At 38.6% G+C, this 133,257-nt stretch overlaps 6 protein-coding genes, 3 long non-coding RNA genes and 5 pseudogenes across 13 annotated transcripts in view; 7 read left to right on the top strand and 7 right to left on the bottom strand.

Annotated features, from left to right (window-relative positions):
* Positions 1 to 19,005: 19,005 nt before the first annotated feature.
* LOC148916696 (uncharacterized) lies at positions 19,006 to 19,983 on the bottom strand (annotated as a pseudogene).
* Positions 19,984 to 32,936: 12,953 nt separating this feature from the next.
* Positions 32,937 to 33,775, top strand: LOC103330590 (uncharacterized). The gene is made up of 3 exons (XR_513993.3): positions 32,937 to 33,134; positions 33,207 to 33,265; positions 33,392 to 33,775. It is a non-coding gene; the product is annotated as an uncharacterized LOC103330590 (long non-coding RNA).
* Positions 33,776 to 35,892: 2,117 nt separating this feature from the next.
* Positions 35,893 to 37,000, bottom strand: LOC148916695 (uncharacterized). Its single transcript, XR_016127329.1, has 3 exons — positions 36,834 to 37,000; positions 36,657 to 36,724; positions 35,893 to 36,458 (listed from the first exon to the last, which is right to left on the bottom strand). It is a non-coding gene; the product is annotated as an uncharacterized LOC148916695 (long non-coding RNA).
* Positions 37,001 to 45,166: 8,166 nt separating this feature from the next.
* Positions 45,167 to 48,711, top strand: LOC103344175 (Plant calmodulin-binding protein-like protein). The gene is made up of 2 exons (XM_089052059.1): positions 45,167 to 48,285; positions 48,403 to 48,711. Exon 1 carries the CDS (start codon positions 45,458 to 45,460, stop codon positions 48,269 to 48,271), a length of 2,814 nt encoding a protein of 937 aa, XP_088908185.1. The 5' UTR covers positions 45,167 to 45,457; the 3' UTR covers positions 48,272 to 48,285; positions 48,403 to 48,711.
* A 187-nt stretch (positions 48,712 to 48,898) lies between these two features.
* On the bottom strand, positions 48,899 to 52,027 carry LOC103344035 (uncharacterized). Of its 4 annotated transcripts, none has more exons than XM_089052061.1 (5): positions 51,893 to 52,027; positions 50,573 to 50,682; positions 49,863 to 49,996; positions 49,632 to 49,753; positions 48,899 to 49,496 (listed from the first exon to the last, which is right to left on the bottom strand). In XM_089052061.1, exons 2-5 carry the CDS (start codon positions 50,676 to 50,678, stop codon positions 49,193 to 49,195), a joined length of 666 nt encoding a protein of 221 aa, XP_088908187.1. In that variant the 5' UTR covers positions 50,679 to 50,682; positions 51,893 to 52,027; the 3' UTR covers positions 48,899 to 49,192. The 4 variants fall into 4 exon arrangements, with proteins under 4 accessions (XP_088908187.1, XP_088908188.1, XP_088908186.1 ...); XM_089052062.1 differs by having other exon boundaries at positions 51,897 to 51,983; XM_089052060.1 differs by lacking the exon at positions 51,893 to 52,027 and adding an exon at positions 51,492 to 51,628 and having other exon boundaries at positions 50,573 to 50,678.
* An 8,160-nt stretch (positions 52,028 to 60,187) lies between these two features.
* LOC148916694 (uncharacterized) lies at positions 60,188 to 60,673 on the top strand. The gene has a single exon (XM_089052261.1). It carries the CDS (start codon positions 60,188 to 60,190, stop codon positions 60,671 to 60,673), a length of 486 nt encoding a protein of 161 aa, XP_088908387.1.
* A 10,858-nt stretch (positions 60,674 to 71,531) lies between these two features.
* Positions 71,532 to 76,961, bottom strand: LOC103330622 (putative disease resistance protein At4g27220). The gene is given in 6 exon segments (XM_089053618.1): positions 71,532 to 71,894; positions 72,557 to 73,142; positions 73,548 to 74,459; positions 74,970 to 75,601; positions 75,603 to 75,978; positions 75,980 to 76,961. Coding segments are annotated over 5 exon segments (3,360 nt in total). The 5' UTR covers positions 76,859 to 76,961; the 3' UTR covers positions 71,532 to 71,894; positions 72,557 to 72,581.
* Positions 76,962 to 77,007: 46 nt separating this feature from the next.
* LOC148916693 (putative disease resistance protein At4g10780) lies at positions 77,008 to 77,730 on the bottom strand. The gene has a single exon (XM_089052260.1). The coding sequence runs from the start codon at positions 77,728 to 77,730 to the stop codon at positions 77,008 to 77,010; it is 723 nt and encodes a 240-aa protein (XP_088908386.1).
* A 5,892-nt stretch (positions 77,731 to 83,622) lies between these two features.
* On the bottom strand, positions 83,623 to 85,017 carry LOC148916692 (uncharacterized). Its single transcript, XR_016127486.1, has 3 exons — positions 84,895 to 85,017; positions 84,531 to 84,604; positions 83,623 to 83,849 (listed from the first exon to the last, which is right to left on the bottom strand). It is a non-coding gene; the product is annotated as an uncharacterized LOC148916692 (long non-coding RNA).
* Positions 85,018 to 97,955: 12,938 nt separating this feature from the next.
* On the top strand, positions 97,956 to 104,971 carry LOC148916691 (cation/H(+) antiporter 3-like; annotated as a pseudogene).
* Positions 104,972 to 107,458: 2,487 nt separating this feature from the next.
* Positions 107,459 to 108,335, top strand: LOC103330617 (dirigent protein 22 pseudogene; annotated as a pseudogene).
* Positions 108,336 to 111,191: 2,856 nt separating this feature from the next.
* On the top strand, positions 111,192 to 111,983 carry LOC148916690 (dirigent protein 19 pseudogene; annotated as a pseudogene).
* Positions 111,978 to 114,768, bottom strand: LOC103330618 (scarecrow-like protein 3 pseudogene; annotated as a pseudogene). Its single transcript, XR_016127451.1, has 3 exons — positions 114,344 to 114,768; positions 113,787 to 113,984; positions 111,978 to 113,693 (listed from the first exon to the last, which is right to left on the bottom strand). The product of XR_016127451.1 is annotated as a scarecrow-like protein 3 pseudogene (transcript).
* A 14,063-nt stretch (positions 114,769 to 128,831) lies between these two features.
* The window catches only part of LOC103330620 (putative inactive purple acid phosphatase 27), a 7,067-nt gene continuing 2,641 nt past the window's right edge, over positions 128,832 to 133,257 (top strand). The window contains exons 1-6 of the mRNA XM_008233216.3: positions 128,832 to 129,288; positions 129,413 to 129,500; positions 131,597 to 131,863; positions 132,237 to 132,344; positions 132,623 to 132,737; positions 132,980 to 133,112. Coding sequence (XP_008231438.2) covers positions 132,338 to 132,344; positions 132,623 to 132,737; positions 132,980 to 133,112 — 255 coding nt within the window. The 5' untranslated portion in view covers positions 128,832 to 129,288; positions 129,413 to 129,500; positions 131,597 to 131,863; positions 132,237 to 132,337. The remainder of the gene's footprint in view (positions 129,289 to 129,412; positions 129,501 to 131,596; positions 131,864 to 132,236; positions 132,345 to 132,622; positions 132,738 to 132,979; positions 133,113 to 133,257) is intronic.

Raw genomic sequence — 133,257 nt, 5'->3', positions numbered from 1 at the left:
ACCACTTGTAGGACATCCGACCATCGCTTGTCGAGTTTAAGAAGGATCTTATATGGCAAAATACACGAGGAGTTCTTCGAGCCTCCAGGAAGCAAAGCATTGATGAGACCCTTTGCCAAAAACGAAGGGGGAAAGAAACAATGTTATTACGTGTTCGGATGATTTGTTCGACGATCACGAATTGCGCCACCCATGGAGGAATGATCCAAAGCCACCGAGGTTATTTGGGAGCCTCGTGGAAACATGGATAAAGCTTTCACCGTGCAAATACTCAAACCGCTGTTATGATACGCCATGGCCACTACGATGGATGGGATGATCGCGGCATAATGGGGTGTCTATGTTGGACATGCCGAAGAACAATGCCGAAAGCTCGCCCGGACAAAGCAGAAACGCCACCACGCTTTCACTCTACGTGGTCGAAGCGATCGTACGGAGCGACATTCTGGTTCACAAGGACCCATGCCTTCCACAGCCTCCAGAGGAATCCTAGAGTTAAGTCACCTTTGACCAACTTGGTTTTCGCCCTCAAGGGAAGCAAAATACAGAGTCCTTATGAATATTTCTCATAGAGCCAACCCCCATTGCTTCACGCCAACCTCAAAGGTCATTCTGGAAAATGACAACGCTTATCATTTTCACAGACGAGGACATGGAAGTTCCATCCTGATCATAGGAGGCCGCTTTACTCGGAGGGACAAATCAATGATGTGTTCTACACGGAGGGCCTGCAGACATGGGTTCTTCTCATAACATCTTGCCTCCGTCTGCATTTCATACACTGTATTCCACTATCCAAGATCGTGGCATCCCAAACGAGCATTAGAGGTTTTGGGAATCAAAGTGAGGTTACGCTGATATATGCAAGTAAATTGAAGGTAGGCCCATCCCATTACTCACAAGTTCTATGTGGTGGACGTAGATGTGGCTTATCATGCTTTGTTGGGAAGGCCATGGCTCAACAAACATAAACTTGTGGTCTCTACGTACCATCAATGTGTAAAGGGAAGAATTGGGCTAAGACCACTCCGTATACCGTGTGAATCAAGCACCGTTCAATCAAAGCGAAGCTCACTACTCCGAGGCAGAATTCTACACTGAGTACACAGGCGCCGGAAGCAACCCATCCAAGAATTCTGGGACTTACCTGCCATCGTGGACCGAGATTCGGGATCTGAGCAACGAGGAGCTCATAACCATCGTTGATCGAGAAAGAAAAAGGCACTCGGAGGCCAACAACCATGCCTACGATCACCCTCAATGCTCAAAGGTCACGGCCGATGGCGATCAGATATCGCTTGATGACGGGATTGGGGGCTTGACCGTATCCTACGGGAAAGCCCCGAGTATGGTGGAGAAACTATGCAAGCAGATAGCCGCGAGAGTCTAGATGGCAAGGCACTCCTTGCCTTTGTCCTTCCAAGAACCAATGACAAAGACCTGCCACATGTAAGATGGCTCGCCGTGAGCTGAGCGCCAAATAATTGATTTAAGGGATGACCCTCCGGTCCAAGACCCATCTCTCCGCCTGTTCATTTAACGGGGAAGAAAGGGAAGCTTTGTGTCGTTATTGAAAGAATTTCGAGATGTGTTTGCTTGAGTTATGAAGAGATGCCCGGCCTTAATCCAAACTTAAGTCATACGCTGAATATTGAGCTCTGCAAGACCAAGTAGGCAAACCACGAAGGAATTTTCATCCGTGGTTGAGAAACAAATCAAGGTGGAAGTCGAAGTCGCTTAGCCGGATTCATCAAGCCAATCAAACACCCGACATGGCTAGCAACATCGTATTCGTAAAGAAGAAAACCGGGTAATCGTATGCATGCACTATCGCGATCTCAATCGGCTCCTAAAAGATGAGTTCCCGCTGCCCAACATGGATATCTTGATTGATTCAACCTCGTCAAGGCATGCTATCCTTATGGACGGATTTAGTGGCTATAACCAAATCAAGATGTCTCCCAAGGATGCCGAAACACCTTTCAACACCTTATGGAAATTTCTACTACACGGCCATGCCATTTGTCTCAAGAATGCGGTGCTACTCAACCCGGGCCATGACGGCAAAGTTTCATGATATGATGGGAAAGAGGTGGAAGACTATGTGATGACCTCGAGTAAAATCCAAAACCGTAGAAAGTCATTAGGGAGTTCCGAGAAGGTGCCGAAAAGTGCCGCAGAGGGTTAAAATGAACCCAAAGAAATGCGATTCCGAGTCTCATCCTGCAAGTTCCCTGGCTTTCGGTCACACACCAACAGGGTATAGATGTGATTCTGTGAGAAACCAAAGGCATATGCCTTCTTGCACCACCTAAGAATCCAAAGGAATTGAAAAGTTTTATGGGAAGATTGTCATACATTCGGCGCTTTATTCCGTGCCTTGGTTGCAATGATGAGTGTTTTCTACCTCTCCTTAAAAGGGAAGCCATATATATGGAGCCGTGGATGCCAAGAAGCTTACCTGGTACAACAACCGATCACAAAGCTGCTCAATACGATGAGGGCACCTATTCCCGCTTCCACTCAAGCTTTACTTGGTCTGCGACGAATGTCTAATGTTGGAGCTTTGCTTGCAGATGGCCATAACGGGGAGGAAAGCCCAGGCATTATGTGTTTATACAACCAGAGGAGCTGGGCAAGGTACCCAAAACGGAACTCTTATGCCTTGTTTCGTTTTGTCTATGCTGCACAGCGCGCGTACACTACTTCCTTGCTCACAAGTTACAACTCATAGTAAAGTCCGATCCCGTAAGATATCTGCTCACAAGGCCAGTATTATCCGGACGTCTCGCACGTTGGTTATTGCAGCTTTCCGAATTTGATATCATATGCACAACTCCTAAGGCCATCAAGGGACAAGCTGTGATTGACATGCTAGCTCTATTCCCCGAAATAGAAGGATCAACCTTTCAAGCGAAGTCCTGAGAGCTGCCGGAAATGGTTGCTACTGTTACAGAGGAGGAACCATGGACCCTCTACTTTGATAGGTCTTCCACATCAAAAGGTGGAGGGCAAAGGTGTTGTGCCTCATTAATCCCTATGGGCAAGCTACGCTCTCTCATTCAAGCTAGACTTTCCATGCACGAATAACGGCGTATCACGGGCTTTTATTTGGCGGGATTGTCCAAGAAGAGAAATGGGCGTAAAAGGTGAAGATCATTGGCATTCAACTGTACTAAGTCAACCGCAAGGAAGCTTTGCGGTGAAGGAAGCAACCTTGGCACCATATCGGACAGCTGCTGAAAGGCTCATTAATTCCTTCAAGCAAATCATGATGGAGCACATTCCAGAGCCACCAATAGGTACGCTGATGCTCTGGCCACGTTGGGATCGAAGCTCTCATTTGTGCAAGAGCAGCCCAACATCACCGTGATAAGGAGAAGCACACCAGTGGTCGGCGAATGGCTAGGGGGACCTGCTGGAAGAGGATGATTGGAGAAAGCCACTGAAGAAAAAGTTAGGTGAAGAGAGCAGCATTAAAGACTTGAAAGACTATGTGACTATCTTTGGGGAACTCTACAGACGTCTTCCGGGAGGTGTTCTGACCCGGTGTGTTGGGATGGCAGAAGCAAGAAGGAGGTTGCAAGAGGTACACAATGCCACTTGCGCTTGGAACCGAATCACCAGATCAGCGCTTATAACGCAAAGGTTATTATTGGCCGAGATGAAGAAGCAAGCAGCAACTACAATTCGATTGTCCCACCTGTTCTACGATACCCTACTGAGGAGTCATTCACGTTTCATTTGCGTAAGATTAGGGCTCCATACTTGGCATTCTTTGTTGGAGGAACTCACGACTAACCCCAAGCTTGCCTATAAGCTCAAAAAGACCAGTAAAGAGGTATTTTGTTGATGGGTCAACTCTCTATCGGAAGGGGTTTAATGGTGAGCCATTAAAGTGCTTGGGAGAATCAGCGCGCAAGCCATGCAAGAGATACATGCTGGAGAGTGCGGAGAGCACCAAGGAATGAAGAAGCTTTACCGGCAGCTACTAAGCATTGGGTATTATTGGCCCACCATGAAGAAGGATGCACATGACTTTGTTAAGAAATGCCACACCTGCCAAATCCATGCTAACCTAAGCCACAAACCTCCTACATTGCTGCAAGACATGCGCACTCCCTGGCCTTTCCATACTTGGGGGCTTGATTTGATTGGGACAATCCATCCCCCTTCCAATGGCTACATATGGATCCTCACCGCTACGGAGTATTTCACTAAATGGGTGAGGCAACCCTCTCAAAGGCCACAGAGCTGCCTCGAATTTCATTCGAATACATTGTGTGTAGGTTCGGAATCCCATACAAGATGGTCACCAACAATGGCACACCTTTTGTTAACAGGCAAGTGAGTTCAACCCTTAGTGGGTATGGTATCAAGCATCGTCGCTCTACGCCTTATTACCCGCAGGGAAACGGTCAAGCAGAAGCTACCAATAAGACGATATTGAGGATTCTAAGCAAGATGGTATATGAGTATCAAGAAGGCTGGAGTGTTCACCTGCCGGATGCTTTGTGGGCTTATCGCACCTCACCAAGGAGCGCTACAGTGTTTTTCACCTTACTCACTCGTGTACGGATTCGAGGCTATTTCACCCGTGGAAATCACCATCCCGACAGCCAGTGATAGCACTGCCAATGATCTTGAATGGGATGCAAAGACATGCTCGATTGGCGCATAGATCTCAAGCTTGATGAGAAAAGAGGAAGCCGAAAAGAGGACAGCTGTACCACGTGATCAGAGCTCGCCTATAACAGACAGTAAGCCTCGCGCTTCAAGCAAGGAGACCTCGTGCTAAAAGTTGCGGAGCATATGAGAAGACAGGTGTCGGGACCTTCCAAGTTTGCGCCGCAATGGGAAGGCCCGCTTGTAGTCAAGGAGGTTCACAAAGCAAGCTATTATCGCTGGTCTCTCAAGGAAGGCACTGACCGACCCCGTCAATGGGAAGTGGCTCAAGCTCTATTACTGCTAAGTTAACTTTATGCCTAGTACTTTTGTATTTTCTCTCACAAACAAAAATAGACTCCTTCTGTCTTATTTTCATGTTTTGAAAAAAAGACACTTTTGTATGATGCACCATTATGGTAGCAAGGGGCTTTTGCAATGAAGATGAAGGAATATTTTGAAAAAAATATATACTGAGTCTCCAAAACTTTACTATTATTAACCCTTTATCAAATTTTCCATATCTATATATGTATATATAAACATGCTACTTAGCAGTAAAACATGCCGGGCAAAGTCATTTAGATGGGGTCCCCAAGCATCACGCTTAAGCAAAAAAATAATAATGGCATAAGCCATGTTGCAAAGAAACATGCAATTTTGAGATGCTGGAACGGATTGGCAATGCAAGGTAAACAAAGTAGTCATTTGACAAGGCTGGCCTTTTAGGTCTCGTGATCTCCTCGAGTCAGAATCGAGCCGCTCGCCGATCCGGAGCCGCTCGCTGATCCGCTCGCATTTCTTCTAGTTCGCTGATCGCTCGCATTTCTTCCAGCCTCGCTGATCTGGAACGGGCCGCTGACCGGAGCCGCTGTTGATCGGGAGCCGCTCGCTGATTCGAGCCGCCTGCCGATTCAGCCGCTCGCCGATTCGGGAGCCGATTCTGGGCCGATCTTCTTCCAAGGCATCAAAAGATTGATGATGCTGGAACAACACGATACAACACCGAAGCTTTATAAAGCCCGAGTAGAAATCATGCACATATTGGTTCGACCCTTTGGGGAAGGTGGAAGCTATTTTGTCGCCTAGAATCTAGATAAGTTATGCAAAAGAAGCTCTCAAGATTTCGCTCTAAAAATTTTAAAAAAAAAATTTCAAGTAGTTCATAAAGACAATTCTGGCCAACAAAGCAGTACATATACATATCTACACAGAAAATATGCAACATGCCTCAAGCATTCGGAAATTCATACAAGCTTCGGTAGTTTAATATCAAAATTACAAAGGCATAACGACGCAGTCGTGTCGTTAGAGTCTAAAAAAAAAACAACAACACTACAAACAAAGCAAAATAAAATTGCATGTGCTGAAGGTTCACGCGCCCTTGAGTCACAAAGAAAAGCAGGATCATGTGCCGAGCTAAACGGTCTCCAAGCTAAGGATGGGCAATCTGCAAAATATAAAAGAAAATGTGTGTCAAAAAAAATGGCTGCTGCTGGAATATGTAATAAAAAAAAAGGAATATAATGGATGAGCTGAGTACCACCAAGGATGGCTAGAAGGGAACGGAGGAGGCCCCGTGAGAAGATCTTGTCATCGCTTCCATCAAACAACAAGACTGCTGAAGAGATACCTTGAGCAAAGGAGGCCATGCAATTCCCGCACTGTTTTCCACGCTGCTTGAAGACCAAAGCCTCACGCTGCCCTTATTTCATCGTGGCCGGATTTGACTTCATGTTATGAATCGCCTGCCCCAAATACGCACGTACAAACCCTTCACCAGCTCAAGAGACTCGCCAAAGCCCAGAGTCATAGCCTCGCGAATCGCATCCCGCCAGCAGAGGAGCTGTGGATCAGAATGTCCAGCAGCTGCACGGTATCCATCCCATGGAGCACCAAGCCGAGGGCCCGGAAAGCAGACATCGCGAGAATGAAGAGGTAATACCAGTCATGTCCATGAAATCCCGCATTTGTCCGTAAATTTCTTCAAAGCCGCAATCGCCTCGGATAAACAAGAATTTCTAAGAATGCGTAACCATTAAACCGATGGTAGAGTGGCAGGAGTTCATCTGCGGATCGAAGCGACCTGAGCACCGCCACAAAGAAAGCCATGAAGGTAGTAAATGATTCCTCCCACTCCAGCCAAGACATGCTGCGAGGGTGTTCTGCAGTAGCATTCCCGGCAATAGTAATGATAGCTCGGGCATTTTCAGCAGTGCTCGATTCTCACGCTGAACCGCTGGAAGAAGTGCTAGAGGACTAGGCCCGCCGCCCGGAGAAATGGTTGAACGTGAGATGGAACGGACAGGGTTGCATGGACGGCAAGGGTGTTGCTCGAATGGCTGCAGGAAGGGCTGGCGAAATGGCAGGATCAAGGTCTCTCTGGAGAAAATGTTGGAAGATAGGTGGTAAAGGGCTTGTAACTTGGAGCGTAGGCATTTCATCCCGAGAACTGCTGGTGTCGTGGTTGGAAAGGATCCTGTGAGGGCTGCCTCGACCAGTGTATCGAATGTGTTGAAGGAAGAAGGTACTATGGGCACAATTTCCAAATTCAAGCATGATGCTCACCGCAAAAAGAAAGGGTGCATACAAGGGTTAGTACGTGATAATTGATGTAATGGGCATTGGCGATGAGTAGGAGAAGAAGGTAATAGAATATTATCGGCACGGATACCTCAAGGGGGTCCGGCAGATTAGCAATGGCCGCAGCAGGTTTGGGTCCTCAGCAATGTCAATAACCTGCAGGATGAGCACGCGTCGAGTGTACAGATTATGGTGTGAGGAAGAAGAGGGGGACAAAACTTAAAACGCGCGCCACTCGCCGCTAAAACGGAGTGCACTGCTATCGCTGGACTCAAGAAAACATCCGAACCACCTTGTCCTCCCTGGATAGTCACCGGAATAAGCAAATGCATCCTCACCGCAACCCTCATTGAGGTCCTCGCTGTAATCTTCACTAGCATCGCCAACGCTCCTTGCTATGGAACATTAGTCTCGGATTCGTGGTGTCACTATCATCATCGCATCGCCAATCGCCACTACAGCTTGTGGTTCCGCAGCCTCAATAAGATCGTGCGTGTTCCGTAAAATCTCGCATGTAGAATGCGACGCTGACGCTTAGGGTCACCCGAGGAGATACCGGGTGTGTCACTCTTTCTCTTTGGGGTGGCACCCATTTTCCCTATAAAAATGTATATATGTAAATAAGTATCTACCCACATATCATACACGCAAAGCCAAAGGAGGGGCATGAAGAAGCACGAAGTCAAGAACACTTACGGCGGAGAGGTAGTTTCAAGACCTTGCCATAGCGACCTGCTCCCGGATGCAGCTGGCTTCAAGACTGTGGCTGTACTGGGGAGTTGCTTCTTTGGTTCGAGGAGGGCCACTGGGCTACCTTCGAATGAACCTTTGGGTTTACTCGGCAGTCCGCTTTCACTCACATTTTGCTCCTCCTCTCGCTTCCTTTTGTCTCGACAAGCAGACTTTTTCCGAGCCGCAGACTCAGACTAACGGCTTGGCTTGCCTTAGGAAATTCCCAACAATGTCACCGCTCTTGGAAATGAAGGGCAAGTTGCATTTTTGGTCGAGAGGGATGGCTTTCTTCCGAAACCAAGCTCGCGTAGACGTGAGGAGGCATCTGTCCCTGGAAAGGATTGGAACTCACGAAAGGAAGAGAGACAGTTCCAAAGAGGCTTGGTAGCCTTCTAGAGAAGCCACCACTCGCTTTGCTTGCTAGAACGATGGGCCTGCAATCGGGCTGGTATGTGGTAATTACTCGTAAGATCCTGTAAAGCAAAAGGGTCATCATGGTTAGGCTGCTGGTACCCTTGGTCAAGCCCAAACCGCTTCCCGACTTGTGGAGAATAGGTCATGGAAACTCTGCACGGTGGTCTCCAAGAATAGGTAAGGGGATGGGAGCGATATTCAACAAAGCATGCTTCCAAACTGGTCACTATGCGACACATGCCGAACCTCAACCAGATTATTGACGCAAGATAGAAGGGCACGAAAGTGAAGGACTCACGAGGTGCCGAAAGACGAAAGACAAAATTCTCGACATTGTCTAGCAGCTTTAAGAAACTCTGGCCTTTCCTCTGCATTCTCTTGAACCACCTGCAAACTAATGGAAGATTGTTTGGCATAAAGGAACCATTGCCCCAGTCAGCCAACTTTAAAGCATGCGAATGAGGGAGTGAATGCACATCCAACCCTTTGAGACGCTCCCACAAGAACACCTGCAAGAAACCAGAATTTAGGAGGGTCTCTACGCCCATGGTTCCTGATGCACTCTTTTCCAGAAGCTGGGTTCGATTAAGAAGATGGTATAGATGTCCCAGGAACATGGGGGCTAAGGGGATGGTATCGCAGGCTATGGCCAAAGCCAAGGGAAATACACGCTCATGAAGGCAGTCCGAGAAAAGTCACAGAGCACGAACCGCCCAAGCCACAGAGCTATAAAGGCAGCCAAACGGCAGGGACTCTGTCTGTTTGCATCCCCAAAATATTGTATCCAGTTGCTAAATCGGAGTGAAGTCTTTGGGAGAGGTGGGAGCGCCGCAAGACTGCAAGGTTATCTATTTTCTCGAGTGAGGGCGATGCCGAAAGGACTACGGTCGCCACAGCATGTGAAGGCGAGAGATATTCGCCACATCTTCAAGGGTAGGGGTAAATTCCCCCCATGAGCACACAAAGGTGTGAGTAGCGGTGCTCCACCTCCGGACCACGTGACGAAGCATCTTCGCTTCGATATGGATGTCCCACAATTTGGAAAGGAAGATGGCATCAAGGACTTGTGCTCTGCGCAGGATGTTGCATGTGGATGGATCCCGCAGTTCACGGTCGACCCATTCTCGACCAACCTTTACCGATACCGCAAGGATATTGGAAGAATAAGGGGAACGGCCGAAAGAGGCCCTTTCAATGCAAGATCTGGATATGGAGGCGGATTAATTACATGGAGCAGTCTGGGATGGCTCATCACCAACAACGGGATTTTTACGGGCATCTTTAAGCAACAGGAGCGGCCCTTCTGTTTTAAGATCGTCATCCATGGAGTAGAGGTGGTCTAGCATGATCGGCGGGAGGTTAGTGGACGCCATGGCAGGCCTACTAAGTCACGGACACCTGCAAGAAAGGAAGAAAGAACAAAATGCATAAGTTCCAGCACCCTCACGAATTGTTGAATGCACGCACATCTCTGTAATATCATGCCAGGACCATATCAAGGAAGAAAAGAAGACCAATTCAATATCATCATGCAAATCTTTCCTATGAGAGGGGAAAAGATTATCGGGTGCTAAAAGAAAAAAAGGAGAAAATGAATCACAGGGATAAAATATGCGAAGGAAGCCATGGAGTGGCTGTTCCTGTTCCTTCCACCATGCTTCGACACCATCTAGAGGTTTTGCAGTTAATCAAGGTAAGGTATCGCCTCAAGCACGCTTTAAAATCCCAAATCAGTGGTCTATGCCCGAAATTCGAGCCTAGGGTTTGGGAAATTAGATGAAACTCAGACCGAGAAAGGTGCCCTGTTCATGAGGAATTCTCGAAAAATATAAATGGTGCCTCCACATGCACATATATGCGTATGTATGTGTGCATGTGTGTAGATGCATGTGCCCAAAGTAACAAGAAGTAGAAAACAAAAATTGGGGGAATGATGCTTACCACTGCTATCGATGGAATTCTTCCAAAGAAGCTTGTCAAGTCGAAAGAGGAGGAACTGCCTTGCGATTCCACCGCAGAAATTGCTCCACACTTTGCCAAGTGACTCTGCTAAGCTTGGTTTTGGACGGATTGAAGAGCGAATTGAAGAAATTTGAGGGATTTTAAAGAAGAATTGTGGCTTTTCCCAATCGTATGCGAAGCGGTTTCCTCAACGTAACCAACCAATGGTTGTGGATGGGGCCTCACCGAGATTTCGCTTTCCCAAGGATTCCCTAGACTGTGTATGAGAAGAAACCAGCAAAAATGAAAAGGGGGCAACCAGTTTTAGGGCTCGCGTGCACGTAAGAGGGAGAAAGAAGAGAAGAAAAGGAAAGAAGAATAAAATAAAATAAAACAGGATGGATGGAAGCGTACTGGAGAATGCAAGGGACTGCTGGAAAATAATCATGGCAAAGACACACGCGGAAACGGAAGGTCACGCCAAGCACTGGATTTGACTTTTCTTTTGGGCCAGGTTTGATTATTTGACCCATCTCAAAGTTACTCATGGCCCCAATAATCAAGGGGGCTAATGTTGAGGCCCAAAAATCCAAGGGGCTAAGCCCAAATTAATCCTTAGCCCAATATGGGTAATTGGATGCAAAATAAGCTCAATTGGGATAAAAGGAAATTTATAAGAGCCGCCAACACAAGCTACAAGCCACGAATCATGCTAAACAAGCACGTGCAGAAGAAGCCAAGGACATACTGATATTACTAAATCATGCCATGGCAAGACCATATGTACAAGCCCAAACCCAATACCATATGTACAAGCCCAAACCCAACAACTTACAAAAATCTGGCGTCAAGTCCTATTCCCGTTTGAATTCCAAACAATGGAGCCATGGCAAGACCAGAGGAAATCCATGGGGGTGAGGGAAGTGTCCGTCGGACAAAAGGCTCCATCTCTCCCCTTTTCCTCTGTAAGCTCTGCCTTGAGAGAACATATAAAGCAGGTGGCGCCTTCCCCTCTATGGGAAAGCCCAGCTGCGTCAAACCATTGGAACCATAAAGGGTTCCTTACCCATGCTCCTTGGGTGGGGAAATTCATCAAAATAGAGCTAGGTAGGAGCTGCCAAGGAAAAAGAAGAAGAAAACCAGACGAAATTGGAGCTCCTAACGCCTATAAAAGGAGACTTTTTGCTATCCAGAAAATCCATCCACAACTCAACGATCCAGACCTTGACCAAAGCTTTGTCAAGCAAATCTGGAATTTTCTCAAGCCACCCAAGCCTCTCTTCTGTTCATCTTTCTTCTTCTTAGGATAGGGCTCGCACTGATATTTCCTCCGTAAGAAACCCACGCTGTCTTCTCTCTCTCAAATTGCTAAACTTGTGAAAGCTTAGCTCCCATGCCACATGCTCCTCAAGCTAAGCCATTAATGAAATCCTCATGCTTATTTGGGTGTTAGTGAAGTGATCCTGAGAGTGTTCTTTTAAAATCTCATTAGATTTTCTAAAAACTCTCTTGGGAGCTTGTTTTTCGAACTCAGGCATTTGGGGATTTTTGCCGTTGCCTTCTCCCAGAGCCTGTGCCCATTCAGTCATTGGAACAAAAACCCCTGCGTTCTCTATCGGCAGGTCCATGAAGATCGTTGTATCCACGAATACGGCCCATGAAGTGGCGGCTCGTGTTCGGGCGGTGGCATCGACTAGCCGGTCGATCCTCAGGGGAAATCGCCTGACAAGCCTTATTCAGTCGGTATAGTCCTCGACATTCGCCATCCTCCTCGCCTTCCGAACCATGACCGAGTTGGCAAGCCAAACAGGTACGTAGCTTCCGATAAAGCCGGCGGCTTTGAGCTTGTCAACTCGCACGCATCCCTCATATCGCTCGCATCGCACGATCGGGCGCTTTCGATCGGTTTGTGGGCGGGAGATGCCGAGCTTGTGGTGATGACATCAGGTGATATACCGGGCATATCGTCATAGGACCAAGCGAAGACTTCCGCTTGCTGCCGTAAGAAGTCGATGAACCGCCTTCGGAGGTCGGGATCCAGATTGGTGCCGATCTTCACCCACCGATCGGGAATTCCTTGTCCAGATTATGGTCTCGAGCTCCTTGGCGGGCTGTGCCATTGGCGTTAGGTTTTCCTCCGGGGTCGCCAATGAGTTCGCATACCGCTCGGTAGTACCTGCAAGGTCATGGCTTCCATTGGCGGTTTGCTGGCTACCGACTTAAGGGCCGTGGCATAGCACGTCCGTGCGCGAGCCTGGTCACCCCGAATGGCTCCGTACCGTTGCGCGTTGGGAACTTCATCAGCAACATGTGGGGCGACAAGTGGACTTTGACCTGGTGAGTGCCGTTCGTCCGATAATGACGTTGTATGCCGTCGGGCAATCGACAATGAGGAATTGATCGTAGGTCATTGTTTTTCGGGGCGACGCCGAAGGCGATGGGCAGCCGATGCTACCGATCGTTGGACCAGTCTCCGCAAAGCCGAGTAGAGGTGTAATTTGCCGATTGACCATGCCGCCGGCAATTCCCCCCTTGAACGATCGGGCAAAGATTACGCTCACCGAAGCTCGTATCAATCAAGACCGACCCACATCGTAATCGGCGATCTCGCACTAACGATCATCGGGTCGTCGTGGGGGTAGATGATCCTCCTCCTCTTCTTCACAAAAGGTGATGGGTTCCCATCCCACCTTCTCGCAACTTACGGCTCCGATCGTCGTCTATGCCAAGACCGAGGACAGTGGGCTGCACGCACATACTGCTTTATCGAACGGTTTGAGGGTCCCGCCAGAGTGGGACCGCCACGATCATGTGGATCATGTTGATCGCCGATTCGCATTCGAGTCGGGACCGCGTGGCCTGGCGAGATATCGATCCAACTTTCCTTCCCGAATCAAGCGCCGACAATTTTCCTCGCATCGATGCGCCTTGGTATTGTGGCCGCTCGGTGAGATCGGCATTTGCTGTCCCGATTATCTCGCCGATTGGGCTTCCGCTGGTCGGCCGGATCTGGCCATGTTCGCTCATTAGAATCGCTTTCGACGCCGTGTTCAGCAGGTGAAGACTTCGAGCGTGATCGTGATTCGGTAGGTGCCCGGTGGTCGCTACGCCCATACTTCCCGCGTCCTTTCTTTGAATTTCCGACGGCTATCCCGGCCGCCCTTCCGCAGGTCCGCCGACGGGTCGTCGGTTCGCCAGATAACTTTTGGTGGCCGATACCTCCTTTCGCCGAAGGCCCTGGGTTTGGAGTTGAAGTATTCGCCTTTGCATTAGGGCCGCAATGGGTCGTGTCGTGTCGGGTTCGTGTCGTGTCGGGATAATAAACGTGTCAAGAATGCTCAACCCGAACCCAACCCATTTAATAAACGTGTCGTGTCGGGTTCGGTCGCCTTTTATCGTGCGGGTTTCGAGTCGTGTAACGGGTTCATAAATAATTATATGCATGTTACGAAACTCACAATTGAAAAAAATTTAAATTAAAAAAAACAGAGAGAGTAGAGAAAATATAAGGAAAAGAAAGAAAAAAAAAGATAAAGAGAGGAGAGAAGAGAGAAGGAAAAGAAAGAAAAAAAGAGAGAGAGAGAGAGAGAGAGAGAGAGAGAGAAGATTGAAGGAAAGAAAGAAAGAAAAAAGAGAGATGAGAGAAAACTAAAGAGAAGGAAAAGAAAGAAGAAGAAAAAAGGAGAGAAGAGGAAAGGAAAAGAGAGAAAAAAAGAGAGAGAGGAGAAAGAAAAAAAAAAGTGGAGAAGAGAGATGGAAAAGAAAGGAAAACACAAAAGAAAAAGAAACATTATAAATATTAAAAGACATATGATAAAATCACAAAGTTGTTTGTAGCATGGTGGATAAGGTGTTTGAGAGAAATAAGGGTGGTAGGGGTTCGAAACCCCTTGTGTGTGTGCCTGAAGTCTCCATTTCTCTTCATTTTTTAGCGGGTTGACAGGTATTATAGCGGGTTGACACGACCCGTTTAATAAACGGGTTAGGTAGGTATTATAGCGGGTTAGCGGGTTGACCCGAAACTCACCCGTTTATTAAACGGGTCAGAACGGGTTGACCCGAAATTGACCTGCTTTTTAACGTAACGCGGGTTTCGAGTCGTGTATCGGGTCGTGTTCGAAATTGCCACCCCTACTTTGCATGGACTGCCGCCGCTTCATTAATTCGTCATACGCGGCGCCGCTTGCTACCGTGCACGAGGTACGGAAGTGAGAGGACCGTAGGCCACTCTTGAAGGCGCCGAGGATGCCCTATCGTCCGCTTTCGGGACACCTCGAGTACTCGTGGATCAAGCGCGCTGCGTATTCTCGTAGGGGTTCGCCCTCCCTTTGTCGAATCGTACAGATCGTCGGCAGAGTACAAACGGTCCGTCTGGATCATGAAGTGGTTGAGGAAAATTTGCTTTAGTTCGCCAAAGGAGTATACCGTCCCCGGTTCGAGACGGTAGAACCAATTCAGCGGCTCCGTAAGGGACGAGGGAAACAGCAGACATTGCCCTCGTCGCCGAGGCCCTTACACCCAACCGCCGATTGGAAGGAGTGAAGGTGCGTCAAGGGATCTTCCACACCGGTATAGAAAGGAATGCGCAACGGCTGTACCTCCCGTCCGATCCGACTTCTTGATGCGATCGTAAACGGTCCCGCCGAAGTTTTCCCAATCGTGACTCAGGATCGGGTTCGGTCATCCTCCATCTTCGGATTCTTTGAAAGAGTAGGCGGATGGTCGGGTCTTGGCCGGGACGCCGAATCAAGTCTTAAGCTCTCCTTGACTTGGCATTCGCGCTTTGAGTACTCCGGGAGCTTCGAACGGTAGCTTGATTCGTTCGCCGGGACGTACTCATCATTGGACTCAAAGCGAATCCAAACCTCAACCCTCCGAATGGGCGACTTATCCCCAGACCCTCATCCGGAGTCCCCCAAACGGGCGCTTATTCGGATTGGGGATCTATGCCGCTCGGCATCCTTCTTGTCGTTGATCCGATGACGACAATCGGTGTACACCTTCTTCGGTACGTGAGGTTGGTTCTGGGGTGGCGGGACCACCACCGCTTGGAGGGCGCAGCCGCCTTTGCCCCTCGCTTCTTCTTCTCGCCGACCGGGTCTGCTGACTCGGGAAGATTCGGTGGTCCGAATGTTTTGTGTTTCCTGCCTGATTAAGCAACCGTTGGGTTTCGCCCACTTTGGACGAAAGGAGATTGTTACGTTCTTGAAGTTTAGCCATCTCCTTCCGGAGGGAGGTCATTTGAGCCAAGAGCTCCGCCGACCGTGGTGCAAGCGCCGGAGGATTACCGAAGGGGTGCTAGGGTGCAGCGCGGGCTTGCTCCACTTGGCATACCGTACGGTAGTCCGTCCTCCGAAAGGAACTGTGGTCCCTGAAGTGGTTCCCATTTGTTTTGTTTTTAGGAATTGTAGGTTGATTTTATCGATTTCCCACAGACGGCGCCAAACTGTTGACGCAGAAAAATGGTTTAATACTTTCCCGCGTAACTTAGTGATTAGGTCTCTTCGGTATCTGATGTCCTCGGTAGGGTGTGCGATCTGTAAGATAGCAAACACACGGTAATCCTAGGGCACCGGTGTGGTACCGGCCGAAGGCTCTCCGATGCTTAAGTAAGTACGGATTAATTAAGTTTGAACTACAGATCAATAGGCATACGTAAGTTCTGATTGATTACCTTCAAGCTGGGATGGGTGTCCTCTTTTATAGGCCTTGGGAGGTGTGCAATTTGTTTAGAGTTTCGATGTGGGACTCTGGGCGTCAATTGTGAGACTGCCACGCGTCCAGAGGGGCGAGGTTGCCCTAATGTTGCGATCGGTAGGCTTGGTACCGAAGGTGAGTGCCGAGGGCACACGTAGCCCTGGTTTAGTCCACGTGTTTGGTATTCATTGGCTGTTCATTTTGGTATAAACAAGTATATAATGAGAATGATACATGAAAAAGAATAAAAAGATTGATTAGTCATGCTACTCTATCAATGATTGATAAAGCAATAACATATATACGCTCTTCTATCTAGATATTAAGTAGGAATCTTACAGAGTGAAGTATTGGTTTGATATGTTAAAAGCATAAAATTAAAACAACAAATGCAAAACTAGAAATTAAGTTAGAGAGAGAGAGAGAGAGAGAGAGAGAGAGAGAGAGCCATACCATGGCAAGAAGGGATAGCGTATCTCAAACTTTCTTCTTTTCCTGAGAGAAAGTAAATGTCGATAAGTGGTCTAAGACCTATTTTATATCCCCTGAGTTATTGGCTCAATTTTTATCAAGAAAGTTACCTTCAGATTGAATAATAAGTAAGAGTATCCACTCTGTCTTCTCAACATCAGGAAGAGATTTCAGTAGAGAGAATTCTTCTGGGTTACCACTCAATATTTTGCGTACAGCCTTAAAAACTTGCAATCTACTGAGGTTAGGTATCTTTGAAACCACTCCAAGGACCTCCTCTCCTTTGAGTTGTAGTTTCATTTGACTTGCCAAAAACTCCTGCAGTAACTTTTTCACCTCACCAGCTACATGTTCCAATGGATCTTTTTTCGCTTTCTTATTTGGATGCGAGTCAGAAGTTGAAGTTAACGGATTTATACAAGCATGCGAGTTAGGAATCAAATTGCCGTTATTTTCTTCTTCAGCCTCCATTATTTCTTCAACACAAGCACAGAGAGAGTAAACATCAAAGAGAGCAAAAACAGCACAAGAGAAAAGATTTGTCTTTCTTATATTGTTTACACACAAAGTTATTAAAGTGACAGAGTATTTGGTAACAAGCAGAGAGAAAGCAAACATCTGATTCTAATCTATCTGAATTCTGAAGTATAACAGCATTGACTAAACCAGCAAAGGTGTGAAATGCATCGTGACTATTATAACCAGAAAGAGACAAAATGTGATGAAGTTCATACCTCATTGTCACATGAAGTATCTGAGTCGTTTATTTTATTATCTATGTACAATGTCAAATACATATTACAGGGATGTGGGAACATTGTAAAATTTTCCAAAAATAATAAGACCTCTCCATCACTTCATACGTTTTCAAGAACAAAGGCAACTAATTTTCAAAGACAGGAAAATGTGAAAATATGAGCCATTATCGCATTAGTAGACTACTTCATGATTTATCTTTCACACTAAACCTTAAAGAATACAGATGTGATTTCAAACAGAGAGCTTATCTTCTAAAGGTTTCCACTTACCATGCAAACAATACGTACACAATCGAAGGACATAAGTACTAATCACAGAAACTTTCCATGTTTGATGCCTAATTGCTTACTATAAGTTCAACTCTGTTACTAACTATGATATGATGCTACCAACGAAAACCCGGAAATTTTTACCCCCTGCACTTAAAAACAAGGGCTTGTCCAATATAGATCCCTACATTTTCTATTTCCTAGACATATACCCATCACTCTATAAATCTATGTGTAAAACCCAATTTCAAATTTAAATGACCAGTAGGATATAAGAGGTCTTAGTATTTCTATGTTTTTACATCATTACCACTAAACTTCATATTTTATTTATAATTTATTTCAAGCATTTCATTAACTGCCATAATTGTAATTAATATACTCCCTATTAATAGCATATCAATCACCCATTTCTTTTAGTTGTCATTCCCTCTCACATCTCGCCCCCTAAAATTGCAAACAAAAAAAAAAATTTGTAAATTACATATCCAATAATGTACCTATGAAAAATATAATATAAATATATACATATAAAATATAGGTATATTACCAAAAAAAAAAACAAAGTTAGTTACTTTGTAATTGCGTATATTTTTCATAATTATAAATAGGTACACAATAATTTATATAAAATATAGGTACATTATTTACCCACAGGTAAATTATTTTACAATATACCTGTAAATGTGTATAGGTACATTATTTGGAATACATAATTATGTACACTTTTCATACTAGGTAAATTATGTTTTTCATAAAACAAACAAGTAATAGGTACATTATTTTTTCAACATAATTAGTATGTACAGTTTTATTCATAAACAATTGTAAAGTGGATTATTAGTCATGTATAATTCATAAAAAGAAAATAACATAAACATTTTATTAAACAAACCGATTACCTAAATTTGAATTTATTGTTAAATTTTTTAAAAATGTTTCAAAATTAATTCCTACATCCATTACAACCATTTGGAGATCTTCAAAATTCAACATATGTCATTATATACAATCCAATTAAAAATTGTTTCCATATTGATTCATACATTAATATACAAAATGCAATAATGGCTTAGTTGGGGGTATTTTTGGAATCTAAAAAGTACAATAAATCAGATTTTATGCTTAATTAGGTAACTTGCTGAGTTGGATCCTAGTCATGGGTTTTTACTTATACAAATTGGGTATTATTTATAGGAACAAAAAGTGAAGGGTTTTAGATACGGCAAATTGAATTTGAAGGGTGTAAGCCAAATTTACTATAAAAACAATAAGGGCCTATGCATTTTACAATAATAAGCTGAATGTCCAAGCGTAATATAAGTAACACTACATTTGATTAAGCCTCGTTTATAAACTCTTTTACACACACATATAACTTAACATCTATCAATTAAATGGATTCTCAATGTCTATCTATTAAAACCTCGTTAACATCTGTATATTAACATTTGACTGACTGCAGATGGCTGTTTCAAGAAGGTGGGATAACCAAGTGGGTGGAAACAGGGAGCACATCACCCCTGTGCTCAGCAGCATCATTAGTAAGTAGGGCCATACTGGGCGTGTGGCTCACCACCACTTGAGGCTGCTTGACTACCGGAGAAGATGGAGTAAAGCTATAGCCAAAAATATCCATGTTGTCCAAAGGCGACCAAGGAGAAGCCATGGCGAAGCGCATGATCAAGGAAGTAAAAGGCAGGGAGTCGGGCATGGAAGTTGTGAATGCAGCACGGCAGATGGCACGAAAAATGTAGGTGGCCAGATCAATGGGCACATTGTTCCCAATGGCATAAAGAAGGCGAGCTCTATCAGGGCTAAGCAAAGAAGGGATAACGTGACAAGGAGGATCGATATTATATCTGACTATGCTGTTAAGCACTTTGTACAAATCACTCAGTCGATTTTCACGCAAAACCCTAACCCTCTTGTTCCAACCCAAAGTTGATTTCACCAACTTCAAGTCAAGATTATCAACAACAAGCCTAGGAAAACCAGGTGATTTTTCATTTGGGTTTGCCCTAGCAAGTTTAAGCAACTGGGCAGTGCCAGAAACAGAGAAATTCAACACCTTACCTTGCAAATACACATCAAATGAGTCAGGGTATTCTCGACCGCTGGAGAAATGCAGAGTTTCATCCCACAAACAAGAACCAAAAGGGCCCAAGCCAGGTGGGTTTTTCTGCTCGGCGGAGAAAGGAGGAATGTTTATGCGTAGAATTCTTGGACAATCTGGATATTAGCAGGCTCTGAAGGACCCATTGCCAAAAGCCAACCTCTTGATTTGAAGATTCTGGGAAGCCCAAGATCCTCAAAGTCACTGAATTTGACCTCCCGCTCAACCGTCAGACGTTGAACACCTGAAGATATTCTTGTAGCGGTTCATTGCTTCCGAAGTCTTGAACTTACTTTCATCAATATCGTCATCAACATAAGCTCGCCCTCTACCCATCAAATCAATAATATCAAATTACAACAAAGTAGTAGTTTTAGAAGATTTGAGCTAAAAATGGTTGTGGGTTGGATTGAAGGAGGAGGATGACAAGAGCAAATGACGTTTGAGTTGAGAGAAAATGGAAATTCCGAAAATGCATGACTAAGAAGAGCCTTTTTTTTTTTTTTTTTTGTTGGGTTTGAAAAGGAAGTTCGTTGAGTTGGGATTAATGGATGAGAAAACGTGGGGCCCGTGTCGTCAGGACACATAAGAGCATCCACAATGATACTCTCTATTTCTTAGCTAAAATTTGCCTAAGAATATAATAAAGCTATTTTAAAAGCTCTCTAAAAAATTTCAACTCCAACCATACTCCATAATTTGGAGAGTCATAAATGCTATAACTTTTTTTTGATTGGTCCATCTCTATTATAAAATAAAATAAAAAATAGTTAGCATTAAATAAAAATTTGAAATACTCATTACATAAAGCATCATTAAATTATAGGGAGCCATTAGGAGTCATTTCTCTCTCCTCATATTTAGGACCTCCTAGATGACTCCCTATTTTAGGAGGTGAATAGGGACCTCTCTTTGACACGTGGAGCCTAAATGATAGAGGTATTTTATTTTTTCTAAAAAAAATAGTATAGCCGCACGGCTATGCTATGTTTTTTCAATTTTTTTTAGAGAAATAGACTTGTGTTGACACGTGGCGCCTTACAAGAATTCCAGTTTTTTCATATTTATAACTAGCTTTGACACGTGGAGACTAAATTATAGAGGGATTTTTTTTATAAAAAAAAAAGAAGAAGAAAAAGAGTATAGCCGCTGCACGGCTATACTCCTTGTTTTTAATGTGTTTAAAGAAATATGCATCTGTTTACACGTGGCACCTTATAAGGGGTCCTTTTTTTTCATATTTATACCTCTCTTTCACACGTGGAGCCTAAACGATAGAGGGATTTTATTTTTTTCTTAAAAAACTAGTATAGCTGCACGATTATAATATGTTTTGTAATTTTTTAGAGAAATAGACTTGTGTTAACACGTGGCGCCTTATAAGGGGTCCAGTTTTTTCATATTTATACCTATCTTTGACACGTGGAGACTAAATTATAAAGGGATTTTTCTTTTTTCTTTTTTAAAAAAAGGGTATAGCCTTCCGGCTATAGTCCTTTTTTCAATTGGTTTAAAGAAAAGCAACTGTGTTGACTCATGGCACCTTATAAGGGGTCATTTTTTTTCATATTTATACATATCTTTGACACGTGGAGCCTAAATTATAGAGGGATTTTTCTTTGACAAAAAAAAAAAGGGTCCTTTTTTTCATATTTATACCTCTATTTGACACGTGGAGCCTAAATGATAGAGGTATTTTATTTTTTCTTAAAAAAAAAGTATAGCCGCACGGCTATGCTATGTTTTTTCAATTTTTTAGAGAAATAGACTTGTGTCGACACGTGGTGCCTTACAAGGATTCCAGTTTTTTTCATATTTATACCTAGCTTTGACACGTGGAGACTAAATTATAGAGGGATTTTTCATTTAAAAAAAACAGAAAAAAAAGAGTACAGCCACACGGCTATACTCCTTGTTTTTAATGTGTTTAAAGAAATATGCATCTGTTTACACATGGCACCTTATAAAGGGTCCCTTTGTTTTTCATATTTATACCTCTCTTTGACACGTGCAGCCTAAACGATAGAAGGATTTTATTTTTTCTTAAAAAACTAGTATAGTCGCACGGTTATAATATGTTTTTTAATTTTTTAGAGAAATAGACTTGTGTTGACACGTGACGCCTTATAGGGGATCCTCTTTTTCATATTTACACCTATCTTTGACACGTGGAGCCTAAATTATAGAGGATTTTTTAAAAAACGATAGCCGCACGGCTATACTCCTTGAGAAATGGACATGTGTTGAAACGTGACGCCTTTTAAGGGGTCCTCTTTTTTCATATTTATATCTATCCTGGGCACGTGGAGCCTAAATTATGGAGGAATTTTTCTTTTTCAAAAAAAAGAGTATACGCACGACTATACTCCTTTTTTTTATTATTATAATTGTTTTAAAGAAAAGCACTTGTTTTGACTCGTGGCACCTTATAAGAGGTCCTTTTTTTCATATTTATACCTCTCTTTGACACGTGGAGCCTAAATGATAGAGGGATTTTATTTTTTTCTTTAAAAAATAGTATAGCCGCACGGCTATATTATGTTTTTTTAATTTTTTTAGAGAAAGACTAGTATTGACACGTGGCGCTTTATAAGGGGTCCAGTTTTTTCATATTAATTCCTATCTTTGACACGTGGAGACTAAATGTAGAGAGAGAATTTTTTTTAAACAGTACAGCCGTACGGCTATACTCCTTGTTTTTATTTTTGTTAAAGAAATGGATTTTTGTTGACACATGGCACCTTATAAGGGGTCCTTTTTTCGTATTTATACCTATCTTTGACACGTGGAGCCCAAATGATAGAATAATTTTATGTTTTCTTTTAAAAAAAATAGTATAGCCGTGCGGCTATGTTGACACATGGCGCCATATAAGGGGTCCTCTTTTTTCATATTTATACATATCTATAACAGGTGGAGCCTAAATTATGGAGGGATTTTTGTTTTTTTAAAAAAAATATTATAGCCGAACGGCTATAGTCCTTCTTTGTAATTTTTTTTAAAGAAATGGATTTCTGTTGACGCGTGGCACCCTATAAGATGTCCCTTTTTTTGTTAGGAGTATAGCCGTGCGGCTATACTATTTCTTTTTGGAAAAAATATAAACGAATCAAGTATAGCCGGCCGGCTATACTATTTATATAGGTGTATAAAGATACGCACAGGGCATATGGGCCACGTATCCTATTTTTGGTTTATATTTTTTTGGAAAAAGGTGTATGTCAAACTGAGTATAGCCGTGCGGCTGGACGCTCTTAAAAATATGTGCATCATTTTAATTCAATAGTATGTGAGAATTATGTGTAAAAGACGTGAATTTTGTGAGTCATATTGAAATTCTTGTAAAAAATAGGTGTTTTAAAGATGAGAATACGTGCATACGCATATAATACATTATTAAACGCAAATAGGTGTTATAAATAAACCCAATCCTAGACATGTATTTATAAAAAAACCCAAGCACTATTTAAACATAGAAACACACCCAAAATCAACCCCAAAGTCAACTTTTTGGGTGTGTTTATAAATGGGTTTTGAGTGTGTGTAATGATGGGTTTTGGGTGTGTTTATATGTTTAAATAGTGCTTGGGTTTTTTTATAATTTCAACCCCCATTTTGGGTGTTTTAGTGAAACTCCCTTATTTTATAGACTTTTTCTATAATTTTTATAATTACTAATTAAAGTAATTCAAAAAGGCTCAGATGTTACTTAATTACATGTACTAAATTAAATAAGTAGGCCAATAAACAAAAGTACAGAAACTAATTATACGTTTTCTAAATTTCAAAAAGGAAATACAATTGAATTTTATTTTTTAAAAGAGTATAGCCGGACCGGACGGCTATACTCTTTATATATTAAAACAAGGGCCCCCAGCGCATAGGTGCCACTCGTCGGAAATGAAAAGCCGGGAAGCCACACTTTTTTTTTTTTTTTCTAAAAGGGCAAGAATCGGGTATAGCCGCTCGGCTATACTATTTCTATTTGAAAAAATATAAAAGAATCGAGATATAGGTGTATAAAGACACGCACAGGGCATATGGGCCACGTATACTATTTTTGGTTTCAATTTGTTTGAAAAAACAGAGTTTTGCCGTGCGGCTATACTATTTCTTTTTGGAAAAATAGAAAAGAATCTTGTATAGCCGTCCTGCTATACTATTTATATAGGTGTATAAAGACACGCACAGCGCATATGGGCCACGTATAATATTTTTGGTTTCAATTTAATTTTTTTTTTTAAAGTATCGTCGTGCGGCTATACTATTTCTTTTTGAAAAAATAGAAAAGATTCTTGTATGGCTGGCTGGCTATACTATTTATATAGGTGTATAAAGACACGCACTGGGCATATGGCCCAAGTATACTTCTTTTGGTTTCAATTTCTTTGAAAAAAGGAGTATAGAAATGAGGCTATACTCCTTGTTTTTAATTTTTTTTAAAGTAATGGACTTGTGTTGACACGTGGCACCGTATAAGGGGTCCTCTTTTTTCATATTTATACCTATCTTTGACACGTGGAGCCTAAATTATTGGTGAATTTTATCCATATATATAAAGCAAAAGGCAGAGAATGGTGAAACATTCAAAATACCATAAAATACCCTAGGTTAATTCAAACATTAAGAATTGAAATTATTAATTAAATGAGGACAATATGGTAAATTTATATTTTTTATATTAAAATAATTAAAATTAAAAACAAAATCAGACAATATATCCTATTTTTATGGAACATAACTACTCACGCTATCTTTTCTTAACTCCAAGTGACTATTCCTTAAAACAAATAGTATAGCCGCATTTCTATACTATGTTTTTTAATTTTATTAAAGAAATGGACTTGTGTTGACACGTGGCGCCATATAAGGGGTCCTCTTTTTTCATATTTATACCTATCTTTGACACGTGGAGCCTAAATTACTGAGGGATTTTTCTTTTCCAAACAAAAGAGTATAGCCGGCCAGCTATACTATTTATATAGGTGTATAAAGACACGCACTGGGCATATGGGCCAAGTATAATTCTTTTGGTTTGAATTTCTTTGAAAAAGGGAGTATAGAAATGCGGCTATATTCCTTGTTTTTAAATTTTTTAAAGAAATGGATTTCTGTTGACACGTGGCACCATACAAGGGCACTTTTTTTTTCTTCATATTTATACCACTCTTTGACACGTGGAGCCTAAATGATACAGGGATTTTATTTTTTCTTAAAAAAAATAGTATAGTCGAATTTCTATACTCTGTTTTTAATTTTTTAAAGAAAAGGACTTGTGTTGACACGTGGCGCCTTATAAGGGGCCCTCTTTTTTCATATTTGCATTTATCTTTGACATGTGGGGCTGAAATTATAGAGGGGTTTTTCTTTTTTCTTTTTTTAAAAAAGTATAGGCGCACGGCTATACTCCTTGTTTTTAATTTTTTTTTAAAGAAATGGATTTTTGTTGACACGTGGCACCTTATAAGGGGTCCTTTTTTCATATTTATACCTCTATTTTACATGTGGAGCCCAAATGATAGACAGATTTCATTTTTTTCTTAAAAAAATTGTAGAGCCGCACGTCTAGACTATGTTTTTTTTAATTTTTTTTAGAGAAATAAACTTGTGTTGACATGTGGCGCCTTATAAGGGGTCCTCTTTTTTCATATTTATATCTATCTTTGACACGTGGAGCCTAAATTTTTGATGAATTTTTCTTTAAAAAAAAAAACAAAGTATGGCCGTACAGCTATACAAATTGTTTTTAATTTTTTTAAAGAAATGGTCTTCTGTTGACACGTGGCACCTTATAAGGGGTCAGTTTTTTTTTTTTCATATTTGTACCACTCTTGGACACGTGGAGCCTAAATGATAGAGGGATTTTATTTTTTCCTTAAAAAAATAGTATAGCCGCCCGGCTCTCCACTTGGTTTTTTTTTTTTTCAAGAAAAGGCCTTGTGTTGACACGTAGCACCTTGTAAGGGGTCCTTTATATATATATATATATATATATATATATTTTTATACCTCTCTTTGACACGTGGAGCCTAAATGATAGAGGGATTTTATTTTTACAAATTTATAAAAAAAACCCAATCCTAGACATGTATTTATAAAAAAACTCAAGCACTATTTAAACATAGAAACACACCCAAAATTAACCCCAAAGTCAACTTTTTGGGTGTGTTTATAAATGAGTTTTGAGTGTGTATAATAATGGGTTTTGGGTGTGTTTATATGTTTAAATAATGCTTGGGTTTTTTTATAATTTCAACCCCCATTTTGAGTGTTTTAGTGAAACTCCCTTTTATTTTTTCTTAAAAAAATAGTATAGCCGGACGGCTATACTATGCTTTGTAATTTTTTAGAGAAATGGACTTGGGTTGACACGTGGCACCTTATAAGGGGTCCAGTTTTTCCATATTTGTGCCTATCTTTGACACGTGGGGCCTAAATTATAGAGGGATTTTTCTTTTTCCAAAAAAAATTATAGCCGCACGGCTATAGTCCTTTTTTAAAATTGTTTTAAAGAAAAGTACTTGTGTTGACTCATGGCACCTTATAAGGGGTCCTTTTTTTTTTAGTATAGCCGAATTTCTATACTATGCTTTTTAATTTTTTTAGAGAAATATACTTGTTTTGACACGTGGCTCCTTATAAGGGGTCCAGTTTTTTCGTATTTATACCTATCTTTGACACGTGGAGCCTAAATGATAGAGTTATTTTACTTTTTCTAAAACAAATTAGTATAGCCGCACGGCTATATTATGTGGAGACTAAATTAGACTTGTTTTGACACGTGGCGCCTTACAAGGATTCCAGTTTTTTCATATTTATACCTAGCTTTGACACGCGGAGACTAAATTATAGAGGGATTTTTCTTTTAAAAAAGCCGAGCAATGTATACGCCTTGTTTTTAATTTTTTAAAAATATGCTTCTGTTCACACGCGGCACCTTATAAGGGGTCCTTTTTTTTTCATATTTATACCTCTCTTTGACACGTGGAGCCTAAATGTAGAGGGATTTTATGTTTTCTAAAATAAAAAACTAGCATAGCCGGACGACCATACCTTGATTTTTAATTTTTAAAAAAATGGACTTGTGTTGACACGTGGTGCTCTATAAGGGGTCCTCTTTTTTCATATTTACACCTATCTTTGACGTGGAGCCGAAATTATCGAGGAATTTTTTTTTTTTAAACAGTATAGCCGAACGGCTATACTCCTTGTTTTTAATTTTTGTTAAAGAAATGGATTTTTGTTGACACGTGGCATCTTATAAGGGGTCCTTTTTTCATATTTATACCTCTCTTTGACATGTGGAGCCCAAATGATAAAATAATTTTTTGTTTTCTTTTTAAAAAAATAGTATAGCCGCACGGCTATACTATGTTTCTTTTCATTTTTTAGAGAAATAGACTTGTGTTGACACATGATGCCATGTAAGGGGTCCTGTTTTTCATATTTATACCTATCTTTAACAGGTGGAGCCTAAATTATAGAGGGATTTTTTTAAAAAAAAAAAAAATTATAGCCGGACAGCTATACTCCTTCTTTTTAATTTTTATAAAGAAATCAATTTCTGTTGACGCGTGGCACCTTATAAGGTCCTTTTTTTTTTTTTCTTCATATTCATACCTTTATTTGACATGTGGAGCCCAAATGATAGCGGGATTATATTTTTTTCTTAAAAAAAATAGTGGAGACGGATGGCTATACGATGTTTTTAATTTTTTTAAAGAAATGGACTTGTGTTGACACGTGGCACTTTATCATATTTATACCTCTCTTTGGCACGTGGAGCCTAAATGAAAGGGGATTTTATTTTTTCTTTAAAAAAAATAGTATAGCCGGACAGTTATACTATTTTTAAAATTTTTTTGAAAAATAGTCTTGTGTTGACACGTGGCGAATTATAAGGGGTCCTTTGTTTTGATATATATACCTAACTTTGACATGTGGAGCCTAAATTCTAGAGGGATTTTTTTTCAAAAAAAACAAATAGTATAGCCGAACGGCTATACGCCTTGTTTTTTTAATTGTTTTAAAGAAGTGGACTTGTGTTGACACGTGGCACCTTATAAGGGGTCCTTTTTTTTCCTTCATATTTATACCCTCAGACACGTGGAGCCTAAATGATAGAGGGATTTAATTTTTAATTTTTTTTTAAGAATTATGCTTCTGTTTAAACGTGGGACCTTATAGGGGGTCTTTTTTTTTTCTTCATATTTATACTTCTCTTTGACACGTGGAGCCTAAATTATAGAGGGATTTTTCTTTTAAACAAAAAAAAAAAAAAAGTATAGGTACACGGCTAGACTCATTGTTTTTAATTTTTTTCTAAAGAAATATGCATCTGTTTAAAAGTGGCACCTTATAAGGGGTCTTTTTTTTTCATATTTATACCTTTGTTTGACACGTGGAGCCGAAATGATAGAGGGATTTTATTTTTTCTTAAAAAAAATAGTATTGCCGCACAGCTATACTATGTTTTTTAATTTTTTAGAGAAATAGAATTGTGTTGACACGTGGCGCCTTATAACGAGTCCTCTTTTTTCATATTTACACCTATCTTTGACATGTGGAGCCTAAATTATAGAGGGCTATACTTCTTGTTTTTAATGCTTTTAAAGAAATGAACTTGTGTTGACACGTGGCCCCTTATAAGGGGTCCTTTTTTTCATATTTATACCTCTCTTTGACATGTGGAGCCCAAATGATAGAGGGATTTTAGTTTTTCTTAAATATGCTTATGTTTACACGTGGTATCTTATAAGGGGTCCTTGTTTTTTCACAATAATAAATCTCTTTGACACGGTGGAGCCTAAATGATAGAGGGATTTTTTTTTCTTTAAAAAATAGTATAGCCAAACGGCTATACCGTGTTTTTTTAAATTTTTCAGAGAAATAGACTTGTATTGACACGTGGCGCCTTATAAGGGTTCAGGTTTTTTCATATTTATACCTACCTTTGACACGTGGAGACTAAATTATAGAGGTACTTTTCTTTTCAAAAAAGAAAAAGAAAAAGGAGCATAGCCGCACGGTTATACTCCTTGTTTTTAATTTTTTTTTAAAGAAATATGCTTCTGTTCACACGCGGCACCTTATAAGGGGTCCTTTTTTTTTCATATTTATACCTCTCTTTGACACGTGGAGCCTAAACGATCGAAGGATTTTATTTTTTCTTAAAAAAAATAGTATAGCCGCACAGCGATACTATGTTTTTTTAATTTTTTTAGAGAAATAGGCTTGTGTTGACACGTGGGGCCTTATAAGGGGTCCTCTTTTTTCATATTTACCCCTATCTTTGACATGTGGAGCCTAAATTAGAGAGGGATTTTTCTTTTTAAAAAAAAAATGTATAGCCGGTCGGCTATACTTCTTGTTTTTAATTTTTTTAAAGAAATGAACTTGTGTTGACACGTGACACATTATAAGGGGTCCTTTTTTCATAATCATATCTATCTTTGACACGTGGAGCCTAAATTATAGAGGGATTTTATTTATTCCTATCTTTGGCACTTGGAGTCTAAATCATAGATGGATTTTTCTTTTTTTACGAAAAAAAAAGCACTAGTGTTGACTTGTGGCACCTTATAAGGGGTCCTTTTTTTTTTTCTTAAATTTTTTATAAATATTTATACCTCTCGTTGACATGTGGCCTAAATGATAGAGGGACTTTATTTTTTCTTCAAAAAATAGTATAGCTGCACTTCTTTACTATGTTTTTTAATTTTTTTTAAAGAAAAGGACTTGTGTGGACACATGGCGCCTTATAAGGGGTCCTTTTTTCATTTTTATACCTATCTTTGACACGTGGAGCCTAAATTACAGAGGGATTTTTCTTAAAAAAACACGTATAGCCGCACGGCTATACTCCTTGTTTTTAATTTTTTTTTATTTTTAAAGAAATGGACTTGTGTTGACATGTGGCATCTTATAAGGGGTCCTTTTTTTCATATTTATACCTCTCTTTGACATGTGGAGCCCAAATGATAGAGGGTTAATTTTTCTTTTAAAAAAAATTAGCATAGCCGCACGGCTAGACTATGTTTTTCAATTTTTTAGAAAAATAGACTTGTGTTGACACCATGCGCCTTATAAGGGGTCCTCTTTTTTCATATATATACCTATCTTTGACGTGTGGATCCTAAATTATAGATGGATTTTTTTTCCCAAAAAAAAAAAGTATAAGGGGTCCTTTTTTCATATTTATACCTCTCTTTGGCACGTGGAGCCTAAATTATAGATGGATTTTTCTTTGTTTAAAAAAAAAAAAAAGAAGTATAGCCTTCTTTCTTTTTAAAATTGTTTTAAAGAAAAGCACTTGTGTTGACTCGTGGCACCTTCTAAGGGGTCCTTTTTTCATATTTACACGTATCTTTGACACGTTGAGCCTAAATTATAGAGGGATTTTTGTTTTTCAAAAAAAAAAAAAAAAGGTATAGCCGCACGACTATACTCCTTTTTTATAATTTTTTAAAGAAATATGGATTTTATGTTTCCTTAAAAAAATCGTATAGCCGGACGGCTATACTATGTTTTTAAATTTTGTATAGAAATAAGCTTGTGTTGGCATGTGGCGCCTTATAAGGGGTCCTGTTTTTTCATATTTATACCTATCTTTGACACGTGGAGCCTAAATTATAGAGGGATTTTTCTTTTTCTTTTTTTTATAAAAAAAAGTGTATAGCCGTACGGCTATACTCCTTGTTTTAAATTTTTTTTAAAAAAGAAATATGCTTCTGTTTACACATGGCACTTATAAGGGGTCCTTTTTTTTTTCATATTATACCTCTCTTTGACACGTGGTGACTAAATGATAGAGGGATTTTTTTTTTCTGTAAAAATAATAGTATAGCCGCTCGGCTATACTATGTTTTAAAGTTGACACGTGGCGCCTTATAAGGGATCCTTTTTTTTCCATATTTATACCTATCTTTGACACGTGGAGCCTAAATTATATAGGGATTCTTCTTTTTCAAAAAAAAAAAAAAAGAATATATATATATAGCCGCACGGCTAGACTCCTTGTTTTTAATTTTTTTGAAAGAAATATGCTTCTGTTTACACGTGGCACCTTATAAGGGGTCCTTTTTTCATATTTATACCTCTCTTTGACACATGGAGCCTAAATGATAGAGGGATTTTATTTTTTCTTTAAAAAAAGTAGTATAGCCGCACGGCTATGCTATGTTTTTTTAATTTTTTTTAGAGAAATAAGCTTGTGTTGACACGTGGCGCCTTATATGGGGTCCTCTTTTATCATATTTATACCTATGTTTGACACGTGGAGCCTAAATTATAGAGGAATTTTTGCTTCTTTTTTTTAATATAATTTTTTTTAAAAGAAATGGACTTGACATAAACCAATTCCCTGTTTTGATAAATAATTAAAAAAAAAATATCCAGAAATTCCATGTACGTTCAAGTTTAAATATGTTATCCAAACAAAAAACTTTACAAATTCTAGCACATCAATTTCTCTCATTTTAAATTCTATAATTACTATTTAAAAAAATGCAAAACCATGTAAGCCTCACATAGCCACCCCCCTTCCCTGACCACCAACCCTCATGGCACGCTAAAGGTGAACATTTGATTTGAACTAAACTGATGAAACGATTAGAGTTGAAACAAACCCGAAAAAAAACCGTGTTGATATGTAAATTCAACATAAGCTCAAAACCCATATATGACCGTTTTGGATTGGTTATTGTTCGAGTTCTTAGTATGGAAAAACCGGTCCAAACCAAAATGGACGATCAAATTAACTCCATTGGAAGTCGCATGTTACGCCCAAAAACATATGGAAACCCTCTTAATGCATTCTGTAACAAAATTGCTAGGTTAACCATGTTTCAATTTAAGCTATTGCAGAAAACTTGAAGTATTTCTTTCTTTTGAGGGAGAGGACTTTGATCAGTAGCTTTTTCGAAAAGAAAAAATAAAATAAAATAAAAAATTATTCTTTAAAGGAAAACAAGGATACAATCTCCACCCCTGAAGATAAATATATAAAAATTGTGTGAAATCCTTCCAAAAAAAAAAGTGTGAAAATTTGTACGGGAGCGGATGTGTTGTCCCCAATTTGGTATCCCCTCTCTAATTATTCAACACATCTTATATAACTTAACAGATGTTTAACTCAACAATGTCCCCTTTTTAATAGCAAAAAGCTCTCCGCAACTAAGATATTCATGTCCATGTAGACACGGCCAAATGCATCACAACATTTGCGCTCGTGGGAATTGACTTTGGCCATTGAAGGCAATATTGAGGGTTTTGAGAAGACTCATGATTGTCGAATTCAGGAAATAAAAGAAGTTATTGGGGACTCGTAAGCATCCTTTGGCATTTTGGTTTTTTTTTATATTTTTAAATACCAAATAAAAAAGTTAACAGAGTTAACCCTTTGCGTGTTGAATAATTAGAGAGGTGACACCAAATTAAGGACAACAGATCCGCTCCCAGTACATGATATTATATATTTTGGTACATTTCTTTTTAAAGAATTATAGGCAATAAATTTATTATAGTACCAAATACTATAATGTGCAAGTTGGTTATTTTGTTGCCATTTACCATTTTTATTGCCTTTTATATCTTGAAAAAACCAACGAATTTTGTTAAACTTGGAGAAATGATAAGTTATTACTATAATTGTAGAAAACTGCATCACTCACGTTATTGTAGCAAACTGTAATTTTTAAAATGTATAAATACACCGATATTAAATACAGAAATTCAACGAGATGGTTAATAAACTTTATCAAACTCCATAGTTAAAATCACGGCATTCTAATTAACACATGCAATGCACGAAGTTTTTGTGAAATGTTTCGACTTGGTAGTTCATTACGCTCATGGCTGCTAGGTGCATGTGTTTTTATAATCGGATAGCTGGCCTCTCGACCCACACTCGAGTGAATGTCAATGTACTTTTTCATTATTCCAAATAAAACTCGAGACTACATTATTATACCATATCTCTAATAGAGGGAGGGTTTTCAAATATGAGTCACACCTGTATATTAGAGATGTGATATTACATATGTGGTTTATTTTCTATAATTATTTTTATGTTATCCTCATTTAAAAAGAGATAGTTGAAAATATAAACATTAGGGATATTGTTTGATGACCTGCTAGCCAATCAGTGTGCCTGAGATACGTGGAGGTGACAAATAAGAGGCCGCCATGTATAACTTAGTTGTTGGCAATGTGGTGGTGGGCTTGTCTGACCTAAACGCCCATTATAAATTTGTTATGAGGTAGGTGTGGTTGTCAAATGAGCGCAGTACCTCTCATACAGAAAAACGGCTCTTCCAAGCTAGTTAGGGTTTCTTCTGTTTGGCTTTCTTCTTGAGAAAAAAAAAATGGAGGAAAATCATAGCATCCTTCTCTTCTTACATCAGAAGAAAGTCAAATACAAAGACTACTTTTCCGTGGAGATCATGGATCAGGTCAATTTACATCGAATCAATGATTTACCAGAAACTGTAAGCCTCTCTCTATATGTATATATTCTATACAGTTGCATAATGTGACTGAAGGATTAATTCTTGGTACAGGAGGAGGGCGTTCTGCAATACAGTGGCGGATGCCATAATCATCGGCCTCGAAATTAACGGTACAATTAGTTTTTACTTATTCAGATGCGTTGATTTTAGTGTTTGAGCATATGTTATAAGAATTTTGAATATGTGAATTTAGAATTGTTTGCTGTATAATGAAAATTTGGTATAAATTGATACAGACAATGAGAGGGTGTGCCAGATGAAGAAAGGGATGCCTTTTAGAAAGAGCTCATCAGTGAGAACTATTGATGCTTTGGAAGTACAATGATGCCGCAAAATCCCCATATTTCTCCTTTGGATGTAAATGTAAAGAGGATGATCATGAGGGAATAGCAAGTGGCAATACAGGCGCCCAAATAGTCTTCCATAAAGATGTTGGTCCTGGAATTTGCAGTTTGGATTTGTTCAATTGAAGCAGATATGAGTTGTCAATACTTGTGGCTTGCACATTTAGTACTGTGCAATGTGTAATTATAGTAATTTTGCTAGCTAAAAGTTCACAATGTGTAATTGAATTTATTTATTTATTCTTATTTAGAATCAGATTGAAATTGCCGAATCAATGATTTACCAGATGTTTGTAAATTTTCTATTAATGTGAAATTGTCTGAATTTATTTATTTTTTACGCAGTTGCTCGACCTAAAACTTGGTACGTTCTTTAAAGATAGTATGGTATGGTAGTTTCAAAATTGGTATTTCCTTCATTCACACATTCAATGTACTGAACATTATGGTATTTCGTATTTGCTTCTCGTTAATGGAATGGAATTGCTCACAGGCTATTGCGTTCTACGGGACGACGTATCTACTTCTCTGCTTGAGTTTCTGTCGAATCCTTTTCTTTAGAAGAAGCTCAAACTCACATATATATGTGCATGTGATGGAGGTGCGGTGAGGAGGGAGGAGTGGAAGCTAACAGATAAATGACTCTCACTATAAGAGACGATTAAGACGTGTTGTATACTCCCACAGCATAGAGAAGTGGACCAATATTTTCTTTATATATTTTGTACAAGGGAATCATCGTCTCTTTAGAGCAATATCCATGCCAAGGACATTGTCATGCCAAATGTAGATGTGCTGTGGCTATTGTTAGAAGGGGGGCTATTAATTGTATCTAAAATTAACAATGGACATGTCTATGGAGGGCACGTATTTGGAATAATGTTGCTCATTTCTACGCTTGTTTTGCTGTAAAATCTACTTAGATTATTTGTGTGGATTAAGAAGCACACATTTGGCTGGCTCTCTTCCTTACCTGATTGTGATGTAAACTCTTTTGAAAATATGTGAGCATGCTGTAATAATCTACAATTGTTTAAGGACCAACGGCTTGTAAGTAAATTTGCAGCGTGGACGTGTATTAGGAGTGATTATAGAATACTACGATAGTATAGTCTAGGGGTGGGCATCTTAAACCGAAATACCGAAACCGTACCCTAACCGCACCGTACCGTACCGATTTCATACCGTTTCATTTGGTACCGATAGATATTCGGTACCGTACCGTACCATACCAATCGAGTATGGTATGGTAGCGGTATCAAGATTTTGATACCGGTCAATACCGTACCGTACCGAATAGTACTCTATTGAAATATAAATTATTTTTTTCATTCTCTCGCTCTCTGTCTCTCGCTTGCCTTTCAATTTCTCAAACGCTTTTGTCATTTATGTTTGGATTGTGTTTGTATTTTTGTAAGCCATAAGGCATAAGTTTAACTCTTTTTGATTGTAAGCCATAATGCATGAGTTTTAACCATTTGGATTTGATGAATATGTTGATGGATAAATATTGATTTGGTTGATTTGGATATTGAATATGTTGATTAGGATTTGGATATTGAATATGTTAATAGATATTGAATATTGAAAATGTTGATGGATATTGAATATGTTGAATCTTTGAATTTGTAACTTAGGCATCACTTATTTTGGTGTTGAATATTGAATTAGTTCATTTTTTAGTTGTATCATTTTGGTACCGAAATGGTACCGATACCGTACCGATACCGATTTGGCACGGTACGGTACGGTACCAATTTTGGCAAACTATAATACCGTACCGTACCATACCGATTCAAATTTCCGGTATCGGTAGCGGTACGGGCTCAATACCGTACCGCATACCGTACCATGCCCACCCCTAGTATAGTCACGTGGTACATGTTGTACAAGTGTTATAATATAAGTGGATATTTATTGATACTATTCCCTAAAAGAGGGAAAATAAACCTTATCGTCCACCCATATTATAACGCGTATACAAGATATACCACATGACCATACTATACCATAATATTCTATAATTTCTCATGTAGTAGTGCTCTATTCGTTGATACACAACGGTCAACTAACAATCTAACGATTTTTTGAACAAGTATTAATAGCTCCATTCCGTTATATGTAGAAGTTTGATTCTGTATACAAAGAACATATGTAAACCCTAAACCCTATATATATAATATACATATGATGCCTATATATCAGTACATTTTATTATGCAAAGATGTTATAACGATGGATTGTGAACCTATGCAGTGCTGCAGGTGCATTTGAAGAAATCTTGTATACACAATCCATCCAAGGGTCTTCATTTGTCCACGACACTGAAAGAGTTTTACAGTTTTGTGTTAAATCACCAATTTGATGTAATTAAATTAGTATGATTCATGATCTGAAAGAAAGAATACTGGTCTTTGTATTTGACTATCTTTTCATTTAGGAAAAGTACACTTGAATTTTCTCCATTTTATTCTCAAGAACAAGATCAAACAAAGAAGCCCCAACTAGCTTTGAAGAACGTCCATACTTCTCTACGAGGAGAGTAGAGCCTGCATTAATTCGACACCCCAGGCCTCCTTGAACTGGGGGTATGGGTCAGGCCAATTACGTCCATAATTCTGTACCAGCTAATTTACACGGGGTAGCTAGGTGAGAAAAATTACACCATATGATGTATAACAACAGATCGCAGATCGAAGAGCAGTTTGACAGGCGCGTAATCCCATAAACAACATCATCCAGTCTATGCCATATTAAGCATTTGACGATCTGATGCCACATTAAGCATTTGGCCTCTGATGCCACCTTCCAAGGTTGCCAATTATGTACTGGGAAGGGAAATGAACCGACCATCGCAAAGCCAAGTCCTACCTATCGCTGCCTATGTGGAAACACAACAGGTTAAGCTGGATGCCAAATGCTGGATGCCAGAGCTCCACACAAAGTTTGCTTGGAGGTCCTAAAATACACACAATTCAATTTAGATTATAAGACCCACAATTTTTAGTCATCATATTAACATAATAGTCTCCTCAAATTAAATACAAAAACGGCATCTCAATTTGATTATAGATGTGCAGAGATCAGTAAAATAAACTGATAGAACATATTCTTATAATTCTGAATAAATTAAGCAAATAATTAAGCTCAGGAATACCATTAATTTTGAGGCTTCTAGCTAGAGTAGCACTCAACTCATCGGTCTGTTGCAAACTGCCTCTCCTTCTGCACAAAAAAGAATCCACACAATCAAGTTGTTAGTATCAAGAGAGGTAGAGCGAGAGAGAGAAGGAGAGTGGAGTTTCGAGATTGTGAGACAGAGATAGAGACCTACATTTTCTGGTAAATCACCGATCCGATGTAAATTTGCATGACTCATGACCTGAACGGAAAAGTGGTGTTTATATTTGACTCTCTTCTTCTGATTTATTAAGTGAAGGGTGGCTTGGTTCTCCACCATTTTCTCTCAAGAACAAAGCAAAACAAAAGAAAACCCTAACTACGAGCTACTACTGCTTGACGGCCCCCTGTACATCATAAGAAATATATAGTGGCTGCGTGCGTGGTGGGTAGGTAGGGCAGACAAATTAGTCACCTAAAATATGCCAACAAATGTATTACACTTGGCAGGCTCTGATTGTGTCACTCCACATATCTCAGGCACAGTGATTGGCCACAGGGGGCCCATGAAACTGTTATCGTAGCTGACTAGGAAACGGATAGAGCCAGCACTACCTGCATGTATTTTTGGATATAGGACAACATTGCACATGAAGTAACCCCAATTAGCAACCTCAATTCATATGGTCTAATTGTTTTGTAATTTGTAAATAATAATAGATAAGACATTAGAAGTATATTGATTTTTCCGCAATAACCGAATACTTTTGTCTATAAATACTGCATATTTGATTCCATCCATAAATCTATTTTCTTCCCTATGAGTTGGGGTTTGTTGTATATAACTTTGAGTTTTATTTTTGGTGTTCAGAGGCTAGTTCCACATAAAATATGTATACATTGTACATTGTTGTCTTTTTCAGTAACTTCATTTCACATGTTAAATAGATAATAAATAACTTTAGAATTATTTCACAAGAAGCTGTTTTTTCCAATGTTCCAACCACTCCGTTTACGGTATGAACAACTTCATTTCACTTAGAGGTTGCTTTTGAAAGCTGCTTTCACAAGAAGCACATAATAGCCTTTAATGAATTTTTCCAATTCCCATAATACCATCATTAATTTTTATAAATCACATCATCGACCACCACCTCCATCACTACCAATCCCACCTCCTCCTCCATCACCACCACCACTACCGTCGCCACCTCCACCACCACCACCACCACCTTCACCTCCACCTCTACCACTTCCACCACCACAACCACCCACCACCTCTACCTCCATTGCCACAACCACCAACTCCTCCACCACCCACCACAACCACCAACTCCACCTCCACCTATACCACGCCCACCACTTCCATTACCATCACTGCCACCACCACCACATAGTTAGTACATAACACTTTCATGTCTGTTTTAGTCATTATCAACAGTTATAATAGTTTTATATTAAAATTTATCAACAACATCATGTCCCTTTTAGTCATTATCCATAGTTACAACATTTTTATATTAAAGTTTACCAAACGATTTTGACACTGTTTTTTATACTAACAGCACTTTAAAAAAATTGTTTACCAAACATGGAACTGCTTTACTTTACAGTTCATTATTTTCAAAGCACAGTAGAAGCAGCCTTTTTAAAAAGTGATAGCAATCCCAAACCGGCCCTAAGTTATTCATGCCTTTAGTGAAAATGGTGGAGGGATTTTACGCATGGTTTTAAGTTATCCGTGCCGCAATAGCATTTTATAGAGACTGTTTTTACTTCTATCTTTAATAAAGGGGTTCCTATCATGCTTTTTTTTTTTTTTTTCTAAAAATGATGGCTTGTATTAAAAAAAAAATTTGTTAAACATTAGCTCACCCATCGCTTGTTCAACCCTTTAGAAATCTAATAGCTCATTTGCAAAACAAATAATAAATAAATGTGAGGTTATGAGCATCAATAGTGAGTATATATCCATTATAGACATGATTGAGAGAAAAAGTTAAGATAGTTTAATTGTCAATCAACGTGTCTAATTCGTATGGATGTCATGTAGATAGAATCTCACTAAATATACATATGAGCAATGCAAGGCATACCACATTTAATACCACTTTGTGTAAGTTGAACCACTCCACAAGATACCACACTGTTTGAATAACATTTAATATCTACTTTTTTTCTCAATCATGTCTATAATGGATTATTTATGGTGTAAATTCGCTTTTTCGTGTTCAAAAATTAGATTCTAAATCTGAAGTTTAAAACCTAAAATTTAGACAATAGAGAGAACTTGAAATTTCAACATGTAGGGGTCGTTTGTTACACAGGATTGACATGGACTGGCTTGGACTAAATTTAGTCTCATGTTTGTTTCATCTAATCCTACTCTTAAATGGGATTGCTAATACTGGGCCCACTAAAAACACCTTATTAGGAGGGGACTAATAAACCCATATGGAAGGAAAGGATTAACTAGTCATATGCTCACCAATGTATAACATCTATATATTATATTGTAATAATAATAACATATATATTATTATAATATACCCATATATTTTATATTATAATATATATATATATACACACACACATCTATGACATATATTTTATATAATATATATAATATACATATGCATATACAAGTATATTATTATTATTATTATATTATATATATACACATATACTGTAATATACATATATATACACATATATACTCATATTATACATATTACATATATTATATATTTTATCACATACAATATACATATGTATGTACACATATTTTTTACAAATTTATAAATAAACCCAATCCTAAATATGTATTTATAAAAAAAACCCAAACACTATTGAAACATAGAAACACACCCAAAATTAACCTCAAAATCAACAATTGTATATTTTTTGGGTGTGTTTATAAATGAGTTTTGAGTGTGTGTAATGATGGGTTTTGGGTGTGTTTATAAAGTGTTTTGGATGTTGGGTTTTTTTATAATTTCAGCCCCCATTTTGAGTGTTTTAGTGAAACTCCCTATATTTTTATTATTATATATGTATATGCATGTATATACACACATACACAGTGGCAGATCCATGAATTTTTCAGAGAAGGGGCAATTTTAAAAGGTTAAAAGTTCAACAACAACAAAATTTAGAGAATCAAATATCCTTCAAATTTAAAAAGTACTAACGTCTTTAATAATTCATGGAAAAAAAAATTAACATTACAAAATGCATATTACTTTATTAAATAAATAATCAAATTGTAATTGATCATACCTCGAGCTGTGCACTATACAACCTCTTCTTCTCTCTCGAGTTTGCTAATGATTATACAAATACAGAGAAAGCCAAATCAGAAATATATATATATATATATATATATATGAAAAAAACATATTATAAAAAAGAAAAAGAGAGAAAAAAAAAACATAAGAAAGAAAAAATAGAAGAGAACAACAACATAAGCAAAAAAAAAATCCCAAACCTTGCAAAAGGATTGGGTCTGAATCTGATTGCCGCAAGAGAGACTTCAACAAACAGAGCTTATAGTTTTGAATTGAATTGAATTGCTCCTCTCCGCTCTTTATTAATATGGTTTATATATATAATATGCTATACTGATTCCGTATTGGCTAAGGCCTTGTGCACGTTTTTTTTTTTTTTTTTTGCCTAGTCCAAAACGACGTCGTTTGGGCCGGGACTTTAAAAAAAAAAGCACGCCTGTGCGCTCAACACAAAGCGCAACAAAAACAAACACACAGCAGCTCATCAAATAGAAAGGAGTTTCTCTCAGGCAAAAACACAAACAGTTGGTGCCCAAACCAGAGGGGCAGAGTGCACCACCACCACAGTGCTTTCGGCGAGGAGGTGCAACCGCACCTCCTTGCGCCTATATGGGTCCGCCACTGCACATACACTTACCACAATTATATCCCACATTTTCATACCACCTTATGTGGCAGATGAAGTGGACAATCACATCAATTAAAAAGTGTCAATAAATCATAAAAGTTAAGAAAACTTTAAATTAATTTTAATTGATGTGTTGTCCACCTCATCTGCCACATAAGGTGGTATGAGAATGTGGTATACAAATGTGGTAAAAGTAGCATTATTCTATATAATATATATATAATATACATATGTATATACACATATTATTATTATTATTATTATTATTATAGTATACCCATATATATATTATATATTATAATATACATATTTATATACACGTATATTATTATTATAATATACCAATATATATTATATATTATAATATCCATATATATATATATGCGTATATACACATATATGTAATATATGTATAATATATGTATACATATATATATATGTATATACTATATATTATAATATACATATATCCACGTATATACACAGATATATATTATATAATATATAATATATGTAATATACACACACACACACACACATATATATATATATATATATTGAAAAATAAAAAAAATGTAGTCCTAGTCCTAGTCCAAGCATACACCAAACACAGGATAAGTATTATCCAATTTAGAACAAGCCAAGCCAAGTCAAGACAAACCCTAAGCATAGTTCATGCCAAGATAGTCCTGTGTAACAAACGACCCAGTAGATTTTAAACTTTTCTTGATGTCAAGTTGTAAATTTTAGGGCAGAGAATGAAAGTACATGTTATATTGAGTTCGTACCTTTTTGTGACGACTTTCCCACAAAGGATCAATTTTTTATGTGTGTGTGTGTGTTTTTTTTTGTCTGACACAAACTTAATTTTTTTTTTTGGGTGGTTAATAGGAACTTAAAAGTTTGATTTTTATATTTTTCCCATTGTGCCAATATTAGCTAGGCTGCAATTTTCATGCATGGGATTAACATGATATAAGCGACAATGCAGGATTCAAACACATGACCTTGAATTTAAGGATAACTACATTTTTCTTTTGCGCTTTTAAAACATTAAAAATTTAAATTCCTAAATTCAAGTGTAAATGGATTTTGTGACTCCAGAAACTCTAGCTGCTCTCTCCCTCTGTGAGTCCTAAAGGAAAACTCCATAGAGGGGGGAGGAGGAAGAAGCATCATTGTCCCCCCCTCCCCCTCATCTCTTATCGTCTTTTCCTTTTAGGTTAGTGGATAAGTTCACTAGAGCGTTTCGAATAAAAAGCCCCTTGTGGTGATTTATTCTAAGCCATTCTTAGATTGATGTTCCCCATCATCCCTTTTAGTCTACGTTCTCAATCAAATTATTCTCCCCAAACCCGCTCCCTGATGTTGCTCATGTTCTCTAAATTTGATTCTACATCGTCTTTGACCAAGGTTGCTACAAATCATCAAATTGTTCTTTGGCAAGGTTGTTGTTTTCATTTATTTGTTAACTCTTATGTGCAGGTAGATCATTGGAAATTATATTTTCTCCATATCTGTTATAGATGCGGTGGTGGGTGTGGCTGGCGCTTCTTCAAGTAGCGGTGGTAGGGTTCGTTTAGGCTCATGGGTTGTTTTACGGTTTGGTTATGTTGGGTTTGTGAGCTTTGTTTGGACTTATGGTTAATTGTGGTGATGTGGGTTAGTAGTTTTAGTGCGGCTTTTGTCCGGGTTAGTTTTGCTTTTAGCATGTTAGTTTGTTTCCCTTTTGGGATTAGTTCTTTAGATGTCTTGTTGATGTCTTTGATTGTACCGTTGAAGTTTATCTAATGAAGTTTCTCTTTGATAAAAAAGAAAAAGAAAAAGAAGTATAAATGGATTCCATAATATGTCAACTAATTGGAGGGAAATGTGTTTGTGCAAATTTGAATATTCCGGGATGATTCTTCTCTCTCATTCGTCCCTCCTTCTAGACTCCCAGCATGATAAAACAAATCATCGGAAAACCATTGGTGTGGTGGTGGCAAATGTCCCTCTAGTGCCTAAGTTAGTAATAACACAGGGTATTTCTGAAAAGTGCAGAGATGTTTCTCTATGGGAGAGATAGGTGGCTTGGAAGCCGAGTAGGTAAGAGAGGTGGTGGCAGCTAGGGCTGGTTGGCCAGCAAATAAGAGTGCTAGAGAGAGAGAGAGAGAGAGAGAGAGAGAGAGAGAGAGTAATTTTAGGGAATTTCATAGTTACCTTATTTTTGTTCTCCATTAGCTTAAATAGATTTTCCTTTCTTGTAATATTCCTTTTCCAATTGAGGGAGGAGTAATTGAGAATTATTCATCCTGATTAATTGAGTTGAGAGAAGTTATGGAAGGAAATAAATAGATTGAGGGAATTTATTCCCTCAACCTAAATAGGTAACCCTCATATTGAATATTTATTAAATCAGAATATTGATTTAAATAAGGGACATTTTGGAAAAAGCAAAAGGAGAGAGAAAAATTTTAAAAGAAGCAAAAATGGACAAAAATACCCTTATTTATTTTTAGATTTCCTAAGGAATCCAATACATTTGCATGTCTTTGATTTGAAAGTTGAGTGGTTTTTTTGTCTTTTTTGAAAAAGCTTTGGTTTTTTCCAAAAGTGAAATTTTTTTTATGTCTAAAACCTAAAAAACCTTTTAAATAATATATTATTAGGGTTTGCTTTTTTTCCATGTGGCACCTCCTGATTGGACGTCGATTTATTTGCTCCCACAAAATGCACGATAGGAAAGATTGTGAGAATGTGAAGGTGAAAATGTCCCACATTGAAAAGTTAAGGGACCGAGCATGAGCTTATAAAGAGTTGGACTACTGCTCCCATTGCCAATTGGTTTTGAGGTAAAATCTCAACTTCCTTCATAGAGAAGATAGCTTAGCCTTCCCCTTGATAAAGAAGCAAATAATAATTTTGCTCTTTGATTGGAATTCAAGTTCGAGGTCATTTGGATTTAAGTCCATTGGGGTTTTGCGTTTACTCGTGTTAAGTTAGGATTGCCCAACAAAAAACTTACAAAGAGATAAGATTGCTATATTCTTAGCATCATATGAAATTATAAAAGCAACTATTGTAGGAAATTACAACACCAAATACACGAATTATCCTTCTTGTGTTCAATCACAGCCGAAGAATCATCAACCATATTTGTTTTACCAATAACATATCGGAATTGCCATTCAAAGAAATGAAAAATAAAATGGTAAAATGGTAAAATGGTAAAATCGCCTTGTTCATTAGTGACCTTTTAAAAAGGAGACACATTCATTGGCCCTCAGAAAACATGAACAAAAATTATTAGTTAAGTGCCCAATTAGTGAGGACCCATCCCTTTATGTGACAACGCTTTTCTCACTGGGAATTCAGACAGAGGAGCGTCTGCTTCTGTGTCTGTGTAAATGGGCATTAGGCTCCTAGTAGGCCCCACAAGCAGCCCATTCACGCCGACTACTGCCCTATCTTTTTAGCAAAGTGACCGCCCAACCACTTTTTCGGCGTTTCCGGTCAATAGTGTATGCTATATGTATAACCCAGGAAAAAATGTCCTCCATGTGAAATTACGATGCTATCCTTTTTTCCATCCTCATTTCTCACTCCTTTTTTAAATGGCTTGTCTTTGTTAAAAGCATCAATGGCTACAAACATGTTTCTCGTGTCACAAAACAGAAGAAAAACTTCCCCAAAATTTTAGTGATAAATATGACAATCTTTAGGGAATCTCCAATGCATCTGAAAAAGGAACATACCATTTTTCTTTTTCACATCTACATGTGCTCAAAAGGACTCCAACATAATGCTAACTTATCGCATCGCGTATTATAATTTAAATCAATTAATAATATTAGGTGGCAATTGCCATTCCTTCTGTTAGATTGTTAATTTGTTAGGTGGCAATTCTACCACATTGCTATAAACCCCATTAACTGCAATTGAATTTGCCATATTCAAATCCAATTGGGATCCGATTAAGTATGCGAATCCAATCCAGTATATAATGGAATTGGATTGATTGGATCCAACAGAAAGCATCTATGAAATAAAATGTACATAGATTGGTTCGGTTTTTCTTTTTTCAACACCATAAAACTAATCAAATCTAACTTAGTTGATTTCTGAAAGTCGCATCCAATCCAATCCAATCCAAAATTCACCTAAAGTTGAAATGGTTAAGTCAGTTTAATCAATTTGGATTGGATTTTGTTCACTGGTATGAATTACTATGAGGATACCCTCCCTATCTAATAAAAAATAAAAAAAAATAAAAAAATTATTAAGGGCGGAGACCATAAGTATTGGAACCAACCAATGAACTCAACCAAATCCTCCTTCGTTTGATCATTCAACGTACCAGTCCTATGCAAAATTTGATTGAACATACACAATGGGCATGTCTAGTATGCAATGAAGTTGTTGCTGCTTATCATCTAAAGAAATTAAAATAATGGAGGGTATTTTCGTCATATAAGACCACAACTACTAATAATACAAACCCATCAGGAAATAATGAATCAGCCAGTGCCATATGTAGACTTCTCATGTCACAAGCTTCATAATTCAATTCAAAAAAGAGCTCAAAAAATATGAAGAAAAATAAATAAAGCCTGAATAATAGGGCCCAAAACTCACCTGTTAGTGCATGTCCGCATCAGACTCTTGTCTCTCAGCCTTATTCAAATTTCGTCATCTGCTAAGCTGAAAAATAAACAAGAAAAAGGTCACCCACTTGAGACCAAAGAAAACCAAAGCTAGGAACCACCAAGGAATCTCTGGTTCTTTGGGTTCCAAGAATTCCTTTCCTTTCCTTCCCAATGAAATTTTCCATCAAAAACAAGACATGGGACAAAGAGGGAATTGCTTATCTTTGTGAGCTTTGAATTCTCAAACTTGGATTGTCACCTCCCTATTGTCTTTGCTTGTGGTTTTCCATTGAATATGGTCCAAAGAAAGGTACCAAGCAAGCTTGGAATCCAAGCTGATCATGTTAAATTCGAGAAGCGGTTGGCGAACCTGAAAACATCTTCTCAGTTCCAGGATGGCAAACACAGGGGAGCTGATTTGAAGAAAAAAATGAAGAAATCTAGATCAATCAAGCTTTCAGATATTGAGAGCTTGAGATCATCACCTTTGAGAAAGAACATATCCCTGCCAGGAAAGCCACCACCACCATCTCTCAATGTTCCAAACACTGCAGCTTTTCCTCAGAAGCAGCCCATGAACAAAACAACTTATGGCTCACCAAACTATATGAAGCCCACCAGCTGTTCTGATGCAAGGAAGGAGCAATCCCAGGTTAGTGTTCGAAATTCTCCGACTATATATTCGGATAGAAAGAACGAGCACCGAAGAAATTCGAGCAGTTCAAAGCTTAGCTCTGCTTCTAATCATAAACCAGAAAGAACTTCAACAAGGACGTCTAGTTTGAAGCTGGTGAGAACTTTAATAAAGTCACCCAGTTTTAAGCCAGCAAGAGGTTCGGCCAAAAAATCTTCCAGGGTTGCTCTTTGTGCAGATATGAATGTTCAGAGAGCAACTTGTTCTTCAACACTGAAGGATACAAAGTTTCCTGATTATCTGGTGATTAATCCTGGGGGAACTGAAGCTGAGGGGACTTCAGTCATGAAGGTTTGCCCATATACTTACTGTTCTCTCAATGGCCATCATCATTCACCTGTGCCTCCATTGAAGTGTTTCTTGTCTGCAAAAAGACGTTCGTTGAAGACCCAGAAGATGATGAAGTGGCTAGCTCTAAGTCCACGTGGAACGAAGCAATCTAATGATGGAGTAAAAGAAATTGATTTGCAGAGGATGTTGTTTGATGACAATGACAAAAATGCTGATCCTATGAAACATGAAGTGGGGTTGGATTTCTTTGTTGAAATCTATGCTACATGCAAGGAAGATGATACTGAGGAAATTGGAAGGGAAGCTGGAGCTGATCTTGTAGGAGAACAAGATGATTCCAATGGTGAACCAAATGATGCACGTGGTGAAGCAGCAGAAGAAAATAATGCGAACACCCTAGTTGAGGAGAATCTGTCGGATAGATCACCGCAGTCTGAGAGTGACTCTGAGGCAGAAAGCTTTGAAGGCTTTGCTGAAGAAGACCAAAAAGAAGATATAGATGAATACTACAAAGCTTTGTTGGATCAAGAAGAAACTGCCATGGGAAGTAGTTCGAATGAGAGCGACTTTGAAGAACTTTCAAGCATCGAAGTGCATTATGCCAGTTCTGAAACTACTGACATGGAGTGGGAGGAAGGGCGATTGTCCACTGGAGTGCTTGATAATAATGAGTCTGGTCCAAATGCTGGGTTTTCATCAATAATTGGAGATGCTGATATGCATGAAGAACCTCTGATCAAGTCTGATGCAATTTCTGGTAACTGCAACGATATGATAGAGGATTATCATGAAGTACTGCAAGGACTTTTGGAAGAGAAAAACCAGTCTTTTGAGGGACAACTCAATGATGGTGGCGGCAGTGAACGGGATGACACTAAACAGAATTTTGAGATTCAAGAATCTGAACAAGGGTATGACAGATTGAGTTATGACCGACTTTCTTACGGCGATGATGCATTCGAAGAAGACAGTGACCTATCAGAGACAGACTGCATAGAGTTATCTTCATCTTCAGCAGAGGAGTCGATTGAGGAGCTAACAAAAACTGGTGTGGAAATTCAAGAGCAGAGTGGAGTTAAAGCAGAGGATCATGACATCAATTCTTGCCTTGGAGATGTTGAAAGCAACTGCACCAGTGTGGAGACTGATGAAAGTTCAGGTAACCAACCCAAAAATACATTTCAAGATGATGAAACAAGTACATTGACAGGAGACCAAGTTTCTAATGCCTCTAGGGATATGAGGGAAACAGATAAGGCTGAAACAATTGAAGGATGCACCGGGAGCCTGGATAAAGAGAACACGGAAACAGATCAAAATGTTGCAACCAGTAACGCTGTCTTGTCACAGGAACTCACTGCAATGGTCGCTGGGAATCAAATGGAAGAGACAGAGCAAGCTGATGACTCCAAATCATCAGAACAAATCCAGCTTTCTGATGAAGATGTTTTCAAGATTGAAGATCATGAAAACTGCAAGAAGACTGAACCCTTCAAGCTTAATGATAGTGCTGAAGTTGGCAACCTGTCTGGCAGGAAGTACAAGAAGCCAAAAATTTCAACTTCCATCGAATCTGAGGATCAGGGTGATTTAAGGCTGAACAACAGGTCAGGTCTCTCAGAACACAGCACAGGAGAATCTCATAATATGGAAGTGGAAAACAATTCAGAGCCAGATGCAACAGAAACTTTCATGGCCAATAATAGCATTAGCCCTGGGCTGAAGAGAAAATTTTCCCGTGGAGAAAGCAATGCCAAGCAAGAACTTCCCGACACCTGCAACTACAGAAGAGGAAGCAAATTCAAGAGACTTAGCGTGGATGAGGAGGAACAAAGGAAGTACAATCCAAGAGAACCAAATTATCTGCCTGTGGTTCCTGATCCTGAAGCAGAAAAGGTTGACCTCAGGCATCAGATGATGGACGAAAAGAAAAATGCAGAGGAATGGATGCTTGACTTTGCACTCCAACAGGCCGTAACAAAACTTGCTCCAGCGAGGAAGAAGAAAGTGGCATTGCTTGTTGAAGCTTTCGAAGCAGTCATGCCAGTGCCCAAATGTGAAACAAGTCGCAGGCATACTTCAGCAGCCTTCAGTCAGGCAAGGCCTATGCAAGCTTGTAGCTGATGGCAGTTACTGAGGTTAATATATAATCACAAACTCCAATACCTTCTGATATTTGATTCTTATAGCTATTCATGACTTCATATTGTTGGTTTCTAATAAGAAAGGGAATTAATTATCATATTGTTATGCAGGTGAAAAGACTGCAATATATGCATAATAAGTCACTGAATTAGGAGGTATTGATACAGCCAGCCGGACAAGAGAAACTACGGGACCAGCAGAACAACTGACCTTTTCTCGGCTCCAGTCTGGTTTTCTGGAGAGAAAGGAAGCAGCTTCATGCAGTGATGATTCGAATGGGGGTTAAACTGTGGACCAGTCATGCTGTTTCTCCTAAGCTCAGTGGATGTACTACTAATGTACCTTCGTTAGCAATATTTGTAATGACAGTTTTAATACGTATCGTGTTGAGTTGCTACAATCAGATGTTATTTGATCTATACCTTGCCCGCCACTGCGGGGGCACTTACCTCCAAGGACATTTACTATGGTCGTTTAGTATTGATGTGAAGTGTCAACTGATTCCTATGTTCATCTCCAATGCCCATGTTAGCAAAAATGACGGAGAAAACATATTTAAAGCAGCTCATGCATGCTACAACTATTGTAAAGTAGATTGTACATTGCTTCTATACCGAAATGGCCTGTTTTACTATCACATTGTAACAAGAAAAATAGGGCAAAAATGATGATGGGATTCCTCACATCATCGTCCCTCATAATAAGATTCACAACAAGATCATACATAACATTACAGACCAAATTGACAACGTTTCTTTTTTTCTTTTCTTGGTCAAGAAATTGACAATGTTTCTCAAATGTATAATTCCTATGACAGAATACGACCGGCAGCTTGTGGTGGAGCAAAAATTTTCAGACTTTTAATTACAAATATCAAATAAATATTAGAACACTAATTTCCTACCTATCTAGATGTACTTTAATTGCAGGAGATTCAAGTAGAAGTGAACGTAGTTCTGCAAAGTGATTTCTTAGACCACTACGGTCTGGTATTTGCTCTGGCAAACCAGCTTCAAGGGAACTGGTGTCAGCATTCTCACTCTGTTCTCTAGCTTTTTTGTCCATGATTTCATCATTAAATAATCTAAGGGCGTCTGTTGTTGAAAGAGAATGCACAGATTCACACAATCCCTGCAATCCAGTTATTTGGTCTTCTGTTCCAATCAACTTCTCCCTTAAACCATCTGGAAGGTTAGCCAAAGCACTTCATGTAGGTTGAAGATACACCAGCATGGGTAATGAAAACATAGTTAAATAAGATATACATAAATTCCAAATAATACTTCTGCAAGAGAGAAATTACTGTAACAAAATTCTTTTCTTTACATTATTTTTCTACCTTGTAACACCTCTGACAAGACCCCAGTTGTACCCAACAAGGACCGATTGCTTAAAGCCGATATTGAATCCCTCTTGCGAAGAAGCTTCTTTTCCTGCTATAACACCCTCACGGTAACCCACCTACATATTTATAAGTAGTTAGAATATATTTAAGAGAACCACTTGAATTATGCAGGTAAAACAACTAAACACAAGTAATAATGAAATTAAATCCAAACTGTCAAACAACCGTATGGTGTTGGTTATATCTTGTTTTCTCCTCTATCTTCATCCATTCCCCTGTCACCTCAGATGTATCATCTAATTCATCAGAAAAACCATCACAAGAACCATCTCCATGACACAACTCAACCCTATCAAGGTCTGCAAAACATTAAACAACAGATTTCTTAGTACAGAAAACAGCAAGACTACAGCAGTTAACTTTGTTGTGAGTATTAACTTCCTCAGTCAACTAGTATCAGACAGAATACCCACTTCACAGAGCGCATATGCATGTAAATTTACTACAGTGTGTCCACTTCACAGAGCACAGATGTGTTTTGATTAAAAGGAGTTCTTTGATGTACATTTACTACAGTGTTACAGGGTAAATGTAATAGATGCAAATATAAGAATACTCTCTTATCCAGAGTGTCTTGAAGTGATAAGCTTTAAGGAAAACAAAGATTTATGTAGCTCACCAAGTATCCTTATTGTAGCAAAGAATGAAGGAATCTATAGCAGAGGCTCAAATTACACAATGTTGTTTAGGCTCTAATAAACAATGTGGGTTTTTTTTTAAATTTAAAAAAAAAACTAAGTGGGTTCACCAGTTAACACTATGCATTTACCTACCTAAGGCTGGCAATAACAAGAAGAAAAAAACGAGGCAAACCAAATATAATCTATTGATCACTGTTATACGGAAAAACAAAGTGCTTTTAACCATTTAAATACCATGCAAATTACTTTGTTCACTGTTCGCATTGGATGTAGGATCCAATTGTAGTTTTGATAGCTGTAAACTTTCTGAGTAGAGCTCATCAGCAAAACGGCCCTCCATCTGTGTGTTTATAAAGGAAACAACCAAAACCATAATTACAACTGGGGCAAATGCTGAAGAATATTCAGGTGTTCTAGAAACAAATTTTAGCCAAAACAAAAAAGTACAAAAAAAGAAAGAAAGGAATGTGTTAAAAAAAAGTATAGAAATATAGGAAAAGGAATGTGTTCATTGGTACGATCATTGTAGATTTAGGAAAATTTTCAAAACACTACACGTTCAACCTATTAATATTATGCCATGCCCTGTAACTAAGGATTCTCTTATGCAGAATTATACCATCTTATAAATTATGGAAGCAAGCACCAAAAACATTAAAGCCAAACAGAACAAGAAACATACAAAAAATTTAAAATGTGGAATAATAGAATGCAAATGCGTGGTGGGACTAGTATCGAAATGCACGGCACACAAACAAAAAGAAGCAGCAGCCGAAATCAAACTACAAAACCCAGCAGCAAATACCCACGGAAGTAGTAGCCATAACTGAAAAGCTCTGCTTCCCTCAGCATCCTCCCATTCCAAAAAAACCAAAAACAAAAAAAGGAGAAGAACTGAAGTAGAAGTCGAAACAGAGTTCATTATTAGAAGATGGATACAAACACACATCCAACAATAAGCCAGTACCCATATATATGTCGCTACAGTAGATATGGATTCTACAAAAATTAGAGAAGAGAGGAAGCAAAAAACAGAGATAAGGAAGGAGAGATTCAGAGCACACAGTCAAAATTGTTGAGGACAATTGCAAAAATCAAAGAGGTGGAAGAAGGAAAAGAGAGGTATCCAAAGGGAAAGACCAGAAAAACTTGCCTGGGTCAAGATTCGAAGAAGAGGAGTCGATGTTGAACGAAGAAGAGGTGGAGTCGCGAACGAGAGAGAGGGCGAAGTCGCGAACCAGAGAGAGAGGCGGAGTCGCGTGTTCAGTATAGCGAAGCGCTTATTTCTCTGTATAAGGAGAACGAGTGAGGGGTATTGGATTCTACAATCCCATTTAAATTAGTCTCCTTTCTAACCAAACATGGGCTTCAGGTTCAATTTAGCACAATCCTATCTAATTAGTAACCGAAAAAAAATCCAAAAACCAACCTCGAAAGACCCCCAAATCAAAAGCACAGCCTGTAAACAGAAAATTCTATCGAAAAGAGAAAGGTGAGGAGGAAGATGTAAGAGCTCACCTGGAGAGAGAGAGAGAGAGAGAGAGAGAGAGAGAGAGAGAGAGAGAGAGAGAGTATGTGTGGGTTGTGGTTGGCGGTGGTTGAGGGGCGAAGGTGGGGTGGCGACGCCGTCAATAAAAATTTCTCGACTGTCACTTTTTCATGGAAGAAGTCGTTGCTTTTGATCGGCCGAGATTTCAAACGAGCATAGCGTTGTTAGATTTGGCAAAAGTTTACTTTCGGTCCTGTAGTTTGTCGATTGTACTATTTTGGTCTCTAAAGTTTTAATTTTGTTAATTTTATCCTTATAATTTCAATTTTTATCAAATTCCTCCAAATTTCTCTATGTGCCCCCCACATTGAGGTTCACTCGAGCCATCTAACAATAAAACACAACCTAGAGCTCTTCCCATTCACTTTAGTGCAATTCTGGGCCTCAGTGTGTCTTAACAAATTTACTTATCTAGGTTGAAATTTGGGCAAATTGGAAGGAGTTTTGGAGGAATTTGGCTCGATGTAACACCCCGACCCCAAATTTATCCCATGTTTAATTAATTTGAGTGAAATTAAGAATTTACCTATGGAATAGGGGTATTTTAGTCATTTCCTTATCCGAAAGGAGTTTGAGAATTCCGGTTATACTGTTGCGTAGAGAACGGCGAGATGAGTCCGTAGAGACGTAGTGGGCTTAAATTGGAGCTGTAACGAAGAAGTTACGGGCAAAATATCACCAGTGGCAAAATCGTAAATATTTTGAAATGGGTTTTGGAAGACAAAAAGCCCTCATCTCTAAACAGCAGCGTGTTTTCGCCTCCACCGCTTCCTCCGCCACCATTCGAGGTGGTGTTGGTCTCAAATGACCGGCTGGTCTTCCGCTTTCAACCCCACCAAGCTTGAAAGCAGAAAAGGACTTTCAAATCGCTGATTGGACGTATAAGGTATGGATTTCTACCTATTTTTCACGATCTAGCTGATGGTTGTAGGATTGCATCGATTTTGAGCGTAGGATGTCTGATCTTCGAATTGGATTTCAGCCGATGAATCCGCCATTCCGCCACTTCAGTTTTTGGGGTATGCCTGCCCAAGAACAAAAGTGACTCCAAATTAGGAGTATTACCTAGGTAGGAAGTTTTCCGCGATGGTATTGAGAGAGGCATTTTGTCCCACTGTGATTCTCTCGATGTCACGAGCACGTAGGTGTGCTCGGATCTCATTTTGGGTACCGTCCCGAACGGATATCGCCTATCGCATATTTTTTCGCTAGGTTTGGACTGTTGGATGGTCCTGAAGTTATAATATGTTGATCTACTAGGATCGTATAGGATTTAAAATGGAGTCCCGGATACTCTGGAAATGCCAACCCTAGGGTTAGGGTTTTAGTGACCGTCCGATCGTGAGCGATCCGGACCAAACTTGCAAGACATGTGTCCTGAGTGACCGTTGCTTTTGATCATATTGTGATCATGTTGAGGCCTTTAAACCCGTGGTCGATGAGAATGTGAGAGGGCCACGAGCACGTAGCGATTGTTAGATTTGGCAAAAGTTTACTTTCGGTCCTGTAGTTTGTCGATTGTACTATTTTGGTCTTTGGATTAGCGGCTAAAGTTTTATGATTTTGTTAATTTTATCTTTGTAATTTCAATTTTTATCAGAATTCCGGAGAATGTCCAAATTTCTTCATGTGTCCCTCGTGAGGGATTATGTGATATGTTGATGAGTTCTCACGTGTCGTGGGTTTATCCGGCGTGCGGATAGGTCTCATACGTAACTTTGGATGTTCCCTTATGGTGAGATATTGTGATTGTGTTTGGTGTGTTGTGATGGATAAATCCTAGAATGTATGAAATTGTATGGTAGTAATGGTTTATTTGATATTAGGAGTCAGGATGGATACGAAAGAGCTACGTGTGGCTTGACTTAGTAGGGTACGTAGCCTGAGTTACTAGGTGCAGCCACAGATTAGACCCCACTTAGGTGGTCTTATTGAGATTGGTTCGGACCTCGTTGTTGGTCCCGAAACTTGGTTGAATTGAGGCTTGTCCTGTGGACTAAGTGAGTGAAGGGGTGCATAACTAGATTTTGAATTTGTTATATGCATGTTTGATGCATTAAGTTATTTTAAAAACATTGTGGGCAGTTCTGCTAGAATAATTTGAAGGTCGGAGGCCATTTGTGTAAATTGTATGAGATTATATTGTGCATGCTGCCGGTTGGGTTATAAAATGTGTTTTAGGTGGAAATTTTGAGAAAATGTTCAATTTGAGAGAGGCAAAGTCTGGCCCTTAAGGAGGACATAGATTTGGAGGAATTTGTCCTGCTCGAGTTGACCAAAATACCCCTCTATGTGAGTGACACATGATCATAACTTAATAGAATTGAGAGGAATAATGATAGAAATTGAAATGCGTCCTTGAATTGCTTTGACTTGAAAACTACAAGTATAAAATTGATAAAATTGAAAACTATAAGGATAAAATTGCAAAAATTGAAACTATAAGTTCCCAAGTGGTAAAACTCGGCAAACTACAAAGACTAGAAATGACTTTTTGCCGTTCTATTATAAGGGTAAAAAAAAGCAAAAAATTATAATTTTCAACCAAACAACAATTTTACCCAAATAAACACCAAAAGTTTTCCTTTCCATAATTGTGATTTTAGATATTAAATAAAAATAAAAAGTGAATTTTGATACAATATTCCATGGTTATAATGTGGCAGCATTTTGTGATGGTTTGAAAAAAAAAACAAAAAACAAAACCAATTGTGATGGTGTAGTTGCAACGGCTAAATGAGATGTGACTCAAGCTGTGTCTTGGGGCGTTTTTCAATTTTTTGAGAAAAAGTCGCTAGAGTAAAGCCATGTGACATTGGTTTGCTGATAGATTCGATTCCTTAGGGTTATTATTGGGGGAGTATTTGTGCTTATTTTTTGTACCCCATTGATGGGGTGTACCGTAGCTGTGATTATCTTTTGTACCCCATTGAAACCTGTATTGGGTTCTTGTTTGGGTTTGAATATGGGTTCAAGTGATTGATTGCCTTTGTGACTATTGTAATTGAGCCTTTCGTCATATAGCAAAGATATTTATATTGCTTGGCAAAAAAAAAAAAAAGAAAAAAAAAAGAAGAGAAATTTTGTAAAAGAAGCCAAAATGGACAAAATTACCCTTATTTATTTTTGGATTTCCTAAAGAATCCTTTACATTTGCATGTCTTTAATTTGAAAGTTGAGAGGTTTTTCTGTCTTTTTTGAAATTTTTTTGGCTTTTTCCAAAAGTGAAATTTTTTTTTTTTACTAAAACCTAAATTTACTTTTTTTAAAAATACTTTTGTTTTTTTACTAATGGGTCTAGTGGAAAATGATTTTGACTTCCAGACTAGTGGTTTCAGGTTCGAACCTTTATGACACTGTGGTAGTGTAATGTTTGTGTGTCTGGGGTACGGTCCGGTCTGATTTTTACCTCACATTGGAACCGGTACTATTTAACTAGTGTGGTTCGGTCTAATTTTGGTGAAAAAAAATTTATAAAACCAGTCGGTCTGGTTTAAACCGATTTCGGAGCAATTCTCCATTTTTCCAGTTTTGGACTAGAATTTATTTTTTTCAACAAATTCCAACAAAATTGTTATTTTTTGGGCTTACAAATTCGTAAATAATCCAATTTCATGCAAAGAGAAATTATTGGATATAGAAAAGAAAGATGATTTGAAGTTGGGCTTGGGGAAGTATGAGTTATGGGATTAGAAATTTAGCATTGGACTTAAATAATTTTTTTTTAAAAAATATGCAGCCTGTTTGGTCCGGTCTGATCCGGTTTTGCAAGGTATGAAACCGACACTGAAATTGGTTTGAACCAATCCGATCCGATTCGGTGTCGGTTTGTTGACTTTTTTGTCAACACGGTTTTTTTCAGGTTTTTTTCCATCTAGTGCGGCTTGATGTTCCAATTTTCCAATCTCGATGCCCACCCCTAGATGGCAATCACCTTTAACTCAAAGATCCTTCAATACAGAAAGTACCTGGAATTCATTTTGCATCATAGGCCGTTGGATCGTGAGCAGCAACTGTTTGGCAATACTCACTGGTTAACCAGCAAGATGCTTTTGACTTTGCATTATGTCATCCTCCTGTTCAATCTATTAATGTAGAAAACAAGTACTTGTTATGCCTATACAAGATGATTTCTTAATTCAAATTGAATGTTATATGAGTTTAGAAATTAAAAACATAGTTTACTGCAAAAGTACACAAAAGTTTAACGTGCACAGTTTTTTTAAGATCAAATATTCTTTGCAGTAGACCAGCTTCACAGTGGTTTCAAACTTTGTGGCTGCTGTGAGCACTGATTTTGTTTCACAGTTCCTTCAGAGGAAGTTCTATGTTGGAATTGTTGTGGAGCTGGCAGTCTTCATGGTGTCTCTGGCTCATACTGAATAGACGCTGTTGGATTTTGTGGTTGGACATGACTTCTAAGACATGAAGAATCTAAATGTGCAAAGTTCCTCTTCCTCTCTGGCTTGAGCAATTCGAAATGCCCAAATTTTGCTTGTTTTCTCCATGGAGGGATGCAACCAAATTGAAGGGGATGTATGTATCTTCAGATGTGTGAAATTAAGATCATTGCCAAAACAAATGGAAAGTTGGAAACCCTTATCCCCTGTCGAAATGTCCAAAGTGCAGGAGAGAGGAAAAGTAGAAAGGGGGGAAGAAGTGCGTTCTTCGTCTTCATCCAGACCAAGAAGGACTCAGCAAGAAAAAGGCTGTCGGCTAAAAGCTCGGAAAATATGGACTCCCTAGCCACAACCATCTTACTCCTATTGCAAAATTATCAGGAGGGCAGAGACCCAGTGTTGTCTTCACATCAATATCCATGTCAAGGCCCTACATTTTGCTCTTGGATGAACCTACATTCTCTGGTTTGCATTATTTTCGGTTTGTGTTTTTATTTTGATTTTCTCTGATTGAGTTTTGGGTGAGTTTTCATTATTAAAATTTATTAAGATGGTTTGTTTCTCTTTTAATTGCTTTTATCTTTTGAAGAACAACATGACACACAAACTCATTCTCTTCCCCATCTACTCTATCTGTGAATTAAAACAACGCAGAAGTTCAAAGTTCTTGTTTGAAACCACATGTAATAACTGAATATATTTCATGAAAATTGAACTTTCAAGATTTTCCGTTTCGAAATATCTTTATTTGATGTTGCAGGAAGCCATCATGATAGAAGCCGTGATATTTACAATAGAGCCCTTAAATTGGAGGTAATGACAGTCATTCGCTGGAAGATGAGGTCGCCATGTGCTCTCCTGATTATATGGATATATGGATCTATTTCTAATACAAAGTAACCAAAATGGATTTGCATAATTCATTAAGGTAAAGGAATCTGCATCTTAGAAATTTCAATAAAGATTAGTGCACATATAACGGATTTTAACTTGGAATCACATAATTTTTATTTCTTATGGATTCCATCTTAAAATTTTCATGTTCATAAAGTTTGTGTTTTTATTTATTTATTTATTCTTTAAATTGAAAATAAGGAGATTATAAGTACATATTAAGTGATCGAAAAAAGTATAAAGAATAGCACATGAGGTGGCACCACAGTGTAAAAGTGGGCCGACCTCCCCTTCCCAAGTCCACCCAGGTTCAATTCACACATGAGACAATCTTAAGGAAACTCAATATAATACTCCCCCCTCCCTAATGAATGACCCAAAAAAGATGTAGAAAGAATATATAAAACAACCATTTCATTTGTTCTACATTAATGTCACATAGGTTCACTAGTTCATAGAACAGAAGGAAATCAAGTACAACCCCCAAGCTAGCAAATACTTCGATTCGATTCTCACTTTTCACATACCAACAAAGGGAGAGGATAAATTATCCCTTGTAAGAGCATCCACAATGGGCTCCCTAACCCACCTCCATAGACAAATTTTAGAGAGGAATTGGAAAAATACAACTGCAACCATGCTTTCTATCCACCTCCTAAAATTGGGAAACTTTTAAGAGCTCTTAAATTTGAGGAGAGAGAAAGGACTCCTAATGGCTCCCTATAATTTAATGCTGCTTTATTTTATGAGTATTTTAAACCTTTAATTAATGGAAATTATTTTTTAATCGAGAACCAATTAAAAAAGAGTTATAACATTTACAACTCCCTAAATTAGAGGGCATGGAGTTTAAATTTTATCGAGAACTCCTAAAATAGTTTTTATATATTTTTAGTTAAATTTTTAACTGAAAAGTAGAGAGCAGCATAGTGTTGGAATATGTTTCACTAAGTTTCACTAATTTTTCCACCACTGGCATGATGAACTGGGTTCAAAGATAAGATATAATAATTGTCCCCTAAGTGGCTTTGTATATTACTTGTTCTTTTTGTCTCCCCAATACTAAAGCCTTGAAGACAAAACTAGTTTATCAATACATTTGCAATCGGTCCAATCATATACAAATTTCACTGAGAATTGGGATCTTACACATAATATTTTGAATATTTCATCAAATGAACTCTTTTTATGGTCTTCTTGAGTAAGAAGTCGTCTTGGTAGTGGATCCTCTCTTTTGTTATGTTTGTGGGAGCAGATATTTTCGTCTCCAATCACAACGCGCCACGTGGAAAAGAAGATTATCTCTTTTAATTAATTAATTGAACCAGTTTATCTAGCCAATTAATTAATTGGGATAAATATCTTAATTAACATGATATTATCTTTATTTAATAAGATAATATCATTAATTAAGATATTATCCTAATAAAGAGAAGATAATGTCATTATCTCAGATATTATCTCCATAAAAAGAGATAATATCATTAAATCAGATATTATCTCAGTCCGACTCGATCCCTACGAATTTGGGTAGAGAATAAACTCAGCATATTCTCTACGAAACCCTAGCCCCGAGGCTCCTATAAATAGATGACTTCATTCATCATTCAAGGTACATCTAAACCTACTCCTAATACCCGAGAAAAATACCCGAAGCTCTCTCTTTCTCCCTCTCCACTCTCCATATTTTCTCCACACGGCTCCGGCCGCCCGGTTCACACCCTACATAAACACTACTCCGTACCCTTTGCTTAGCTATTGTTTTTCTACAAACACTCGAACTAACTTAGGCATCGGAGGGCCTTTGGCCAACACCCCCCGGGTGTGGTCTATTTACTCCAATCTGTTTTACAGGAATCAAGGAAGAGAGGAAGGAAGATCGAAGGTTGAAGGATCTAGAAGCGAATATTCTCCCGTGAGATTATTTGCACAAACATTTGGTGCTTTCATTGAGAGCACGAGTTATACTCAACGCGTGCTCAAGGAATCCGTTCCTCCTATTTTCCAATCAACCGAAGCCTTCCAAACAACCATGGTTGGAAGCAAACGCACTAGGAGCAAAACCGCCGCGGCTCGATCCGAGATGGCCCAAAGCCATTCCACCCACGATCCCGCGATCGACATGGTGGCACCACCACCTCTCGCCACCGTGCGCACGGACCCGCAACCGGATCTAGCAACCTCCGTGGCACTGCCGCCGAACATGGTGGACCCTCCCATCAAGGTGGGCTCGTTACCACCACCGACTTAGGCCCGGTCTTGGAGCAACTTCGCGTTCCCTCCATTGCCACCACGCCGACGACGCTGGTACACGCCCAATGAAACCCTAGCCCGTGTGCAATTGGGCTCCACACGCTTCTCTCCTCCCGATCCACAAAGTCAAGCAGATCTCAACCTGAGAGTCGACCAGCTAGCTCAGAGAATGGACGACCAAAATGCTCTTATGAGGCAGCTCATTAATCAAATAAGCGTGGCTCAAAATCTTGGCCTTGGACAACCAGGCGAAGAGAGAAGAATAGACGAACGCATAGGTGGGCAGCTCAACGGGCACCAAGCGGGTCGAGCAGGAGCGAGCAGACAAGGCGATGCACAACCACGTGATCAGCTTGCCGACATGTCGCAAGCATTTGCAAGCCACACACAAAGCAACGTGCGAGAAAGGCTCGGCCCACGACTTGATGTCCATGCTCGCCTGGCCCGCAGGGAAATGTACTTCAAAGGCTAGGCTCCTAGGGAGATCAAACCGACAATCACCGTAATGAGGATCGTGAAGAGAGGCACTCCACCGCTCGCCGTCAAGCTGCAGAAAATCCTCGCAAGCGCAGTCCACCAACACGCCTCCTAGGCAGCGAGAGGACCGACCCGCATGACATCAACGAGGAGGTCAATCGCGTCGCCTAAATCGCAAAAGTCGCCAACGTGATCGACCAGCAATGCGCGCGGAAGACGTTGAGAAGCTTGTGAATGACCGACTTCGAGACTTGAAGACTAGCGGGAACCTCGAGGATGCACTACGTAAGGAGATGGATCAGGCGATCTCTACTCCTTTCACCCCGAAATCGAGCAGCTGCTCCCCGGCGATTCTCAACGCCTTCGTTTACGCATTTCAAGGGAGATTCCGATCCCGAGAGCCACCTAAAACACTTCAAAAGTGTCATGATCCTCCACAAGGCCGACGACGCACTGATGTGCAAGGCGTTCGCAATGACCTTGCGAGGAACACCAGATCGGTTCCACACCCTGCCGTCTGGGTCGATCAACAGTTTCAAGGAACTTGCCTATGTCTTCACTAAAGAATACACTTCTTATCGGACGATCAAGAAGAACCCAGATCATCTGTTCAACCTACGCAAGAAGCCCGACGAATCCATTCGAGATTACATCAAGAGGTTCAAAGCAGAAAAGGCCAACATCGTAGGGTGCGACGACCAAATCGCATCATCTGCCTTCAAGAAAGGTCTTCCAGCAGAACACGAGTTATACCGCGGCTGACTATCACTCCCGACCGGACTTTAGCAGAGGTCTTCGCGATCGCAGAACGCCACGCGCTGCGGATGATGATCGAATTGCCGCGAAGAAGTCCACCGAAAGCAGGGAGATCGGCAGACCAAGCGGGCGGCAAGCCAAAGAAGCGATGGATTTAACAACAAGAATAAGGACAAGCGCAGGTCACACCCACAAGAGGACGCTAAGGCAGGAGAGAACTACACCAAGTTCACTATCCCTATACATCAAATCCTAGCCCAAGTGAAAAACAAACCTTGGGTAAGAAGACCGCCACCTTTGAAAGGAGATCCAGACATGAGGGATACTAGCAAATACTGTGCCTTCCATGGGACGCATGGACACACTACGAACAACTGCTTCGCTTGGAAAGCACACATCGAAGAACTCGTGAGGGAAGGTCATCGCACGGAATTCATCGCTAAGCAGTGCCATCCGACGGATAGAGGACCGCGACACCGCCAAGGAGCCGCCCAAAAGGTCATAAGGATTAACACAATCCTAGCCGACTCGAGGAATCTGGGTTGACCAGCAAGGAAAAAAGGAAAATCAAACAAGCCATTATGATCTTCCAAGTCTCAACCGACCTTCCGCTAGCAGAAGACGATCTTGTAATCGGCTTCCAAAAGAAAGATCTAATTGGCCTTGATCTACCACACAATGACGCTCTTGTCATCAACATTCAAATCGCTCAGGCCATGGTCGACCGAATCCATGCAGACGAGGGCGGCAGCCAACATCCTACAATTGACAGTTATCCAAAGATGGGCTTAGAGGCAAATATCAATAAATCAGCCAAGTCGCTGACTGGCTTCAATGGAGCGACAACGGTTACCGTAGGCACGATAGAGCTCGACGTCTACGCCCTACCTGTAGTCAGCTCGCAAACGTTCATGGTCATTGATGAAGTCTCACCCTACAATGGCATTCTAGGCAGACCATGGATCAGCAAGATCAACGCCATCACCTCCGCCACGCATCAGAAGATTCGCTACCCCATTCCTTGGGGTGGGATCGGCCAAATCAACAGCGATCAGTGCAATGGCGAGGAAATGCTCAGCCAAGGGCTGAAGAAAGGCAAGCAAACACGTTCCTCCCGTGAATCAAGCAGATCTAAAGGGAGTAGAACAAGCAGATGAGAAAGCAGATCCCGTTTACGGCCGAGCAGCCAAAAAGGAAAGGGAATGACTACTCCCCAATAGCAATCAAAGAATCAGACCAAGTCGAGGGAATCCGTCCGAGGTCTATCCGAAAAGGATGGAAGCCCGAGGAGGACGTTGAGCTAGTACCCTTGATCCCGACAAGCCGAGAGAATAGCGGATCGGCTCGCGCTTAAGCCGGGAGGAAAAGGCAGAGCTTGTAGCCTTCCCGTAACAACAAAGACGTATTTGCATGGTCACCATCCGACATGCCCGCATCGATCCCGGATCATCCGCCATCGCCTACACGTCAACCCAGCCATCAAGCTCAGAGCGCAGAAGAGACGCAACTTCGCCTCGAGCGGTCGCCATCATTGAAGCCGAGATCGACAAGCTTCTAGCTGCGGTTTCATTGAAGAAGTCTCATACGCAGAATGGTGGCGAACGTTGTTCTAGTAGCAAAGAAAGATAAAGGCCTGTGGAGAGTGTGCGTCGACTATACTGACCTCCACAAGGCATGTCCTAAAGATAACTTTCCACTGCCGAGAATTGACCAGCTCGTTGATTCAACTTCCGGCAATCAACTGCTAAGCTTCATGGACGCCTACTCCGGTTACAACCAGATCATGATGCATGAAGACGACAAGGCAAAGACCTCTTTCATCATCGAAAGAGGTACCTACTGCTACAAGGTCATGCCCTTTGGGTTTGAAGAACGCTGGGCAACCTACCAAAGGCTGGTGAACAAAATTTTCAAGGAGCAAATCAGCAAGACTATGGAGGTCTACGTAGACGACATGCTAGTCAAAGCTCCTGAGCGAGCATACCACATCAAGAATCTTGCCGAGGCATTCAGCCTACTCCGAAAATACAATATGAAGTTGAACCCGAGCAAATGCACATTTGGAGTCTCGTCCGGCCGATTCCTTGGATACTTAGTCACCCAAAGAGGAATTGAGGCACATCCAAATCAAATCAAGGCTATACTCAACATGAAGTCACCTGCCACAACAAAGGAGATACAAAGTCTAACGGGTAGGGCGGCAGCTCTCAACCGATTCCTCTCTAGATCTACCGACAAATGCAGGCCATTTTTCAAAGCCTTGAAGAAGGGACACAAAGACAAGTGGGATGACGAGTGTGAAGTAGCTTTTCAAAACTTGAAAACTTACCTCACTTCACCTCCATTGCTCTCAAAACCGATACCAGGCGAGGACTTGTACATCTACCTAGCGGTGTCCCACTCAGCCAGCTCAGCTCTCATCCGAGAAGAGCTGGGTACAACATCCGTATTCTACACTTCAAAAGCTCTCTCGATGCAGAGACTGCTATCCGAAAATGGAGAAGCTCATTCTTTCGCTTGTGGTTTCTGCGAGAAAGTTAAGGCCCTACTATCAAGCACACCGGATAATTGTCATAACAGAATTTCCTTTGAGATCGATCCTTCACAGCCCCGACGCTTCTCAGCGACTCATGAAATGGGCTATCGAACTCATCAATACAACCTCCTCTACGGTCGAAGACTGCTATAAAAGCCCAAGCTTTAGCAGATTTTGTTGTAGAGTTTACTCCGACACCGAAGAAGAGAAGATGGTCACGAAAAGCAAGGAAAAAGCGGATGACACCCCTCACCGATTCGAACCTACCTAACGATATGTGGCAGTTGCATGTAGACGGAGCATCAAATCACAAAGGAGCGGGAGCAGGAGTCGTCATAATCACTCTAGACGGAACCTTGTTGGAACAAGCTATCACACTAGGCTTTTCTGCTTCAAACAACGAGGCAGAATATGAGGCACTGCTTGCAGGACTACGCCTAGCGAAAGAACTGTCGATCAAGAGACTGGCCATCTACTCGGACTCCCAACCGATCACGAATCAAGCCTCAAAGTACATGACAAAGCATCCAAGAATGGTCCAAGACCTCGATAAAGTCCAAGGACTTTTGAAAGAATTCCCTACTTTCACCATCCAAACAAGTTCCACGGGCAGAGAACACTCATGCAGATGCATTGGCGAGCCTAGGATCAACTGATCGACACCCAGACGCTCCATCCCGCTTGAACACCTTGACCGCCAAGCATCGAAGAAATAGAGCCGATCGACTCAATGCAGATTGATGAGGACCCCAGCTGGCAAGACCCCATCATCGACTACTTAGTGAATGGAAACCTGCCAACGGATAAGTCCGGTTAGGAAGGTCCAAGAAGGCCGCGAGATACTATATGCACGCAGCAAGCTCATCCGTAGATCATACTCCGGCCCTCATCTTACCGCATAAAGTACCTCAAACACTTGAAGTCCTCTGCAAAATTCACGACGGCGAGTGTGGCAACCACTGTGGGTGTCACTCGCCTGAAAACTCTAAACGTAGGCTATTTCGCCTACCATGCGCCACGACTACTGAATATGTCAAAAATGTGACCGCTACAACGATACAAGCCGATCCCTAATTTGCCTGCCGAAGTTTATCATCCGCAAAACAGTCCATGGCCATTCATGCAATGGGCCATCGACTTAGTGGGTCCCTTGCCACCGGCGCCCGCCAAGAAAGAAATGATGATCGTCGCCACCGACTACTTTACTAAATGGATCGAGGCCGAAGCTCTATCCTCTACTAAAGAAGCCGATGTGGAGCGATTCGTCTGGAGAAATATCATCTGCCGGTTCGGCTGCCCACAATCGTTAGTCACTGACAATGGCTCACAGTTCATTGGCAAGCAAATCACCGCCTTCTTTGCGAAGTACAAGATCAAGCAACACCTGTCCACTCCAAGGTATCCACAAGGGAATGGGCAGGCCGAGGCATCCAACAAAGCCATATTAGACTGCTTGAAGAAAAGGCTAGAAGGCGCCGAAGGGAAATGGGTGGACGAACTCCCCGGAGTACTATGGGCTTATCGCACCACCAAACGAAGGTCGACTGGCGAAACCCCATTTTCCCTTGCCTATGGAACCGGGCGATCATTCCTCCTCACGTCACTGTCCCCTCTATAGGCATTGAAGTCGGCAGTATAGAGCAGAACTCCGAGCAGATGAGACTCAACCTTGACTTACTTGAAGGCGAGCGCGAGAAGGCCATTATCCGAGTCGCCTCCTATCAACAGCAGTTGAAGTCCTACTACGACAAAAGAGCTAAGATCAGACAGTTTCAACCTGGCGACCTTGTGCTAAGAAAGGCCTTCATCACTGCACAAAGACAAGGGTCTAAGAAAATGAAACCCAATTGGGAAGGCCCTTATGTGATCAGCCGGTCCGGGGGCAGAGGAAGTTACACGCTGGACACCATGGATGGGAAGGAAATACCACGGCAATGGAATGCCTACCATCTCCGAAAGTATTATCCGTAATGCTTCCTACTGACTGCTAGAAGCTCCAAGTTTTTGTACTCAGTGATTTTCATTTTCGAATAAAGGACTGTAATCTTATGAATATCAATATAAGCTCGGTTTCTTATTCCAAAATGTCTCATCTACCCACAAAACACAACTGTTGTCCATAAGCAGCGCCTTCGGAGACGCAGGCAACGACTGTGCGCCTTCGAGACGCAGCCGTAAAAACGCCCTAAGGGAGACGCAGGTGCGCCAGAATTTCCTATGGGAGGTATCGTGTTCCTATCCATTCCTAAAGGCGGGATAGTCATATAGTTGCCCATAAGGAGCGCCCTAAGGAGACGCAGGCTACGACTAAGCGCCCCATTTGAGACGCAGCCCACTAAAAAGCTGCCCTAAGGGAGACGCAGGTGCGCCAGAATTTCTTAAAAGGAGGTCTCCATGCCTCATGCGGAAGTATCCGTGTTCCTATCCGCTTCCTCGTGGAGGCAGAATAGTCACACGATTGCCCATAAGCGGCGTCGCTTCGGAAACGCATGGCGACGACTAAAAGCGCCCGCTTGGAGACGCAACCCTACTAAAAAGCGTCCTAAGGAGACGCAGGTGCGCCAGGAATTTCGTAAAGGAGGTCTCCATGCCTCCGGAAGTATCCGAGTTCCTATCCGCTTCCTAAGGGAGGCAGGATAGTCACACATTGCCCATAAGCGGCGTCCTTCGAGACGCAGGCGGCGACTAAGCCATCCTAAGGGATATGAAGAACACGCCCGGAGCCACTTAAGGGGGGCCCTGGCATTCGCCAACTTCCTAAGGGGAGCCATCCTAAGAGATATGCATAACACGTCCGAAGTCCTTCAAGAGGAACCCTGGCACTCATGAATCTCCAAAAGGAGATGTGCAATCAAGACACTAGCCGGTTACTCAAGCAGTTCACAAGACAATATGCAAATTGAAGTTGAAAAATAAAGACTGAGATTTTCATAGCAAGGCGACCAACCGGCCAAGTTCAAACAAAAGAAGATGGTCAAACAAGACCAATTATTCTAAACGAAAACAAACTACAAAAGCTGAAAAGAAATAAAGGAGTCTTCGTCTACTCTGAAACACCAGCAGAGATCCCGATCTACACCTCTTCACGTCCACCGTCACCACGCTTTCAGACTCCACATGGCTAATCTATGACGTCTGCCACCACCTCATCGGCTGCATCCTCCTCTGCTCAATCTTCCTCGCCATCGCTTTAGCCACCCGTCAGCTCCTTCGGTATTCACGGCATTAGCCTCCTCACTTTTCGCAGGGGGCAAGTCTGGATAGAGCATCTCGATGTCTTCATCTCCAATGGCGTAGAAGGGGTCATATCCTTTTGTGCAGTCCAAGTAGCCCAACTTGTACGCGTCCATGGCAACTTCGGACTTGGATTCCTCAGCAGACTCATGATAGGCGTGAAATCTAGCCAAAAGCTTGTCATAGCTATGAGAGATGTCGGCATTCTTGCGCTCAAGGTGGAAGTAAGCATCTTTTCGACTTGCCAAGTCAGCAACAGAAGAGTTAAGCTCGGAATCCTTCTCAAGAAGGGAACTCTTCAACTCGGATATCATCCCCGCAAATCGACGCCTTCTTCTCATAACGGGTCCGGCGGAAAGTTTGCTAACTAACTCAAGCATTCTTCTTCTCCAACTCGAAATGAGCGAGTAAGAGGGGGCAACAGCAGACGAGTTCAATGGTCTCAGCAGAAAAACTACTCCCTTTTGAAGCAGATGAAGTGTCGCTTCCCTTTGTTTTTCCAAAGAAAGACTTGAGAAAGCACCAAGATCGCCAGCTTGACGGATTTGGTCAACCAACTCAGCACAAGAGGATGGACTTGATGGAAATTGCGTCTTTAATAGATCGGACACGCCTGCATCCCCGCAAGGCTAGATTTGTCCACCTTTGGATCAGCCGCTGAAGTTGCAGAAGGACCTTTTGTTCGGGCAGATGACTCTCTTGCTTTCCTAGCCTCCGCCAACCTCACTTCCAAAGGATCATGACGGTTGGATGAATGAGCAGACCTCCCACTTCGACCTCCACTCTTCAACTGGTAAACGACCCTAACTTCGGGGAGGAACATCCGCATCTCTTTGTCTTTCAACAGGTGAGCTAGATCGCGCACGGACCACTTCGGGAGCAGATCATGATCTCCAAGCTCGTTAGCAAGAGGACTTAAGGAGCATCCCTTATGTTGCGCATACCGCCAATCTTCTTGCTCGCACCAACAAGATGCTTGACCCTGGCGATGAGGCGGGAACAACTCCTACTTGGATCTTCTCAGCAGAAGGGAGCTTTGGCTTCTTCCTCAATGGAGACACGTTCCTCGCCCGTGAAGAGGTAGCTTGAGTTCTTGAAGACTTGACTTCAGCCTTCCTTTTTGATGGGGTTCAGCAGAGCATGCCTCTTGTTCAGCAGACAGATCATCGTGGTCCGACCATTCTCGCTTCCATCTTTCGACATCCTCGGTGAGGCGGACCACCGCTTTCCTCCCAATACTCGCCAACAACCAACGCCACTCACGGAACTTTTGGGGATGTTGGCGGACCTTAGCCATGTCAAGCTCAAGCTCCAATTTCTTGCGATGTCGTCCGCTACAAGCGAGAAGACAAAGTTAGTCACCTACGCTTCAAGAAATTCAAACAAAAGAGAGCAGATAGAAGAAAAATAAAAATAAAAACTGCAAAAAGACGTTACAATTGCAGTAGATGATGGGAACAAGTGGACCATCATCGCCTTCCCACCGTCCGCTGACTTCCAACACATCATCATGCCACACGTGATCTCCTTGGCTAAGATCACAAACGACTTGACATTGCAAAGCGGTTGTGCGCACTTTGAAACACCTCACTTCAAAAAATAGAAGAACTCTCGCACTGTTAGCTCCAACGTGAAGAAACGGCTTAGATTCTCGAAGCACATGATCGCCCGATAAACATTGGGAGTACACTGGCTCGGAGCACACCCCATGGCGCAAAACACCTCCTTGAAAAGCTTCGACAACGGGAATTTGAAGCCCAAGGAGAAGTAAAAGGGACGGAAGGTGATGATTCTCGCATTTGGATCATTCGCATCCACGCAAGGCATGTTGTCAGTCAAAGGCTTCGCCAGCTTGATATGCACATCCTCAGGAATTGCAGAAGCATAAGCAGCCCGCCACCTCTGGAATTGATCTTCATTTGTAACGCGGCGCAGGTTGGCCACAAACCTCTTCTTGTACACCTCGGAACCTCCCCACAAATACAAAGGCACCTGAGAGCTTGAAGCCTTGCTACCGTCTCTAGAAGGCATGGTTAGTCAACAAACAACTGCAAGAAGAGAAGAAAATTCCACAAGTTAGAATCCTAAACAAACAAAAAAGAAAAAAAGGAAGTGGCCCACTGAGCAGCCCAAATACAGATGGCCCAAAGCTCCGTCCCACTGTCGCAACCCACCTAGCAGCACGAGCCCATCTCGCCAGCTCGAACCGCCCAAGTCCAAGCCCGACACGCCTCCACCTGCAAGGCTACTGCGCTAGCGTAGGCTCACATCGAGCAGCCCAGCGCCTCTCCTCTGCTCCAAAGCCCAGCACCTCCTTTTTCTCTCTTTGAGCCCAATGTTCGCAAGCCCGGCTCAGATCGGCTGGCCCTGGCGCATGCTGGCCTGGTCAGCTCTCCTCCGTCTTCAATCAAGCCTCCAGCCCTTGTCCATAGGCTTGCGAAAATTCATCAACCATGAGGCTGTGACCATAGCTAGGAGTGCACGGCCGGACCACCTCCTTGCTGCCAAAAATCACAAAAAAAAAAATATATATGTGCATATATATTTTCACTAGCTCGACTTACTTTGGATGCACGGCAATTCCTCTCTTCAACAAAGCAGTACAAATTCTCTAAGATCTTTCTCAAGCTAGAAGGTAGAGAAGTTAAGTTTGTGATGTGAGAAAGAGTGAAGAAAAGCCCTGTATTTATACAGGTTGGACAACCCAGGTCAAGGAGGGATCGCAAGCTCATTCCTACTGGGAATCCAACTCCAACAACAGTCAGAAGCCTACACCAATTGAAAATCTGATCTGCAAAGGAGTCCAACTCACATAATAAAACCCAGACACAGTTGGAGAGCCCAAAAAAAATAATTTCATCTCCTACATGCCACACAAGCGCCATGCAGAAGCGGGGGCATTTGTGGGAGCAGATATTTTCGTCTCCAATCACAACGCGCCACGTGGAAAAGAAGATTATCTCTTTTAATTAATTAATTGAACCAGTTTATCTGGCCAATTAATTAATTGGGATAAATATCTTAATTATGATATTATCTTTATTTAATTATATCATTAATGATATTATCCTAATAAAGAGAAGATAATGTCATTATCTCAGATATTATCTCCATAAAAAGAGATAATATCATTAAATCAGATATTATCTCAGTCCGACTCGATCCCTACGAATTTGGGTAGAGAATAAACTCAGCATATTCTCTACGAAACCCTAGCCCCGAGGCTCCTATAAATAGATGACTTCATTCATCATTCAAGGTACATCTAAACCTACTCCTAATACCCGAGAAAAATACCCGAAGCTCTCTCTTTCTCCCTCTCCACTCTCCATATTTTCTCCACACGGCTCCGGCCACCACACACGGCTCCGGCCGCCCGGTTCACACCCTACATAAACACTACTCCGTACCCTTTGCTTAGCTATTGTTTTTCTACAAACACTCGAACTAACTTAGGCATCGGAGGGCCTTTGGCCAACACCCCCCGGGTGTGGTCTATTTACTCCAATCTGTTTTACAGGAATCGAGGAAGAGAGAGAAGGAAGATCGAAGGTTGAAGGATCTAGAAGCGAATATTCTCCCGTGAGATTATTTGCACAAACAATGTTTATTAATTCGTAATCGGGTGAGGAGAAATTTAATTGATGATGAGTTGGATTAAAGATGAGTCAGAATCCAAAGTCCAATAAAAGTTGTTTACTAAACTATCTGAAATCACGACAAGAAATAGTCATATATGGATTTTTCTTTTCTAATACAAAGTACCCGAAATGGACTTACATAATTCATTAAGGTAAAGGAATCCGCATATTAGACATTTCAATAAAGATTATGTGGCAGCATCAAGTGAAGTTTATCAAGTGCTTTTTTTTTTTTTTTTCAAATACAGGGGAATTTCTTTCTTAATTCAAATCGGATGTCAAAAGTAGTAATAAACGAAGAATATAGTTTGCTGCAAAAGTAAGAAATTTACAAAAGTTTAGTGGGGAATCGAACCTGAGACCTTTCATTTGCAAGTCTAGGCTCTTTTTTACTGAGCTAGACTCCAATCGCAAGAAATTTTAACTTTTAAGACATGTTAAGTAATCAAAAAAAAGTTGAAAGAATACGTAAAATTCTACACTAAATTAATGTCACGTAGGTTCACTAGTTCATCTTATCTGCATAATGTCAGTGTTGTTGTTTCATGAATATCGACAAATCTTTTCTAGAGAAATAGAACTTGATGAGACACACTTATGATAACAGTTGTAGTATAAAGTTTTGAACTAAGAAAGAGGAAGACATGAGAGAGAGAGAGAGAATCGGTTATGTATTACTTCTACTGATTTTCATTTATGAAAGCTATTACAATGTAGAACTGATTTTATCAGTTGTTTAGCTTTGTAAATGAAGCTTAACCATGCCCTGAGCCAAGGTAGGAGTGCGATCGTCCTGGGCCACGACTCAAGAGAGGGCCCAATTTTTATTATTTATGTGATCATTGTTTTGTAAGCGTGGATGTAGCCAATTTTTATTATTTATTTATGTGATCATTTTTATTATAAAAGGTATTTTGAAAAAAAAAAAATATTCTATACACGCGCGAATAAAATCAATTGAATTTTCTTAATAAAAAAAAAAAATCAATTGAATTTTCTCGTGTGGAGCTATATATACAAATGGTCTATTTCCAACGTTGCCTTGGGACTAAAACTTCTCCGGGCTGGCCCTGCACTTCTACTCCAAAAACATGCTTACAAAAAAAATCGTAAGAAAAAAAATGAAGGATTAAAACGTTTGTCTACAAAATATTAAGGTGGGGTGGCGTTGATTGTAATTACATTTATTTTAAAATATATATATATTTTTTTTATCAATGAAAAACTTTATTAGATAAACTTCCACAATATAATTGAAGACATCAACATGATATCTAAAGCACCAATTTTAAGAAACTAAAAACAACAAAGGAGACAAAAGTTGCACTAAAATTACTAACTCACATTACTGCAAGTAATAATTCCAAATAAGCCCACAACCGAACATAAATAGAAACCATAAAGCAATTCAAGAGCCTAAATAAACCCTACTATATGAAAATGAAGGCCCAAATAGTCAATACTGTATATTACAAGGATCTTTCCATTAAGAACTTTGGTTTATACATCCACTTGGTCCAAATTAAAGAATAATCATCATGTTCATAATTCAAATACCAACAGTTGAGCCAAATATACAAAGATTCAATATCGTAATTACATCTGATAAGGAAGGTCCAAATATATCCATTTTATTCAATACAACGAAAGAGCAAATATAATAACTATATTATGTGATGTTATGATGCAATGGCAGGATTTGAAGAACATTAACATGGAACATGCATAATCAGTGATGAAAGCGATGGTGTCTGATAAGAGCGAAATTGGTATGTCATGGTATCTTGTCCCTAGCTTCTTGGCTTCTGATGATATTCTTCTCAAAGGATATGAAAAATAAAGAATTAAAAAAAATTATTATCTATGATTAAAATAGAAAATGCATATATAAATAAGCATCCTTAATGGTTAAGTACTACTTTAAAAAATGATACCATCCTTAGAAGCATTTTAACGAGCCATATATAAATAAGCATTTTCACGAACCATATATAGAAGCATTTCAAATAAATCCAATTTTTAGATTATTTTTTATTAAATTGTTCATGAAAGTTTAGATCTAAGCGTTTATTATGTTTAGAGATTATTTTGTATTATAGTCCATGAGCCCAATTAAAAACATATAAGTAAATTAGTGTAATTTTTATTGAGTTACATTTGTGTTATCAGGGTACGTAGTATAATGTTTAAGAACATAGAGCTTAGGTATTAGGGGTTTATGGCTTCCCTGTGCCAATTAAAGACAAAATTATGGTAAATAAATTATTCTCTAATGCTTAAACAATAGTAAATCCTGAAAAGAAGTTTATAAAAAAAATATTTAACAAAAAAAGTGGAGATGGACTAATGACATAAGAAAGATAAGGCAAAGAAAAATAAAAAGCAACGCCAATTCATGAAAATATATTAAGCTATACATATATCTTCTACTGATTTTATAGTGACTGACCAGAGCACTTGGTTGAATTGAAAACATACCTTCTTTTCTTTCCACGTGGACATTTCATAGCCACATGTTGTATAGATTTCCATATAGAGACTCAGGAACAAACGCTTTTAATTTTGGACACTCATAAACTTGGACTTTCTCCAAGGCTGGCCACTTCAAAGTATAAGCTTGAGAGCAAAAAGATTCAAGTTGGGGTAAAGCCTCAAGTTCGATGGAATTCACGTGCCGAAATGTCAATTCATCCTCAATACTTTCTCCTCCTCCTTCTGCCTCTCCAACAATTTTCTCCATCGCACTACAATTGAAAACCTCTATTGTCTCAAGGCAGGTAAGAAGTTTGGCTATGTGCGGTGAAAACAAGTATCTCAATTTGTGACACCCCAATACTCGTAGTAATGTCAGGTTTCCAAAGCCTGAGCTAACTTGTAAACTCTTTTCCCATATGTGGCTCAGCATTGGTAAATTCTCCAACTTCAATTCCATCAGCTTATCAAATGCTTGAGTAGAAGGGGTTTCCTGAACCAAAAATATCACTTCCAATAAATCGCACCCTTGTACTTCGAGATGTTCTAGATTGTCGCTAGCACTTGAAGTCTGAAGATTTGTCGGTGTAACCTGCCAAAAGGGTAGAAAAGTAATTGTATAATTTGTTAGTGTTTCAATTATATACATATGGGATGTTATCACATTCTAGAAATCAAGAAAGTTGTTTAAAAATGAATTGTTTATTGTTGAACTAAGCAAGTTCGGTAAGTATTCATATAAAAAGAAGTTACCAGTATTGTTTATTGTTTAACTAAGCAGTTTAATTATTCTATATTATCACCTTCTAGATATTAATACTGTTTGTGAAAATAATGGTGATTATTTCCCAAATGAAAATGAACAAGTGTTTCCAATTGTCATGGGCTTGAGCCAAGCCCATTTAACTTTTCTTTTTTTATTTTATTTATCTTCAATGACATCTGTACCTAAGGCCAATTTTCACAAAATAAATATCGCTTTAGAATAATGACGTACCTCTCTATTTATAGGGGCGGGCAATATTTGAGTAAAGTTGCTAGTAGATGGAATACTTTGTAAGCAGCTTAGTGGGGCACATCCAAATCCAGATCCAGATCCAGTTGATGATGCAAATCCAAATCCTGATTCTTCTCTACCTCTTACATGATCATCACTCAAATTCTCTGCAACTACTGCAGGCAGCTTTTTGCTTACTGGTGCAAAACCCAATGTCTTTAATTTGGGACACTCTGACACCTTCATAGTTCTTGTGGAGGAGGACCACGCAAAAGAATAGGCATCAGGGCAAAATCTCTCGAGGCTTGGCAACTTCTCCAGACATAAGCTATTGAGTAGTTTAGGAAACAAAGTCATCGCGCCACTGCCACCTATCTCTTTCCCTTCTTCATGGATATTGTCCTCTGTGGAAGCAGTTGCCAATACTATAGTTTCCATATAACATTCCTCTATTTTGACTTCTTGGAGATTCACAAGGAGCTTGTAAATTTCATATGGCAATAGGTATTTCAGACGACTGCCACAACCTACAATCATTAAAGATCTTACATTTTGAAAACCTTGGAATCCAGGTCGAGCGTTCTTCCACATATGATCAAACTGGAATAAACCAAACACTTTAAATGTTCGTAATTGAGAAAATGCTGGGACATGCCCTTCTAAATCAAATAACACATTGACTACTGGTTCATTGTTTTCTTTTGACCCTTGCTTGATTGTGAACAACGTCAACACTAGTTCCTCTAGATTTGGTAACCATGAAATGCAATTTGAAGGAAATAGTGCATTACAACTTGCTCCCACTTGTGCTACTTTTGATTTAGATGAGGTCGACCCAGCAACTTGATCATGTTGTTGGTCATTCCTAGTCTCTTTCATCTTGTTCACACTTTCATCATTGGGCTTTATAATCTGTACATAAATTAATTCTACATAAATAATGAACTTACACAGAGCCAAATAGAAAGAAATACATAAGTAATGAACTTCAACCATTTGTCTTATTTCCAAATTGCCTTAATTATATTCTCACTTCCTTTGTCATAAATTTTGAGAAATCCTTTTCCTACCCACTATTTCCCTCAATTACTATTTACCAATAACATTTTTCCCACCACTCAAGATTACCAATAAACATTTGTCTTATTTCCAAATTGCCTTAAAATTACAATATTTTAATTGAGCAGTCAAATGATATATGATTCAAGTGACTTTTTCAGAGATAATTTTTGATTGAATATCTATAAAATAGTTGCAAAAATTTGAAATGCATCTAAAATCTCCAACAGACCAAAAATGATTAAGTTTAACCCACATCAACTTCGAGAACTGGAACGACAGTATCAAGCACAACAAAAGCAGCATCTTCCAAAGAGTAACAAGTATATACCATTCAAGCATCAAAAGTGTATACATACATACCTCATAGGTGGAGTCTTGTTGGTTTCCCGTGTAAAAACCACGGAAATTTGGTAGAAGAGAAAGCTCCAAAAAATTTAATTTTGGGAAAATTATCATGTGAGATGCATTATCATCTTCCATTCTCTCATTTGATATGATCTCTTCCACTTTAGCACAGTTGTCAACAGTTAAGCTTTGGAGTTGTACCAAGTTTTGTGCTACAGATAGTGAAAAGACATATTTTAACTCATGACAACATACAATTGCAATGGATCTTAAGATGGGGAAGGCATGTTGATAAGGATGTTGACCATGACGAGTCCAATTTGTTCCTTTCATAAGATACTCTATGTTCTTGTCGTGCATGATTGATAACACTTTCAAGTGTTGAAAGCCTCCTAGACCATCTAACTCCTCGGCGACATACTTTAAATTGTATGTGTGGTGTAGGCTTAAGTCTTCAGATTGCTTCAAGAAGTATCTAACTGCTCCAATCTCCAAATATTCCTTTACATCACCACGAAGCATCAAACTATTTTCGAACAAATAACCACGCATTCGATTCTTGAAACTCCATTTTTCGTATAACCAACTAATATTGATAGATACATGAAATCTTATAGGCTGACTTTTTAAAAGAAACTCATCATTCCGTAACATCCTGAACATCAGGGATTTTAATGGCTAAGACATTTAAATGATCAGATAGAGACATCACCTCATCAAGGCTTGCCATGCTTGTTTCATCTTTGCTTCCTGTTGCTGGCCCCCAATTGAGAAAGCTTTCTGCCATGTACAACTCTTCTAATCTCCTCAAGTTGGATAAGACACCATGAGGAATTTCTTCAAGTCCTTCACAATCTGTAGCATCCAGCATCCTTAACCGATGAAGAAGTCCTATTTCTCTGGGTAACTTATTGATTTGAGAGCGAGCAAAGCTGAGGATCTCCAAATTCTCCAATCCTCCAATAACATGGGATATGTCTCCTAATTTGCAACCCTCTAGACACAAGGTATGAAGGTACTTGGGTTCTCCAAGCGGTAGAGATCTTTTTGAGGTCCAAGTAACCTGACATATCCATCGTCAAGAAAGCTAAAACCTTGAGTTCTCTCAACCTTTTAAAGTGGTTTGAATATTCTGAACTACTGGAGGAATTTCTCAGTTGTAGAAGCTCAAGTTTTGGGCACTCCAAAGCATCAATAACATCTTTATCTAACTTAACATCAATTAACGAAATTGCACTGCAATGTTCTTGGTTTGTAACTTTTTGTACTCCTGGCCATCCTCCACCTCCACCTTCAGCATCAAATGATCTTACCATAAATCTATGAGGATCTTTTGAGGCAATTGATATAGCAACATCACGAACTATGTCATGCATTTTGATACATTCTTCCTTTTCACTATCCAGCAACAAATACCTTCTTTTTAGTTGTCCAACGAAAGAATGCACTTTGTTTCTTACATCTTTGACTGTGTTGGTGTTTCTGAAAGTTGCTCGACCCAACCCATACCTCACCAAATACTCAATCGGAACATCATAATCTTCTGGAAATAAGCAACAAAGTAAAAAGCATGACTTGACTTCATCACTAACCAATTTATCATAACTCAGTTTTATGCAAGAATAAACACTGTGTTCCATCCCAGGGATGTTTTCTGGAAGAGAATTTTTCAGTTCTTGCAAGGCAGTATTCCATTCATGCTTGCCATTACTTGATAGAAGAGCTTTCCCAACAGTTATGATAGCAATGGGTAAACCTTTGCATTCATCAACAATCAATTTTGCAACATGAGACAAATCAGGATCATTGTTCATAGATTCACCTACAGTTGCCCTGAAAAGCTCCCATGATTCTTCTTTATTTAAGGCTTGGACTTTAAAAATGTCATCTTTTTTACACCCCATTACTTTACAAACTTCTTCATTTCGAGATGTCAACAAAATTTTGCACCCTTCATGAACTTGATTAGTTGTAGGTCCAACACCAAAAGGATTCCTACATCCTGTAATTTAAGCTCTGACCATACATCATCCAATATAATCAGGATTTTCTTCTACTTGATTCTCCCATGTAGCCTTTGTGCTCTTATAGATTCACTTTCCTCGACCAATTTCATATCGAGTGACTCTGCAATTTCAGCTTGAATTTTCCTAATGCTTACAGTTGCGGAGACAGTTGACATCACAACATCATCAAACATCTTATTCGTTCCTTGTAATTTCTTGATGATTTCTATCACCATTGTGGTTTTACCCACACCTCCCATCCCGCAAATGCCAATTATTCTTGTCATTTTATTCCTCAAAGCACTAAGGACATCATTTATGACTGCTTTTCTGGATTCAAAACCCTTAAAACCTTCACTAGAGATTATTGACCCTAGTTGTTGCCGAGGTGCAGGATTGGCAACATTATTACTCAGTCCTTCGTCTAGTTTGAGATTAAGGACATGCTGAGCAATCTTCTTGGCTTTCCTACTAAGAGAATACCGTGATTTCAAACTTGGGCACAATCCATACAAACACCACTTTTGCATGTTGACTTTGGTTTCAAGTTCTTGTGCTTCACGAAATACTTTACTTACATCCTCCAGCCAGCTCTGAACTTGATCTTTGATGGTTTCACCATTCCTTTTTGCAGCATCCACAGATCTTTGCACATCATTTTTCTTGTCATAAAGCTTTTTAAGCGCATCTTTTAGACTTTCTATGTTGGAATCATGGTAAATTAGATAGTTGAGTTGTCTCCCAATTAGTGCCATTGGTTCTTCTACCATTTTAGATGTAATTGAAATACAAATTCCTTCCATTTTTTGTTGCCTTTGATATAAAGCACCAAGGAAATTCTCAAAGGAAAAATGCAAGCCGTTCAACACCTACAATTTTAATTATGAAAAAGTCAAAGGTTAACCAATCAAAAACCCAACCAAACAAATCTCATAGCAATTTTAACTCATAATCTATAAACACTCTTCCTCCTTCCCCACCAAAAAATTTCTCAAGACACCCAACCATTACAGCCACACCCACCGCCCGTATCTCTCTCTCTCTCTCTCTCTCTCTCTCTCTCTCTCAATTCCTACTTTGACAAACACGTTTGCCAAACAAACAGGGTCTCAATCCTCCCACTTTCAATCTTTTTGGCGCTTCAAATTGAGATTCATAAGCTTAGGATTTAGGTCTTTTCCTGATTTTTTTTTCAGTTTTTATTTTTACTTTTGAATTAGAGTTAACACCGTTAGATTTGGAGTTAAATAATGGAACATGTGTCAAGAAAATAGGGAAGGGACATAATATGGGACACTAAATTTGAGGACCGCAAATTCGCTCCTGCTATGGAGATACCAGCCATATAGGTAGGAATCATATATTCTCATCCATCCTCTCGTATTAGCCAGGGAGTGGGACACTGATATCTGCAACTTTAGAGAGAGAGAGAGAGAGAGAGAGAGAAAGAAAAGACATGTCACCGGGGAGTACGAGGGGGTGGTATGGTATGGGGTGGTTACTGGGTAGGGGATGCGGAGTGATCGGGTAGGACTCAAGTTTTGGGAGTTTTAAATTTTTATTTTCAAGCTTTAACCTTTTTGCTTATTTTAAATTGATTTTAAGGCATTTTGTTAATATTTATGTAGAAAGGTTAGAATGGCCATTTCATTTGTTAAAATCCAATCAACTACCAGTTTCCGTCAAAATTAACTAACACGAAGGGTGTGATTGTAATATATGAAATATGTGAGATCTAACTGTAATTATACCAAACTTCAAGGAGTCTAAGTGCAATTCTCCCCTTGTTAAAATGACCCGAGCTTGAGATTTGGTGTGCTGAGCTAACAAATCTCATTAGCAGTTCACATCTTTTTATGAGATACCTAGCGTTTGTTTCATTAAAGTTTGGTCCTAAACGTTTACAATCTTATAATTAAATAGAAAGATGTTCCAATTATTATATTGGTGTACTTCAAAATGTTGATTGATTTTCTTTCCTCACAAGGATGACCAATCTTTTAGGGATATGCATTCTTAGGGCATGTTATATTATGTTAACTCGGGCTAAATTTGAGCTTAAACTCACTTAAAAAATGAGTTAAACCGAGTTCAAAGGGCCACCTATAATATTGTTCCACTATATATTGTGTGGGAAATATCCCATAAAACCTAATCATTTTATGTAATCTTTTATGGATATTACCTATATATATTTACTTAGTAATTAAATTAAATTAATGGCAAGATCATTATGGATAGAAATATTTCTATCAACAATTATATGCTTAAACAATAGTGCAATGAATACGAAATAGAGAGAAAGTAAAAAAGTTAATTAGATTCATGAGACCTTGCTCTCTTATCTTCAAAGTCAATATAGTTCATAGCCATAGTATTGTTAATTGAGTATTGATAATCCATACAAAATTAGGGCATCTTATGTTCGGTTAATTAGGTGGATGATTGTTCTCTAGTCATTTATATAGAGACACTAGGAAAAGTATGGACGTGCTCGGTAGAGGGTGAATTTAGTAAACGCGATCAATCAATAGTTTTTTTGTGGAAGTTTTACTTATATTTCAAACAAGAAAATTAGGTTGAAATAATACAGACTAGTCCTTAAATCTTAGGCACCCTATTTGACTTATGAGTAGGTTGTGTATTATTGGGTTCACGATTAATCCATACAGGTATGTGAGTGAAAAACAAGGCACATGCGAAGCAACCTAAAGCCCCCAAGGGTCAGGTCCCTTGCATCTTTTTTTTTTTTTTTTTTAAGAAGAATTTAAAAATAAGAAAAAATATTTTAAAAACAAATAAAATATAAGAAAACAAAAAAAGCCTTTTTTTCCCTCTCTATCTTCTAAAGGGACATTGCCCACCTCAAAGGGCACCCCCACCCCATGCTAGGCGATCAAGCCAAACATCCCCTCCTTCCAATCTAACTTCCAACTGCGGCCCCTCACCCTCTATCTCACTGTAGTCATCACCTCCGTATCCCATCTCACATAGGGTTGGAATTTTAGATCTATAGATAGCCAAACCGGTTGGTTCATGATTTTTCACTTAATTTTTGGTTTCGGCCACAAATCGAACTAAACCGGTTGTGAAGAATGTTTCAAATTATGGGCCAAAGGGGATTGAAACCCTTAGCCTGCTGGTTGGACAAAAAGCTCTTCTACCACTTGTTTGGGACTTCTTTTCTAGGAAACATTTCTGCTCATAAGAACTTCTCGCAAAAGCGCTTTTATTATAAGATGTTGAAATTTTCATAAGAAAAGCAAGAGCTTCCTGGAAAACCACTTTGGAGTACTTTCTTAAGGGCTTGTTTGGGAGTGATTCTGGATATGCCATAATACTTCTGGGAAGAAGCACCTCCCATGTGCTTCTCCATATAATTATTTTAGTGATTTTAAGTGATTCTAGGGAGAAGAACCTCCCATGTGCTACTCCATAAAATACTTAAAACCGCGTAAAGTGATTATATGGAGAAGTGATTCTACTTCTCCATAGAAGTGCTTTTTGGCCTCTCCATAATCACTCCTCAAACAAGCCCTAAGAAGCACATAGTAGGTGCTTGTCTTGAAAGAGCTTTCACAACCTAGAAGCACTCCAAACATTTTTTGTCAAAAGCTGTTAGAAGCCCTTTTGTTTGTCATAAAGTGCTTTTAACCCTCCCAAAAGCACTCTCAAACAGGCCAACCACTTTTTTTGTGAACCCATAACATTTCTTTCTCTCCTAATTTTCTCTAGCCACTATCTCTTTGTCAAGCTGCCGTATCCTCTCTTATTCCCTCTTCGTATTTTCTTCTCCAGCTGATCTTTCTTTCTCCTCCTCATTTTCTCTCTCCTATCTTCTTCTTCCCCATTTCTCCTCTCTTCGCAGTTGCAGCCGCACTCCTCTTCAATTCAAGGCCATCCTTCTTCTCCTCTCTTCGCAGCCACCGCACACCATCTCTTCTTCCTTTGATGCCGCTGATGCACATATATGCTCTCTCTGTCTCTCTGTCTCTCTCTCGGATGCCGCCGCACAGATGGCGGTCGACTTCGAACTACAATGGCAAACCGATGGCATCGGTGGTGGTTCCGATTGTAGAATTTCGACCACCGTCGGTTCGGTGGTTGGTTTGTGCCTCTACGTTCGGTTATTGAACCGAACACCCTAGTTCTCACATGATGAGCACAAAACTAATACAAGTTTTATCCTTACATTTATATTTATTACTGTTTTCTTTTCTTTTATTTGAATATATTAGATTTTTTGTATTATTGTTTACAATCTTGGTTTTTTTATTTAATGTGCGGTTCTTTGTAGATATTAAGGATGTTTACGTCAGTTGGAGAAACTAAGGAATCGGAGAACTACTGAATCTATGGAAAGAATCATTCTTATTAAGCTGTTTTAAACATATGGAATTAGCAATGGAATGAGATTGATTCCCATTGTTATTGTTTACTAATTTGGTTCAAATTAATTTTAGAATTATGGTAAAGTGATAAATGTATTTTTGGAAGTTATTAAGAGAAAACAGGAATGGGAATCCCTACTCCCCCCTAGTTGATTTGATTCCTAGTTTTGAGGGAATGTGATTACGGATTTTGAGGTGGGGCCCACTTACTTTTTCATTCCTAATTGTAAGTAAGAGAATATTCATTCCCAGACGTATGCCCTAAGAGTATACCACCAATAGCAAATGAGGAGGAATAAAGAATGTGTTGCAAGAAGAAGATAGAAGATAAGAAGGAGATGGGCTATGGCCAAAGCCCAATGACAAAGAAAAAGCATGGAGAGCAACCCGTGTGATGCATCCAAATCCAGAGCTGTCAACAGATGCTGAGGGATGCCGACAGGAGATGCCGAAAGGAGTTGACCGCAGCGTGCGTGCAGACTGTGCAATGCACGTAGGCATATCGTGGCTGGACATGGCAGTTTAGCTGAAAATGTGCTGGAGTGGGTCTATGACGTGGCAAAATGGTTTTTAACCAGTCCATGGGCAGTTGGACGTGGCTAGAGTGGCTGTATGCTTAAAACTTTTGTTGTGGCTGATCTTGGAGCAATAATGGGCGGTTACTAGAGAGTGGCAGCATGTTCCAAGGAGTGGGGGAGATTTTTAAGGAGGAAAAATATGTCCCATGATCAAAGTGGGCTGCAAGGTGGCGGCTTGTGTGGCTAGACAGGTTTTTTAGTTAGAGAAACATGTCTAGGTGGCTAATCTAACGGTTGGCAAAGTTTCTTAAGTAGATGGGGGTGTCATCTACATAGTGTAGGCTTATAAATACCTTGGGAAGGTGAGGGTTGAGAACCAAGTGATGTGGTAATCCAATTGAAAGTGAAAACTTGTAATCCTTTGCCTATTGTAAATAGAAGGTTGGGAGCTTTCCTGTATATGGGTGTGCGAAAGTTTCCTGCGTGAGGCAAGTCTCACTTGTGTGCGTTGGTGTCATTTGTTCCACTGCGTGTACTCTAAAGCCTCACGGGTTTGGAAGGTGAAGAGAAGGCTGACTTAGGAGGAGTCTTAAGTGCTGAACAAGGGTCGAAAAATTAAAGGTGTTTTTCACCCCTGCTACAACTACCATCATGCTGTGCAGCCAATGAATAGAAAGAAAGAAGGAAGGTGCTGCCTCACCATGTGCAGCCAACCACACATTCTGACAAAAAGGAATTAAAGAATATGCAAAGAAGGAATGTGATGCTTGGGTTGATATATAGCTATAAATAGAGAGAGTGTGCAGAGAGAAAATGTAAAATGTGTGCATAGAAAGAGTAGTGCAGAAAGTGGGCACCAAACAGGAGAGAAGAAAGAGGATAGAAAATGTAATATAATTGGAGAAAATCTTGGGAAGCAGAGAGGCAAGGAACGAAGGGGTTTATGATGCAGTTTTTTCTTTATTCTCTCTACTTTAATTTTTCTCCACTTCAGTTTTTATCTCTTATTATGTAGTTTATTTTTATTATAATATTTATGTCTAGTTAAATTATGTTAATGATGAAATACTATTATAAAATTAATTTCTTGTTTTTATCTTTTAATTTACAAATTATATTCTTCAATGTTAATAATTTTGGCTATACATGATTAATAGATGAACTTTCTTTTCACCACTTCTACCATGCATTTGTGGTAGTTAAGAATTGGAGTTGATTTATTAATACGTCCTTGGTTTTATAGTTTTAGTATACAAATTTCTTTGATCTATTGTCATTCAAATAACCTTTTTCACCTAGGATGCTTAGGAAACTCTGATCCTTTGTAGTTAAATAATTTTATTTACATGTGATGCTCAAAATTTGTACCAATGAAGGAAAGGGGATTTACAAAAGATTTATTAAATTGCATGCTTAATTGATATATCTTGAGAAAACAGTAGATTCATTTCTAGATTGCTACTCCATGGGAATTGATAGGTAAATAATTAGAGTTCTATGGAATAGTGGTGTGGATTCTAATACCTTAGTTTATTATCATTTTCATATGTTTTTTATGCTTTTTTTTTTGTACAGAAAAAAACCAACAAATCAAACTTGAAAGGAACTAGGTGAGTAATTGAATTAATTTGTGTTGGATTAGTTTTCTATTTTTTTTCCATGCAATCCTTGTGGGTACGATCTCGTTCTTACACTTCTATATTACATTTGATTCGTGCACTAGCGAGTATTTATAAATTTAAAACGACACCTCTTTTGGTGACAAGGACCACCCCACTCATATTCCAGTCGAATCGATCATTTTAAAACCTTTGATATCCGAGTTTCAAATTCAATTACTTCCGCATAGTTCCATTCAGTTCACTGCAAAGCGGGCAAATCTGATCACAAAGTTCAAATCGACAACTGGCTCAAGACGAGTGCTTTGCTCTTGAAGACGTTGTACTTGACTAATTTTCTCTCTAATTTACCGGTAATTCACTGAGAGAGATAAGTATAGTTTTTAGTTTTTTTTAATATTTTTATAATTTACAAATTCGCTTCTTTCTCTTTTACAAATTAACATCACTACATATGCATTACACTTAAGTTACCAAACTCTGTATTTGGGACCTCCCGACTAGGATCATATTTGGAACATGGACTTTCATTATATATGATTTCATATTCACAATTTGACCTCCAAAAAAATTTCATTTCCAAGTTCCAAATAAAACTTAAATAAGTTATCAAACAACTTTTAAATAATTTTCAATTTTATTTTTAAAACTAAAATTGGTTACCAAACAAATTTTGTAGTTTTAGTTTTTAAAAAATGAAAAGTGAAAACTAATAATAAAAACTGAAAATCAAGCGGACCATAAGTATTTGTTAGTTTTTTAATATATTTTTTGGTTTAAAATTCGTTTTTTAATCTTAAGTTGAAATTCAAATGTTTTATTAATATTTTATACTCCTTCATTTATAAAATAAAAAAAATGGACCCTATATGTGCCTCATTGTCATTTAAGTGGACCCTATGTGTAACAATTTCAAAAAATGGCATAACTTAAAAAAAAAACACAAAGAAGAAGAAGAAACAAAAAGTCAATTGGTGAATGCGTGAGAGCGTGCCAATAGGTAATCGATAAAGAAAATAAAAAATTTCTAAGAAAAACCAACCTCGAATTAGCAGCAATTTATAGCACTATCCGCAATCCGAATGCTCAACGCAATGCAACAACTACCTTGAAAGACTGCAGACATAAAGCCATAAATATATAGATGAAACAAAGATATATATATATTTGTGCTGTGAGATGATAAATAATACAGAAATAGGACAAAATAAAGCTAAGTAGGTTTAGAAGAAGGAAAACAAGAAAATTTGTAGACATGGAACCAAAGAAAGTAAACAGGCCCTTAATCCCCAAAAATAGAGAAAGAATATTACAAAGGTCACGAACATGAGTTGTCCAAGTAAAGTGTCAAGCGAACTACTTGTGTTATGCTAAATTGTGAAGGCAAACAACTATTCAAGACTTACCTAGCTCTGCAATGTTTCAGCAAAAACATTGGTGAACTGTTGCGGGAAGCTTGAATTATATAATTAATTATAACCACAAAAGAGACAATATATGAACTGAGAACTCAGAGGAAGTGAACAGAGCTAAAGGATGAGGTTGTGTTAGCTATATATAAAAAGAGACAAGGAGAAAATGTATAACGAGCATTACTTCAAGAGAAGGTGATGCCATGTTTAAAAAGATGGCTTTAGAATATTTAAAAGCAAACCAAGGTAGCCCAATTTCAAGGAAGATTTTTACCAAATAAAAAATAAAAAATTCAAGGATTTCTTTTTGCATTTTGAACATCCAATACTCGGAAAACACAAGTATATATTATTTTTAAAGGGGCCATTAATTTAAATACAAATTTATAAATAAACTCAATTCTAGACATGTATTTATAAAAAAACTCAAGCACTATTTAAAATAGAAACACACCCAAAATCAACCCCAAAGTCAACTTTTTGGGTGTGTTTATAAATGAGTTTTGAGTATGTGTAATGATGGGTTTTGGGTGTGTTTATATATTTAAATAGTGCTTGGATTTTTTTATAATTTCAACCCCCATTTTGGGTGTTTTTGTGAAACTCCCTAATTTAAATTGCAAGTTTTCTATTAGTAAGTGTATATATTACATATAGGAGAGGGGTAAAAAAATTTGGGGGGAGGGGGGAGAGAGGGCTCTGCCACCTGAGGGAGTACCTCCTTAACCTTAACTAACGAGGAAGGCTGGTATAAATACTAGCCCTCTATAACAAGGAAAATAAAAGTGAGGGGATACTTGACGTATTCTCCTTATTGATAATACTAACCCAACTCAAGTGTCAAATATTTCTTCAAGCAAAGGCGATCCTGCTACACTTTTCTAAAAGATGGTTTTAGAATATTTATAAGCTAAACCTAAATATTTCCTTGAACATCCAGCTCAAGCATATATGCATGCCATGCCCAAGTTTTTTAGCACATTTCCTTGATTTATCAACTTTAAAGAAAGAAAGAAATATATATATATATATATGTATATATATTATATTCATTGAGAGATCCCTCAAATAAGATTGAGGGACACCTTTGTAAGGCATATTTCACATTATATTTCATTAATCCAAACAGTCTATTTTGTAGATATTCATTCAAAAATCATGCCTACCAAAAATCACTTGAATCCGATATCAGTTGACCATATAATTAAATTATTGAAATTTTAGTACTTTCTTAAAGCACCGTGTTCATTGATTTTGTAGGACACAATTAAATGTCTAAACAATTTCCAATTTATCTGGTTTTTTACAAGGATGATCTATGAATGGAAGACCTAAAAGATAGATGGTTTGGATCGTTGAAAACAAAATCGTACCATAAAGAGAGTCCCTATATATATATATATATATATATATATAATTTCACTATGAGTATCAAAATAGAAAAGTTGATAGATATCCAAATTTCCATTGAGAAGTTGGGTTTAATCCTCAGATTTGGTGACTTTGATATAAGTCCTTTAACTTTTCTGCCACATAGAATTACATTCCTTTTTGAATATTTTATGATGTAATATTTTTATTTTTATTTTTTTAAAATCATTTCTTGTTCCAATGTTGCCCTTATGCTTTGAATCGGGTAATAGTAATTTATATGATAATAATTAGCCATTCATAATGTTTATCTAATAGTAATTTAATGATAATAATTAGCCATTTATAACGTTTGTCATTGAATGGAAAAGGAAAAAAATCGCAAACATATCCCAAGAATCACGTTGTTACTATTATACATTGTCGACCAAAGCATTTGATTGTGGAACTTTTAGTATCTCTTTATGCATACGGAAACATACATCACACGCAAGAGCATATCAAAGAGAGGTAGTGATGGATGATGACATTCATTTGCTAAATTTATAATGTAAGACACAAAAGGGATCAACTTGAGAGAGAGACTTGATCTACTTGCAGCTAGAAGGATAAAAAATGATCCAAAACGGCATTTTCCTCTAAAACAAATACCTACGCATTTCTATGGTTTCCAATTGAAGCATGCAAGGAAAAACTAGATTAGTTTGCAAACAGAAATCCTTTACTACTGCAAGGAAAAACCAGATCATTTGAATCATGCAAGGAAAAACCAGATCAGTTTGCAAACACATTGTTTACCATATCTGACCCTCTACTCACATCATGACACGTGGAAAGAGGACAAGGCTAAGGTCAACCCTGTGGCTCACGTCGGTAGATCAATTAGGTATGAATCGATGTCCACGACCTATTCACTTGTCAAGTTCATTAATTCGGCAAGCTCTTCTGAATGCCCTCTTGAACATACTATCGGTACTAGCTACTAAACAACCCTCTAGCATGCGTTTAGCATACCTCGCCGATCTTGCAGGACAACCTCGAACCTCCCGCCAAGACATGTTGGGACTCGTGTCGACCACTGAAGACATTCCCACAAGTCCCACATTGAAACTAAGTGCCAAGTGAACACCCAATACCCTCAATAAATAAGGCCTCATGCCCCAAACACAGGGTAAAGACTTTTTACTTGACTTGTGCTCCCACATTGTCAATAGCTTGCTCTTAGTAACTAACTTTGGCATCGGAAGGTCTTCAAGCCGACACCACACCGGCGCTCTAGACCTCACCTGCCGTTTCTTTCCTTAGCCCAGATCCAGATCGCACCCGAGGAAGGACGCCCCTCTGAAGACCCCTCTGGTCAAAACTAACCACGTCACCTGTAAGTTAGCCTTATTTCTATATGTCTAGTTTTAGTGCGAACAGATTGGTGCCGTATGTGGAAATCTTTGATCATCGATAGACTCATATCTCTCTTGAGCCAAGATAAATCCATCTTCATCCCTCGCTGCCGATGGTGCCACCATCATTAGCCTCATATGCGAAGCGAGCCTCGCTCCCCTACCAAGCACCCCACGAATGGAAATGCCCGTTCGACAGAACACTCTGGAGGCTCGAATGGAAACCCTATAACAGGAAATGGTGAAGATGCAAGAACACAACAATATCCTCTCTTCCAAACTCGATGACACTCAGAGGTACCTCTACGACCAGCAATTCACATTCGGCCTAATTACGGGATGATCTAGTGCAAACCATAGCCCTCCGGTAGGAGCATCCATTTGGAAGTGTACTAAACCTTCCGCCTCCCGACGACTATTCGTGCCATGCCCAGAGGATCTCCATCAAGAATATTGAGTCTACTCCGACTGCTGAGATAAGCTCAACGATCGATACAAGAAATGTCAACCATCACCAATCCGAGTTCGGGCGGACTCGACAATCGGCGTCAACGTGCTCGGACCAAGTCCCCTCTCGCCGAGGATACGACACAATCGGCCTGGAGGAAATAGACGAATCAAACTACATCCTGACCTCTCCCTAAACCACGATTTCTTACCTATTAGCAGGACCCACAATCTCGCCATCGCAACAACCAAACGACAATGAAAGACGATAGTCATCTTGTGCGGACCTTTGGCTTAATAGCGGTCGTCAACCAACTGCCCGCTAGACAGTGGAAGCCTTCTGCAGCAATCTATCCCATGCCGATTCCACTATATGCCTCCTCTTCCAGAAGATCAACCGAATCGAGGAAGAATAGAACTAATCTCGGATGCCAACTTGGGGTAAGATCCAGCTAGGACCATACACTGACCAGATCCGAACCTTCAAACACGAGAAAGATGTCTAACAACTCCAAATATCATTTTACACAGGAGTAGAAGATCCCATCACCCACATCCATACCTTTCAATCCGCATTAGGATGCAAAGGACTTACCAATGAAGACCAGTGCCTGTTGTTTCCCTCCACTTTGGATGGAAGCTGCCTTAAACTAGTTTTATCGATTGGAGCCAGGTATGGTTGACTCTTTCGATTAGTTAAAACAAATTTTTCTCAACCATTTTATGATACAGACTAATCAATTATACTTTACCGATGACCTCTACACCATCTGGCGATAAAGAGACGACGAGCCCTTGAGGCAGCAACGAGTACTCTCGGTGTCAGAAACGATGATGACAGAACGGCATTCAACGCTTTCAAAAGCAGCCTCTAATTGTCTCAATTTTGCTACTTGATCCACCGTAACAACTAGACAACCTATAACGAACTAATGAAACAGGCAGCAATCCTATGCTAAAGCCGAGCATTTTAATTCCAAAATGGGACCTTAAGCACCCTCCTGCATATCGGTACCTTCAGATTGGCCTAAGGATCCATCATACGATCGCTTCCCATATGCCCGAACAACACACCCATTCCTCTATCGAACGGTACCCTACGTGTTCGCTCCTTTACATAGGAGGCAAGATGAGAGACAGTTTTTGGGGTCTACAAGATGGGATCAAGTGTAGCAAGGACACCGAAGGCCGAATCAACTTCTAAAGTACAAAGAAGGATCTGCAGGCTGAGGTGTTCACCCTACTCAACACCATCTATGAGTACGTTCTCGTAAAGCGAAAACCATATGATCGAAGCGAGCGGGAAACTCCCTCGTTCAAGCAACAAAGGGCACCAAAGTATTCTACTGATACCACTAATACAATGGCCACGATACGGAATCGTGCATCCTCCGCAAAATCGTCAAACGCCTTATAAATAAAGGCAAGCTAGATCAGTATCTAAGTATGCGACAAGCCCCTGAGCAGCCAATAAATTGACAGATCAACATGACAAGCGGCCGGAGCACCGATTGCCAATATTAGCAACCGATAAATCAAGAACTACATGCGTGCCGTTCGGCCTCCTCAAATCCTGAGCATCACTAAAGGTCACAATAGCAAGATCCGGCGAATCAGATGGGAACCCATCACCTTTTTCGAAGAAGAGGAAAAAGGCATTATCTTCCCCCACTCCGATCTCATGATCATAAAAGCTGACATTGCCAATTTGGACGTATGCCGAATCCTCATTGACATCAGCATTTCAGTTAACGTGCTATTTGCCAATGCATTCAATGGCCTTCGAAATCAAGCACCAGTGCCTCAACCAGGACATCACCCATCTTTTGAGCTTCTCAGGTGACATTGAACCGATCGGAAACATCCAGCTCCCCATCGCCATTAATGCCACCTCCAGAAGATCAATTGTCTACACTCACGTCCGGTAGTCGATTGTCCGATCTTACAACTCCATCATCGCAGGCCCGACCCAAATGAAGGCCATCTGCCGCAACACATGTTCCTCATGAAATTCCCGATGCACTCTGGCGTTGGCCAAATGCGAGGGGATCAATTAAGTGCATGGACGTGTTATGTATTGGTGACCAAAGACACAAGTCATACGTAGTCTCAACCATCGTGACCATACCGAATAGCAAAGGATGGACCGATCTACCGACGATCCTCGAGACGGCCCAGGCCCAAGCAATGAGGACCTGTATCTCTCTCCGACACTACCCGACCAGCAGTCGGGACCGGCACAATCCTCGGTCTACCATTGCCCGATTCATCACCTTTCTTAGGCCAATTCGAGATGCTTCCTAGTCCTACAAAGACATGTATCTATGTCATCACCATAAGCTTCCGTTAGTAATGGCGAGCCTATCCAATGAAGCTTGAAATAGATAAATTATGGACAATCGGCTTCATCCGAAAGGTAGTCTACCTGATCTGGCTTGCAAATTCGGTCCTTGTAAAGAAAGTTAGTAGGGCCTGTCGAATGTGTCAAGATCATAGAACAAAATATCGATAGTTTCGCCAAAATTACGGCGATATTATCGTTTTTTTGGGGCAGCGATATTTTAGCACACTTCCACATATATATATATCGTCAATTTATCGATAATTTCCTCGATAATTTTGCCTATATTTCAGTAACGATATTTTCGTTCAAGTTGCAGCTTTAAATGACCAATATATCGCGATGTTATCGATAATATCGCGATATGTATAAAAAAAAGATCTTCAGATGTCAGCCTTTCTTTGTCTCTCAACTCAGAAAAAAAAAATAGAAAGAGGAGAGCGAGAGAGAAGGGAAGAAGAGGGAAAAAAAAATTATGGAGTGGGTTTTATGTTTTGCTATTTTGGATTGTGATGAAGTGAGAGAGAAAAGGGAAGAGGAAGCAGGGAAAGGATGGAGAGATAGAAGAAGAAGAAAAAAAAAAGTAGATAGAGGAGAGCGAGAGAGAGAAGGGAAGAAGAGGAAAAAAAAGGTATGGAGGATTGTGATGGAGGAGAGAGAAGAGGGAAGAGGAAGAAGAGAGAGAGACGGAGAGATAGGAATAAATAAAAAGGGAGAGATGGGTGAATGCCCAAAAGAGAGAGAGAAGGTTGCGTGTATCTATTGCAACCTTGGTTCGTATGAAGAAAAGTCAGCTGTGTGCTTGGATTGAAACATATGCATAATGGATTTACCTTTGATTTGGATTGGAAGGAGGGATGATAATATTTTATTTGAGGACCCCATTTTTGTAGTGAAAACAGAAAATGAGTGTTTTGTTACTTTTCCATCATTCACTGGCACACAACAAGACATATGGTGTTAAATGGATCAGAAAATGTGTGATTCACTTTATCTCCATCAAATCCAACATAAAGGAAAAGAGAGAGAGCCTGTGAAGTCAGACAAAAAAAAAAAAAAAAGCATTGGGAAGTGGAAGAGGAGGTAGGGAAACGTGAAAACATTTGGGAAGTGTGAGATGTGACTTAATTACTTAATATAATTTATTTCTTTTTTATTTAATCCATTTAATGTTGTTAATTATTTTATTATTCATTATAAGTACTTACATTACTAAATTCTCCTTCAAATTGTTGTAATTACTTAAATCTCTATAATCATTTTCATTATTTGCTATTTAATTCTTCATTGGATAAATTTATTTATGTTCTTAGTTAATTTTCAATCTTCACTATTATTTTTTAAGCATGGTAAAGTGCCTAATTTTCATGAAAAATCAAATTGGTTTACATCTCCAAATTTTCAAAGGGGTGTTTAATTCTCTTTCATTAATTACTTCAAATTTTCTAAATCACAGAGTTTGTCAGGTCGAAATATAATCAACTTAAATCACACAAACCCACTATGCAATGCATTTCCTTCCAATTTTTTGTGTCAAAATAATAGATGATTGACTAAATAAACTTCTTCTAAAGTTTCATTAAAAATTTCCATGTATTTATCATAATTTTCGTGGTTTTTATCCAATTTTCATCGATATTGATATTTTCCCGATATTTCCATCGATATTTCCGTGTTTTTGAACCACCGATATTTCCGAAACTATCGATATTTAAGACATTGGTCAAGATTATACCAATCTAAACAAGGCATGCCCGAAGGACAGTTTCCTGCTACCTAGAATTGACCAATTGGTGGACGCCACAGCAGGCAACGAACTATTGAGTTTCATGGATGCCTATTTAGGTTACAACCAGATTTTTATGCATCATGCCAATCGCGAACACACGACATTCATCACCGACAAAGGGCTCTATTGCTACAATATCATGACCTATGGTCCTGAAAAGCACTGGGGTAACCTATCAATGGCTGGTCAACAAGATGTTTGCTGAACTTATCGGCACCTCGATGGAAGTTTATGTAGACGACATGCTAGTCAAGAGCAAGACTGCCGATCGCCATCTTCACAATCTCTCTCTCATGTTTGGCATCCAGAAGGATTACAACATGCGTCTTAAGGCTAAGGTCAACCCTGTGGCTCACACCGATAGATCAATTAGATATGAATCATCATTCACGACCGATTCACCCGTCAAGTTCATTAATCGGCAAGCTCTCCCGAACGCCCCTTTGAACATGCTATCAATACTAGCTATCAAACAACCCTCGAGCATGTGTTCAGCAATGCCTTGCCAATCCTACAGGACAACGTCGAACCTCCCGCCAAGACATGTCGGGATGCTTGTCTACCACTAAAGGCACTCCCACAAGTCCCACATTGAAACTAAGTGCCAAGTGAACACCCAATATCCTTAATAAATAAGGCTCCTGCCCCAGACACAGGGTAAGACTTTTTACTTGACTTGTGCTCCCACATTGTCAATAGCTTGCTCTTAGTAACTAACTTTGGCATCAGAGGGTCTTCGACCGGCACCACACCGTGCTCTGGACCTCACCAGCTGTTTCTCTCCTTAAGTCCAGATCAGCATCGCGCCACGAGGAAGGACGCCCCTCTGAAGACCTCTCAGGTCAAAACTATCCACGTCACCTGCAAGTTAGTCCTATTTCTATCTGTCTAGTTTTAGCGCGAACAATAGGTAACAATTTTTATTTTTCTTCACTCTATGGTAGAGGTATATTACATACTCTTCTAGATATATATAGTAGAAATCCTATGGTGTAGGTATATTGTTCTATTGCCTATTGCATAGGTATATATGTATGTTTTCATATTTTCAACAAGGTATAATAGTATTTTTTGTACATTTTTTTTATAGGTAATATACAATTTTTATTTGTCTATTTTTGTATCTAACTTATAGGTAGTCTTCTAATTTATGTTCCTAACTTATATGCAATCTTTTAATTTAGGTTCTTAACTTATAGGTAACACAATTTATCACTTAAGTTTTTGTTGTTGCTAATAATAACACTATTTATCTGTATGTCAGGTACATAATTTCACTTGGGTGCTTATCTGATCGATTGGTATAATATGTGGGTCTTTACTTTTCATTGATTAAATTGTATTTTATCCATATATTAGGTAAATATTATCAAGGAAAGAATTTGAAATTTAAATTAAGAAATTCAATTACAAGGAAATAATGCATTAAATTTAGATTTTAAATGTGTTTTCCTTATTTACCTCAAAGGGTAAAATTCGACACAACAAAAAAAGTAATAAATGTAAAAGAATCTGCATCTAAAATGTCATTTTGGACCTGGATCTGAAAAGCCCATATCAAAATATGTTGGGAAACAAAAGGCCTCTTCACCAACCCAATTTCCTCTAAAACTTGGAAGGAATTTTCAAATAATTAACTTGGATTTTAAGGATATTTTTGCTACCGAGTTTTATATTTTTGATACCTTCTTAATGCACGAGGAAAAAAAAAGTGAGGGGATACTTTTTTTTTTTTTGAGAAGGAGAATTCATTCATAAAACCACAAGACGTACAAAGAGCGACATGATACAATGACTTCGTTAAAACCTTCCTTAGGACAACCTAATGGGACAAACCCCCGGGGAGAAAAGAGTACCACATATGTCATGAACTAACAAGAGAGTTCAATTCAGGTCACTTTGGATCTATTACAATAAAAGAATAAAGTCAAAAATGAAAACTAACACAAAGACCTCCGACGAGAAACCGCAACTAGAGACTAACACAATAGACCCACATGAGAGAACCGTAGAAACCCCAAATAATAAACCCACAGGAGAGGATCGTAGAACATCCCAACTATCAAAAGAAGCCTTATATGAGCAAGATCATAGTCTTTTGACACCCACACAAATTATAAGGCATACCATAGCAAAAACTAGGAGAGAACACAAAGGAGGAACACAAAAAAAAAAAAATAGTAAAAAGACCCTTGAGAAGCACTCCACTTCAACTCAGAACCTGTCAAAGAAAACCTCCTATGACCAAGCATAGTTCTTCGGTCAGCGCAAAGTAGAGAAGAGCACCACATCTTAACAACTACCACTAGCGTCTTTGTTGCCGCCATCGTTAAAATAGAGACAAAACATCAGCCACCAAGTATCACAATTCTCCCAAGGAGAGACACAATCCAATGTCACTCCTGTCGTAGCCACCGAGACAAAGACAACACCAGTCACCTAGAACACTGCAAAAATAACCAAACCAAACAAACAGACAAACAGACCTAGTTCCAAATAGATCTAGACTATCTGGGAGAAGGGAAGGGGATGAGAAGATGGGATAAGAGGAAAGGGAAAAGATGGAAGAAAAAGAAGGAGAGATGAGGAGAGGAAAAGGAAGATGGGCGGAGGGGAGGAGGGGCAGTGGCCACCTCCTCCCTAGCTTCCTTGCGGTTACTTGAAAGTTGACACATTCTTCATAACTTTGAAGAGGACAAATTTTTTTTATAAAACAAAACAATCCAACACCAGAAACCACCAACGTCCCCGTCCCAATCCAAACCGACAACACCCAACACCATTAGCCATCCCACTTCGCCGACGGCAGTTCCATTTCCACCTCGCTCCTCCTCAAAGTCTCTTCTCTCCCTCTGTCTATATGTTTTTCTATTTCTTGAATAAAGTGTTAAATCTGATGAGCATTGGGCCCAACAGACAGAGGCATCCATCCCTTTGTGCAAAATCTCTATTCTTTTGGGGTGGTTTTGTTTGAGATTTTTGTGTGCACAACACCTGTTATAGATCCATCACTTCACTTGCAAGGGATTGAATGATAAGCTTCGCTGAATTAGATCCAGATATGAGATTATCTTACAAGAACGAAAGAGAAAGAGGGAGGTAAGAGGAGGTGGTGTTCTTGCCATCTAGGTAGAAGCGGTGTTGTAGCCGACGACGTGAAGGTATTGCCGTCGACGATGTCAAGAAGGTATCGCTGCCGGCAAGGTGGAGAATGTGCCATTCGGTGAAGTGGGTTGGCTGACGGTGTTGGGTGGATGTTGGTTTTTTTTGTTTAATTTTCAAATTTTTTATGCTTAATTTATTAAAAGCTAACGTTGTGTATTAAGAGTTAAGTTTGATTAAAAAAAAAAAGCGTTAAGTGAATAGAGAGGTGTCAAAGAATTAGATAGGGGACATGGCTGGTACAAGAAAAAAAAGGGACAGAAGATCTGGACTCCAACAACCCACCCATTGGATAAGAGCACTTTCACTCATTTGCCCTGACAAAGGGTAAGGGCATGGCAAGGGTTGTTACTATTCACGTGAATAGTGGCAGCCCTTGCAAAAGGCTTGTGGTGTTTCCACACTTTGTCATGGCAATCTAAGGGCAACCTATTCACATGAGATATGATGAGAGATGAATTTGTATAGACTTTTGGTATGAGAAGTGAAGAATATGACTAAGTATTTATTTTAAAAAAAATTTGAAATTTTTAGTATTTTTTTTAGATTTTTTAGATTAAATTTTTTTTTTCGTTGTTGACGTCATTGGCATCAACAAACCCAAGAAACAAGCCAGTCTATTCTTGCCTTTGGGCCTGCCCAGGCTTGTGGAGCCCACCAGCTGCCCAAGCTGCATTTGCCCAGTGGAAACCACTTCTTGGGCCTAGGCCCCCCCTCCAAATCTGTCCCCTCCTGCCTCTTATTCTTAAATAAGTTTACATCCTCTCGCTCCTTTTACTTTGTCTCCCCTCTATACCCGATTCAAAATTTTGACACATGTCCTATCATTTAAAATCAATTAACTAACTCCATTATATCCAAATAAAATAATAATAAAATAAAGGATTATCAAAAGTTAGTGCCACCAAGGCGCTCTATAGCATCGTAGCTATCCTTGAGTACTCTGTTTATGGTGATGCACTTGACCTTTTAACTGTTGAGGAATACAAAAGTCCCACATTTGAAACTTAACAAAATAAATTACAACTTATAATAAGTGATTTCACTCTTAATAACATCGAGACATTTTGTATAAAACCTCACACCTACTGACATGTGTAGATGGCTAAGTTGGGGAAAATATTGATGTTGCTAGTAGTGGGCTGAGGATCAGTCCCTCTAAAATCTTAAGATTGCCCAACCCCAATTTGGAGCAAGGACAGCAGCAGCCGCTGCCATTATCCGATGAGGTTCAAGATTCAGAGGAATTACTAGGCTTGGTAGCTGAAGATCACTTGACCCATATATTGCAGGTAATGAAATTTATTCTCTCAGGTCTTATATGTTGGATTTCATATTGCTTGAATGTAGCAATTTCCATGCTCTAACCGTTGATTTCGGTGGCTATGGCAACAGGCTTTCTAACTGGTTTTATGTTTTCAAAATTTATCTATCTGCAGAACTTCTTCTATCTGTTTGTGCTAGTTCATTGCTGGAAGATGCTCTCCTAGTGATGCAAATCTGTCCAAGGGAATGCATATCCGTTTGTATTGAATATCTGATATTAAGTTCCAGAGATAGATTTCTTAATTCGTTGAGGTAAAAAATCCACATGTTAGACACATATAAAAAGATTCTATAGATATTATTTACCAGCTTCAACTGAAATTAGTAAGATTTTGAGATTTTTGCAATTTTGGCAAGTATGCATAAGGGTTTTGGTGGATGTGTGAGAAGCCCCCCTTGTAATTTAGACTATCACTTACACTAAAATAAAATAAAAACTTTTGTTTTTATTACACTTATCAAAGATTTGATAACTGAGCCAAAAATAAAATAAAAATTGATAAAATATATATTTATTTTAAAACAAATGTACAACTTATTATACATGTACATATGCATTCTTCATGATCAATACACGTAATCTTTTTAATTATAAATATTTTAATAATATATGTAAATTTCACAGTACCTGTATTTTTTGAAACTTCGCCGAATAATACAAGTACATACTTTATTAGTATTTTTTCTGTCCTTATATTTTACTAACGATGGGATGAAGTGGATATCTTGTTTATGCCCTTTTCATAAATAGTATATCTTAACAGGAAAATGCTAGGCATACCACATTGTGTGCCACCTCTTGTAAACTTAAAATAATAATAAGAAGTATGGTTGTAACGAATGGAAAATCATCCAGCAAAAATGAGTTCGATTGTTAATGTGGTTCAGATGAGTGTGATTAAGTAACGCGGTTGCTAGTAAAGTAGGTGGTGAAAGTGTGTATGGCATAGTTCGAGTGTTTCGTCATAAACCAATGCTGTTAGAACTGTAACATCTTTTTATCTCCCTTTACATTTCTGCATGCATTGCCCTCATGCAACCTTGCTTTCTTTCTTTCCCATGTCCCTTATGTTCATGCCTTTGAATTATCTTCTGCAAAAAACTTTTAGTTAATTATATGTAATGATGGCCAAAAATAATTCAACTTTGGAGGAACGATGCTATTGCACTGCACAAGATCAATGAAACTTTCTTCAATGTTTGCTTCAGCTCATGACCCAATATGGAATTTGGTGGCAATTGGGATGATGTCTTTAAATCTCCGGCACCGCCAGTTCTTGCCAGTCATTTAGTGCCTCTTTTGGAGCTCCAGATTGTTGTGATTTTCGTCATCACCCAAGTCACCCATCACCTTTTCTTCAAACGTTTCAAGCTCCCAAAGGTCATCTCACAAATTGTTGTATGTTCCATCTCTAATACTCTTCTGTCTTGTTAAAGTTTCTTAATTGTTTATTCGTTTATTTGATCACATGATAGTGAAATATAAAATGATCCCATTTATCTGGAAGTGGATTCAATTCATAACCAAATAGTATAAAGTCATGAAACTGCAAAGGTTTTGTGGGAATTTTCTTTCTTTGTTATGTGTTTGATGGAATAACAAGAGTTATTTGAATTCTAGACTGGCATACTGCTTGGACCTTCAATCAAAGACAAGTCTGGCAAAGAATCCTTGTTTCCACTCCTCAGTCAAGATGTGATTGGCACGACATCAGTGTTTGGTTACGCTTTTTTCATGTTTCTAACCAGGGTGAAAATGGATGTAGGCATGATAAAGAAAACAGGACACAAAGCCTTAACAATTGGTATTTTGTCACTTGTAGTGCCCATAATATGTGGCTTGTTAACCGCCTTTGCTTGCGCATATGTCTTCAAGGAAGAAGAAGATGACAAGGTTTATTTTGTGGCAGCAACGCATTCTCTGACTTCATTTGCAGTTGTTTCTAGCCTTCTTCAGGACCTCGACTCCTAAATTCAGAATTGTTGGCGTGAGTCAACATTCCTATTAGAATAGATTTGTTCCTATAGAATTTCTATTTTATTGTAATTATCTAATTTGAGTAGAATTAGGAGATTTTGTACATATTTCTTATTTGTAACCACTCTGTATGTAGTATATGTATTCCTTCTTGAGAGTTAAACCCTAATTATTTTGAGTTGGGTATCAGAGCGGGTTCCAATCCGTCTCTACAACATCAAAACCCTAATCCCAAAAATACCTATTTCCACTGCACCTAGCCTATACACCTAAGCCTGTGCTGTCTTATATCTCTTACTGTCGTCGTCGTCACCTAATCTTTTGCTGTCGCCGCTATCTATCACCATGTCAGATGTCACTGACTCTTCTTCTTCTACTCCTATTGTGACGGTTCATACCGAATCGTCCACCAACCTACCTATTGGATTCAAATTGAATGGATCCAACTATGAGATATGGGCTTCGATGATCGAACTCCATGCTACTACACAAGGTAAATTGGGTTACCTGACTCGCGACACTGATGCCCCTGATTCCAAAGACCTAAAATTTGGGAAATGGAAAATTGCTGATGCTATTGTGAAAAGTTGGATGCTGTGAACTATGGAACCCAGTTTGTTGAATATGTTTTATACTCTAACTATTGCTAAGGAAATTTGGGATGGTGTTAATCAGATGTTTTATGATGGCTCTGACATATCCCAACTCTATGAACTGCGGTGCCAGGCTACCCGTCTCAAGCAAGAAGGTCGTCCTGTTTCTACCTATTTTGCCGAACTTAAGGCAATCTGGCTTGAATTGGACAAGAGATGTCATTTTGGATGAAGTGTCTGATGATATGAAGTGTGTATGATTTTTTGGCTGGCCTTGACGATACTTATGACAAGGTCCAGTGATATTCTACTGGTATATGTTCCAAGTATCGAAAATGTATTTTTATGGTTCGTCGAGAGGCTCAACGCCAGATTACTATTCTTGGATCCGGCACCAAGATTGGGAACATGCTGTTGTGTTTGCTTCCAAAACACTGCTTTGGTTTCTCAGTGGTCCGACTCTTTTTGTTCGCCTCGTGGCTGACTTCTCTGAAAAAGACAAATGAAGTGTGATCCTTTGTGGTGAAAAGAGACATACTATCGACACCTGCTGGGCATTACATGGGGTACCATATTGGGAGAAGAAGCGAAGGCATTTCAAAAGGAACAACTGGACAGCAAAGCTCATGTGGCTGCTGCCCCCACTTCTATGACTGACATCAACACTAGGCACGACCACCTTTCTGCTACTCCTCCTCCTCCTCCGACTTTGACCGCCGTCTCAAGCACTCTAACACCTCCACCTCCAGGTAACTTTGGCAAGGCTTTCCATGCCCATGATACTCGAGATACAGGTTGGATTATTGATTTAGGAGCTACTGACCATATGACATATAATTCTGCTTTATTCTCTACTACTATTCCGCCTCGTCGTGATCATGTTCTGACTGCTAATAATGCTGCTGCTCCTGTCACGGGGGCTGGTTTTATACTCTTGACACTTGCTTTACCATTGGACAAAGTGTTACTGGTTCCATCTTTGTCTAGTAATTTATTATCTGTACCGCAAGTTACTGAGCAGTTAAATTGCATTGTACTAATGTATCCGTCTTTTGTCTTACTATAGGATATCCAGACTCGGGAGATCTTTGGTCGTGGTACTAAAAAGGGGTGGCTTTATTATGTGGATGATGTGGCAACTAGTCTGGTTCTTAAATCTACTGGTAGCGCCGAAACTTCTCAAACATCGCGGATTTGGTTGCTACATTACCGATTTGGTCGTGCCTCATTTGTATATTTACGGCATTTGTTTCCTGCATTATTTAGTGTTGTCAACGAGTCTGATTTCCAATGTCAGACATGTATTTTAGTTAAGAGTCATCGGGTATCCTACCCTCCAAGTTGTAATAAATGGTTTACGCCTTTGATTTAGTTCATTCTGATGTTTGGGGACCTTTCCCGGTTTCTACAGCCTTGGGAGTTCGTTGGTTTGTGTTATTTGTGGATGATTGCACTCGTATGATGTGGTTATATGGGATGAAAAATAAAAGTGATGTGGTCGAAATTTTTCAAAGTTTCTATCAGATGATTCAGACTCAATTTATACCCCCTATCAAGGTTTTTCGATCTGATAATGGTGGAGAATTTGTTAATTCGGCGTTATCCAATTTTTTTCATACTAAGGGTGTACTCCATAAGACTACTTGCCCTCAAACAACACAATAGAATGGGGTTGCTGAACGTAAAAATGGGCAAATCTTTGCTGCTGCCCCTGCTCTGCTGCTTGGTGTGCGTCAGTTCCAAAGCGATTCTGGATGGATGTTGTTACCTATGCCGTCTATCTCTTGAATCGCCTACCTTCACGAGTTTTGGATTTCCAAACTCCTATGCAGGTACTGACCCATCATGTCTCTGCCTCTTCTATGTTGACTCTGTCTCCAAAGGTGTTTGGTTGTGCCGTATATGTTAACCTCCATTAGAATCAGAGGAGTAAGCTGGACCCGTGTGCTCTCCGTTGTGTCTTTCTGGGTTTCTCTCCTCATCAGAAAGGTTACCGATGCTATCATCCTGCAACCCGACGTCTATATGTCTCTATGGATGTTACCTTTGTTGAGGATGAAATGTTCTTCTCTGATACACCCGAGCATGTCCTTCAGGGGAAGACTAGTAGTGAATGACATAGCTAGCTAGATTTACAAGGGGGATTAGTATTGGATAGTTTGATATAAAGGGAAGAACCGACCGAACCTCTGAACTGCTACATGGCGAGCGTACTACACTAGTGAACTGCTATTTTAAGCGATGCTACTCACATGAATCGATTGCCCCCCATGAAGCTTCTCTAATAGTACCCGATCAAGCTCCCCTGGATATTCATGAGGTAAGTGCTTCTATTCATACTTCTAATAATTCTTATGTTTTACCGCCTAGACGGAACCGTGGGGTTCCACCTGATCGTTACTCACCAAAAGGCAAAGCGAGATATGCTATTGCCCATTATGTGTCTGATCACAAGTTATCTCCTGAGTGCAAAGCGTTTGTGACCAGAATGGATAATATTAAAATTCCAACCCGTGTTGAGGAGGCATTTAATGATCCAAAGTGAGCTGAAGCCATGAATATTGAAATGGAGGCGTTGCAAAAAAATAATACATGGGACATTGTTGATCTACCAAAGGGAATGAAGCCTGTAGGATACAGATGGGTGTTTACAGTTAAATATAATGCAGATGGTACTGTGGAGAGGTACACAGCAAGATTAGTAGCTAAAGGGTTCACTCAGACATATGGAGTTGATTATCATGATACTTTTGCACCTGTGGCTAAGATGAATACTGTCAGAGTTTTGTTGTCCTTAGTAGTAAACTTGGATTGGATCTTGAGGCAATTTGACGTAAAAAATGCATTCTTACATGGTGAACTAGAAGAAGAAGTGTATATGAGTCTTCCACTGGGTATAGAGTTACCGGTGAAACGAGGAACGTGTGCAAATCGAAAAAGGCATTGTACGGGTTAAAGCGGTCTCCTCGGGCATGGTTTGGCAGATTTACCACAGCTATGAAGAAGTTTGGTTATCGACAGGCCAATACTGACCATACTCTATTCATTAAACACATGGCTGGTAAGGTGACTTTTTGATTATTTATGTTGATGATATGATTGTGACTGGTGATGATACTATAGAAATTGAGGAACTGCAGAAACGTTTAGCATCTGAATTTGAGACGAACGATTTGGGCAATCTGAAATATTTTCTAGGAGTGGAAGTCACTCGATCTAAACATGGCTTATTTCTTTCACAAAGGAAGTATGTCATGGACCTGCTAGCAATACTTGGGATGCTTGACTGTAAACCAGCTGATACACCTATTGTTGAGAATCATAAACTTGGTGTTTATGTGGATCAGGTCCCAACTAACAAAGAAAAATATCAAAGGTTAGTTGGGAGATTAATTTCTTTATCATTGACATGCCCTGATATTTCCTATGCTGTAAGCGTTGCTAGCCAATTTATGCATTCACCTAGTGAGGATCATATGGCTGTTGTAATGCGTATTCTGAGTTATTTAAAGTCTGCTCGTGGGAGAGGTTTATTATTTAAGAAAACTGGTCACTTTGATCTAGAAGCAAATTATGCCGGGAATATTACATATAGACGTTCTACATCAGGTTACTTCACCTTTGTTGGTGGTAACCTAGTTACGTGGCGTAGCAAGAAGCAAAACGTTGTGTCTCGGTCCTCCGCAGAGTCTGAGTATAGAGGGTTTACCCAAGGGGTTTGTGAAATACTGTGGTTGAGGTGGTTACTTGCTGAAATTGCGTTTAGACTAAATGCTGCTAGAAAGCTCCACTGTGATAATCAGTCTGCATTTGAAATTGCTAACAATCCGGTGCAACATGATCGAACTAAGCATGTAGAAGTTGATCGGCATTTCATTAAGGAGATGCTGGAGCATAAGTTAATTTCTATACATTTTGTGCCTTCTTCAAAGCAACTTGCAGATATGTTGACCCATGCTGTGTCAAAGCGCCGATTTGAAGACTCACTTGACAAGTTGGGCATTACCGACATCTATGCACCAACTTAAGGGGGAGTGTTGGCGTGAGTCAACGTTCCTATTAGGAATAGAATTTGTTCCTATTAGGAATAGAATTTCTATTTTATTGTAATTATCTAATTTGAGTAGAATTAGGAGATTTTGTACATATTTCCTATTTGTAATCACTCTGTATGTAGCGTTCTCATTGAGAGAAGAATAAACATATCAGTTTTAAACCCTAATTATTTTGAGTAGAACTAGGCCGCTTGGGACTATCTTCCGGCCTGGTCAGTGACATGATCAATGTGATTACAACAAGTACTGCTAGTTTAATCAAAGTTTTCATGCGAACTGGACAACCAACATACAAAATTTACAGGGACATTGGATCACTTATTATGTATATTCTTGTGGTAGTGTTCATCATTCGTCCTGCCTTGTTTTGGATTGTGAAACATACACCAGCAGGCAGGCCTGTTAAGGATGTGTATATATATGCTACCTTTCTAATGGTTCTGTTGTCTGGCGTTCTTTCTGATATGTTTGATCAAACGGTGCTTTTAGGTCCTTTCATTTTGGGTTTGGCAGTTCCAGATGGACCACCATTAGGCTCTGCTATAGTGAAAAAGTTTGATTGTTTTTTCTCTGGAGTTTTCACGCCACTATTTGTGACTATATGTGCAGTGAAGGCTGATCTTTCGTCCATCGGAGATGATCGTAAATTGTTAGCGCTGGACATTGTCCTTCTGGTGGTAACTTTTGTGTCCAAAGTAATGGCCAGTTTTGTGCCATCTTTGATTTGCAAGATGCCCTTCAATGATGCTCTTGCAATTGGTATCATAATGAGCTCTAAGGGCGTAGTGGAGTTGGCATCGTACTCCTTATTCCATGACTATAAGGTAACTAGTTAATTAAGCCTTAAAAATATTATTCTTTTCCCTTGTTCTATCTGGTATATACAGGCACTAACATTCAGACATATTCGGATTACGATGCGCATGGAAAACGTATATAACTAATCTTTGTTTTCCTTTTTCCCCCCTTGAATATTGTAGACTATTGATGATCAAACTTTCGCGGTGCTGCTCGTTAGTGTTCTGATTATAGCAATACTGGTGCCTAGCATGGTTAACTACTTGTATGATCCTTCGAGGAAATATGCAGGCTACCAGAAAAGGAACATCATCGATATGAAACCAAATGCTGAGCTCCGAATACTTGCATGTATTCACTCACAATACGATGTTGCTCCTGTCATTGACCTTCTTGATGTTTCATGTCCAACTGGAGGGAGTCCAATTTCTGTCAATGCCCTTCACCTTATTGAGCTTGTTGGCAGAGCCTCCCCTGTTTTTATTGCCCACCACATTCATGAAAAGGTTACATTTAACATTCACTTTAGCGAAAAAGTCATCGGCCCCTTCAACCGGTATCAACTCAACAATCAAGGCGCTGTATCAGCAAACATATTTACAGCAATCTCTCCATCCAACCTAATGCATGAGGATATATGCACACTCGCTCTCGACAAACTTACATCCATTATATATTACTCCCATTTCATCGAAAATTTGCTTTTGATGGCAGCATAGAGTCTGAGGACAATACTAGGAGGGCATTAAATTGTAGTGTCCTTGAAAGGGCTCCTTGCTCCATTGGAATTATTGTCCATCGTGGTCATTTGTGACATTCATCATCGTTGTATCGCATTGCCATGATCTTCTTAGGTGGGCACGACAATAGGGAGGCCTTGACATTTGCGAAACGGGTGACCAAGGACCCCGGGAGCTTTAGCCTAACGGTGGTACGATTAGATGCTGAGGATGGTAAAACTATGAATGATTGGGAAAAAGTTCTTGATAATGAGGTGTTGAAAAGGAATTTAAGCAGAAAAGTGTGGCGAATGCGCATGTTACATGTATCGAAGAGAGGGCGAAAGATGCAGTTCAAACAACGCGAATCCTTCGGTCTATAATGAATGAGTTTGAGCTTATCATAGTTGGGAGGAGGAATGGCTTGGATTCCCCTCAGACATTAGGTTTCTCAGAGTGGAGTGAGTTCCCTGAATTAGGGGTCATCGGGGACCTGCTTGTTTCATCAGATTTCGACTGCAATGCTTCGATTTTCGTGGTGCAGCAACAACAACAATTGAAGGGAACCAACGGTTTCAAGCTATGATGTAAGAAGATTTTCGTTTTTCCTTCTCTTTTTCATTTTTGGCTCTTTATACTGATGGTAGCATATATTTTGTTTAACATATTTCTTTGTATATTTCCAATCCTCAGCCATTTCAAGAATATCAAATGAAATGTCCCAAATCAATTGTAAATAAATTATAAAATAAATTAGATTTATTCAAATCTTTGAAGATAGTTGAGGTTGTGCATCTCCCAACATATCCTAAGCGAGGAAAATGCTTCCTTCCTTAGGAGACTTTTTCTAGACGCTTGAGGTCAATGCTCAATTTAACTTAAACAATGAGCAACAAACTACTTCAAATGTATTACTACAAACTGAAAAGCTAAAGAAAAATATATTGGAAATGGTTGTTGCATCGCTTGACACTTGAGTTAGGTTGTTTCCTTTTTTCTTTTTTTAGCATTACTAAAAAACTTAGGGCTTGTCTGGTATCCTACTAAAAAAAATGAACTCAAAAATCATGATATTTATTAAAAAAAACATGAGTTTTTAAATATTGATATTAAGACCTAAAAACTTGTTTGGTATTGAACTCCAAACTATTTTTAGGATCTAAAAAATGTTAAATTAAATTCAGAAAATTAGAAACATCCTATATTCCCAAATTGAAATTAACCACCAAAAAAAAAAAAAAAAGGAGAGACGGAGGAGAGAAAGAGAGAGATATGGGAGACCAGTAGGTGTGAAACAAAGAGAGACAAGAAAGGGAGGAGAGAGAAAAAAAATGTAAAACCTCACTTTTTTTTGTATTTAAGATTGTGCCTTTTTGAAGTTGTTTTTGAGTTGAGTTTTTCCAAACGCGAATTATGGACTTTGGACTCAAAAATTGTTTTTGAGTTTAAAAAAATGGATTCAAATAGGATACCAAACGGGCTCTGTAACCAAGAATTTGTATGGAATTTTTGTGTTAAATGAAAAGAAACAATGTCTACGAGTTTGCATTTTAGTAGGGGGGAAAAAAGGAAGTTTCACTGTTTTGGTGAAATAAAGTGTCAATAGTAGTTAAACCAAATAAAATCATTTTTTACTGAAAAACAATTGACCCAAATAAAGAGCCAAAATTTTCCTGATTGTAAAATTATATATAGAGGATGAGTTGTAACTCAAATGACAACAGGAGAACAAGATGTGTCACAAATTAACATGATGGCTACTAAATTTTGGTGGTCAAACACAAATAGCCTATAACACTTACTGTTAGAACTGAAAACCGATTCAGCTCCCACCTTCACATTGCCTTCGTATAACCTTTTGTTTTGAACTTTGAAGACAAGAAGTAGCGCAATATCAAATGAAATGTCCCAAATCAATTTTTTATGAGAATATAAGATTTTGTGGTGATTTGATGTGAATTCTAGACAGGCATACTTCTTGGACCTTCAATCAAGGGCAAGTTTGGAACTTCATACCAAGCCAAAGAACTCAAAGAATCCCTATTTCCACTCCTCAGTCAACATGTAGTGGTAGTTGGTAAATCTGTTAATGGTGGTGGCAGGGTGAAGGCGGCGATGGTCATGTCAGTGATGGGACAATTTAAAAATTCTGACTTTTGTCCGAACTTGAAATTTAATTTTGGATAAAGGAAAAAGTAAATTGTTGCTATCATTAATTGTTTCCGTTGTCATCATCCTATAAGTGACATAACTTAAGGCTCACATAACCTTAACAAACCACCAAACTCATGTCTGTCATGAAATTACATTTCAAAGTTTCATATTAGCGTACATGACATATGGTAGGTTTCGTTTTGGTCGGCTGACGTGCTAGCTTAACCACACTGAATATATAACATTATAATAGAGACTAAAAGCGCAAATGCAAATTGCAAGAGAAATTTGTTTCCCAAGCATTGCTTTCAATCATCCTTGCTTTAAAAGAATGTAAGCTGACCATTATTCTTAGACCAACAGAAAGCAGTGGTTGCTTGAAAATCCAACCACCAGAGCAACCATTATTTAAGCACTTTGGAGTAATGTTTTAAAATGACCACAAATCTACCGCTATCATAAACACACTGTGAAACACTTGAGACCTAATATGTCTTCATTATTTCTCTATTGCTCTCTCTTCGTCTTCTGCTCTACCCTTTTCCATTCCACTGATGGAGTTCTAATTAGGCAATTTGGCAGATCCGATAAAACGGAAAACGTGAGCCATCTCCACTTTTTCTTCCATGACATCCTTAGTGGCAAAAACCCCACCTCTGTTAGAATTATCGGGCCCCCTAACGGCTCGAGTGCCGGATTTGGCAGTACTATGATGATTGATAATGCACTGACCGAAGAGCAAGACCCCAAATCGAAGATCATTGGAAGAGCACAAGGATTTTACTCCATGGCTGCACAAAATGATATTGCATTACTTATGGTCATGACTCTTGTTTTTGAGGACGGCAAGTACAAGGGGAGTACAATTAGCATTCTTGGGAGGAATCCAGTTCTCAACGATGTGAGAGAGATGCCGATTGTTGGCGGCACGGGGCAGTTCAGGTTCGCTCGCGGTTATGTTTTAGCTCATACTGTTTGGTTTGATGCTAATACAGGAGATGCCATTGTTGAGTACAATGTTTATGTGTCACAATCATGAAATTTCTCCTTATTTTTTATTTTTAATGTTTCTTATAGAGTCATGTATTGTTCTTAGGCCATGGATACAACAATCATCTAGCTAGAAGAATTGGACACTGCAATTTTATTTTCTGTTATGATGGGGTTTCTGTTATGTCCCAGTACTGCCTAAGCAGAGAAGATTTTTCAGAGTCTGTCACATTGATGTGGAATTTAATTCATATGAATCATTTAGCCATAAATAAAATCGGATTCATGGCGGTCTTCTAGAATTGGCTACCTCAATCCTTGGCTAGAAGAAATGGATATTGAAATTTATTCTCTCTTACGATGGATATCAGGGGATATGAGGAGTACATGGATTTTTATGTCTCAGTACTGCCTAAACAGAGAAAACTTTCGACTCTGTATTCAAAATGATGTGGAATTTAATGGCTATGAATCTTTTAACCACAAGGAAAATCACATCCCCTACAATCAAACACAGGCTCTGAGGGATTCTTTTTCCCCATCACATTGGCAGTTAAAGGTTCTGGAGCAACAATCACACAACATATATTTTATATCACATAGAATTTTCATTGAACTGAATTTATATGGACTTAACAACTATGCAATACTGCAATCAAGTCCAAGTCAGATTAAATTTCTCTGATGGGAGCAAAAATTGATGTACATCTGCTAATACTAAAAACACCACCTGTGATAGGGAAAAAGTACCCGGAGTAGAGTATACACTCCAATCTTGCCCTTATACACCAAGAATAGAGTATACACCAAACCCATGAGAGTGATACTGTGGAGAGGCTTTGTATAGTGCTTATGATGACAAAAAGTAAAACTTTACCACTCCAATCTTTGTATCCTTCGAAATGGGATCTGGGTTTGCCTGATGGTTTTGAGAAAGTGTTGGTTCCAAAATACACAAATTGTTTTTGAATCATTAAGGCCTCAAATGGGATTGGTTGCTTAATGGTCATAAAATGGCCCAAGTAGTATCCGGTGTCGGAATTGCAGAGGAGTAAAGAGGGCAGTGACTTAGGGGATGAGTTTACCGAGAGAGAGAGAGAGAGTTTATTTCAATAATCTGTTTTTTATTTTATTTTTCATTATTTATTTATTTTTTTAACGTACAAAATGACCATTTTGCCCTTATATTTAACGGCAAATTGAATGAAATGTTGCAAATTTAGATGGTAGGGGGGAAATTGAAACAAAAAAAGTTCATATCCTTAATTTTCTTTTAAAAAAAAGGATAGGTGGCAAATCGAAAGTTAAGTACAAGTTGAAGGGGTAAATTACTAGTATACCCTTATAAATAACTACGTAACTAATTTGTTATATTATTTATGATTCAAGAAGGACAATAGGCTTTGGTTATGTTATATCTTCTAGAATAGAACTAGAATGACAAATTTTACCATGCATCATGTAAATAAAAGCATGATAGTGGTAAAGGTAATATACCGCCCATAATTCAAATCTGGAAGATACATCACTTCTCTGATGAATTTTCTGCCTCTATTTGTGTCCATAACGAGTGAACCTATACCAGCTACATCCACAAGTGCACCTATTGGCATTTGAACCTTTTCTGCAACATTTGTCCTTATATCAACAAGGAGCTCCACATTTCCAGCCATGTGATTGCTACAACCACTGTCAATGTACCACTCTCCATTTATCTTTGCCTCAGTTATTGCACTATTTGCATAGAATAGGTTCCCTGTCACCTCCATTTGGCTAGCACAGTTTGCCTTTTGCACTATCTTACCTGAAGTACATTCTCTAGCCAAGTGACCAAATCTATCACAGTTATAGCACTTAGGCTTCCCCTTATATCTGCACTCACCAAAATGAAACTTGGAGCACACTTTACACTGTGGTTTTATAACTTCTTGACTCATTGACTGTGACGAGTTCAAGTTTTGTGCAAAGCTAGTCTATTGAAACTTGGGTTTTGATTCCCATTGTTTACCCTTAGGATTCCAATTCTTCTGAAATTTGGATGAACCAGATTGAGCACCACCCTTGTTCTGCCCTTTTGGACTCACAGAGAATGAGGCAAATGCTTTCTCAGCTGTATCAACAATATGCAAATCGAACCACTGTTCTTGGCTTTTCAAAATAGCAATCACTTCCTGCAATTCTACAGTCTCTAGGCTCTGTGTTTTCAATCTCAAGACATATAGGATCATATGCTTTATTGAGACTACAAAACCTTTTGAACAAGTCTCATTTGAAAGAATCTCACCAAATGTTTTCATCAGATTAATCAACTCATTCAATCGTGTAAGATAATCAGATAGAGGCTCATTATCACGCATACTAGTGTATTCAAATTCACGTCTGAGATTTTGAAGTTTTACTGATCTAACTTGGTCACAACCATGATATTCTCCATACAACAGATCCCATGCCATTTTAGCTGAGTCTGCGTTGGCGATACAAAGGAAGATTTGATTGGAAACTGCGTTTTGTATGATACCCAGAGCTTTTGCATCTTTCATGAAAATTGCAGCCATTTTCTCATCAACCTCATCTTCTAAAGCTTCCCCAGCTTTCTTTTTTCTTCTCCAAATCAAGAATCGTAATTCCCTTTTCCACCAGATTCCATAAACCATATGATTTGAATATGGTTACCATTTTGATTCTCCATAACTCATAGTTCTCACTGAAGAAGATCGGAGTTCTCACTTCTGAACTTCGAGATCCAGCCATTTATGAGCTCAGATAAACCAAAAACAAGTTGTTTCAGGTCAAAATCGAGCTCCAGCAACCTTCAACAAATCTTGAGTGAGCTTCGATATAGCTCGATTTCAGAGTCTTAAGAACTTTCAAGTGATTGAACTTGGCTCTAAGGCCATGTTAGTGTTTCTTGTATGATTCTGGTTTCTATGGAATCTCAATGCATATATGAAAAAGATGATGAAGAAAGAAAGAGAGAGAAACGAAAGTGACGGAGAATGAAATGTTCTCTCACTGCTCTGCAGAATACAGCAGGGGAATTTTACTTCTTCATATCACGACCACCTCACACGCATAGAGCAAGGCATATTACCGTTAGCACTCTTAGCTGGATCCCTTCCATCACAAAATAATCTCAGCCATACATCTAGCTATCTACTAGGATCATTAGACATGGCATTGTATGCCTTACAATCTTAGCTTCACACTTGACAATGATAAAACTCAAGTGAATACCCAATTAAGCTCATAGCTTATTTCACTAATTCTAATCAGCTAGAGACTTATAATTCAACAAGTTCAAAGCTTGTGGGTAGAGCTCAAGGCATATATACTTTTCCTTCTCAACACAGCCCTGCGCTGCTTATGGCCTTGAACTTTGCTTTCTTAGACTCTCTGCATAATGGCAGTGCCCTTAGCATTCTAGGTAGGAATCCATTTTTTCAAGGGACCCGAGAGATGCCAATCGTCGGAGGTACTGGGGTTTCCGGTATGCAAGGGCCTATGCATTGGTGAAGACAGCTTCCTTGAGTGCAAAAACTGGAGATGCTGCTGTCGAATACAATGTGTCTGTGTTGCACTACTGAAAAGGTTAATGCTATTTGCATCACATCATGTGGGCAAGAGATGTGGTCAGTAAAAGTGGTACAAATAGATTTTTTGTTACTGATAATATCATGCCGCATTTGTTGCTTTTTCTTTGTTAGTTGCGTTGCCTTCCATGAATACATCAGTCTATTCTCTGTTGATTTAACATAACTTGCATAGCATTGAGTGTGATATTCGGCTACTCAAAAGTACTGTTTCTCTTCTTACCACCAGTTGTCTAAGCAACCAAACTGACGTAAACTTTGAGCACTGCACACTACGGGAAAGGAAAAAAGGTCCTGCCGTCTCACATGCAACTGAGCCCAGTAATGAAAGCAATTCGATATCAGAAAATAACTTTGAAGTGTAGTGTCATGTTTAACTTTGAAGAATCTATAGAACAGGGTTCAAACCCAAATATGGCAGAAACATCAGCGTTTATGTGAGAAGAAAACTAAAAATAGGATACAAATTAACAACTAACTAAAGTTTTAGAACAGAGAATAATTCTCCCAAGCTTCTGAGGAAGATACTATGCAGTTGCAGAGGAAGAAATGCATAAAATCCTTTACACAAACAAGAAAAGGAAAAATAAGAAAGAAAAAAAAAAAACAAAAGCACTCAATCCCCACATGGACCACCAACATCACTCGTATCTCCTAAACCTCCAGGCCGATATTGAAAAAAGCGGCCTGTCATGCCAACAAATAACTAAACATCCATTTTCTTCTTTAATCTTAAACCCTTCATAGCCCTGCAACTGCCTCCTAGCCTGTAACATTCCGTGGTAGCTTAAAGGGACCCTGCCAAACCCAGCCAACTCAAGCCTTAAAATCCACTTCTCAAGCTTCTCATGCCTCTCCTGTTCTCTCGGTTCCCTCACATGCTATGATGTTTTTTATTTCCTCTCCGAAAAGCATCTTCTCAACCTTTTGTCGCTCCATTGGTGATCTCGGAACTGTAGACTCCAAGCAATCAAAAAGCGCTCCATAAAAGTTCAATGCTTCCATGATCCTGTCCATTAATGTATGGCCATTGTGGTTTGATTCTTGCTCGGTGATCACCATTAGCTTTGGTGAAAGGCCCCAAAGAGAAGTTAAAAAACTCCCCATCTTTGGTGAACCACCTGATAGTGGGGACAATGCAGAATCAGGGCTTAGGTTATATGCACTGATTGGATCTTTCTCCAGCCACTCTCCTAAAGTGAGTTTATTCATATGCAAGACTTTCTGCAGGTTCTTAGATGCTAATGGTGATTTTCTCCTAAGATCATCATCAGCTGCCAAGAGAGAATGTAGCTGCAATACAGAGCAGACTGCAAGAGCCTCTCCAGTCTTGACACGCAAACTTTCGATATCAAGGTTCTCTAACTTGCTAACTATAGGATTGAACTGAAACGGGATGTTCAGATTTCCTGCTTCTTCAGTCAAGCGATGGAACATTTGGTCTAATACCTCTTTCTGTTCGTGAATGCCTGTAATTCTCAAATGAGGCGGGCCTTCAGGTCGAGCATTTAATGTCTGAATCAGATAAATCCATTGGGCAGGCTCACATGAATGAAGATCAATAATATGAACCATCTTTTCTCCTTCCATTGCTTCCACTATGGCCTGATTTGTAACCACGTACGCAACCTTCAAGAAAGGACATAGATCACAGAAGAGCCTTTTAACGAGAATTTCTTCTGAGACTGATGTTATTTTCGTTGAGTTAAGAGCTTTATACAGACCAGGCCAAGCTTTAAGCATCCGGTCTGCAAGTGCCTCATTGAAATAAGCAGCTATTCGCTGCATTGTATCGCCATCAGGAGAGGCTAGCTGAGAAATATGGTCAAGCCAAATATTTGCATTCTCAATGCTACCAGAAGCGACATGGTTAGCACAAGAATAAAGAAGCTGGATCAGATATAAACCTCTCTCTTCAGATTTTAGCTCCCTGAGCCATGTTGGGTATGGAGATCCCATCCCAGGAGATAGCCAGGGAAAGAACTGCAGGGGTGATGAAGTTACTGGGGACCCGTCCTCTTGCGCCATTCTTTCAATTAACAATAAAAACAATTAGGGGATGCTGAAGATCAGATTGCCAGAACTGTTTCAAAACAGAAAGAATTAGACCAGAAGGAAAGCAGCCGAGAAAAGAAAAAATTTAATTAAGTCTGCTTTTTTTAATATTATTTTCTACCGGTTTGGTTTCCCAAATATGAATGGCTTCGATTTCAACTGAAATTTCTCCACATCCAGACAGACCTTATTTTGGTATCTAATAACGCATAAATAGCAAGGTCAAGAAACAGGCAAGAAGATCAGAGAACACACAATCAAAATTACCCAGGGATCCCAGTAAATTTGATGTGAATTGGGTCAACTGACCTTGTGGTTTCTGAGAAACAGAGCGAAAGAGCAGAAGATTAAAAATACAATATTTGATTCTTGTTCTTGCAAATGATTCCATTGTTAACAAAACTAACAAATTCATTATAGCTGAGCCACATGGAGCCAATTCATTATAGCTCAGCAATGAAATTTTCTGGGAATTTAACAAGTTCAAATGTCTACTTTTCCACCAACCAAAGAGAGCCTAAAGAAAAATCATGCCACAAAAAGGAAAGCAAAAGATAAACAAAACAATCTACCTCTTTAACAACATCACAACAAATGAACAACTGGGTTTTTGTACTAATTTCCAAGAACACATCAAAACCGAAGAATCAAAATAATGATACAGAGGCAAAGAATTACCTGAGAAAGTTACTAGTTCCTCCGATAAATAACTGACCAAGTTCAAACGAAATTGAAATTCCCAGCAAAGTTCCTGCGGAAGTTTCCTTAATTGGTTGGCTCGACCTGCTACTCCATCAAAGCGAGTCCAGAACTCCAAAGGGTTTCATATGATGTGAAGTTTTGTTGCAAAGTGACTGAAATAGTAATAAAGGTCTTGTTTTGAAGGACTTTTCCATGGCTGCGTTGGCGACAATACAAGAGGCTGCTTTTGTCGTCATTGCTTTGTTTTGTGTGTCCTTTGAGTGAGTTCAGAGGAATATGGAATTAGTGAAATACTGAAATACAGAGCCAGCCCTCTCTCTCTCTCTCTCTCTAGATTTTCTCTCTATCTTAATTGTTTGCTTTGTTGCTTTGTTTCCCTCTCCCTCTCTCTCTCTCAGTTGATTTTTGTCAACATGTAAGGTGGATGGGAATAAGAGCTGGCCAAGTTTTGTTACTATTCTCCAACACAATGCCCTTCCAAACATGTCCTAACAAAACAAAACAACAACCATCCTTGTTGCTTAGTGGGTAATAGAGGGAATTGCAAGGGAGAGCCTTGCAAGTGCCTCCAAAACTTGTATTTGGATTCTTTCAAAGGCATAGACCATCCACTTGGTACTTTCTTCTAACATTAAGACAAAGAGACAAGGAAATTATAGGAAAAGCCAAAAGTGGATAGAACATTTAACTTTTGGTGCGGAGTCTTGGGTGGGAGAATATCATATGGCCCCGTTCCTTGTGTATTTCACTTTTTTTTACCCTAGGGCCTAGCACATTCCCTCAATAAACTTTTCTTTGGTATAAATAACCGATGTGAGAAAGGAATTTGTAGTTTAAGTGGTTAAAATTATTTACTTCCGTACCCGAAGTCCTACGTTCGATTCTCCCCTCCCCAATATTACCTGTATCAAAAAAAAAAAACAAATTAATGTGATATGAAATTAAACCCTACTTTAAACCAGCTAATCAGCATTAATTAGTGATATACCACATCATTGCACCTAGTATGTTTGAGAGTATATTGATGCGTCATGAGAATTCTACACATGTTGATGGCTTGAAAAGTGGTTAAACTAGTACAATTAAATTTAATGGACAATAAAAATATAAATATAGATCCATTTAGTGGTAATTGATTAGAATAGGTTGAGGGTAGGCCTCGTCAACGGGTCGGGCCGGGCTAGCCTGGCCCAAATTTAATGGGTTTGGGCAGGGTTGGGTTGGGTTGGGCGGACTTTAAAAAGAAGAGAGAAAATAACTGACAAGGTAGAGCCTAAATGGGCCTACTTTATTTTGTCTTTTTTTTTTATATGGATTTTTTTTGTCAATTCTTTATTTATTTTTTCCATGTTTTTGGTGTGTTTCTTTGTTTCCATTTTTTTCATAGTTCTCTATTTACATTTGTCTATATGTTTATGTCTCCATTTTTTTCTTTGTTCATAACTTCAATTATTTTTTTTCTATAAATATAAAGATATAGTTATACAACCACCATATTAATAAACTCATATTTTATCACATACTTCATTTTATTTTTTTTAGTTCTTACAATGATAACCATATCTTATGTCAGGTCAGTTATGAAATATCTCGTTTGTTGCAATACTTCCTAAAAAAAGTTCTTCCATTGGACTAAGAAGGTAAAGGAAGAAAGCGAGTTGGAGTGTGAATTCCTCATCCTCAAATCAGCTCGTTCCGTGGGTTGTTGGCCCTAAGTAATTTAATTGTAGGAGTTAAATCTTATAGATAATGATTTTCTCCACTTTCATTTAACTTGGGTTATTTTATATATTTATTTATATGTATGTGAGCCCATGGGCCGGACTTTATGGGCAGGTGGGCTTTCTTGAGCTCAAACGGGCCAAGCTCGCCCACCCAACAACAAGTCGAAGCCCATGGCCCATAACGGCCAGCCATGCTTTTCTCGATCTACCTGGCGAGCCCCCATCCCCCATGGGCTCGCAGGCCTAATGATGACCCCTATTTGTGGGCCTCATACTTCTCATTATTCAAAAATAACTTTGTGGCAATTTTTTTTCTAGCACTGTGGGTACAAGTCCTCCCACCTTGGATGGACCTTGTACATATGTTTGTCTAAAGCACTTTGATCAATGATGACCTTTGCATGGTCATACCCATTCTTGTGCACACATAATCTGCATCTCTTGCGATTGTCTAGTGCCCTTAGCCCCTGCACATTAGGTGCGTGCTTATGACGTTTAATTATGTGAGCTAGTTCTTCTTGAGGATCATAGCAAGAGAATTTATCGCAGTAGCTATAGAAAATCGCATCCTCATAGGAATTCATATTGATTTTTCACCTTGGCACTAATATATTAAAGAAAGAAGTCATAACATAAAGCAATATAAATTAATACAACCTAAACATGTGGATTTTAAGGCCGTTTAACAAAATTGAATAAAAAGGATCAACATTCTTTCTCTTCTCTCTCTTATTTATTTATTTATTTATGAAATATAAAAAGAAGAAGAAAAACAAATCATCAAACAAGAGTTGGCTAAACATATAGTTCTTTTTTTAACTAGCCTTCTATTTACATTTGTATACATGTTTATGTCTCCATTTTTTTCTTTGTTCATAACTTCATAGTTCTCTTTTTTTTTCTCATAAATATAAAGATATAGTTATACAACCGCCATATTAATAAACTCATATTTTATCCCATACTTCATTTTTTTTAGTTTTTACAATGATAATAAATAATGATTTTCTTCATCTTTCATTTAACTTAGGTTTTTTTTATATATATTTATTTATATGTAGGTGAGCCCGTGGGCCGGGCTTTTATGGGCGGCAAAGCCAGCTTTCTTGGGCTCAAGTGGCGGCTTATGGGCTAGCCAGCTTTCTTGGCTCAAACGGGCTGTTTATGGGCTGAGCTTTAGACACCTAAGCCTGCTCGCCCACTCAACAAGGCCGGCCCATGGCCATAACGGCAAGGGCCGCTTTTTCTCTATTTGCGGACGGGCCCTCATCAGCCCATGGGCTCGCGGACCTAATGATGATCCCTAATTGAGAGTTCCATTCCTTTCTATCTAACAAAAATTGCAAAACATCACATTTCCTTAATCTTTTCACTGTTTAGAAATTCAATTAACTTGCTTTATGGATTTGTATTATATTCCTGTCACTGCTAAACTCCATCACGGTGATTCACCAATGGTTACTTTTTTTATTATTATTATTCATTCTTATAAACGCAAGGCATATTAGAAGGTGATTCCTATGCATAACGCTAGCCCTACATCAAGACAGCTCATAGATGAACTAATGTTTAACAAAATATAAGAAGAGTGTGGGTTCTAACTTTTAATGTGTTCCCATTATAATAACTCTTGTATTTTGTTTAATAATATCCAAAAGAAAACTTCTCAACCAAATACATAAATTATTATAAATTAATGACCCTTCTGTGTTAAAAAGATCGGCTACCATGTTCAATTCTCTCTTCTTCTTTTTTTGAGAGAATAACGATAGTATTTTATTTGTTAAAGATGACTAACAAGTACAAAAATCGGACTATATTGTCAGGGATTAGGTGAGTGCCTCTACACCATTGGACTCTATCGTCAGGGTAACTGAATAGCCATACTCGCTCAACCGCAAAGCGGGAGCAGGAGCCTTATCTCCAATAGAGTGCCTCCTGTCCCCATCAGAACATACCCGAAAAAATTACAAGTTACAATCCGCAAATAAAAGATCAACTATAAAATCTGGGGTTTTCTCAAATCAAGTTAATGAAGTTCCAATATGAAGAACAAAGCACGCTAATATTCGATTCTCTCTAAATGTGAGTTTGATATTTGAGAGAATTTCCCATCAGTTGCCAAATATCATCAGCTATGGAGTGCAAACTCTGGTAGATTCACACTTTTTTTGTAAAGAACTAGCATAGACACCTAGAGCAAGTTCCGAGTTTAAATTTCATATACCAAAATTATTGAATAAAATAATTTTTTTTTATTTAAAGAAAAAACTCTCACGCTCAAATGTTGCTCCTCAAATGCGGCAACTACTGAAAGCATTATATTTTACCATTTATTCGAAATATATTTACAACCACTATTCCATGGATATATAAATGTGGGTGTGGGATGATAATGAGTTATGAGTCAGCCAGCACTTGCATGGGTCGCTCCAAATATAAGTCGACAACTTGAAGCATCTGTCAGTTTCTTTTTTTCTCGGCACTTACTATTTATAATTCGGGCTCGGCAGAACAATTCCAATTCCTTTGTATTGTTGTCTGTGAATTATTTGTTTGCATTTACATGCTTGCAGCATAGGGAAGTCAAACTAGACTCTCACTGCCCTCTTTTTTTAATGCCATTTTTGTGTGTATATTATATCTCATTCTGGATCAGCATAGTACAATAGTCATTGGGTAAATACAAAATAGAATTTAAATCCAATTATTATTAAATTGGATTTCCTAACTTTTCTAGGGTTACAAAAAAGCATCTTGAGAGAATCCAATAGGATTTTACGTATATATTTTATATTTTAATAATGTTTATACGTGATTAAAACAATGTTATATATTTTAGAATTTAGGGTTATGATTCAATGCTAAAGGCTTAAAAGGACGCCAATGAGGATTGGTTCAATTGGTAAGGTCCTTGGACTGTGTGTAGCCCCATCAATATTCGAGTTCGCTGCTAGTAGTCCTCATTGGTTCGCGATCTGTAATTTCCTACATAAATCCATATCGGTGGCGCCACGCTTAAGTCCTTCTAACTCGAGGTTGTGAGTCGATATGACGCTAGTGATGAGAATAGCCAATCTCTCCTTAAACTTTGGAAAAAAAAAAAAGGGGGGGCTTAAAAGGACACAGTTTTGGACAGACAATACAATCATAATTTCACTAACCATAGTGTGTATCAAAAATTCTTGCCAAATTTGTTCTTATCTCGGTTTATATCTATGCTTTCAAATTTTGTATTTTTCTTATAGAGTCAATCACAGCCATATCTGCCCAAAAAAATGAAAGCCATAAGAAGTATACACAGAGTGAGTGAGTCAAATTAGCTCACCAAAAACAAACCAAGAAGAAATCAATAACACTTGATTAGTTGGATGCTTTCAAGATCAAGGCCTCTAGGTGGTATCAGTGAAAGAGAAAGCTCAATGAGGGCTGTGTCTTAAAAGGTGCCGTCGGTCTTAACAATGAGAGGGTCAGAAAATTGACCTTTTGGCCAGCCAATGCAAATTAAAAACAACTTTCCTAGATTACTACGTGGTACCAAGACTGCATTATTCCTCTAAGTTTCAGTTAGACTATGCAATCCATTGGAGGGTGCGTTAAAAACAAATACAGAAGGGCCCACAAAATTTACGTTTGGTTTTCATGATTTTTGGACTGTTTTCTTCTGTTTTTTTTCTCTTTGGTAAAGATCTAGACCTTCCTTTGGAATAAGTTTTTACAGCTGACTAATGATACAGAGTTTATATTGCAATTGATATCTCTTAATCATTTTATTACTACCAGTCATCTTTGGAATTGTTTAGGAAATTGTTTAGCCCTGATCAAAAGATCAAACGAATCCCTTTACCTCATCAAAAGGGCAAGGATCAAAAGTGGAAAACTGATTAACCGGGTTGAACCAAGCCGAAAAAAAGCGTGTTGAATAAAAGATTGACTTCTGTTCGAAAAACTGAATCAAACCGGTTTGGTCTGATTTCAGATTCATTTTCATCTTAAAAAACTTATTCGAATTGAACCAGACCGACTATAATATTTCATTTTATTTTATTTTCTAAATATTGAAGTCCAAACCTAACTCCCTAGCCCAATACCAAATTCCCAAACCCAAAACCAAATTCCCAAGCCCAATACCAAATTCCCAAACCCAAAACCTAATCCCCGAAGCCCAACTTTATCTCTCCTACTTTTTTTTCTCTCCTCTTTCGGTTTTCCTTCTCCCCTACTTTTCTTTATTTCCTTACTCCTCCTTCCTTTTTCTCACTCAAGTTAGATCTGTAGCTGCAATTTTTTGTTGCACAAGGATAAAACACTTAGAACTTTACATGAGCTTAGCTTTGTAAACGCCCACAAGAGGGGAGTTGGCAGGGGTAGGCTCATGGATAGAAACTCACAAATTAAAATTTTGCTCCATATATAGAAATAAACACAAAGACAGTTGTAATGAACAAGCTAAAAGCCAATGCAATAATGTAAATAACACTAAGTATTTGTTAACCCACAAAACCATCAAGGGAACAACTAGGGGAGCAAGTGAGAAAGAGTAACAATCTACTAACAATTGTTAAGTACAAGAAATATACGGGGATGAGCTCAACTACACACAATAGGTAGCTTATGTGAGGTTTGGTTTTGAAGTATATATAAGCTAATATGGATGATGTGGTTATGCGAAGTGTTTGTAACGTGCAGGAAGGTGTTGAATGCCAAAGTTTTGTATGGTTCGATGATATTGACATTAAGAGGTTTAGAGGGGGGAACAACACACAAGTGAGGGAAGATACCATAGCAAGAGACACTTGTAATGGAGGGAAGACAAGTCAATCAAATGACTCATTAGTTTAAATCTACTCAGCTACAAGTTGCATATATTGTGAATATGCTAAAAGGAATTAAAGAATGATGTTGATCACTGTATTTTAATGTTGTGAATGTGGTTAAAAAAATTAGCTGCTTAGAAAAGTAGTTTAAACCATGTATTTGTTGTCTTAGTGACCAAAATATGTAGTTTGTTGTTAAAAAGGAGTTGTTTTGGTTATAATTGGGAAACTATTTAATGCATAAAATCTTGGCATGTAAACGTTGCGGTTCCAAAAAGAAACATGTATCTTAAAACTTTCAATTGAATTTTAGCCACAAAACATAGAAATCATCTATTCAAAAGCAAAGTAATTTACTTTAAACTTGTTGGGCTAAGTCTATTCAAATTTACCCATGTATCTTTGAGGCCTAATCTCTTTATACACAAAACTAAACAGGAAGAAGGATGAGAAAATACCCTTGAAGCTCATCTTGGTTAAACCAAGTTTGAACACCTCGTGCAAGGCCTTCTTTCTTCCTTGAACTTGTAGAGATTCTTCAATAAAGGCACCAAAGGACATGGCCTCTATTTCACCACACCAAATGTAAAGAGAGATGAAGAAGATATCAACCAACAGGTTAAATGTGCTAGACTCCCTCTTGGTGGACCGATTTTAGCTAAGGTGGAGGATAAGATTTCTCCTTCTTCTCAACACCACAACCCAATTTCTTAGGAGGCTTAGACCCTAACTTGAGAATAGCAAAGTATAGCTTATAAAGCCAACACATAAGGGGCTTGTTTGGTACACCGTATTAGACTCTGGATAGGAGTAAATAGTCCATGTCAGGTGTTTGGTGTCAACCTAGCTATATTATATAATTACCTAACTATTTTATACGGGTTGGGCTTTTAATACTTTCCTTACTTGACTAACTAATAAAACTCACACACCCTGGTTTAGATAATACACACTTAATTATACAGCTAGAGAAAAAGAACACACACGTTCACGTGAAAAATTTGACGACGCTATTTTCATCTTCTTCTCCTTGGGGTTCTTCTCTGCTATCTTCTCTAAGGTTATTCTCTTCACTCTTCTCTCTCTCTCTCTCCCTCCCCCCTCCAAATATGCTTCTTCTCTCTTCTTCTTTCTTCATCTTCTCTCTCTTTATATATTTATTCTTGTTCACCCATTTTATGTTTGTTCCTGTGATGATAGGGTAAAGTTCCCCATTGTCTCGAAAACCATGGACGGGTCAACAAGTCAACTTTCATTTGTGTGCGAGTGTGCCACTGCTAGTAATGAAAATCCTAGCAGACTTCTTAAAAATAGATAACTTGCGCCCCAAGTTATTGATTTCTAAACAAGTGATTGTGAATTTGGGTGAGTAATATCGCCCAACTAAGTTCTTTTCTTGCCTCAGACTGGTGAGGACTTCACAATTTTTCGCGGTATAAAACTTGTAGTTCGCCATAATAAATGATAAGAAAGTGAATCGCTTTTACAAAACTTAAAAAGGAAAACCAACTTTAGAAAAGGCAAAAGAGGGATAGACTTCCATTTCTGCCTGGATAGATGCTTCGATCCGGCCGAGCCGGGTATGCCTGTGGATCGACTTTCAACACCTTCAACTATCAAGTTTCTGTAAATCGATACCAACGTTCGAGTTTGCAGAGCTTTAATCTACTTCGGGCCCTGGAAGGTGTTTAAATGGGACCTCTTTCATCCGAAGGGCGTATGGTCGGACTTGAAGATTACCGAGCCGAATCGCAATGTAGTACCTGCTCGCTTGATCAAGGCTTTCCATAAATTTGTTGAGGTTTTCATATTTTGTAAAATATCCGAACTCTGATTAATTTGGCTTATGCTGAACTAAATTTGTAACAAGAGAAATCTCGTTTTGAATGACTTATTTCTCCAAGTCTAAACCGAAGTTGGGGATTCTATATTGTAGTTGGCTTTTCTTGTGGCTCAATGAGCTTTTGGTTGCTTCAGTGTTTTGAACGTTTTTGAGATCAAGTGATCATTTTGAGTTTTTGTTTTTGATTGATTTCTTGGTTGTCTTGATCTGCTCACCTCCTCTCATATTTATAGAAAATGCTGGAGTGGGTTTCTTTAATTTTAAAAATGGCTGGCAGATTTTCTAAAAGCAAGATCTTTCATTTTTTTTTTTAAATGTTAAAGAAAAGGGGAAGTTATCTGTTTTGGCAAAGAAAAAATCATCAGTAATTAGTTTTCATAGAGGTCTTTTCCTTGTTTTTTCTAAAAGAAAAACCAACTCTTCTTTGTTCCCTGTTCTTCTTTGTAGAGAGAAAGAACACAATCTGCTATGATGTTCAGTTTGCTTTTCCTATTGAACAACTCTCTGCTTACTACTTATCTTTTTTAGAAAATACAACCTGCTTATTCCTTGGAAATGGCACCTACTCTGGAGCAAAAATTTTTCTATATATAGAAAAGGGATTTTGATCTTTTAGCTGCAGAGTTTCAAAGAAGTCTTCCTGCAATGACATGCCTGCATTAATTCACCTTTTTGTGATAGTTGAAATTGTTGACTCTTCAAAGTTGGGTAGTCACGTGGGTTCTAAAAAATAGACTTTCCAAAAGATCTGCTAACTTTGTATTCTGGGTTTTGAGATCAATGGTGAGCGTTTAGAAGCTAGGCCCAATCCAATTCTTCTTTTTATCGATATGCTTTAGTGGTCAATTGCCATTTAATTTGGCGTTTTATGTGGATTTGGGCTCTTTTTTTGGAATCAAAGCCCAGTCCTTTGTTCTTTTCTGTTTTTGTGGGCTTTTCTTTGTGAAGATGGGCTCACGCGTGGATTTCTTTTTGGCCCAAACAATTCTTTTATTAAATCTTTGTGGAAATTAGGTTATGAGTTTTTCCTTTTTTTCTTTTTTTTTCTTGCTGTATTGGAACAATACATGCGGCTGTGTATCCAACAATAATCAATAATCAAATAATCATCATGCGGCCATGTATCCAACTCAATACATGCTGCTGAGTTTTTCTTGAGTTTTTTTATTTATGTATTTCTTCTTCTCCAAGTATCCAACTTAATAATCAAATTATCATCTCAAGTTAGCGATTAGAACAATGTGGCTATTTTTTTTTATTTTTTATTTTTGGCTGTAATTTTTTTTTCTACTTTTGGTGATGGTTTGTTTTCTAGTTATTTCAGTATTGCTATTGCTGTCCGTTGATTCTCTTCTTGACTGCTTTTGTTGGGCTTCAATATATTCTCTTTTTTTCTTAATTATATATATGCAAATAATATTGTCTATATTGTTTATATTTCCACTTAAATTATCAAAGAATTTTTTGTTAAAAAATAGGCCAATCCAATGTTCTCCAGAACAAAACCAACACAATATAACTTAGTAAGACTATTTATCCGGAACATTACCAAACACCTTATAATATTATGGATAAACAGTCAACACTCTCCGGAATAGATTAATATTATCCGACGAAATTACAAGATAAATCTAACGTACTCAAACGAGTCCAAGATGAAGAGAATTCTCAATAGAGAATTTCAACCAAGGTGGTGTTTGGGCTCCATTTTGGCTCATTTAACTTGTATTGTCACACAACACATATTCCTAGGCCTAATAGGTCATTGGGATATTTTGCTTTTTGACCCAAAATACCTTTAAAGCCCAAATCGAGTCCAACTATTAAACTAACTTCACAAGTAACATTTTTAATTATGATTTTATGACTTAACCATTAAGTCATATCCTTAGTTAAAATAGTTTGACTTAGTCAACCATTTTGGTCAAACATGTTGACTTTGGCTGTTGACTTTCAACGTCTTATGTCATTCATTTGTTTTCCAAGTTTCTTCTTCTTCTTCATTTATTCCTATAACTATATTTTTTCGGTATGCAGATCCGTAGGTTCCTTTTAGAGAGGAAGTAGGTTGTCTCAACTTCTTTGAGTTGATTATGAATTAATTCCCACCATTTAATTCATCTTATTAGCGAAGGACAATTATAATGGAACCTTACAAGACTTCCACAAACAGCATATCATGGCTACCCAAGCTAATCAGAAAAGGTGAAGAACCTATTCTAGTTGGAATCGTCGTGCAATTGAGTCATTCTCTATTACAATGCTCGTAATTCATATTATCAGAGTATGGATACTTTTTTCAAAACCCTAATATGAATTTTCCACATTACATTACTCTAATATATGAATGGTTTCAACAATCAATAATACCGCAAGTATGAGTTATCCATATGACTAAGTCTAAGTCAAAATAAGGCTCAACGCCATTTATAACGTCATCTAGAACGAAGAAGTCGAGAGAAATGACCACAAATGCGTTGACAAAATTGTGAGAGAATGGGAGAATACTTTGTTGGTCGGAATGAGAGGGAGAACAATTTGGGTAGTGGTGAATGGTCAATAAGTTGAACTAAGGGAGAGAGAAGCGTCATCTAATCCAAGTAGAAACATTTTGTATCTCATGAATCTGGTAAGGACACATAAACATTCATTCAATTCTAGTGAGGCCTTTTTCATTTTAACCCAAGCTTATGATCTACCACAAAATAGAAAAGAGAAGAAAGGTTAATCCACTTTCTTGGAGAACCAAGAATGACCTTGTTGGAAAGGCCTTCAATCTCCTCCTTTTTTAGAAGCCCTCTACCTCACCACACCAAAATGGACAAGATATGGAAAGAAGATCAACCAAAAGCCTTAGATAACAGAAGATGTCTCTCCTACACATCAAGAATCCAAATTGAAATTTCTTGGAAAAAGCTGCTTTTAGCCCATCATTTTATGGGCTCAATTTGGGGTCTAAAACTCAATTCTTTATGCCTTTTAATTATGAATTATAATTTATAAGCGTCATCATGTTAATCTACCTTTGACTTTTAACGACTCCTAATTTCTTTTAATTTGTTCCTCTGATCTTATTTAGTGAGATAGTCAAGGTAGACTCAACTTCTCTAAGTTGACTTGTGAATTAAATTTCACTATTTAATTCTTCCTTAGTGAATCAATTATGATTGAACCTTTCAAGACTTCCAAAAACCATGGTTAACGCATAGTAATGTCATGGTTTCACTAAATAAGGTGTAGAGAACCTATTCAAATTAGAAATCATGAATCATTCTCTTATACAATACTACTTATTCAGATTATTAGATAATACAATCTAATGTCGAATATCCTAATGTGAATTATTCCATTATATGATTATCCTGGTAAGATTTAAAGACTTCTTCTTTCAAAAATCCACTACTCTGCGTAAAAGTTTGATCGATCATATGCTTGGATTATTATCTCTCCTTAATGAGAGTAGAGATCCTTTATTGTATAATTATTTGTTTCCCTGACTTTATTGAGAGTCCTGATAAACACCATTAGGTCATGTCTTCCACAACACAAATGTATAGTGCCCTCAAAGACAAACAACATAGCCACAAGACATCTATGATGTCTCAAGTCAAAGAATTAGTTTACACCATTGCAATCTGTGAGTTCTAGTTTAACATGTGAGTAAAGACTTTCATTCTAGAACTCATGTATTTGATCGAGTTCAGTACTTGTTCTCTTGTAAGCACCTACACACATATCTTGGTGTCGCCATACTTAATGACTTGAGACCTCGTCATTCTTTACATTAAGAGAAGATACTTTGTGTACTGGTCTTGGCAGAATGTCAACACCCAATTAATACTTCTATGATCAGGAACATATTTAGGATTAGGGATAATGATAAGTCTCGATGTATGCAATCTCATTACATAGTTCTCATGTTCACTTATATCTTCCTAGGACTACAGTTGTTTTACTGTTATGATAATAAATCAAATATCATGGTTGAAAACAACTAGTCTTGCCCATTAAGTTATTACAAAAGATGTCCTTAACATTAATTACCATATACTTAGTTGGCTTTAAGGGCATACCACTAACAAACAGTACATATATTTTATGTTTTTTTTTGTAAGATGAACAGCCCATATAATTATCATACATTAGTATATAATATAATATATATATATATTCTATTGAGGGATCCCTCAAATAATTTTATTTGAGGGACACCATTTAGGGTACCCTATAATTTTTTTTCCAATGATCCAAACCATCTATCTTTTAGGTCTTCATTCATAGATCATCCTTACAAAAAATTAGATAAATCGGAAACCGTTTCGACATCCAATTGTGTCATACAAAATCAATAAACACGATGTTTCAAGAAAGTACTAAAATTTCAATAACTCAATTGAATGATCAAATGATATCGGATTCAAGTGATTTTTTGTAGAGATGATCTTTGAATGTGTATCTACAAAATAGACGGTTTGGATTAGTGAAATACAATCCGGAGTGGGCCCTATAAGGGGTGTCCTCAAATAGCTTATTTGAGGGATCCTCAATGGAAGCTCTTTGTATATATATATATATATATATATATATATATAGAGAGAGAGAGAGAGAGAGAGAGAGAGAGAGAGAGCTTATATTAAGGGATCCTTGAAATAAGTTTATTTGAGGGACACCCTGTAGGGCCAATTACACATTGTTTTTCAATGATCCAAACCGTCTAAGTTTTAGATATTCCCTCAAAGATCATCTCTCAAAAAATTATTTGAATCTAAAACTATTTGACCAGCCAGTTAGATGATTGTTATTTTAGTATTTTCTTGAAGTATTCGTCTATTTTGTTGCTTGCGATTAGATGCCTTAATGATTTTTAATTTTTCTGATTTTTTGCAAGGAATATGAATGAATACTTAAAAAATAGACAGTTTAGATCGTTTAAAAAAAATTTGTAGGGTATCCTAAGGGAAGCTCTATGTATGTATGTGTATATATATATACACACACACATAGAGTTTCTATTGAGAGATCTCTTAAATAAACTTATTTGAAAGACATCCTTATAGGTCAAACTCCGCATTGTATTTCACTAATCCAAACCATTTATTTTTTAGATATTCATCTAAAGATCATCTTTACAAAAAAAAAAAATCACTTAAATCCGATATCATTTGACCACTCAATTGAGTTATTGAAATTTTAGTACTTTCTTGAATCACCGTATTCACTAATTTTGTAGGACACAATTGAATGTCGAAATGGTTTCCGATTTGTCTAATTTTTTGTAAGGATGATCTATGAATGTATACTGAAAAAATAGATGGTTTGGATCATTGAAACAAAATTCATAGGGGAGCCTAAAGTGTGTCCCTCAAATAATTTTATTTGAGGGATCCTTCAATAAAAGGGGATTGTATATATATTTTGGTTGCGGTTATTGATGGTTTCAATTCAGATCTCCAATACCATTTTTACAACGCCACCTCGGTTCGGTCCAAAAAATAACTACAATTTCAGGTCAACTCGATTGAATCGTCCAATTCGATCATTAGAGGGTCGAGTTGGGTTGAGTTGGCCTAATTATGCGAGTCTAAATTTAAAAAATCATAAACCGCTATATATCGGATTGGGACCAAAATCGAACCAACTCAACCTATGCCCACCCCTAGACAAAACCAACTGTGTCAAGTGGTGGGTTTTTGCGGTCCAAATTCCACCCCTAATAAATATGCACATGTATAATATGGGTAGACTGAAAATAGCGTTGTGCTTTCGCACAAAAACGAGAGACCAACCAAAAAACAAACAAAATTAAAGCCGCAATTGGTTGTTACCGGCCCAGCCGCACCTGCGTGGTATCAACATAACCAAACAACGTTGCGTGAAGAAACAACAGTTTTAAAACGTAATGTTCGCCCGCGTACACACCTATGACCTGTCTATTTCTGTTCAAAAGATATGTACAATGGAAACAAAAAGCCACGTTCTTGTCAAACCCTAAACTCTGATATGAAGCCAAGTTTCCAAGTTGAACTCATGCGTACTCAAATGGGAAACCAATAAATAAGGAAGAAAATCAGAAGGACAGCGCTGCGCCATGACCACCAAGGCAAGAAGAAGAACCATCTCTCTATATATAAACCTTGTTTCTTTGCCTTAGAAAATAATCACAAAATTCCACTTTGATTTTCAAATGGGATCCTCAAGCACTTATTGTGTTGTTCTCAACTTGTCATTCCTTGTGTTCATCTTTTTTCTGGGTTCTTCGTTTGCTTCTTTTTCATCGTCATCGTCGTCGTCATCCTTGCACCCTTTAGTTTTCAACTCCAAAGTTCAACACCTTAACTACACAGCAATATCTGAGTTTAGGGTTGTGAATAGAAGATTTCTGGCTGAGTGTCCTCATCCGAGCCCTTATCTGCAAATTAGTATTAACTCAACTTCTTCTGGCCTTGGAGATGAAGAGTTCTTGAGTGTCAATGTTAGAGGTGTCCTCAATCCTTCCAAAGACGATTGGGTCGCCATGATTTCACCTTCTCATTCTGAGTATGAATTATATATATATAATTGTACACGTTAATTATCTACGAGTTTATTCATGCTTTTTTTTTTACCTTCATATTATTTCAATTTGTTATATATTTTTGGCTATTACATGATATATATGCAGTGTCTCAAGCTGTCCTTTAAATGGGATTCTCTATGCACAGACTGGCGATCTCAGCAAACTTCCTCTTCTCTGCCATTATCCTGTTAAGGTAAACAAAATTATCGTTTTCATATTACTCATGTCCTTTTTCCTTTTTCCTTTTTTCTTTTTTAAGAAAGAAATAACTATATATCCTTTTTTCTCTTTGTTGGTCCTTTTTTTATATAAATTAAAAAAAAAACAGAAAAGTTAGATATATGGTAATATTGATGCCAAATAATGTGAAATTGGCACCCGACTGATACACACCACTCACTCTCCTCCTTGTACGGCGATGTTGGATTCGTTTTAAAATTTCATCGTCCACCTTTCTTAGTTTTCAATTATTTTTGGCATGCGAAAGCCATATTAGCGAAAACTCGGCATAAAAAAAAGTTTTAGATTCTACGAATGGACGAGTTATACCGGTGATCATATTCCTATTCCTATAACAGTATTGATATATGTTAGGTTTCAAGAGTGTAGTCCTAATTAATAGTTAGGTCCCAAAAGAATTGCTCTTCGGTAGTAACAGAAATTATTAAATTGTAATGAATAAAAGCTAAAGAGAAAAAAATATATATATCACAAATGAAAAATTTAAGGGCCACATAGTTGGAAAAAGTGGCTGGGCATGGGGCAGCCCATGTTGTCTTTAATGTACGACGTTACTAACAATGTGGGGTTGAGAAAACCAAACATTTACGTACAAGGCAACGATGCACTGTCGCTTTGACATTTGACAAAGCATAATCCTACGGGCCTAACGGTTTATTCCTTTTGATTTTAATATTCATATCAATTTCCCGTATATTTTGTTGAGCGGATAATAATGAACCAAACATGAGTTAGTTGGATAAGTTGTGTGTTCATTTTCAATACAACTGTTTGGATTGTGTTTTCCTCATTATATTTGTTTGTTAGATGGTGGTGATTTTCTCAGCAACTTGATAAACAAAACATTGTGCATGTAGGGTGAGAGTCTTGGGAAAATATTAAGTTTGATGCATACTAAACTCTAAACCTTAAACCCCAACTACTTGGCTTTAACAAAAATATATACGTATGTTTAGATTTCACCATAGTTAGATATTGTTATCCTTTTTAGTATAATTGTCTTTTTAATTTGCAAGTCATTTTGGAAGAGCCAAAATCAGGTATGGGGAGAAGTACCTCTCATGCTTCTTAATATGTGTTTTTAAACGATTCTAAGGAGAAGTACTTGCTATGTGCACAGTGGCAAAGCCATTAAGGGACCAGTGTGGTCCCAGGCCCCCACTCCATTTTTTCCAATTTTATGTATATACTATACATTAGATTAGTTTTAGGATATTTATTCTAAAATAAACAATATATTAGGTTCTCATTGTCTATAAATTAACCATAAAACTTCTTGATCTCTTATCTACTTATCTCCCTTAAAATTTTCAAGTTAATTTATGATATTTGCACTAAAAGCTCCTAAATTTACAACATTTCTTTCTTTTTTCTTTTATTTAACTTAAGCTTTATATTTTTTTTATTTCCATCCTTTTTTCTTTTTTTTTTTGAATATTTCCATCCTTTTTTCATGTATGAGTTCATTGAGTTGGGTACCTTAGTGTTGGGATTTATGAACTTTTTTTTATTCTTCTCTATAAATTATTATAAGTTCAGTCTTTAATAGTGTAGACAAATTTAAAATATGAAATTCATGTTTCTAAAAATAAATAAAAATTTCATTACAATTATGATTGTAACGAATGTATATAATATTATTAATTTATATCAATTGATATTATGAAGTAGGCCAAAACGAGTGGTTAGTGTCAAATTAACTTATTAAGTGCTTAGCATTTTAACACTCCTATTCAAATTATTTTTAAAAATTTTGTGAAGGGTCCTCTCTAATGTGAAATTCTGGCTCCACCACTATCTTCTCCATAAAATCACTTACAACCACTTTAAAGTGATTCTCAAACAAGCCCTAAATAACCTGATTAGAAAGTAGGTGAAGGATCAATATAATTAAAACAAGAATCAACTAACTCTTAATAGTGATTTTTTTCTTAAAGGTCAGAAGAGGTTCCGAGTCCCTCTATCTCACATTGATAAGAAGAATAACAAAACAGACTGGCCTGTAATATGTAATATGTAGTACGTTGACATTTTTTGAAATTGCTGCAGGCAGCTTACATGAGCAATGATCCTGACTATCTGAGTTGCAAGAAGAAGGAATGCAAAAAGTATCGGAATGGTCGATGCTTGGTGTCCACTTGTGGTGGTGCATTATCATTCCATGTTATTAACATCAGAACGGACATTGAATTTGTGTTGTTTTCTGGTGGATTCGAGGCACCTTGCATTTTGAAAAGGTCAAGCCCTGTGAGATTTGCCACTCCAAATAAGCCATTATATGGACATCTATCGAGCATAGATTCGACGGGAACATCGGTAACACTCTATATTATTTTCACTATTAATTCTTGACATAGCAATAATTTACGTATATTCACAGTTTTGCAACACATGTAGTATGTAAAATTGAAAAATAAAATTTTCTCCTTTATGTGATTCTCGTCTTGAACTAATTAAGTTTAGCATGATTCTCGTCTTGAACTAATTAAGTTTAGCATGAAGTCACTTATGAAGGCTGCAAAGTGGTTTTGAGCTTTAAGAACAGCTTAATTTAATTAACAAATTGAAGCAAGTTCATTAAAATGTCTGTTTTCGTATATTTTTCCCATAAAAAAAAGATCGCCGAAGTGGTTCTATCAACTTGTGAGATCATAGTTCTAACACAATGAAACATGAATTATGGGTGCAGATACGATTAACATGGGTCAGTGGTGATCAGAAACCTCAGCAAGTACAATATGGTGACGGAAAAAACAGACGTCACAAGTTACTACATTTTCACAAGATGACATGCAAAGTCAGTTCCTCAACATCCTATATCCATATATAAGTTTCTCGTTACATGTATCATATTTAATAACTAAGTTAATTGACCATATCTCTTATAGAGGCAGGTTATATATATATCTCGACACCTCTGTAAAAGATGTGATCAACAATGTGATCATGCAAAATACAAATTCTAAAAGTTACACTAGCTTATTACCTTATGATATGGATTTCATGTTGAAGGTCTCCTTGATCTCTATTTTTTGCTTTTTTTTTTTTTTTTGGTACCTCTTTTGTAAATTGTAGGTTCAGCTCTACCAAGTCCAGCCAAGGACTTCGGATGGCATGACCCAGGCTTCATTCATACAGCAGTAATGACAGGACTTAAGCCTTTATCTAATTTCTCTTATAGATATGGAAGGTATGTATAAACCCCCTATCTAATTTCCACCACAAAACAAATATTTGGAAAAAGAAAAAGGCAACCGAGGCTATTTGAGGCTTGATTTCAAACCATTCCAAAATTTCAAAGAGATGTGGTGCAAGATGGAAGTGCTCAAAATATATTGTTTGCATTTAGTTATAAAGAGCCTTTTCATCTTTCCTACCAAATCTTGAACACAAAGTGACCTTATGTATGTGGGAATGGAAAATAAATTGCAGTGATTCAGTTGGTTGGAGCAATGAAATCCAATTCCGGACTCCCCCAGCAGGAGGATCTGATGAACTCAAATTTCTCGCATTCGGTGATATGGGAAAGGCTCCTCGTGATGGTTCGACGGAGCATTACATTCAGGTATACATGATACATTTAGTACTGCAATGCAATAACTATATGGTCATCATTCATCCACACCTCTAAGCCATAAATACTTTGTCAATGTATATACTAGTGCATTATTTTCAATTTTACTTATGCCCACCTTGAAGGAAAAGTAAAG

Source organism: Prunus mume, linkage group LG5, assembly GCF_029339155.1.
Source record: "Prunus mume cultivar Tortuosa linkage group LG5, ASM2933915v1, whole genome shotgun sequence".
Taxonomy (NCBI): Eukaryota; Viridiplantae; Streptophyta; class Magnoliopsida; order Rosales; family Rosaceae; genus Prunus; species Prunus mume.
Note: the sequence above shows the minus strand (reverse complement) of the source record. Positions and strands in the feature narration are given on the sequence as shown.

What these genes read in the sequence shown, in the direction of transcription:
- LOC103344035 (XM_089052061.1), bottom strand. Translation starts at nt 50,678, where the DNA reads ATGGAGGGCCGTTTTGCTGATGAGCTCTACTCAGAAAGTTTACAGCTA. An exon ending in TGAACAAAGTAATTTGCATG is followed by an intron (nt 49,997 to 50,572) that starts GTATTTAAATGG and finishes AATGTTTTGCAG; the next exon opens with ACCTTGATAGGGTTGAGTTG. An exon ending in GATATAACCAACACCATACG is followed by an intron (nt 49,754 to 49,862) that starts GTTGTTTGACAG and finishes ATAAATATGTAG; the next exon opens with GTGGGTTACCGTGAGGGTGT.
- LOC148916694 (XM_089052261.1), top strand. Translation starts at nt 60,188, where the DNA reads ATGCACTACGTAAGGAGATGGATCAGGCGATCTCTACTCCTTTCACCC.
- LOC148916693 (XM_089052260.1), bottom strand. Translation starts at nt 77,730, where the DNA reads ATGGTAGAAGAACCAATGGCACTAATTGGGAGACAACTCAACTATCTA.
- LOC103344175 (XM_089052059.1), top strand. Translation starts at nt 45,458, where the DNA reads ATGGTCCAAAGAAAGGTACCAAGCAAGCTTGGAATCCAAGCTGATCAT.